The sequence below is a fragment of the Larus michahellis genome, chromosome 16, assembly GCF_964199755.1.
Source record: "Larus michahellis chromosome 16, bLarMic1.1, whole genome shotgun sequence".
NCBI lineage: Eukaryota > Metazoa > Chordata > Aves > Charadriiformes > Laridae > Larus > Larus michahellis.
Window position 1 is genome coordinate 3,044,553 of NC_133911.1, and position 103,896 is coordinate 3,148,448.

Sequence of the window (103,896 nt, forward strand, 5' to 3'; positions counted from 1 at the left end):
TGAAGCAGCAGACCAAAAGCATCCCCGTATATTTTAAACAATTTGAGATCCAAATGAATGTCGACGCCAAGAGGATGTTTTTCTAAGCGGAAGAAATACAAGCATCCTGGATTTTGTTTTCCTGCTAATAGGTATAAAGAAGAATAAACAGCTGCTTTTTGTTTTCCAAAAAATATTTGCATTAAGATCATCTGCAGATTCCTTTTGAAATTGATGTAACATCTTTTCAAATGAGGACCAGCTGCTTGCTCTGCTTGTTTACAGCAGGACATGCTTAAGGGATTTTTTTTGTTGTTGTTTATTTATTAAGATGTAGGACCAGACTCTCCCTGGTAGGCTGCAGTTCGCAGTGTGGAGTGGATCTCAGCAGGCAGAAGGCTCCGCGTATGTAACTACACTTGTAGCCATCCTGCCTTCTGCTGTGATTCGTGGAGGGGCTGGCACCAAATACAGCTAATTCGGGGTCATTCGATAAATCTGAGTGCTGTGAGGTGGCATTACCTGCACAGTTCCCACACCTCCTGGCACGGAATCACCCACTTAAACAGAAAAGCATGCGCTCAAAAGGTTTCATGTCAGGATTACGCATCTTTAAAACAAGGGTCTATAAACAAAGGAAGCAAACAATGATGTCAGTTGATGGCTTAACAGCCCTACAACATCAGATTCATGTGCGATTAATAACAAGGCTTTTGATCTTGCAATCAGCGACTACAAAATACATGTGCTTTCCCTGTACATTTGATTATATTCAAGGAAGCAAAAAAAATAAATACTTATTAGCATTACAAAGTACTTTTCACGTTTAGCCAGAACTCATAGAGTGTTTGCGGTCCAACACGATGTGGTTTTTATTTTATCCTCCTGCATGCATGCTGAAATGCTATTTATTTTATTTATTCCAATGTTTAGCCAGGACCAAGGGTGACTGTGAGAACATGCTTAGAAACATGGTCCTAGAGAAAACTTTCATGCTTCACTGAATACTCATTTTTCTATTAAAGAAAAAAAGACATCTTGAGCTTTTTTAGGTCAGATTGCCCATTTTCTTGCCTGTCAAGCTTGTGGCACTTGAAAGATATGTAAACTTTTATTAGGAGTTCTCATAAATTGAATTTACTGCTGCAAGCGTCTTCCAGCAATGGTAAAGTTTAGCTTGCTGGGTTTTATTAGTCAGAGTCAGTAAACCAGCAGCATCACTTGATTTGAGGCAAAAAACCAGCGATTTCTTGGAAACTAATATAGGAAAAAGGTACCTACAACACTACCCAGTGTCTTGGAATTCCGTATTCAAGCCACAGATAGCTCTCACTATGGAGATCTTTGTACACACTGTCAAAATAGCACACAAACGATAAAAAAAAAAGCCTCCCTCCCATTCCAATTCCAAAGCAACTTTGCTGAGAGTACTCTTGGAATATAAAGGTTTTAAGAGTTTCCCCATTCACTGCAGGAACCGATGAGTAAATGAAAGTACCATGTTTAATGAAAAACAACATATTGCCCATTTAGTGTGAGGTTTGAGGCATTCCCTGACCTCCCCCCTGCCCCAAGAATGCTAAAACCAGACTTTCTTCCACTTCATCAGCACCCAAGCAGATCTGCTCGTTTGATTAATATAAAAGACAATAAGCCTTGCAGCCCAAGATATCCATATACTGGCCAAAAAATTAGACATTCTACTACCAGGGCAGCACTGTCACAGCAAGGGCAGAGAAATGAAAGTTTAAACACCACTCAAGCACACACATCATAGAGGCACGAGGTTTTTCTGGCTTTGACCATTTTCTTACAATTGGTTTGCCTAAATTATTAAGACCAAGTCATGTCCCACATCCCTCCTTTACAGACCGAGAGCAGGCTTTGCCACTCAGCTGAAGCCGACATCCACAGAGAGGGGATTTAGCAAAGAGTCATGTTAAAAAGTCACAACTCTGCAATCTGGGTCCATATCTTGGACATAAAATAATTTGTTTTCACATATAAATATCCTCCTCCACTAATACCAATTGCTTTATTTCAGTCCAAAAGTACCTGCCCACATTTTGAGAACACCGTGTCTGGACATGCCTTGGAGTTGTTTGCAGCCGCACTGTTTTCACATGTGCCACAGATTTCAATCCAACTGTATTCCACAAAATGTTTAATACAAGATGGACACAGGTCACCAAGATGTATCTGAAATTCCACCTCAAGAAACACAGCAATGCTGGTTCAGAACAGGACTATGAGGAATTTTTTTTTAAATATCAGTGCAGAATAGTAGACTGCAGGACTACTGGCATCGTTAGTTCTCCAGCACGTTCCATGTAGTTGCATATTCTAGGATGCTGTTTATTTCTGTGCTTGCGACTGCTCTTTTAACTTTTTGTTTTCAGCACAGAAAGCTTGATAGACAGGAGCTTTCAGAAATGTCTTTAGCCTGGGCAAAGAGAGTATTGAGAACATTCTTGTCAAGCTCTGTCATTAACTGTAGTAATAATGTCTGCAGCCTGCCATTAAAAAAGAATCAAGGAGAAGCTGATTAAATGCACTAGAAAGAAACAAAACTTTCCATTCCCTTACTTTTTCCTTGACACGTTGCACTTCATTTCAAGCTTGCTAATATACCAGCCAAAAGAATTGTAAGGGCCTGGATTCTTTCTTAATACAATAGTCACGGTTCACTAGTTAGAATCTGTATAGAATTAGCCAGTGACATGGACGAATGGAAAAACATACTTAAAGAGCTGAAAAATAGCACTCTTTCACAGGCTTATTCATTAGAAAACCTCTATCAATACAGTACATGAGTTCTTTTGCTATTTCTACTACTAAACTAAGAAATGATCACAAAATGGTACAAATCAAATAAAGACGAGAAATGTCATAGTGGTGCTTATGCCTGTAACATAAAGGGTTAGCAAAAACTCAGATCAGTCTTTCCATGCAAGTGCTTTCCTACAGAGATTTTGGGGGCAAACTTCATATTCACAGCAAAAGCAGCTTAAAGCAGAATTAGCACAATGAGCTGTGACACATCTTGTTCCATTTTTCCAAGTTCCACTTCAATCGGCCGTACCTGACAACTGTAACCAGCAGTACCACACTACTGAATATAACGTTACATCAGCTTTGCAAAACTGGCGTGAAAATACATTAGCACAGACACAAAATGGACTTGATTATTAACGTGAATGTGATCACCATGAAAAGACTGAATGATATTTCACTCGGCATCACAAGCTGTCTCTCCTAATGCAAGTCTACCTCAGCCTTTAGACTATTGTTCATCCCCACAGTATCCGACTGCCTTCCACATGAAATCAATAAGAATAGCAAAGTAGACTTAATGGAGTCTCTGGCACTTTTCCCATTTCAGGGCAAAGTCCTGCTGGGGAGGGGTTTCTTTTTCCTCAGACTTTGGACTTTTTTGTTGTTGTTGCTTGGATAGCAAGAAGGCTTTCAAAGAGTAAAAATAAGCATCAGTATCTGCTGGTGAATGCGGCTTGTATGTGGGAGGAAAAAAACCCAACAAACTGGAGTGGAGACCGAGAGTTGAAGTTCCCTGCCCAGGTGAGATTCTCTTTGTGACATGAAAGAAGCTTTCTGGAAGCAGAGACAGTGAAGTGGGGGCCCACAACCAAGGCTGCGTCAACCATTTCAAGCAGCAGACTCCTACACTGCTGTCTTCCTGTGCAGATCACTGCTACTCTTGGCAGGAAAAAAAAACCCCAACAATAAATGTGTGTGGGGGAGGCAATTCATGTTATTTAAAACTACAGGAGAACTCACATGTGTATTCTTTGGAAAAGAAGAGAGCTTAGTATCCAGTGGGGAACTGACAGGAGGGATGCTATAGGATTCTTTGAAAAAACGGGGTAAGAGGTAATACACTTATCCTTGGGAAGGATCAAGATTTAAAAGAAACTTGCTTGGAAGTTTTAAAACTATTGGGGTGAGGGTGAACCATCCTATAATGCACTATGTAAAAGTTAGGGCTAACAGTTTAAATAAAAGAAAGTCTGTCATGATGAAAAGGGCCTTTGAATTCTGGCTGGTGCAGCCCCAGACCAGGTGTGTGCATGGACATGCCCACTGCAAGCCCTCCACGTGGCTTCTTTCACTAAGCACCACGGAAACAGCATTTTTGAAGAATAGTAGTGGTACTTCTTCATCACAGATTCCCAATTCTACTTCTTTCTTTGATGACCATCTGTTAAAAAAATAACCAGCAGTGTATTTAAAAGAATGCCCAACTTTTAGTCCATGAGTAGTCTTACTAATTTAATACACAATTCAAGCTAGGTTTATAATTAAGGAAACTGTTGATACAAGGTCTGAACCTACTAAAAGTTGACTTCCATCAGAGAAGGGATTTTTGAAGCTTTCTGGCTTCATTTCAGCCTCCTCTATTTTTTTTTCCAGATATTTATTTACTAGAAAGAAAGGAGAAGAGAGTGTGAGGGGAAAGGGAGGGAAGGAACCCTGGGACGGCACATGCTGGGCTGTAAAATGCAAAAAAGGTTTTTCAAAACCGCATGTTCTAAACATCACCTTGGCGTCATACAATAATAAATACTCAGTATTACACTGTGAGGGTCTAATTGCCAAGTAACTATAGCAATGGAGAGAACAGGCTGTCTTTGGACACATTTCCTCCTGCCTTAATCTTTCCCTGGGGTGGGGAAGGGGTGCAGGGAATGTGCTCTAGATCCTTAATGGATAACATTTTCCAGAGCCCACTCCGATCACTCAGTGACTCCAGGATTTAAAAGAAGCAGACCAATTTCTCAGAAGGAAGCTAGACATTCAAAACAATTACACTGAACTATTCCATATCCTTAGAAAGGGTTTAATGCACCAGGTTCCTGACGCAAGGCTGTCAAAATACATGCAGACCCATTACACAGCAACACAACCCTTTATGAAGCGCCTTACAGCCCAACAGCTCACCACCGCTTCTTTCATCCCCGAAGAAACAGCGCTTTCCGGCAAGCTGAACAGTCTGAAAATGAGTAAGTGTGAAGTGAGACTACACATTGACCTGCGCCAGGTATTTGTTTTTGCCAAAGAGAAGACCACATTTCTGGGATGTTTTTAAACACTGATTTCTGGAATTTAATTTGGGGGTGGGGTATCAAATAATTATCCGGAGGCTTCAAGTATCTTTCTCCTCCTGATGTTTTCCAGAGCTGCTTGGAAATGGGAGGGTGGAGCTGGCACATTGGAACGTACCACTGGGTCAGTGGTTTCAGAAAACGCGTCTTTATCCAGTCAGGGAAAAAACTGCTTGATCCTGTTGGTATTTTTATAAGTAACTTGGTGCATGGTTCTATTTGTGATACTGACTATGCAGCAATGCAAACTGATTTTGAGTAAATTGCAAGGGGAAGAGGAGAAAGAGAGGTTCCCTTTACAGAAGAACAAGAACTGCCTTCTCCAGGGAAATGTGTTGAACCTTCAAGGGCTTAGGTTAACTATGTGCCTTCCAAAATAGTTTTTTTTGAAAGCCATTTAGATTTTTTAATTAAGTAAAAATAATAGGCAATTATAATTGTTTAATGATATGTGAAGGAGTTGAACTCAACCAAATATAGGAAAAATCTTCCATCATTGCTCTAGATCAAACCCAGTTATACATAAGACAAATGAAAGACCACAAACAATAATTTCAGAAAATTTTTGCCACCTTCAGTGAGTTCTGACTTCTATTTGTTGCTTTAGTCTTTGACTTGTTAAAGAACTTTCAGTTTTATAAAGCAGTAGAGTCTCCTCCTCCTCTCCAACTTGATAAACTGTCAGAACTTGAAGAAATCAAAACAAAGTAATCACAGCTAAAAATTGCCTTACCAGGTGTGAATGGGGACATTATTACTTGAAAAACACTCTCTATTTTTTCACAAGGTTTCTAGGAAATGACTTCCAGAAAGCCTACACAACATTTGCAATATAAAGTTCAGTACAGTAAATTTGAAACTCTTCACACTTACATTCCTGGTTCCGCAAGGCTGTAGCACACTTCAGCATGCACCAAAGACCTACAAATCACTGAGAAACCTTCCCACCACTCTTTACTCTAATATTAACATCCAATTGTATTAAGTAACTTCTCAACTCTTTCTTTTCTTCCTGATACTATTCATCTCCTCTCCCCAGCTAAGCAAGAAGGCATGAGGCCTAGGTTGCTCTTAAGTAAAAGAGGCGACCCCTGGGACATCAACAGGAATTGGCAACAGCTGTTTTTTTAACACACCTGTACCTCATTTCAGGCCCTGAAGAGACGGTGAAGACAAACAGCAAAGATACATCAGCTGGGTAGGACACAGCACCTCTGTGAGCCTTGATGAGGGAAAATTTACCTGGGAATGTGTGTCCAGCAGGATATACCCAATCCTGCAGAGAGAGAGATGGGACCCTACAGCACAGATCGGCTCTTACTAAGGATGAGGTGAGAGCCCTGAGGGGACCAGGTCGACAGGGGTGAGCCCAAGCCGGGGGCCTGTGAGGATGGGGATCCTGCCTTGAAGTGAGGGATATGAGGTCTCACAAGGACACAGCGGGGGCCCTGCCTGAAGAGATGAGGCCCAGGAAGGGCTAGGGCTGTGATGGCTCGGGGCCTACGGGGAAAAACGGGCTTTTGGGCCGGACCCAAGGTCGAGCGGGGCCGCCACGGCACCCTCCCGCCGGTAACCTTGACAACGGCGGCCGGGACAGGGAGAGAGTGTGTGTATGTGTGTGTGGGAAATCTCGCGAGATCTGGCGCTCCGCCGCTTGCCCGCGCCGTCAGATATCGCGAGAGTTGCGTGGGGGAGGAGGCCAGGGCACGGCCTGAGGTGGGAGGGGACGGCCAAGATGGCGTCGGAGGGCGAGCTGGGCAGGAAGTGGGACCGGTGTATGGCAGACTCTGCCGTCAAGCTGGGTAAGGGCGGGGAGGGCAGGGCGGAGGGGGAGGACCCGGGGAGGAGCGGTGCCGGTTGGCCGGGCGCCTCGGGGCTGGAAGGGCCGCCGCCCGCCCGGTCCCGCGGCGCGGCCGGTCCCGGCGAGGAAGGGCCCTGTGAGGCCCGGTGCTCCCCGACGCTCCGGGCCCGGCCTAGGTCGGCGGCGGCCTCGCCGCGCTGGGGGGCCGGGCGGGGTGTCCTGCGGCTCCTCCCTTAGTGGAGAGCAGCGGTGCCCCCGGGGGCCGGGGACCGCCGCGGTGGGAGGGAGGGAGGGAGGGCGCCGGGCGGCCCGGGCCTGGCAAGGTGACCTTGGCCGCGGGCAGGGACCCTCGCTGGGCCCTCTGCCACGGCCTCCCCGGGGCTCTTCTCCCCGGCCCGGCCCTGGCTTACCCGCGATCCGGCAGCGGAGGGTCGGTTTTGGTCTCTGGTTACTCTCTGTGTTGAAAATGAGAGGTTTCCCTGGGAAATCTCCCTCTTCGCTGAGCTCCGCGGCCGGGCGGCCGCCTCCTGGCCTGAATGAATGGGCCCCGGGTAGGCATAACTGGGTCCTTCAGTGCCACGACCTTGCCCGCCTTTAGTTTCACTATGACGACGGCTTGGTTTTCGAAATGTGTTTGTGCAGAGCTGTTCACATCACTCAGGGTACGAGGTGGGCTGTGTTTATTAAAAGCAATACGCAGTGTGTCACACTGATAGCTTTGGCATGTGTTACTTAGTACAGTGTGCGCAGTTTGACATTGAGCAGCTTTCCGTCCGGTGTCCCAGCCCTGCAGATTGTTGTGCCTTTTATTTACATAGGGGAATAGTTCCATTGTCTTTCTTCAATGCATGTTTGTCTGTAAAGTTAGGATTATGCACATGTGTGCAGCACTTCAGATCTACATCAAACCATTCACAGCATTTCACTTATAACTGTGAGTTTTATGAGTGATCGTAATTGTGTATGCGCAGTTCAGTGCTCTTCATGTGACAGGCTGGCAAATGGACTGGATGGAGGTTGTGGCTTTATGAAATGTGTATACACAATCAAATCTTTAAAAGCAATGTATAGAGCAAGAAGTGAAGTATCTGACACGAAAGGTATGCATTCCATGTTGTTGCAGAAGTCTCTTTTAGAACCTTAAATAATATCTGAGAAATATGGATGTTTATTTCTTGTTGCTGTAGTGGCCTTATTCTTGAAAGCTGATGAGGAGCTCAGGGTTTTGGTTGCCTAATGCTTTTCCATTAGGAAAGATGTTTAATAATGTTAAGTAAACTGAAACTTCCATTGTTTATAACTAGCCTTTGAAAAGTGTCAAGTGCTCCAGAGCAGTGTTTTGCCTTATGAAATTCTATTCAGGTTTGTCTGACAAACATACCCAGATATGTTTATGTTTCCATAGCATCAGTTGCTTTATCATAAAATATTAAGTATGCCAAATTATAAACAAGAACTTGTTCCATGCTGCAGCTGTACATGTAGGAATCCTGTACGTGGAAAGTCTCTCCAGGAGGCCTAAAGACGTGAATACAGGGTTGATTTTTGATGCAGCATGTCTCTTCAGCAGGCCTTTTGTTTTAATTTGGTATTTTCTTCCATCCTAAAGTGGTAACAGAAGAAAGAAAATGGGCTTAGACTTTCTGCAGTAGTGCTCTAGACCAAGCATTCCCAGTGTTAGCTTCACGATGGCATTGAGTAGAGGTCTCAGTAAAATTCATGTTTTTCATTAGATTACCCAAAAAGGGCATATGGGCTGCAGCTCTTTAATTTTATCCCTAGCGCTAAACCCAGTGTGGTGGCCTCAGACACATGTTTCTCTTCATGTGTGATAGCATTTTTCTGTTTTGTGTGCTTTTACGATTGATCCAGTAACTGAAGCATCTGTGCTGACAACTTCCTTTGTGGTATTAACAACAAATGACTCGGTATGAACTTTGGAAGTCAGAACAACGCAGAAGTTGCTTCATACTCCAGTAGTTTGTGACTGAAGATGATGATGGCCTTTAAATGTGAAGTGAGTCAATGGCCTAGTTGTGCAAACTGTTAACTGAGTGCTAACAACACAAACTTTCTCAGGCTATCTCAGTGGAAATGATTGTTTTCTTTGCAGGGACTTGAAATACACATGTGCTTGTGATGATTGTTTTTGTAATGTTGCTGCAAAGTTTGCTGGAGTTTCGGATAAACTATCAAGGGCAGTTGAAAACTGGAAAGAAAGAAAAGAAAGAAAGAAAATGAACGAACTTTTTTACTTATTGCTTGTATTGTGGGATATAGAAGTTTACCAAACCTTCACTACTTCGTTGGACTTTTCCTTTTGGTGGCCACAGTTTCCTTCCTGTACGTCCTTTACATCCTTCCTGAGCGCTATTGCAAGAGAGCTCTTTCCAGCCAATGGCTTGGGGAAAACATTGTAATTAGCCCTGTGTTTTCCCATTCCAGATCCTGTAAATAGAGGAGAGCGCTGAATTTCTGAAATTTTGCATGCATGACAGTTTTGCAGCGTCTGTGAGAATGATAGAGACAGATCGCTCTTGTGGATTAACTGGAGAGCTGGAAGGACATGGGAAGCAGAAGAGAGTGAGAAGGGGAGGTAGCAGCTATCAGGATGACTTTATTAGCAACAGTATCAAATAGTATTAATAGTATTAAATAATAGCTGGAGGCTATGCAGCCTGTCCTATCTTGTAATAGGATCAAGAAAACTTGATCTCCTGCCACTAAAATGTCCAAAATATACGTTTATCTTACATTACGTCTTTTGAAATGACGTATTATATTTTTTACCTCCTGGTCACTACCTGTGTGCATCTTGTAATTTAGTATTACAATGATTTTTTTTTTTCCTGTTAGTTCAAAATAGACTATGTTGTCAGGCATTGTTAAGACAGTGTTTAATTTCAAAGAGTTAAGTTCTGTAAACCTCTGTATGCCTGCACAAAGCATTAAAACATTGTTAAATGGAGTTTATGTGCTCACCTCCTTTTTATTAGGTCTGACATTTATTTGTTTTGCTAATTATGAGGGTGGGCCTAGGTATTTTTGTTCCTCTGCCTCTTCTAAATCTAGCTGTAGACACAGTGGTTTGTGTGGAGTGGGCTGGGTTGTGCTTTCTTGGCTGACCAGGTGGTTTCCCCGATGGGTGATCCAAATCATACTGACTCCAGCTTCACACTATTCTCAAGACTTTTCTCCTGTGCAGTCATTCAAATAATTTAACTTTCTGTTTGATCTTTCTTCCTGATACTGATTTTTCTTACCCATGAGAAAAGTTGCTTATTTCATGTGTGGGAAGGAGAATTGAACTACAGGGGCTTTCTTTTTCTTTCCAGCTTGAAAAGCTTTATAAAGTCCTGTGTCCTCTCCAGCCTTCACAATCATTTCTTCTTTTTTATCAGTAGAGCTCTGTGGAGAAGGGAAGGGGAAGTAAATAGTATTGTGGTCTTCTTTCATCCTACCAGCTTCAAACCCTGTTTAAAGGGTTTGTTTATTTAACTAATTGATAGTTCGTGCCTGTTTATGTGGAAAGATAGTTACTCACGAAGGACTGACAGATTTGTTTTTTCTCTGCAAGGCTATAATTTTGGACAAATTATTATTATATGCTATTTCCAGGGAACAAGGAGGCAACAAAGAGTATGTGTATAAGGGGAGGGAGAGTTGTGTGCCTGTGTGTCTTGGTTTGTCTTGAAACCGGTGTAGTTTTAAATGAGCTGAACACTGTCATTTACCTGATATTGAAAGGCAGACCTGGGAAAGCTGTTTGCTTCTTGGCTGGTGTGTTAAGTTGCTGTGTTGAAGTTCATTTTTTTTTTTTTTTTTTTCAGGAGACAAATGTTTTGATGTAGGTCTGTGTTTGACCAAAATTCAGTCTGGAAGCTTGTAAATAACCCAGTGTAGTAATGTTCATTTTCCCCTAATCCTCTGTTTTGACATCTGAGAATAAAACACTTCTAATTTCCATTTAATAGGAATTTTTTAAGAGAAAAGGGCACTTTCAGTTCTCATGCAACTGTTAACATGATTTCTTCTGGCTTGCATCATCTGGCCTGCTTGAATAGCTGTTTCTGTTAATGGCATGGGTGAAATGGTATTGTTTGTGTCATTCCACAGATTGAATGTTTCAGAAAGAATCATTGTATGGATTGCAATGTCAGTATTTTTAAATTATCCTTCACATGGTTATGAATAGGATAAAGTCAGTCTATATAATGATAAAACTTGATTATACTTTCTGAAAACTGGATTAGACTTTATCTAAATATACAAAAATCCTGAAATTCCTGTTTTGAAGTGTTTTTTTTGCTTAGCAATTGTAATGTGGCCATCCAGCCTTAGCTACCAGGTCAAAAGACTTTTTCATCATTTGGGATTTTGTTTTTAAAACTGGAGAACACTAATATTATGTGAGCACACAACTGCATTGTTATGTGAGCTTTGTTTGTAACCCCAAGTTACTTTCCTTTGTCGCACAGGAGAAGATCCAATTCTACTAGTTGTATCTTATAGCAGACCAAGTAGTGTAAATATTAACTGCTTATGGCTTAGGCTGCATAGGGAGGCTGTACAGCCAACGGAAAAATGCTTTATTTGGAAGAGGTGCACAAATGTGGTCTGAGAATAGGCTTTTAGTAAAAAATCATTACTTAAAAAGCAGTATTTAGTTATGTTATTAGCAGAGTTCTGAACACAATGAGTGTCTACAAATTAGGAGTCTATTCTCTTCTTTTGGAAGAAAAAGACAGGAAAATCTGTAGGAATCCAGGTCTCTCTTCTCCTAACTGCATTGTGTCCTGCTGTTCCTCTTGGCTGGCCATCCGACTGAGTCAGGAACCTCTGCCCTGCCTAGGTGCGCCCGATCAGCTCACTAACCAAAGCCGTGAGCGACGGTGGGGGAAGCCCTGCTCGACCCTTGTTCCAGCCTGCTCTTGGCAATGCTTCTGGTGTGCAAGAAAACCGGAAAGAAGAGCTGTGACGTCTGTCTGATAGTGCAGCCATTTAAAACCCCAGACTACGTAAGATCCCCTCTGCTGGAAGTGAATCCAAAGTGCACTGACTTTCTTGTCCTCCGCATTAGTGTGTTGGTAAGATGCCAGCTGTGCCTTCTTTGGGAGGTGGCACACTGTGACACTGTCCAGGGGAAGGGGACTGTAGCCAAGTGATATCCTAAACCACTCCTTTGGTCCTTGAGATGTTACAGCAGTAGGTGGGAACAACTCTTTGTTGTATCAGATATAGTTCTCTGAGAAATGTGGGGCTGCTGGCACATTCTTGATGATAATAAATTAATAGCGAGAGACTTGATAAGGATCAGGCTTCTTTTCTGTTAGTGAGATGCCACCGTAATACTACTTGCTCTAAATTGCCTCTATTTCTTAGACGGGCCAGTAGACGTCAGTAATGGTCAACCTACGTTGACTGGGTGTGAAGAAGCATGATTGCCAACCCTCAGTTAGGCTTGCAGAAGAAAAATGTGGATGTGTTCACTCTAGCAAAACTTTTCTTTTCAGCAATGCCATCGTTTTCAATGGTGGGATATTTTATTGCAGTAAGACAAGGTAGAGTTTTCTGTCAGAGGTATATTTTCTGTTTTATGAGTATCTTGCTGATTTCTTATATATGTGCTTCTAAAGCCAGTGCAACCCAGATTTTGTCTGAAAGTTTGGTGCAGTGTTGATGAGATCCTTTGTTGTGCTGTCACACAACAGACATGCCAAAGAGCAGCTTCCACTCTTCTCCCCCTTTTAAAAGAGAGAGGAAATGTGTGTGCCCTCCCGTCTCACCAGCTCATTCACCAGTGTGAGGATGAAAAGTTTCTGGTCCAGCTACGAGACTATAGCTGTGATCGCTTGGGAGATCATGGGCTAACAGCGATACCTCCTGCTGCTGTGTGTCCATCTGCAAAAGTGCTGATGTTTATCTAAGGTTTGGGCAGCGGTTGAGCTGCAGGAGTGCTTAAGGGTGAAAGCGGCCCCAGAAAGCATGTCGGGATTTTTGTATTATAATGGTATTTGGATATTTATATTCTGTCATTCCAAGTATTCTGTGTTACTACAGTCAAATGCTAGAATAAAACAAAACACGCTTTTTTCCTGCTTCTTCCTCGAGTACTTGGTATATAGTTTCACAATGTTTTCTTCTGTGTCCTTGCTCATTTTTCTGTCTGCTATGTAAACAATCCACACAACGGGGGAGATGAGAATGAAAGCTTCAAAGTTGGTGTTTGAAGAAAATCTGATTCCTGCCATGAAAGACCTTGCTAAGAGTCTGCTTAAAATTAATTCTCTCTGTAAATAAGTGATTTCATGGTCTCAGATTTCTAACTGGTGCGAAGTGCTGCCCTATAAAGGCCCTGGTATATGAAGAAGGCTCTCCTCCCCATTTTTGCAAAACAATTATCTATGCATCTTGTCAAAGTGGGATTGGAGGGGTGTAAGACAGAACACCCTACAACAGGAGGGAGAATATAGTTTTGAGAGTTCCTTACCTTTTGTTTTGTTCTGTTTTGAAGATCTTGACTTTTCTTGGGTATTTCCTAACCTAAAGCAAATTTTAGTGCTGGATGGAGCTGATGCTTATTTGGAATGTCCAGTGCAGTGGGCCCGTGGATGAGATCTGCTGTTGGACCTTTAAGCTGTTGCTGTCACTGTCCCCAGAGAGAAACTAATGGAGCTTGATAGATTTTCTTGATCCTAAATGAAGCTCTTTCTAGTTGGGAAGAAATCTTCTCTGTTGGGACAAGTCCGTGACCTGTTTTAGAGAGTCTTGTCTGTACAGAGTGGTTGCGATTTTCTTAGAACAAGAAGCCATCTTCCAGGAGCTCGTTCCTCATTTTATTTCAATCATTTAGTTCTTTTAACTGTAAAATAGCAGAATCTGAAGGAGAGGAGGCTGAAGCTCTCTGTTTTGTATTTGTGAGTAAGGAATGGCGGAGGAAATTAATCTGATGACAAAAAGAAAACTATTAAGTAATTTAAAAACTTCCAGCTGCTATAGTAACAGCAACGTATTTGCCAGATGTCAATGAGCATATTTTAATCCTTCTATTTTAAGTTTCAAGCTATTGAAGAAAAGTCTGTATAGGTGTGGCAGTCTTAATAGCTGCTTCAGCCCATAGCTACCCTAGGAAAGGACTGTGTAGTATCGCTGTTGGAGGGACTGTTGATTAAATTCATACAAAAAGCTTTTCCCAGATGTTCTTATGGGGCAGGAGCCCATACCAAAGATTTGTGTTTCTCTCCGAGACACTTTTATGATGTCCTGTTGGGTATACGGCGCGTGCTCTTCTGTGTGTTAGATTGATTTGAGGTACTGTGACATTTTTCTTGGAAGGTGTATGAGCCAAAAAAGTAGAATGAAAAAGTTTGGGAGACTGGGCTTTCTGCCTAATACCAGTTCCGTGTGGCTGTGCTGGTCCGTACGGCCGGGACACTTACTGGAGGGCGGGAATAAGATGTCCATAGAACTGTCCTGTCCCCTGTTGACACTGACTGTAAATGAGTTTAAGCTGAAATGATAAATGCAGGGTGGAAGAGACTGTTTTTCTAGTTAAACATTTTAAACTGTCAGAGGAGGTGAAAAATGCATTGTACTCTTTCCTGTGGCCTTTTCCTCCAAAGAGTCTGTCATGCAAGAAAGGGAGGGGAAAATGTGCCCGGCATGGATCAAGCCCTTAGCTTTTCCATGTTCGTTTGTTTTTATTGTAAGATAAACCTTTCATGTTTTATTGTTATGAAGTTAAAGCCTGGCCTAGAGGTGCTGATCTTTAGTAGAAACAGCTGCAGACCGAGTGTCCCCTGGTCAGGTGGGAGGCTCTTTGAAGCAACATGTTGCCTCTTTAAAAGGAAATTGAGCATGTGAGAACTTAAACCTGTAAAACTCATCAACAGCTCTACCATTGTTTATCTCTGGTGTAACTTTATATAGAATTAAAGTGAAATGCGTTACTTGGCTTCCAAAGCAAGATGGTTTAGCTCCCCCTTGGTCCTGGAGACACAGGAAATGACCACATAACCACAAATACTTTCTAGTGGAATGAGGATGAGTGACAAACTATCCACAGAAATAGGTTCTTAACCAGACGGGCTAAGGAACTAAATGTAGCTAAAGCTTCTGGTTTTAAGTTAAAACCAATGCTTACACGTTAAAACCAAGTAGAAAAGAGCAAATGCTGTATGTGCGCTGGCTGACGTGAGAGGGCAGATCTGAGCATTTCTTGTCGATTGGATGTTGGGATCAGCAACAGTTTTCAGCGTAGATGGTAATCTGTTCCTCAGGAAGAGACGGGATGAACCGAACTGCCTTTGGGACAGGGAAGCTAAGGTACTTGTTTGGCTTCGTTTCTCAAATTGCCTTCTTGTACTGCAAACAAAAAAAGCATTAGCTCTTAGATCTCCTCCTTTACTTTTCTGTAGCATTTTCATTACATAAAGCTAGGTGCTACGTATCTTACCATCATCTTTTTAAACTAATCAGGCACTCTACTCCCCTTCCCGCTGCAATAGGGTGCAGTGATAGCTTCTAAAATTGACACTGTGCATTTTCATGAAAAAGAAGAATCCCTTCCCTAGAACCAGGCTTATCACTACTTCAGAAAAAAGCTTTCTGAAGACCATTCTGTCTTAACAAGTCAGTCATGCTGGACCACATCTGCTTAACAGTGGTGCTTGGTATTAGTGGGGGGGAAGACCTAGGTTTTGTTTTAGGCTTAGGCTGAATTGCAGTTGGCAGAAATAATAAATTTTTCACCTTTTAAGCATATCCTGTAGCTTCCGCCGTGGCCAACAGGAAGCAGCATTGATGGCATCTGTGTGGAGGCCTTACAAACGGGGGTGTAATGTGAGAGAGCATCTGAAGGAGGTGAAGAGAATACAAGATAATGATTATTTCTGGATGTAGATGGAAAGAAACTGTATTAACTATAGCTGCTTCCTTAGTGCAGACTTTTCTGAAGACAAGAAAGCAAGCAGTTTACCACCACACTGGTGAGAAGAATGTGGGTTTGACTGGTAACGTGGAAAATGTGGTGATATTAGAAACTGCCTGGGCTCTGCACGGAGATGATGCAGAATTTGTCATCCTGTAAATCATTTCTCATTGATTAGCTAAACTGTTTGCATTGGCCGAGGGGATCTTTTCTTGGACAGGAAGCGTAGGACCAGTATCGCTCACTGCGTGACACGCCATCTGAACCGGACAGTTCAAACAACACCTCGTGCTGTCTGAACAGAAAGTCATTACCTTTAGAAAGTCCTTTTCAGACCTACAGTACAACAGCCCCAAACCAAAAAGGCAGCGTTAACTATGTATTGTAGGAAAAGGCTGGCAGAGGGAGTTGGGTCAGAGGGCCAAACAGTTGTCCGTTGGATGAATTCTTGAAGATAGTAATTATCCTTAATAGCATAAACATTCTACGAGAGCCAACACCAGCTGTTTTATAGCAAAGGTACCGGAGGAAGGCTCTACTTGGGGAGGGGGAGTGGAGGAATTAGCATGGATGAACTGCTGCTCTTAGTAATGCATGATGTCTCTTCCAGTCTGAGTATAAATGCCGGTCAGTGACACAGTATGAGTAGTGAGCTGTTTATACGAGATGCTCTGAGCAGTGTATCTCTTACTGTCTGAAATGCAGAAAAAGCCTGAAGCTCTGAGCAGGCATCTGAGGAGCTGAGACTTTCCCTTAGCTGTGCAAATGATTAGAGTGAAAACCTGACCTTCTGCAAAATGCTCCGCTTCTAAAATGTCTGGGGGAGTTATGTCAGGACCACTTGGCAGGCGGTCAAAGTTCTTCCCAGCAGTTGCATGTTTTGTAAGCCTGCTCTCAAGTTGTAATGACCTGGTAAAGTAGTTACCTCTGTCACAATTGAAAATCTCTAGTAAAATGAAAAGAGTTTTCGAAAGCAACTCTGATTTCCACTGCTCAGTAAATATGGATAGCGAAATCCTAACAGGAGAGTGAACATAAGGGGGTTTGCTCAGATCATCTCTTTGGTCATCTCTGTTCTAATATTTGAGGGTTTTTTAATCAATAAAAAACGTGGGGTGCTTAGTTAATTTACTCGGCAGTGCAGTAAGTATTGTTTTAATAATCTGTGCCTCAATAGGAGTATACTTTTTGCAAGGAAAAAGGTTTAAAGAGCAGAAGGAAACTTAAAAAAAGGGAACATACTCCTATACGCCAAGAGGGTATAGGATTCTTTGGCATTGTTCTGGACTCAACCCACTTAGTAATGCATTCAACAGGAGCTTAAAGAAGGTTCACATACTTTTAGGACTATTAAAAAAAAAAAAATGTCTTTTAATTAATAAAACTTAAGTTAGATTTCTTATATTGAAAGGAGAGAACTGAAACCCATAACAGGATGTGTTTGCTGCAAAATAAACCCAAAGCTGTTAGGGATTTTTTTTTAAATGAGCATATGCATGAGTGACTTTATTTTTTTTTTTTTTCCCATTTTTTAACCTTCTGTACTTCTGCACCTTATCTAAAATTCTTGTCTTTACTGGGTATAACTAAAGGTGGAATTTACCCACTGAGCTCAGAGTTTTCACTGTTGCATTTATTGAGTCATGAGAGGAGTTTTGCAGACTTGCCTGACTTCTTGCAAAAAATCATAAGCGCACTTTCCAAGGAAAGCAAAAATTATTTTTAAATGTGCCAGCCGAATGTTTTAATGGTGCTGGATAAATTTTTTTCAACCGCTGCAGTTATTTCTATATATAGTATAAGGATGTGAAAAGTCATTCATTCCTAATGTGTTTAAATATGCTCCATAATGAATGTTGTGGATGTGAAAGATAAGCAGCCTGGAGCTTTCTTTTGCAAGGTATAGGGTAACACAAAGCATCAAAGTTTTGCTGCCCTCAGGACACACATTGAAGTAGTTAAAGTAGTGAGATAAACGAAATACAATAAGATATTCATCTGCAAAATCTAAAGCTCAAGGACACAATAAGTTTTCGTTTAAGTGTTTCTCATTTGCTGACAATGAGCCAAATAAATCTTAATTCCACATTGTAGATGGTGACAGAAATTCAGTAACTTTCCCTGGGATGAGAGTCTGGTTTGTTTTCCAAATCTTTCTGGTAATGTACTTGGGTATGTTGGGATTCTAATCTGAATTAGTTGCTTACAGTTACTTAAGAAAGCAAGAATTATTTTTTTTCAGAATTGCTATTTAAGAACGTTTTTGGTTGGTGTGCTGAAATAACTTGTAGTCTGATATTCCTGAGAATTACTGTAGAGAACTAAATCCTTTTCCATTACTTTGCATTATCTTGGTCCTCACTCACTGCGTTTCTTCTTACAGGTGCTGGATTCGGATTAGGAATTGTTTTCTCAGTCATCTTCTTCAAAAGTAAGTATAGTGCAGTAATCTTGAGTGCCTGGTTTCCTAATTTCTGTCCATTGTAAGTGCAGTTTAAAAGCAAGAAATCTTTGAGGCGTGTAAAACTTAATCAGCATGTTAGACCAATTCTTTCATAACTGGTCAGGTCTTTTCAGTTGAAATGGAGTTACCTAAAGTTTTAACTGTTGTGTAACACGGTTGTTACGCGTGACATCTCTCAAAGCTCCTACTGTGCTCAGCTCAAATTTTGGAATTGCAGGAAACCTTGAGCCAAATGGCTGAAGCCATGTGTCTAGACATCAATTTATGCCAATCTTGCCAGGGTTTTATAACTGATCTAAATTCTGTTTTAGTTATGCTTTCATTACACCATAATTTTCAGTAATATCTTGAATTCAGAGATTGCTCTCCATTAAATTCTAAATATGATATCTTACTTTTGATCTTCTGAAGTGGTCTGGGTTTTAGCTGATTTTAGGACTCATAGAACTTGAAAATGCCAAATACGTGTCTTCCAGTAATTTATTCTTTCTTGGTGCTTATTTAACAATGCTATTACGGTCATGTGAAATGAACAGCTTTTCTTGACTTTAACTTTTCCTCTCGGCTTGCTTTCCCCCACAGGAAAGACATGGCCTATCGCTTTTGGGTCAGGGATGGGGTTAGGAATGGCTTATTCCAATTGTCAACATGACTTCCAGTCTCCATATCTTCTCCATGGTAAATTTGTAAAAGTAAGTATCGGTACTAGTTACTATTAACTGGTAACTGTTTATAAGTTAGCATTAAACGGTACATCTAGACACCATTTAAATGGATATTCCTCTGCCTTTCCCAAAAGAGCACTAGTAAGAAGAAACTTGTGTTGCGAAGTGGGGGTGGTTCCCCTGCTCTTTAGTAATTTTTAATATCTGGTGCATTTAGAAGTAAAGTTACTAGACTGAATACGCAGAATTAGTTTAACAGATCCCGCAGGGAGGTTTTTCCCACAATCTGAAAACACGTATAATAAAAAATACATGTTTGAAAAGCTGACAAACTAAACTAGTGGTAAGATTCTGTCTTCAGACTTTGAACGAGATGAACTGGGAAGAAGCATGTCACGTAGATCTGCCTGTGGAAGCAGGTCTTTGATCTTCTGTGGGGGTTTTTTTGCAACATGAAAACATTAATCACTTGTAAGTTTTGTGGCTTGTTTGGCTGGATAGTAATGTAATAATTAGTCTGAAGAAATTGTACACTTTGAATAGTTTTGAAGAGGATAATTTAAATGAGCTCAGTATTATCACTGACGGTGTTGAGATAGAATATTTAAAAATAGATTAATTAGCAGGAACCATTTGTCAGCTCACAAACTGCCTACAGTGCACAAAGTCCACAAACTGACTCCATTAATGTTTTCTTTATTTCTTCACATGTAAAAGGGCTGTTCTTATGCTAGTTTGTCATTGTGGTATGTGGAATAAAAAGGGGTGTGTGTGCATATTTCAGATCCACAAAGCATCTCACTGATGGAGAGGCATCCACCAGGATATATTTATAGTTATTTTAGCACTTCAGAAAGTACTGAGGTAAATTGTTCTGCCAGGAGCTTTTCATGGCAAGTACACAGAATGCAAAAATTGCCCCTGTATTGCTTGTCTGCCTAATGAAGGAGGCGTGGAGGTGTTTTTAAGCTTTTTCCTGATACATCTAGAGCGAAAGTTGAGTCCAGTTCTCCTTGGATTTACTGGTCAATGAGCTTTTGCCAGCCTTCTGCAGCCCTACCAGACATACCTGTTTACAAATACTATCTTCAGTAAAGAAAGGGAAACAATAACAAATTCTTGAACAACTTCTTTAGAATAAAATATTTTGGATATCAATATAGAGAAACTGTGACTTAGATGCAGCTGCTACAATACTGCCAGCTATGGCCCAGATTCAGAATTCTGTGCCTGACTCTCCTGGCCAGATGTGTTAACATCAAAACATGTTAGCTTTCCACACCATCCTGAGGGTATTCCTCCAATTTGTCTCCAAAAAGAAACTGGATTGATGTATCTGTGGCTTCATGTGAGTGGTAAATGCCCTGTTCGCATGTTCCGAGAGCGCATTATTCATTCAAGGATGCTCGTTACTAGGGACGTTGGGCAACAGAAATCTGACTTTCAGGTCAGCCCAGTAAGGGATTTTGTTTGGATTAAGGACTAATCTGTGCTCTGGAGCAAGGGTGGTCCTTCGGAGCATGAGGTAATTGAAAGGACACTTCACAGAAGAAGCGCAGCTGCCTGCATGGCACAAGACTAGACAAATAGTTTCCAGTGCACTGTCTCCACTAGCTTTCTCTGGCACAAAGAGGCTGAACATGCTGAGAGAGGAAAGATGTGGATGAAGCCATCTAATGGTTAATGTCATTAATTCTCTCCAAAATGTCGTGTCACGGATAATGGCTCCAGGGTTATTACAACGAAATTATTCCATTTCTGTTGGTTAGGAGCATGGAAAATATTGTTGCATTATCACTCATCTGTTTTTTTCCTAGAAAATACTAAACCCTATAGGACTTCCTTTACAAAACAGTTTCTGTTCAAATGCTAACTTGTCAAAATGTGAGATCCTGCAAGAAAATCAGCTTTATTAAGAGAGAGAGAGGTCTAACTTAGATTAACTTGAACAAAATTATTTCTAGTTTTCCAAACCCATCAAGTTCATAGGATCACAAGATAATTCAAGTTGGAAAGGACTTCAAGAAGGTCATCTAGTCAGACCTCAACCAGGGGTCAGCTTTGAGGTCAGGTTACTCAGGGCTTTATGAAGTCTGGAGTCTTGATTCTTCAGGATCAAGTTCTTAATTCTGAATCCTAAGTGAGAATGAGACAGGACAAAGGACCTTCATGATACCAAATAATCAGGAGATTACAAAGCAACTTTGCAGCTGTTTGTGTCATCACGCTGCCCATCCTTTGGGTTAGCAAGTTGACCATGAAACACTAACACCAAGGCAATAACCATTCATCTAGGCCAAGACACTACTTAAAATGCAGAAAAGTTTTAATTTGTGGTGATAAGATTCTGAGGGCTTTTTAAGTAATTCGATCAAGTGGGTGTCACTGTGACTTCATCTGAATTTAAAAACAACATCTAGCAATTATTTAAGGCTTAGACCACTATGGCTGGGAATTACATGGCCTTACGGTTTCCTTGCAAAATGGAAAGAATCATTATTCTTCAGGTTATTGAGCCTGTTTATTTATCACCCCCAAAACACACAACCTTGTGCTTTGATTGCAGTGTGGATTATACTGATGTGCAACCATTCAAGAAGTCTGACGACCGGAGCCTTTCCTCCTGCCCTTTGTGGCTTTGATTTCTATCGGATTTCTATTCAGTTTGTGAATAGTTAACTTGAACTATAATGTTGGGGTTTTTTTGAAGTACCCATTTTATTAGAATGAAGGCATATATGCATGAAAACATGGCACGCTTCTGGTATGAAAATAGCCGCTTCACTTCTCCGTACTCAACTTTTCAGTCTAGCGAAGGATGAAAATGTTAGCCTACCTTTTGGAAATGTTACAAAGCTGAGTGGCTTGCTTTACATCATGCAGCACCTTCCATGTCAGGAACCCAAATGGCTTTTTAATAATACAAGCCTTCTTGCTTTACAGGAACAGTGACTAATGACTAGGACTATCCCAGTGGGAAGGAAGGAGAAATCAATGATTATTCCTCAGGAATACTGAAGTGCCCCTGGAATAAGCCAACATTCTTCAGTAACGATCACCAGTAACTCTTTATATTCCAACAAACTGTTTCTGTACATGAAACAAAATTCTGTTGCTTGTTTTGTATCGTGTCTGGAAAGTGCAAGGAAGAGCTCTTCTGGGAAATAAATAAAAGAAAAATGGCCTTCTCTGGTGTGTTGACTTTGTATGTGAGTGAGAGAGAGAGAGTATGGAAGGAGAGGACTTCATTTTGAGTACCTAACAGCTGTGGACACCTGGGTAAAAGCCACTGTGAGAGCTCTTCAGAAAAGACCGCCGTCGTATGTTCCTCTCCGCTCTTGAAAGGCAACCCCCATCTAACGTACAGTTCAAAGAAGCATTCCCACCTCATAAATCACCCACTAGACCCCTGCTGCTTGTGCCGGTGCTTGGAGAGGAATATAAATACTCCGATGTCCTGTTTGTACAGTTGCCCTTTAAAATTGGAAGTCTGTCCTCTCCAAAGAGGTAGAATCCAAAAGGGCAAATCCTAGCTGTGTGACCGATGCAACGAGCCGGTGCTGTCTCTTGTGACTTTGAGTCGTGGAGTCACCCAGGTTTGAAACTTCCTCGGTATAGTGGGCGAATTAAACAGATGCACATGCCGTCTGGCTCCGAGCTTAGCTTTTAGGTTGATTGTTTTTTCACCCCTCTTCTGTGGGAGAACATATAGGTTTCAGTGTCAGGGAATGGGTCACAAATATTTAAAGCTCTTTATTACCTTGGCAAGTGACTGATCCAAGTATTCCCTTCTACTCTACATTTACCCCAGTCCTTGTAATTACTTGTTGGCATGTTGTCTACTGCTCTTCTCTTGACTTGAGAGCTTGTCTTCACCGCTTCTTTACTTGGCACCATTTTCTAGCTCTTGAGATGGCTCTCAAAGACCTCTTTTCTTTGTCCCGTGCTTGCTGCATGTTATCCATGTAGCACAAGACATTAGTGCATGTCTCCCAAGACAGAAAGGGAATGGTATAGATTGATAGGGAGCTTTCCTTTATTGCAAGCCTGTTTTGCTGCATGGTGAGTGCTGGCAGATGGAAGAGTGACAAAAAAGTTCCTCTCCAGAAAGGAAAACACAATGGAAAACAAGTTGCGCAATGTTTGTTTTTTAAACCATGCCAAAAAAGGAAGGGGATGGACTGAGGGGCAGTCTGCGGAGTTCAGAGAGCTTGGGAAACTCCTTATCTTACCGGGCAATGGGACTGAGATTGGGTCTGGGCACTACAGCAGTCCTGCACCCCCACATCCCCCTGGGCACTTGTGTGTGGATCTTGCACACTGAAGAAACATGTTGAGCTGTGCCCAGAGTCAACAGAAGCTGAAGAGCTTGCCTAGAGCAACGGACTTGTGAAATAAAATAGCTTTAATGCCAGAGCAGCATTAAAGACTGTCAAAGCATGATACCATCCAGGACCATTGCTTGAGCATGTCCTTGTTTTTCCACCTCCTCCCTTGCCGGACTACATTCATCAGTCAGGTCAAAACAGCTTATTGGAAACAGGATCTCTTTCTTTCTTCCCAATTTTGAATCATTTTATCTGGCCCCAATTTTTAATTTGAACTATGTACTTTGGAGCCATTGCTCCTCTGTGGTTTGGAAAGTGTTTTTATTGAGTTCTCTGTGTGTGTGTGTGCGCTGCGATGCTAGCAGTCTGGTTCAGCTGGAGAGAAGAGCATCAACTGGGGTAATAAACAGCAGAACCCAAAGCGGTAGCAACGCTTTGAATATAACAACTCTCGACACGCAGAAAAAACCTTTAGCTAGCGCTGTGTCATTTGGGCCATAATGATGGCTTCCATTTTTATTTAGTGTCCCTGTTAATGAGTTGTCCTGCCCCAGTGTGCTCTGCTTTACTTCAAATATGACTTCCTACAGTTAATTCTTACTTAATACGATCTACTCGACCTGTGATCAGTGGTTCTTCTGGCCGTGGAACTCAGAAGCTGCCATTGTAGATATCAGTTCACAATGTGTCCTTTACTACTAGAGTGAGAATAATCAGAACAAACATTCTTGCTCATTAATGAGATCCACTAGGATGACTGTGGAAAAATTGCACAATTTAAAGAGTGGAATTTAAAAGTTGTCGTTGCTCTTTAAATGGGGTAAGAATTTAATTTTTTTGTTTTTGTTTTTCACAGCTGCCTTGTTGTCGTGCTGACATATGTATATGCATAGATAGCTAGCACTTAATTGGCCTGTATTTGTTTCGCTTTAATTAAAGTTGTATTATTCAAAACCTATTTTTGAACCTGTCCGTGTAAGCTGTGCAAAATGTCTCCTTGTGAGGACAACTCTCCTGTTTTCCCTCTATGGGAATGAGACCACGCTGTTCCCAACCGAGGCTGGAATAGGAAGGGTTTCCTGCTGCTTGATTTCTAATTACATAAATGGAAGGGGGAAAAGTGGAAATTCTAAGTACCAAAAGGCATGTTAAATTTAGTATAATACACTCATCTGGAAACTATCACATTTTTCCTTCTTTCTTAAGCCTGCTGAAATCATTGCTTCGTCTAACTGTAGCGTGATTTGGATCAGTACCAAAAAGTGCAAACAAGATAGGCCTAAAAAAGTCAGGTGTTCCTACCCAGAACTTAATGAGACCTTTTAATGGAGAAGTTGCTGTATCACCCTGATGCATTTTTAATAGGAAAATGATGAGTATACAGCGAGTAAAGAAACTATACCCCTATCTAGGAGAAGGGAAAAAAAAAAAAAGAAAAGCTGTTTGCAGAATAGAACTGATTTTGAACGTTTAACTACTCCCCAAGTGCTTGACTGGCCACAAATCTGACTCTTAACAGCTTGATTAGATGTCTGCTGAGGCTTTGAGATGAATAAACAAGTCACGGAAAAGCAGAGACTGCAGGAAAAAAAATATCAAGCTGCTTTTCTATTGTTTATCCGAGTTCTTCATGTTTGATCAAGATACCGTCATTTCTTTGTATTTCAATCATGCCTAGGAGCCCTAGCCAAGATCAGGACCTTGCTGTATGTGGTGCTGTACACACAAATAAAAACCAGTCTCTGCCCTGGAGAATTTACAAACTAAACAGATGGGATTAAGGGAGGTAGAAGGGTTTATAGTTCTCATTTTAAAGATGGGAGAAGCTGCAGCCAAGGTCGGTGATAAGTCTTGGAGAGAATGTGGCATGCAGCTGGGACTCTTAATTTGAGCCTTGAGCCACTGACTCCATCAGCCGTCCTTTCTGACTGTTTTTTTACTTGGCAGGTCTCAGGGGAAGGCTGCCCACTTCACAGGCTGGGAGACTCCAGAAGGGTATGTTCTGCAACCATTTGCTATCCTCAAATTGCCCCAGATTCTTAATGGTAAATCTCTGCTAAGTTAGAAGTTCTGTTTTATTGTCCAGCAGGTGATTGCGTATAAAATCACTAATAAGGTGTAATCTTGGGTGTAAAACACAGATCCTCAATATTGACTTTGGCGTAAATCTGAATCTGATAAGGAGAGAAAACATTGAAATATATTATCTTGCATCTCATGGAATAGAACAGCGCTGTGTTGGGTATAACATAAGCATAATACCAGAAGATAGTCGCTGCTTTCGTAGATCTACCTTAAATACCAACTTAGGTAACAGACCGAGACAGAGGGAAGGTAGCAAGGAGACAATGTCATTCCAGTAGTGGAAACACAGCAGTGATGGCGTAACTCAACTCTTCCAGGGGGTTCACACGAATGATTCTCCAAAGGAGAAGGAATTGGTTTTCCAGACACTTTTATTGGGTTCCCTTTGAGTTTTTGGAGCGGTGCAAAAGGAATCACAAAGATGCTTGTTTGCAAAGGCAAGCAGTGGGTGCGTGAGTAGGCTAAAGGAGATGGTGGTTGTGGTAGTGATCTACCACGAGGTACAGCTCTTACGCTCTAGCTAGGAGAGAGAGGCTAGTGGGTGAGCTGGGGAACGCTACTTTCGCAATGTTCTGAATCAGCGAGGCATTGCCGACCCTTCTTTTTGCTCTGAGCTGGCCGGGTTTGGTTGCTCTTCCCCCCTGCCACACACATCCCGACAGTAAGAAATAAACTTTTTCCTCGTCTCCCACCCCACCCCTGCCTTTGTAAATGGGACTGGTGTGAATTTTGGCACGCCAGCTCCAGTAGGCAGCTGTATGCAATGCGCACTGTCTCTTAACTGCTCTGAGAGTCCAGCCTATAGCCCACCCACAGTGAAATGCTTAACTGAGATTGAAACTAAATGGGAACACAGTTTATGGAAATTCAGCTGTGGATCGCTCTTTCTCTTGTGACTTCTGGCTGTCAGCACTTAACTGTACGGCATTGCTAGCTATTTAGAGCTGGATGTTCCTCATGGTGGTGGATACCCACCTCCTGTAGCTTATAAAGATGCCGAGAAAGTTGTTGGTGAGTAATAAATCACTCTTCATCTATAGTCTTTATTGGTAGTGCTTGTAAAGACTCCAGCTCTGGGTTCGGAGTGTAGGCCCCTTCCTAGAAAAGGTCATGCCCTTATCAGTTCAAACTCAGTTCATAAATCTGTTGTATGAAGGTGTTGTGTGAAGGAGTTTTAGAGGATATTCTTCCTCCCCCTCGGTGCTGCACTTGAAGTTGTTAGTAGTGACTAACAGCTTAACCCAAACCCGTTACTAATCCCATGAGCCATGCATTCCCGGCAGATTTAGGAGTCCGGTTGTGACAGACAGCACCTCAGTTTTCTCCCCTGTAAAATGGAAATGGTGGTACTCTCTCCACTTCATGAGGGCTCTAAGACTTACTTCATTCCGGAGTGAAATTCAGCTCTGTAGGTCCATATAGTGTATATTGTGGGACCCCTTAGTTCACGACTTGTCTGTGCTGGATTGAATCGTACTCCACAGTTCACAAAATACTTTGGCTTCTGCCCTTTGAGGATGCTGGAAGAAGAAGGTAAAGGTCTGCTGTGGAAGGGGAGTGTTTCTGCACTTTCTCATCCACCCTTTTAATTTCTTACAGTCACCTGCTTCTCTGTCACCAAACTCCTGCGCCTTCTCTCCAGGACAGCGTACTGTAGCACAGAGCAGTAAGGGAGAAAGAGCTGTAGTTATCCATGGAGTAAGGGGCAAAGAGGCTCAGGTGAAGGTAACTGCCCTGGGTTGGGTAATCTCTCTCTTTAGCACCCACTTTCTAGGTTCAAAGGTTGATGGAGGCCACAGGAGAAGAAAATCATTTCATGTCCTAATGGGTCCACATCTGCTTTGCAAAACAATGGCACTCAGGGGTCTGTGGATGCCGTGTGTCCCTCAGGAGTAAATATAATGCTTCATATTATCTGTAATTTTCATTAATTATCTGGAAGGAAATATAAAAATGGTGGCAGACGAATAATTGCTATTTGGTGGGATGCTATGGAAACAAAAAAGAAAGTGGAGCAATGTAGATTTTGATACAGCCAAATGTGTGTGAAGTTCGACATCAAGGTCATACCTGGAGATCACAAGGACTTAGGGGTTACGAAACCCCAGGAACTGAAGGGTTTGGTGCAACAGGGAGAGGCAGAGAGAGAAACAATGGCTGGAGGCCGACGCTTGATCCATGCAGATGAGCAGCGAGGCACTGAATTATAAGCAGAGGCTGAGATAAGCTAGTAGAGGAATGGGTGGATTTTTCAACTCTTGATGTCTTAAATGCAAGTTACTGTTCTCCACCTGGGAGTGCCTGGGTGAAATCAAATGACCTGTAACACACATGGATTCATAGCAGATGATCTAACTGTTCTTGTTGGCCATAAATTCTCTTAAACTTCCAAGGCCATAAAGGTTGAGTGCATTGTTCCTGGTCTCTGTCCCATGGCTTAATCTGGTACGAAGTAAATGCAGATATTTTTTAGCTCAAGGACCCTGTTTGTTAGACACTCCCTGAAGATGTCCCTGGCACGGTTCTCAGCTGTAAGACAACCTGTTTCTATGCTGATCGTTACTGCTTTGTTCTTCCAGCTCCTCCTCCCTTTTGGACTGTTTTCCTTGGGTTTGTTGGAGGGAATGGCTGATGGTGTGTTCTTCCCCCCCGCCCCCCACCTTTTTCCAGGCATGGGGCCCGTTTTTTTGTTTCATTCTCTCTGAAGATTCCGTGGTTTCATAGATAATCTGTCGAGAGTTGGGGTATTTCGTATGTCAATAAATGCATCTTTGAATGATGGAGGGAAGCCTGGAACTGCAGGAGTGTTTGTGGGCTGGGGCTGGAGGTGCACTGGAAGGACTGTATGGGAAAGCCCACAGAGTCCTGCTGTCTGCACCACGTCAGACAGAACGGTGCATTTACTGGGTTCTTTTAAGGCCTGAGAAATAACTGCCTTAAATCTTTGGAAGCATCCTAGTAGGCGACATGCTTGTGGGAGGCTCTAGTTTACTATCTGCTAAGTTGTGGATTTTGTATCCATATTAGGTATAAATAGAGGTAGGCCTGGCAGAGAGAGAGAAGGTCATTGTGACTCCTCTGAGCACAGGATGAGCCTCTAATTATTTAACTGAGGCTTCGATGTTAACTCTTATCATACGTTGGAGCAGCCACTGAGGCAGTCCCTGTTACCAAAATTAAAACCAGAATGATGAAAAATTGGCGCAGCGCTATCACAGATCGCGCGGCGCGTTCACGAAGGTAGTGATAAGCTAAGACTCCCTCAGTTCCTCACCAGCTGCCGTAGCATTATCTGATGCACAAACTCAAAAATCACGATCCTGCTTGAGGGCAGGAGGAGGGGGAAGCAATGAAAGCAGATTTCTCAGGGTCCCACATTTCTACGATTTTATGAACCACACCCTCTAAAATATGAAAATCACGTTATCACCTTAAGGATTATATTTGCATTTGTCTTCTGTAAGGCGGGAAGAGTGGGAGCAGAGGAGTTTAATCTGTTAGTACATACACATATACATTCTTTTTTCTCTGTTACACTCATTTAAGAGAATTCTGACGCTCTTTTGCAGTAGCAGGACTTCAGAAGCTGGCGCTTTGAGACTTCTGATTTTGGGTGCTTTCCTTAAAGGCTGGAGAGTTTGTGCGTGAGCCTCTTCCTATGCAACAGCAGCGCGATATTGCTCCGGGCTGAGTCACCCCGTTTCAGGCGGGTGCTGGTTTCCTTTCGGTAATGTGCAAAATGTTCCCTGCACACATGTGTATGTTCTAAGTTTGTACTGCTGGTTGACAGTTTGTAAGCGCTTCGGTGCCAGAACTGTCTCTAAACACACACAAGCACCTATTGTGACGAGGCTCTGAGCTTGGCTGGGGCCTTCAGGCAGTGCCGCGAGGAAAATAATTAATATAATAAGAGGTTCGGAGCGATTGCAGCAGGGGGAAGTTGTGCAGCAGAAAATAAGATGGTTATCGGGGGGGATTTAGCCGGTTGTGATGGAGGCAGAGGAAACTGGTATTTTTGAAGTAGAAAGAAAAAAAAGGGTTTGAACTCGTAGGGAAGAGGGCACCTGCAAATGAAGCTTAACAGCTTCTTCCCAGCCCTCCCTGGTAGAAACTGCCCCTGCAGACATGAGCCGAATAGGAGAAGGATTTTGCATGACCTGAGTTGCTGGGGAGGCGAGGGAGGGAGGGATGAAGGGGCCTGGAGTGCCTGGGAGCAGGAGCAATTGGGCAAGGTGGAAAATAAAGCGATTAAACACACTTGGACTTGCTCGGAGATGGGAGGGGTACATTTTTTTTACTGCTGCCCCAGGGCCCCAAAATGCACTGGCACGGCACTACAGAGAAACCACTAATCCCAGTCACCAAGGGGGGGGAACGGGACTTTCTCGTTCTCTCCCGCTCGCCGAGCGTTTGGACCCCTGTCGAAGGAAAGGCTGATGGGATTAGAGGAAACAGCTGGCTCGAGTCTTACCCTGCGGGAGCTCACATTCTCGGGACTCGGGAAGAGAGGAGTGCCCCGCTGCCGAGTCGCATTCCAGGTCATTTGCTGAGCCCAGATGTTTTCTAATGAGCTCTATGATAAATCCTTTTCCTTTACTACCGAGCACGGTCCCTGCCAGCCAGGTCCGTCCCTAAATCTCGCTTTCTACACGCGGCCAGGCAAGTTGGACTTTGCAGTTCAAGCCCGCTAGACAAATTACCACTAGGACTCGTGCCTTTCTGCTTTGCGTACTCAAAGGGATTGAGCACAGAGCTTAAATCTGTTGCCCTAAAGCTTGTTGGAGGTTGCTGGTCCAAATTCCTCCCCTCTAACCTCTCCTTACCTCTGCGTATGTTACTAAGCTGAGGGTGGATTGACCTGGTGGTCAGAAGGAGCAGTGAATTCAGGAGCACCAATTCACCCAGGTGCTTTGGGTGAATCTTAAAAACCAGAAGTGGTATTTGTAAGGAGTAAGAGCATCTTTGCTCTTGGGTGCTGGAACTGCACAGATGCGAGAGTCACACGCTGGCAGCGATGGGAGCCTGCGCTCCTCAAACCCTACCTGCCACCACTGTCCCCTCCCTTTGTCTACCCAAGATGGTGATGGGAAATCACCCCCCAGCTTTTGTACTAGTAAAATGTTTGCCTCCGTCTCCTGGCATAAGTACTGCTCCCTTCACCTCGGGCACGTATGCCCTTACGCACAGCAATTTGGTAATCTTGGAGATGTCTCAGGGCTTATTTAGGATCCAAGAAGTGGGAGTTCAGCAGGTGATGGTCCGGTGAGAGAAGGGCGCTGATGAAGAGCCGTCTTTATTCCAGGGAGACGCAATATAATTTTGTACCCTTTTGCAAATGAGCTGCGGAGAGGTGCAGTGAATTGACCGATGTGAGATGGGGCAGGGCCGTCCATGGCAGAGCCGGACCTCAGTCTCCCAGTCCCTCCTGGGTCATGCCAGGGGGTTTAGTGCTTCTTTGGACCCTGTGCGGTGTGTCTTGGGGGAGAGACGGAGCCTGGGCCCAGCCGTGGGGATGTGTGAAGGGCAATTCCCCCCTCATTGCCCCCTGCAGCCCTTCATGGATACACACGCTCTCCCTTCCTCTCTCTTTTTCCAGTTGCCTTTCCCCGCATGTGTTTTCTAGCATCCAGCTATGGGCAGAGAGCCTTGGAATCTGCGTTAAGACACAAATAAAAGGCATAGTTTTATTTTTAACTTACAAATACACCCTTTTAATTCTCACGCCTACAGTTCCTAGTCCTGTCCTGACAAGCGGGGAGCCCCTGGCACTGTGGGCGTTTGTCAGCAGGCCCAAAACAGCAACAGCGGGTGAGGGAGGGAAGCTCCTGGAGACCGGAGAGCAGGTTTCTGCTGTGTCTCAGTGCACGAAAGCCTTGGGGATCCAGCAGCAGGGGAAAGGGCTGATGGGGAAGCCATAGGTGGGTGTGTGGACATTTTGGGCAAGGCACTGCACCTGTGTTTTCATATGGGGTCTGTATGGGATGGAAAACAACAGGCTGATGAAATGGGTTGTCGTCGTGGGGTAAAGCAGGGAGTTTTACACCGAGTGTCGCACCACTTGGCATGAAAACAGCAGCATGGTTTGGCACGGGTGTTTTAGGAGCAGGCAGCAAGCTTCTCGCAGCCTGCGGGGCGTGGGAGCTGGTAAATGAGGGCGTGATGTGGAGCAAGAGTCTAAAAATGCTGCTGAAGCCAGTGACCCTGGCTAGGGGCGAGGGACCTGACCCTGAGGACGGCTCTTTTCCTCCCCGTGTTTCCTCCTTGCTCTCCCTCCCGTCCGCTCCCGGCTGTGGAGCGGCTGCCTCCAGCCCGTGCTGGAGCCGGTGTCCGTCCAAATGACATCTGCAGGCATCAGGTCTTCACTCCTTGTTCTGGCTGTGATACCGCATTGCCAGAGAGGAAGGGGAAAAGTGTTGGCCCAGGGCTTTGACAGCCTCTCGGCAGCTTCTTTCAGCCTTCAGCCAGCCTGCGCTGTCACACAGCACCTCTGCCTGCTTCTCCCAACACCAGAAAACCCGAACTCTGCTCCTCCTGCCTCCCCACCCCCAGATTCCCAGGTTGACGGGTTTCCCTTTTCTGCTGCTTGGCTTTTTACAGAACTGGGACTCGAATGAATAGTAGGAAGCAGTGAATGAACTGCACGCTAGCTCACATCTCTGCATGCAGCCTGGCACTCCACGCAGAGTAATCACACCCCAGTGCCGAGGATCCCGCAAAAACCATCAAAATCCTGAATCGTGGACCGGATACATTTGGGTGAATTTCACCTTGATGCCCGTGATCTTTTGCATCTACATCTTATTTTTCCTCATTTATCCACAGACCCGAGGACTTGCTTCCAAGCTTCTGATGTCTCCTCTTTCACTCGTTATATTATTCAGAATAAATCGGAGCTCACTGGTGGTCACGCTGGCCGTGAGGAGCTGGCAGAGAGTAGTCAAAAGCCCAAGTTCAAGCAGCAGGTGAAAATGGGAGGTTAGTATTTGGGCTCCCGATGGGGTATGCGGTCATGGAGAAAGGCTGCTCCTTTGTCTGTTGTTGCCCCTTTGGAGCTGAGCAGCTCAATGCAGGTCGGTTGCATCTAGCAGGATAAGAAAGTGATGATAGAAGCAGGTTTTTGCCATCCTATTTACAAAATCCTGTTGTCCCGGAGCTGGAAGGAACCGAGCAGTGGGAAACCATTCCTTCGCTGGCAGCCTCCAGCCTCCTTCAGCTAACACCCAGCCCCAAAGCTGGCGTTCCCATCTTTTCCCCAGGACTGCTGCCAGAGCACTACCAACGCTGTGTTCCCCACAGCTGGTGCTTTCTTACCATCTTTTCCTCCTTCTCTCATCTCTATGCAAATCTTCACACAAACAGGAGCCAGCAAAACCCATCGCAGCCTTGCAGGTATCTTTTGATTTGGGTAGTGCTGTGCCAGTGTTTAATGTGGAGGCCTCTATTAGATTAATTGTGCTTTTACAGAAACACAGCCCTTCCGCTCTCCGACAGTTATCGTAACTGAAAGGGAGCAATGAATGGGGTTTCACTGGGATTGTGTTTGTCTGTTAGGTTTTTAATGGGAAAGGGAAAGAGAGGAAGAAAAAGAAAGAATGAGAAAGAAAAGAAAAGGAGGAAGGGAAAAGAAAGGAAAAAGAAAAAAGAAGAGAAGCCCATCCTCTCCGCTGTTGGAGGACTTTCCCAAAGTTTTCACCACGGCTAGGACTCTACCCCAAGCGGTCTCTATCAAGTATTATGTTTAAATAGGAACTGTTTGCGTTCAGCGAGCCAAATCCAGACTTTGTTTAAGTCCCTGCAGGAGCAAACGCTGGGAAATTACCTTCGCACACAGCTTTGCGTCCATAGCCAGCTCGTTTTTACGGCCGCGCGTTGCCAGCGGGCTCTCCCCGTTCGTTTTTAGCACTCGCCGGGGACTTCATCGCCCAGGCCGGGCGGTGAGAGCTCCGTGCCCATCCTGGGGGCCGCCCCAGCGGGGCTCCGGCGCTCGCCCGGGCACCGGGAGCGGGGGGCGGCCGGCGGGGGCTGCTCTTCCCGGGGCTGCTCGGGGCTCTCCGTCCCGCTCCATACACCGGCGGGGCGGGCCGGCTCCCTCCCTCCCTCCTTCCTCCGTCCCTCCCTCCCTCCATCCCTCCCTCCTTTCCCCTCCTCTCTCTTTTCCCCCCCCTCCACCCGCCCCGATTGTGCAATAGCGAGCGGCGGGGCCGGCGGCACCGCCCGGAGCCCGGCACCGGGAAGAGGGAGGGAGGGAGGGAGGCGGCGGACTCCCGGCACCGGGAAGAGGGAGGGAGGGAGGGAGGGAGGGAAGGAAGGAGGGAGGGAGGGAGGCAGGCGACAGGCTCCCGGCACCGGGAGGAGGGAGGCTCCCGGCTCCCGCCCGCCCCGCGGGCCCCGAGGATGCGGCAGCCGCCGGGCACCGCGGGGCTGTAGCCGCCCGCCGCCCCGGACCCCATGGGATGTGCCCGCCGTCGCCTGGGTGGTGAGTACCCTTGGCTTTGTGTGTGTCGTCCCCCCTCCTCCTCGCCCCCGCCCTGCGGACCTGCTGCTTTTTTTCCCCGCCGCTGATCAGCACCAGATTTTCCGCCTCTTTTCCTTTCCCTTCCATTCTCTCCCCCCCCACGCCCCGGGTGATTGATGGCCGGGAGGATGAGAATATTGCCACGGGCAGAAATCAGTTGCAGATGAGGCGGACTTCTGGGGATCTGCTGTGCAATCGTTAAACTATTTCCACCGCCGCTTTAGCTCAAATAAAATAAAAGAATAGGATATGGGGAGCCGCGCTCTATCGGTTGCACATCTGTGGTACAGAGAGTCCTTCCCATCTATTTTGGGTTTCGAACAAAAGTGCAGAGGAAAGAATGGGAATGTTCAGTGTATCAATTAATTGCAAAGCCAGAGGACGTGTAGTAGTTCGGGTATCAGAAATTTTCCTGATGGCAAGGTAGTAAACTTTTGTTACTTGAAAAGTTTGCACTGGGGATGAATTTACATCCTTGTATCCTTGCAAATAGGTTTTGTGCTTACTGGAATATTACGAAGGCTTATATCCGATATATCTCTACCTGTTTCTTGAGTCGTAACATAGTATTGCAGTTTGGCTAAGTATTTGCGACAATTCTTATTTGTTATATACAATAATCTCTGTGTTTTATGCACAGTGGGACTTTCTCTTTTTCTCTAAGAGATGTTCCAGGGACACAACATGCTTTAGCCCATTTTCAGGCTGCATTAAAGTTGATCCGGACAATCCCTTATTGCCTGCTAACATTTCTGCTAACATTTCTCTTACGAGGGCACTCTTACGAGAAACTTACGCTCTGCTCTGCAATTTAACTTTTATGTATAGGATTAATCCCATCAAATTCAAAATTCAGCCTGTGCGAAGTGTTTGTGGAGCTGGAGAACTATAGCTTTGCCATGCGGGACTTTTTGGGAAAAATCTGCGCCCTATTGAAAGGAGTGGGAAAGATCCTAGTGATACGGCGAGGCTCAGATTTTCCCTTGTATTTTTAGCCTAAGAACTTAATGTCCTCTTTGCAGTGTCCAACCAGCCAAAAATCAGCTGTATACAATGGGCACTTTTGCTTTTCGGAGGCAGTCTCCCATCTCAAAAGAGGCAGCTCGCCTCAAATTTGCAAACCGCAGGATGGGAAATGGAATTTGCCTTCAGTATAAAAATCCCAAGTGTTTGCAAACAGCCCTGAGAAGAATCCGGGCTCTTGGCTTGACCTCTCCGCGCTGAATTCCAGCTTCGGGAGTTTGCGGTCTTGCAAAAAGGGCGAACGAGCAAAGTCTTCCCCAGTGCCCACTCGTCTTTCCGGAGTGAGGAAAACACTCAAGCTGGAGGGAATTTTGGGTGCCCAGGAAGTGCAGGATTGAGCCCCGAGCCAAACTGCTTTTAAAGTAGCCATGAAGACCTGCCCGTATCAGAGTAACTTTGCTTGCGGCGTGTGTTGGCATTGCCGAGGTGGCGTTAAGCTGGTGTAGTTGTGGGAAACCTGCCCGAGAAGCAAACTCCCGGGCAGTTATTCCTCCCCGAGCTCTGTGCTCTTCCCGTTAAAACGTTAGCGATATCTCTGCTGGCTCCTGTATCAGAGCTGCAGCGACCGTGGGGCAGCAGAGATGGGGACTTGCTCCATCCTAGGGCTTTGCTCCTTTTTTTTTTTTTGGAAGTCTGCTGGAAAAAAAAACACCTCCTCTGTAGTCGCCCGGGCTCGGAGATCCCCTCTGATAAAGACAGGACCGGAGTGCGGCGGGTCCAGCACGGCTGAGAGCAGAGAAACTTCTCAGGCGCTCAAATCAGACTCTTAAAAACCTGAATGGCTGATAAAATTGTGCTTTTGGGGGAGGACCGGAGTGGGAATGAGGGGTGGCCTATCCTCCGCGCCTCCCGTTAGCACTGGCGGGAGCCGCGCTTGCCGTTTCCCAGACCTTTGTTGCTTGCACAGCGCTGTTTAGGGAGGGAGAGACACGGGGCGGTGGGGGCTGGGGCTTTCCTGGGCGTAAATTAGCTCCGATGGTGGGAACGGAGCAACCCAACACTCTTGTCTACCAGTTGTGGAGCCGGGCTGGACCGCTACATCCATTCCAGCCAAGATTCCAGTCCTTTGGAGTTGAGCTTTGGAAATGGTGTCAGGATCAGGCCCTTGCTTCGGTCGCTCTCTCAGATATGGCTTACGCCTCCTTCTTCTCTGATAGCAGAGCTCAGATGACTTGTCCAGAGAGGGGAAAAGACCAGCATTCGGCTCACGCTTTGATTTCGTTGTGGTTGCTGGGCCCGATCCTGCAGTTTTAGGAGGGACCGTCTAAATGTCAAGTGTGAGGTCAGCCCCCAGCATGTCTGGTAGCAATTGAAAATACCAACCGGGCTGCGAGCTGTTACGTTACCCCCAAAAGCCTCTGGCCCCGCCGTGCCACATGTTTTTATGCTTCGGGATTGGAGATATTGCAGGCAGTGCCGTGGGTAAGTAACACAGATGTTGGGTTTTATGTTGTCAAAACTGAGAAGGCTGGTGCAGTGTAAAGCGGAGATTAAAAGAGGGCAAAAGGGTGCTCAAAAGGACTGGATTTCTGCTGTTGTGGCCAGGAAATGGCCTGAATGGGTGTAAAGGGAGAAGGGAAATGGCAGGAAGGATCCTGAAAGATCCACAGCTTCAGCCGCAAACCCCTTTCTCTTTCCCCTCTTTCCACCTCTTGCTCCAGCAGCTGGGAACCTGATCCTGCAGGCGCAACCCCGCCGCGTAGGGCACGGCTTGATTTTTTTCCTGCAAGTTTGGTAATGAATGACCGAGCGAGCCGAAAGCCAGCGTGGTTGGCATTTGAGACAACTCCCATCTCCGCCTGCAGAATGGCCTTACACCGCGTGTGTGCTCAATTAAAAAAATAATAATCGCGGTGGCCACTCCGTACTAGAACTGGTTTTATCTGGTTCCAGTTATGCTTGTTTTGAGTAAGGCGAGCGGTGCCAGATTCTGATCTCATTTGCACCAGCGGAGTCATTCGGAGGAGCCGGTCCCAGTTTACCTCACTCTAAGTGAAAGCAGAACTGGTCCTGCTGGGAGAAGCGCTCCCCCGGGGAAATCGCTGCTGCCTGCCTGCAAATCAAACACGGGTAAAAGTCAACGGCGCTTGGGACCCTTCCCAGAGGCAGTGCGGATTTTACCACCGGGCCCGTGAAAGCTGTTTTCACCGAAAAAGGAGGGGAGAGGCTGAAACGGCGTGACTGTGCGCTGCGGGGCGAGCCAGGTGCTTCGGGGAGATGCCGACAGCGGGCGACAGTGGTCAGGCTCCCCATTAGTGATGCTGTGGAGGAGGAAAAGCCAGAGCCCCTTTCCACGCTGGGTGGGAAATCGCTGCTTGTAGGGGTCAGAGAGGGCGATAGAGAGGGCAGCCTGGCCGGAGGGCAGCGTGCGCTGTTGCTGCGTGGGATTTTCAAAGGGGTTTCGGATCCACGGTCCAGGTTTGGTCATGGATGGTCCTCCTGCGCAGCCAAAGCTGCAGCCCATACCCTCGGCCCCAGCCGGGCTGGGTGGCTGCTCTGCGGAGGGAGCGTGTGGGAAACACCAGCTCCAGGGGAAAGGCGGGAGGGAGTCGAGCCTTGTTCAGGTCCAGACACGCGAGCAAGGCCTCTGGCTGAAACGCTGCTAACAGCTGTGTTTGAAAGTGCCTATTTTTCATATTATCTGCAACGCGCTGGGATACGACCTACCGCTGGGGACTGTTCTAGCCAAAGCATGTTGCAGACTAGTCCGTCCTTGCGCAGGGTCTCAGACAGAGCCTTGCACGCTCTCCCTTGCCCCAGTTCGCCCAGGTACCCCAGCCCAGCTGCTCCCCAAAACTGCCGGCTGCTGGAGGCTGGTACCAGGCTTGTTTTCCAGGTCCCCAGCACAGGGAATCCTTGCTCCCATCCCATTGCCCCGCTGCTCTCGGAGGCTGTAACGCCCCCCATTTTGAGCAGGTGCTTGAAAAAAAGAGGGAGTGGAGGGTGGTGTGGGACCAGGATATATTCCTGTGCTTTAGGTTGATCCATTTTCCTGGCTGTGATTGTTCTTAAAGCTGAAGAAATCGAGCAATTGAAATAAATTACCAGAAACTGTTTATATTACTCTTGCCTCCTCCACAGGGCATTAGTGTGTCCCTTTTCCAGCAGAGCTCCTTTAGGACCCCATTCGAAGCCTATCTAAGTCCACAGGTAGCTTTCCAATGACTTTTGTAGGTAAAGGAGCTTGGATTTTTTTTTTTCCAGCTGCATAAAACAAGTTTCTGGAGTGCTCAGTGCATGGTCGAGAAGCCAGATTTAAACTCCCAGTGTACCGAAGTCTTTTGAAATCCTGGCCAAAGTGGGGAGGGGAGAGGGCTTTAAAAATTCTGCGCTGCTTTTCTCTGTTCCTGCTTTATTTCTGTGAATCGCCCAACCATGCTTGAGTGGAAATTAATACGTTACGGAAAGGGAAGCTCTAACATGTCCTGCTTTTGAAAGGAGCAGAGACAGCCAGATCCGCGGTGAGCAATGTCATGGCTTTTGCTCCATCATCGAAAAGTTTTTCGGATTGATTTTTGCACATGTTAAATATCAAAGGTCTTCCTATGGTAGTTTCCTTTTTGTTTTTGTTTTTGTAATTTCTTCCCAGATTTTGCAGCTCAGCAGAGGCAGCCTGAAGCTCTCGGCTCAGAAGAGACCTCTGTGCTCAGTTAGGCACTCATCTGTCTTGCTGTCCGGAAGAGTTACCTCTAAACATTTTCAGTGCATAGTTCTCTTCCCTCTCCTCTCACGAATTCATCGATCAAATTAATTTGGGCTACTGCAGGCCCAACAGTAGAGTCTGCTAAAGAATGTCGCACTTTGTATTTTTTGCAACCAAAGTGAAAAATATGTAGCTAAATGCAAATTAAAAAAAAGAGGGAAGTGTTGGGTAGGAGAAAGTATTGAATAAAGTTAAGTTGTTGTGATATTTTTTTTCAGTACACAGCAGCCTTTCAGGTTTCCCCAGTTTAGATTTAAACTCTTCCTACTGATGTTGGCCTGTAATACTTTTAGTTCCATGTAAGCAAGTATTATTTGAGTTGAGATTCCGTAGAGGCAATTCCCTGTAGCGTTCAGAAATTACTGTTTAGACAAAATCCTGTGTCTAAGGAGACCCATGCTCTGGATCTTTCTGGGACTGGTATACGTTTCTTTCCAGTTGCCACCAAATCAAACACTTACCGTGGCTTTTATTCCTTATAGATGTCTAAATAATTGGCTTCCTTTTAGTGTTTACAGCTACCTGCAAGAGAGATGGCTCCTGGCCACCTCCACGCACAGGACTGATCCCACCCAAGTCCCTGGAGACCTTTCTCTTCCCCCCTTGCCCAGCAGCACGGGGTCCTCGTGTGATCCCCCACCGCACAGCGATGTCCCGGCCTGGCTCCCGCCTGCCCTGCAGCCTGGCGTTTCCCCCAAACGCCGTCCCGTCGAGGAACGCACGCCGCATCGTGTGGGGCAAGGGCTGTTGGCAGCCATCCCTCCCCTCCTGCCCCAGGCAGCCTCTTCCCTCGAAGGAATTCTGGCGCTCCAAAGACCTCCCCGTGCTTTTCCCACTCCCGTCAGCTCGCTCGGCGTACGGCCCTCCCCTGTCTCTGGTCTTACAAGCAGGGAAACTGAGGCACGGAGCAGTGCACGTCTTTGGGGCTTCCATTTCTCCTGGCAGTGCCGTGCAGCAGCTTTTCTCAGCAAAATGGCCCAAATAACTAGTTGAAGGCAAAGGCAGGACTGCTGTGATTCATGTCGCAGCACGAAGGTGGCGGAGGTCCCAGCTCTGATCCAGACCAGGAGCTGAAACCTTCGCCTTGTCCGTCTCGCTGAGATCTCACGCATCTCACGCAAAGACTTGAATCACTGATTCAGGCACTGAGGTAAGGCCGTTTCCCGGCTTCCTACCTCATTTTCCTTAGCTACGGCGTGGAGCCGACACTATTTCTGTGCTGTATTTGCAGGCTTCGAGCAATGTTTGTAAAACTCAGGGGTTTCTTGTCTCTCAGAACCTGGGACGCTGCGTGTGTGGCCATGAGCACAATATACCTGTGTCTGTGGTTTTATGTGTTTGGCAAAATTGCAAGATCTTGGATAAGAAAAATACCTATAAACTACTCATGAAATGTTCCCCTTGTCCACCTGCAGGCTTGTCTTGTATTATGGTGTAAACTTCCCACTGGAAAAAGAGGGTAAAACTGATTAGATCTTTTTTTTTATTTTCCTCCAGAAGTGTTTGGTTTCCAAATGGCCGGGAACAGCTGTGGGCTGGATGGTGGGAACGTGGCCTCCGAGGTAATTCCCGTGATTGTCCTCCAGCCGATGTAACCATGTAGATTTTCCCAGCTGCTTCCAGGCGTTGGCGGGGACTGTCCTGTTTGCGGGACTCCTGAGAGTCCCTGGGACTGTCGGGATGGGAGGAAGGAGCTCTTCTGGGTGACGCGAACCATCTGAGCGTGCCGCCACCAGGCTCATGGGAGGCTCAGCCGTCGGCAGGGCTCCTGCCAGGCTCTCCGGGTCTCCAAGGGATGCCGAGCTGGTACAGCTGAGACCCATCAGCCTTGGACATTTTGCCCCTCAGCTCCTCGGCCGTGGGGACAGGCTGGAAAAGGGCTCCGGGGCCGCTCACCACAAGGCTGCAGCTGTGCGTTGCGCTGAGAAGTTGTTTGTCTCCGGAGTCTGGGATGTGCCAGGCTCAAGGGCTGAGTCATTTGATTTCTCAAATGCGTGCTGAAGGGGTGGCGGAGGAAGCTGCCATGCCGTTCCCTGCAGAGGGAGAGGGGGGAGACCCTCACGGGCTGATGGGTCTGCCGGAACTGAGCTGAACTTTCTGCTTGAAAAGCTTTGACTAGCAGGGAAAAAAAAATGTGCCCCGGTGCGAAGAAGAGAAAGAAGCCCCTGTGTGCGGGGAAGTGCTTGCTCCCGCCGGCAGCCCAGGGCCGGGGTCAGCGCCGGGGAGCACACACTTGTTTCTTTAGGGGCTGCAACGTGTAATTTAGCTTGTCACGGAGGAATGTGCTCAATGCCTTTATTTAATCGGGAGTTTGCAAACCTGCTCGGGTGCCTTGTCTTCCTTTTTCCCTTCCCTTCCCAGCCGGGGCGGGGGGGGAGAAGGAACACGGTGCTTTTGTCTCCGACCCTGTGGCTGCTGTCAGATGAATGGTTTTAGTGGCAGCTCTGTTCGCATGACTGGTTTGAGCTACGCCAGCGAACACGCCGCGGTTGGGAGCAGGCTGTTTCCAGCCCCAGCTCCCTCCCAAACTCAGCTGCATCAGATATTTTCCTAGGCACTGGCATAAACCTTGTTACTTACTAGAAATGTGGCCCTGCGGGTTCCAGGGCGTTCTTGGGAGAAGGAAAACACCGTGTGGATGTGGCCTGTTGGAGGCTTCAAATGAGTAAGGGTTGGCAGTGCTCAGCACCGGAGTGTCTTGAAGATTGCTCCAGGTCTGTAGATAATACCCGGTTCCTCCTACTCGCCGACTGTCCCCCTGCAAACCAGCCCGGCGGCCGTGCTGCTGGGGGCCCCGGTTAAAGACATCCCTGGTCAGGAAAGGAGAGGGCTTAAACATATGTTTAAGTGCTTTCCTGAATCCAGGCCAGGTCCTGCGCTTTAGCAGAGCACAACCTCACTCATCTTCCTCTCCGTATCGGAGCGAGACAGGAGCCCAGATGCTCGGAGATGATCCTTCGTGCCTCTGGCAACGGGTCTGCTCTGACCGGTGCTGCAGAAACACCTCTCTGTTCAACACCTCCCTCCAGGGAAAAAACAAAAGGTCCCAGGGAAGCTGGGCTGTCAGCGCAGATAGAAATGTTTGCCTCTGGGTAGAGATGCAGAGAAACCTGGAAAAAAAACAGCCACCACCTTTCTTTGGAAAGAAGGAAATTGCTCTCTAGTCGGGCATGTGGAAGTGAACTTGTGTGCTGACTCCAGAGGAATTTCGGCTGTTCCCCGGGGGGTTGTGATTGCTGTTTGGGTCACATCCCAGCTCTGATCTCGGCCTTGCCTTTGGGAGCGGGATTCCTCAGCACAGAGCCGCTGGCATTTGAGGAATGAGGGATGCTCGTTTCAGAAAACCAAGCAAACTGAGAGTGTGTGTGTTTGCGTGTGTGTGCGCGCGCGCGCAGCTTAGCCATGTTCTTCTTAGCAGAAATTGCAGAATTCCCCCATTGACATGGAAAAAAAATATTCAGGGAGCAGAAGTAAGCCCTGAGAGTTGTCCTGAGGACAAATGTATTTAACCACACCGCTCTCAATAACGACAGTGCAAGTTCTGGGGCTAAAACCCTTTGCTTATCCCAGAGCAAGACGTGCAAACCCTGCTTTGTGCAGATATTCTCACCAGGGACCCATGGGATTCACGTGAACAGGTGCTGGGAGGATGAGGAAGCCAGGGCTATAAAGGTGTTGGTGTGGCAATAAAGGTGTTGCTGCGTTATACCATCGTGGTTCCTGTATCACCAGGAAATAAGAAAATTTAGCAGAGACCCCACCTGATTCTCCCAGAGATCCCGGGGCCAGGGGATGAGGATGCCCTTTTCTGGCTGCCTTGGGCTGGAGGATGGGGAAACGTCTCGCTCTCGTCTCGTCTTCATTCAGATCCAGGAGGCTGGGCGTAGTGGAGAGGCAACAGAGCAAAACCCTCTGCCCCGTCATGACCTGAAAATAGCTGAGCTGGAGCTGTGAGAGGTGCTCAGTGGATCACCTCAATCGTTTAGATAAACGTGGTGGTCCTCCAGCCGGGGATGTGGTGGTGAAGGCTGCGCAGATAGACTGAGCCACCCGAGGAACGCCCGGCTGGGAGTCCCCAGCGCAGAGCTGCCTCTGACACCGGCGTCTGATAAACAAGGCATTCTTCCTCTCCTTTCCCGGCAAGCGTTCGAGGGCTGGGCCCAGGAGCCATGGGAATCAACAGGAGTCTTTCCAGTGTGGGCTTTGGATCTTCGTCTGGATAAATAAATAGAAGGAAATAACAAATAACATGGGTCTAACAAATATTTTAGAAAGTATAAATGTCTGCCTTTCCCCATGACTCCATCCAAACCCCACGAAGGAAAAAATTTCCCTGTTTCTGTGATGCTTTTCCATCTGCCTTTCCCCAGTGATTGGGAGTGTTAGCGCCGGCACCTTGGCTGGCCTGCAAGGAAACCCTGCGTGGGATTTCTCTGGGGGTGGGAAATAACCTTCTCGGCCGACCACCTTCGCGAGCGAGGTTCATGCTTGGTGTTAAAAGGACCCCCCTTGTGTGCAGACTGAATTCCCGTCCTCGGAGTTAACCGTTCGCTGAATTTGGGTGGCTCTATAAAAATAAAGGCTGTATTGCTCCTTCCTGCGGGCTTCTAAGCCTCTGGACTGAGTTTTCCATGTCTCCCTGCTTGCTGCTGCCTTGCAGCGACACCTGCTGCGCAATTTTAGGAGGAGAGTGGTTTTCCTTCCCGCGAAAGCGGTCCCTTTTCTCCGGGAAGGCTTGCACCAAAGCCAGCTTTGGCTTTAAAGGTGGGAGAAAAGGAAGCGGGGAAGCGTGCTCCTTCCTCAAACACAAACATTTCTGCGGTCCGCAACTTCTCCAACCTGGCTCGGCCCGTGGCGGTGATGCTTTTGTTTTGCAAACTTCTCCCAGCCCGGCTTTGGGTGGGAAACGCTGAAAAAAGCCTGCTGTTGCTGCTGGCACAAAGCTCAGGAGAAGTAATGCAGGTGCCTGCCTGCCCCAGAGCTTGTTTCGGACAGGGAAGAGGCGGTGCAGCATCTCCCGCTCCCCGTGCCGTGTTTCAGGGAGCCTCCCTGGCCGTGGAGGGAGATGCGGGTACCCACGCTCTGGGAGGACAAACCAGCGCTCGTCGCAGCCGAGAACTGCCATGGCGCTGGAGAACAGCTTCCCTGGTTTGTTTTTTTTTCCTCCTAACGCTTTGCTCTCTGTCTCCAGTTGTAGGGTTTTGGCAGAGCTGGCCATGATGTTATGGTTTGTGGTTGGTGCCCTCTTCCCAGCGCTGCTCCTGGCCGCGCCGCCCCCCATAAACAAGCTCGCCCTCTTCCCGGACAAGAGCGCTTGGTGCGAGGCGAAGAACATCACCCAGATCGTGGGGCACAGCGGCTGCGAGTCCAAGTCCATCCAGAACAGGTACGGATCCACCCTCGGTGCAGAGATTTCCATTTACAGATGGCACCAGAGTGGCTTTGGGGACTGTCACTTGCACAAGAAGCCAGGCACAATGTCCTGCCTCTGCCCGGCTGCCTTCTGTCTGTCTCAGTGGAAGGTCAAATCTCCTTTTGCTTTTCTTGGGAAGAGCAGGGAGCTCCCCCGAGCCCTCGTCCCTCCTGTTGTCTTTGCAGGGCCTGTCTGGGACAGTGTTTCAGCTACAGCGTCCCCAACACCTTCCCTCAGTCCACAGAGTCCCTGGTTCACTGCGACTCCTGCATGCCAGCCCAGTCCATGTGGGAAATCGTGAGTATCCCTGCCGCCTCCACGCGTCTTCCTGCAGGGCCTCGCGCAGGGGCTCTCAGCTCTGCTCTGCCACCACTTTAGGGCGAGCCGTTCTCCTTCCCTGAGGTTTTCCCACTCGTGGTTTCCTTCCAGGGTGTCTCTCAGGTGACTGTAACCTGTCTTGAGATGCCTGGGTGGAAGGGGCTGCTGGAAGCAACGTGACTGCTGTCATGAATGATGCATTTATCACTCTTTGCAGAAGCATCCCCCGTCAGTCCCTGCATTATTCATCCCTGTGCTCATCCCGCGTGCCTGTTTTCTCCATCACTCCCTTTGTCGCCTCCTCCCACTTGGGATAATTTGCCGTCTTCCATGTCCAGAAGTGCTTCCCACAGCCCATCTGCCTGTCACCCTCAGACCTCACAGTTTCATGCCACCATTGATCCATAAACCCTGCCTCCGAGGCGAGCCTGGGCACCCAGGGGGCTGGATTCCGCTCGCTGCTTTGCTTTCAGCTCACACATTTGGGCAGATGGTTTAGTCCAAACTATCTGAGATGCTCAGCAGCGTGTCTTGTGGGTGGCCTTTGGTGTTACCACCGATATTTCTGTGCCAGTAGTGCCTGGGAGCAGTGTCCCGCTTGAGTTGGTGCATATTCCCTGGGTCTCTGCAGCTTGTGACCTTGTGAGACATTCCCAGGGAGCTCTTGCCTTGCAGACTGACGGTGGAGGTTTGTCTGTGTGAGGAACAATCCATCGCTTCGGGCTTAAAATACCCCAGCCCTGCAGGGAACGGGGCAGGTCAACGTGCAGCAGGCGTTGAGCCTGCGTGCTTCCTCACTGTGTCCTCGTCCCTCTACCCAGGTGACACTGGACTGTCCAGGCAACGACGAGATCCCCAGGGTTGACAAGCTGGTGGAGAAGATACTTCACTGTAGCTGCCAGGCTTGCGGGAAGGAGCCGAGCCACGAGGGAGCCCTGTTCAACGTCTATCTGAACGCCGAGGAGAACATGCCCGCTGAAGGTCCCAGCCCCCATCACTATGCCCACCACCAACAGGAGGTGGAAGAACCTCCCGCCTCCAGCCACCACCATCACGAGGAGGAGGGCGACGAGTGACCTGGCCCTTGCGGACTGTCCTGGCAGCCGGTGGCGCGGGCAGGGGGTGTGTGCGAGGGAGAGGGCCGGGGTTTGGGGAGGGAGGGGGGTGGTGGAGTCTTTCCTGTCTAATAGCTACTACCCTCACGCTTTGCTCTCCACGACACCCCGAGGCTGGAGGAACGTTTTGAGGCACAAGCAGGGCTGAGGGGCGGATGTGGGGCTGGAGCTGCGGGGCGAGAGAGGAGGGCTCGGGGTTTTCTGATGCAAAACTACTTGCACATAATAGTAATAATATATTGAGAGGAGCGGGAACCTGGACGAGGGGGTTTCGGCTGAGAGTGAGAGCTGAGCTGGGCTCCCCAGGGGCTGTCTGCAGGCTCCTGAATCTGCTGAGAAGCCCTTGCTTGAGCCCTTCTGGCTTTTTCTCTTGTAAACAGCTCGTGTCTGGGGTGGAGGAAGAAGGGATGCAGCCTCTCCATGCTCCCAGGAGAGATGCGTGTCTCCCCTGGGATGTGCAAGACTGGGGGCATCCCTTCTTCCTCCTGTCTGCCCTGCATGACCAAGGAAACGGGGCTCAGCGGGGACACGCTGTTCCTCCTGGCACCCACTGGATCTCAGTTCGGCTCCAACTTCCCCGTATTCGGTGGCTCCTGGGGAGTGTTTTGGCCCAGGATGTGCCTCTGGGGCTGCGTGTGTGAGCCTGCTGGGAACCCCGGTGGCGAGAGCCCTTACCTTGCTGGTCCTCGGGGGCCACCACGGAGCTCCCTGGGGACGAGGGAGCTAGGTCATGCCGTGGGTGCTGGGGCTTCACATTTGGTGGCCCGCAGGGGTGGCCCGGGTGGGAGCCAGCCCCTCTCCTCCCCCTCCCTGCTGCACTTTAATGGTGGTGGAGGGAGAAGGGGGACGAGTGCCGGGATGCCCATGTCCCTTCGCGGGGGACTGCTCATGCAGGGCTGGAGAGGCTCAGGGTGGGGGGACGGCCCTGGGTCCCTCCTGCTGCCCCTTTCTCTCTGTTGTATAAAGCTGATTTCTTTGGCGCTGTCCTGACAAGAGCTTCCAGAGCTTGTAATCGATGCCTCCCCCTCCTTTTTACAAGGTTTGGTTTGTTTTTGTTTTTGTTTTTTTTCTTAAATAAATTAGTTCTGACTTCCATTTCTCAGTGCTCTGATGCCTGTCTGGTTTTCGGCAGTAGGCTCCTCGGTGCTGACGGGGGAAGAGGCCGTTTACAGCAGGACACCAGGCGGGACGGCAGCGCAGGAGGGTCCAGGGCATGGGAGAGCCATGGTTGCCTTTAGCTTTCTGCTGCGTTCAATGTGGGAGGAAGAGGAGGAGGAGGAGGAGGAGGAGGAGGAGGAGGAGGGAGAGCCGCTAAAAGGCAAACCGACCCCAAACGCTCAGCGTATGGGCTGCATGTGGGCACGGGGTCCCTGCGCAGCAGCTGTGGCCCAGGCAGGGTTGTGCTCAAGGGCCCCTGTGGCGGAGGTTTAAGAGGTTTAAGTGTCGGGTCCCACTTGTGTGGGAAGTGCGTGGGGTCTCTGCGGGATCGTGCAACCTTTATCGGCTCTGTTGCCACTAGGTGACACTCTTGATCCAGCATGTTTCGTGGCATCCAGATGTTCACGGCCTCCAGGAGTGCCTCTGGAGTGGAGGAAGGCGAACGTGGACGTGGACTTGGACATCCCGTCGTGGGTGAGGAGGGGACCCAAGCACCTTGGCTGAAAACCAGCGGGCTCTTTCCAAGGGTGTTTGGATCAGGCATTCCCTGGGCAGGGCAGAGTGTGCCCTTGCAAACCTCCGGTCCCGCTGGCGCCAGGCCACCCAGCAGGGTTGTGCCCTCAGAAACCATGGGATGACGCTCCCATGGCCGAGCGTAACCCCGGGAAGGTCCCCTCTGCTCCTGCCCTGCAGCCGGCTCTTTGAGTCCTGGGCGCTGGGAGCTCTGCGCAGGTTTGGAGAGCAGCTCTCCGGGTGGGCAAGCGGGAGAGGGTTTGCGTTAAGGCAGCAATTGCCACAACAAAGGGGACGGGTCGAAAAGGAAGGACCCTGGCAGGGGTGGAGGTGTCCTGTGCATTAAGGTAATTTTTTTTAGGCTGTGCAGTGTCGTCCCAAGGACGGGAGCCTTAGGGGAGAGCCAGGAGGCAGGAAAAGGTGGAGAACGCCATGCTGTCACCAGCCACCATCATGTGGCCCTTTTATTGGCTTACAGTGAAAACAGGAGCTGGATTTAGCAGGGGGACTGTCCCTATAAACTCCAGGAGCTGCCGTTCAAGGTGTTTGGAGCAGGATGTCTCCACCTCCTTTCAACACGACCTGAGTGGAGGCAGGCAGTGGAGGGCTGTTGTGCAGATGAAAACACAAATCTTTTCAAAGTAGCTAGCCAGGCTCCGTCCTACCTCTGCCCGTCCCAGTTAACGGCTGGAACGAGATCCTGAGAGTGGATTGCACTCTTGGAGGCTGCTGCGTTAAGCCCTGGACTGCCTGGATGTCCTCCCCGAGGTTTCCCAGCCTTCCAGTTTTACTCACTCCGGCTCACCAGCCCTTTTTTTTTGTCGTGTTGACACTTGGGTGGCTGTTGACAACCTGGTTTTGCTTTCCCCGCTAGTGATACTGGAGAGCAGAGCTGGTGGAAACCATGATCCCCTGCAGATGCGTCCAGAAACGCAGCGCAGGGCAGAGAGCGCAAACAGGCCAGCAGAGCTGCCGGAGCAGAGAAGCTTTTGCAGGGACAACGGTAGGATTTGGACCTCATTTTAAGGCAGATTTTTTAAAACCCGTTTCGCTTCGATTCACTTCCCTGGCAAACGCATCCAAACCAAGCGTACAAAGCCTCCCACATACCCAGCTGTGGAGGACACGCTCCTGATCCAATCTCCTTCTCCGAAGCAAAAGCTCCGGAGATAAACTGAGCTGCTCCTCAGGTTGGGGTGCAGCAGGGCCGAGAAGGAAACATGGCTTTTCACTGCGGCATGACTTCCTCGCTGAGCGCTCGCCTGGACCCAGCTGGGATAAATCTGTGCTGCTGCGCTGATTTATCCTGCCTGGGGAGGCTGCCGCGGTGTGGGCTCGGGGTGGGTTTTCTTGCTTGTTCCCAGCACAGATGGGACGAGGAAGTGAGGGTTTCCTGGTACAAGCGCTTTTCTAAAGAAACCTCCTGCTGCGATCAGAGCCTCGCGTGTGTGTGTGCTCTGCCCTGGGCTGCCTGCCACGACGGAGTGACGCAGAGGTGGCCGGGGAGGGTTGGCCGGGAGCATCCAAGGAGAGGGTCCTGGGGAAGCGGAGGGAGGGCAGACGCCGTGCGCGAGCTCCCAGGGGAGCTTGTCCTGGTACGAGTGACGGCAGCTGTTTCCCAGTGAACAGTTTTCCAGTGGCACGGAGATCCTGGGGGAATATGGGCTGCATATGGGCTGTGTCCGTGCACCAACGTGAGCCCTTTGCATCTCCCCTGTCCCTCCATCAAGAGACCCGAATTGCGCATTGAGCGAAAAGCAGACAAAGTTGTTGAAAAAGTGATTAGAAAAGTAGATCTTGGTAAAGAGACAGAATTCTGTCCCGGGTGGGTGGCTGGGGGTGCAGCGGGATGGGGCCGGTGGGGCGTTGCGGCGTGCACAGCTGGCGCTCGCCCACACCTCTGCAGTGGCATCTCCCCCGGGGAAGCGTGTTAAGGACGGCTTCGGTGGCGGCACAGGGAGGGAAGGGCGATGTCCGGCCCTGTGACCGCGGGGGTAGGTGCCAGGGGCACAACGGAGACAGACGCCCGGCTCTGGTTTGTGCTGGAGTCAGTGCCCTGGGCTCTGGTCTCCCCCCAAGAGAAATTGCAGCCATTTGTTGGAAGAAAAAAAACCCCTTTCAGCAGCTGGGTAATTAAAAAAAATAATCAGTCTCTGCCAAGCATCCTGAGATGTTGGCTTTGACACGTAGCAGTGGCAGCGTGGGATACCTGACAGCACTTCAAGATTCAGAAGCGTCTTCTGAACTGGATGAAGGGATGAAGAAGCCAGTGGGACCCGCTGGGTCCTCTGATGTGTTGCCTCCCGCTTGCCAAAGGGCAAGTTGCCCTGGGTCCATCCACGGTTGCCCCTGCAAAGACACGGACCCGGGCTGCACTGAGGCCAGGCCAAACAACCCCGGAGCGGAGGGGCAGGACCCCTGGCTGTCCCTGCCGTGGGCGCAGCCTTTTCCCTTGGCTTCTCCTCCCACCCTCCGTCCCTGGCTGCAGAATGCTGGAAAATCAGCCGGCAAGTCCTTTCCGTGCCTCCGGCTGCTTTCCAAGCAGGTGACTGGGGCTGCTGCAGGCAGGTTTTGTCGCTTTTTATTTGGCTTTGCAAAATTTTGCTTTTTATCGACCGGCGCGGAGAATGGAGCCCGGTGCTCGGTGCCACCGGCTGGGCCCGGCCACAGACCTGCTGGCCCGTGGGCCACTGGCCACCTGGCAGGTAAACGCGGGGTCTCCGGTGCCGGCGGAGGGGAGGCAGAGCGCGGTGCTGGCTGTCACTTTAAGGCGGAAAAGGGAACTCTCTGCCTGCCACTTTGTGGAGTTTAGACCAGATCCCTGTTTTCATTAGCATTTCATTTCATTTCATCTCCTCCTCTCCCCCTCCACCCAGCCCCACCTCCTCCGAATCGGCATTTCGGCATCCTTTTCTGTGGATCGCAGAGCGGCAGGTAAAAGTCTGGCTGGCACCTGCACACACAACACCCCCCCTCACACACACGCACCCCTGCACGCTGGACGCACCTCTGCCCGGGAGAGACACTGCCCACACTCCTGCGCGCCGCATCTTCCTCCTCAGGGACGAGCTGAGCCGGGAGCATCCCCGTGCTCGCCTCAGGGCTGCTCTGCCTCTCCGCGCTGCCTCTGCCTGCAGCAGCAGAGCTCGGGCACGGAGGAGCTCGGTGGGACCCCGCTGCCCCGGGGGACGGAGCTCTGCAGGTCGCCAAGGCCAGCTGGGGGGCAGAGAGCCAAGCATCGGGGTCCAGAGCATCCCCAGCACCCGGAGTATCCTGGCATCCAGAGCATCCCTGTCATCTGGAGCATCTTGTGGCCCAGAGTATCCCGAGGTCCAGAGCATCCCACCACCCGGAGCATCCTGGGATCTGGAGCATTCCTGTCATCTGGAGCATCCTGAGGTCCACAGCATCAGCACTCAGAGTATTCTGAGGTTCAGAGCATCCCAGCACCCGGAGTATCCTGGCATCCAGAGCATTCCTGTCAACTGGAGCATCCCAGCACTCAGAGTACTCTGAGGTCCAGAGCATCCCACCGTCTGGAGCATCCCGGGGTTGAGCTAATTCCCTGGTCCAGCACATCCAGAGCATCCCGCCATCCAGAGCATCCCTGGCATCTCGGCCATCCCGGCATCCAGAGCATCCCAAGCCTCCCCTGCGTCCAGAGCGTCCCCAGCATCCCGAAGCAGTGTCCAGGGACATCCCAGCTCGGGGGGGATTTGCAGGGACAAGGAAATGTGAGTAACGGGGAGGGGGACTTTGCTACTGCTGATCGGCTCCCGGGAATGTCACTCTGCCCTGACTGCCAGTGAAGAGAGAGAGTGGGGGAAGAGAGGGAGAGGAGGGGGAGAGGAGGAAGGAGGACGGACACAGAGCGGAGACGGAGAGATGGTCCATCCCCTGGAGCTGGCTCCGGCGATGATCACCTAGCACAGGTCACGGCCGGAGAAGGTCCCTCCAGCTCCAGAGCCAGCCCTGCCGCCCGGCTCCTCATGGAGGGCGATTTGGGGGCCCCCAACGCCAGCGTGCTGGGGGAGCGCTCGCTGCTGGTGGGGAGCAGCTGGGTGGCCGCTTTCCTCTGCTTCATCATCCTGCTGACCACCGCGGGTAACTTCCTCCTCATCCTCCTCATCGTCACGCAGCGCTCCCTCCGCAACACCTCCAACTACTTCCTGGTGTCCCTCTTCATGTCCGACCTGATGGTGGGGCTGGTGGTCATGCCCCCGGCCATGCTCAACCAGCTCTACGGCCGCTGGGTGCTGCAGGGTGACTTCTGCTCCCTCTGGTACTCCTTCGACGTCATGTGCTGCAGCGCCTCCATCCTCAACCTCTGCGTCATCAGCTTGGACCGCTACCTGCTCATCATCTCCCCCCTCAAATACAAGCTGCGCATGACCTCCTGCAGGGCCCTCTGGCTCATCCTGGCCACCTGGACCTTGGCTGCGCTGGCCTCCTTCCTGCCCATCAAGATGGGCTGGCACGAGCTGGAGTTTGAGGTCCGGTCCCCAAACGTCACCTCCCGGGGGGACGAGGACCAGTGCCGGCTGCTGGTCAGCTTGCCCTACGCCTTGGTGGCCTCCTGCCTGACTTTCTTCCTCCCGTCCGCCGCCATCTCCTTCACCTACTGCCGCATCCTCCTGGCAGCCCGCAAGCAAGCGGTGCAGGTGGCTTCCCTCGCCTCCAACGTGGCCGCCACCACCGACGAGACCACGCCGCAGGTAAGGTGGCGACGGGCACGTTGCTCCTTGCAAATCCCCGTGGTTTGGGGACCTGGGGTGTTTCTGCCTTTGGGACATCCTCGGGGACGGAGCTGAACGAGGGCTTTGGCAACCAGATCGCAGGGAGGGAGATTCTGGGCAACAGCCCCCTCCGCGATGGGGGGATGGCACCTCCGCGGCGTCCTCGGGGGTGTCCCACGTCTTGTCCCAGCGACGGCGAGCTTTTAAGCTGCTCAGGAGCACAGAAACAGCATGAGCGGAAGCAGAGAAATAAATTAAGATACAAAAATGCTCAGCAGAGCAAAATAAATGCAGTTTCGCCCCCCTCTTGGCTAGCGTCATCCCGGAGGGTTTTAATCTTATCTGACTTTCCACTCGTAAATCTTGGCCGTGGTGGGCGTCAGACATACGGGGGAGAAGGAGCTTAAATAACAGCAAATACCCAATTGTGGAGAGCACCTTATTTTGAACAGCCAGCTTCTATTTTTGTTACCTGCTCTATAACGGGACCCGCAAAATACCTCCTTACTCCGTTGCTGGTTAAACCGGGGTGTGTGGTTTTTATAACCCAAACGTGGCTGCGCTTGTTTGTGTTTCCCCGGGAGAAGGTAATTGCCACTAAATCTAACAGCTTTAATTCCGCGTAATAGGCTTTATTGACCTCATATCCTACAGGGAAAAGACAAACTTAATTGCCTTTAAATACCTGGATTTGGTTTGTTGTTCTTGCTCTTTTAAGAAAGGAGCCGGGAGTCTCTGAGCGGGCCAGCTCTCCCGCACGTGATGTACCGGACTTTCACAGGAGAATCAAAGAATAAAGAGACAATATCAGAAAACGTTGCTTTTCCCCTTGAATGCCACATTTTTGGACTCTACAAACACAACCTGCCGCAGCCCCGGTGCTGCCCGGCTGGGGGGATGCTCGGGCGCTTCGCTCTGTCGTGGGAAACCAACAGCCCCGCCGTGTCCCGGCACACTCCCACGAGCCCCGAATCGGCTCCGGGCTGAAAACAAGGTGTCAGCCAGGCAGCCGTCAGGTTTCATCTTTTTAAGCCATTTTTGTTCACTTTTTGGGCAGGAAGCTGAGTGGCAACGGGGCCTCCTTTAATTACGGTGGCAGGCTGAGATAATAACTTCATTTTAGATTGCAAGAGCGGATAAAGGATTGAGTTATGGATAAAGGATTGAGTTATGGTGTTTGTGGGCTGAAACGTTTGGCATCCTGCTTTTAAAAACATAAATAGTTTGCTGCTCTAATCAGCAGCTAGAGTTGCCTCTTTAGGGCACGCTTCATCCTCACCAAAACAGTGGCTGAGTTGGATTTTTCTATAAAAGAAGCGTCTTAATGTTAAAGCCCCGACTTTACAGTTAAAAAAATCCCCAAACCTCTCAATGTTGAGGGTTTCTATTGCTTCTTCTTCCCGATTTATGGTTTGGGCACAGCGGCGTGTGCCACCCTCCTGCCCCTTGCACGAAGGGAAATGACAGCGGGGGTTTTTGCAGGATTTGCAGCACCAAAAGCCACTTTTCTTGGGCGGGAGGTTGGTGCTCTGGCCCAGGGAGAAGCACTCGCTCATCACCCCTTGTCCCGCTGCAGGTTCCCCACACCCCGAGCCAGCCCGCGGCCGGCAGCGAGAGCAGGAGATTCGCCAACAAGCACAGCAAGAAGGCGCTGAAGGCCAGCCTGACGCTGGGCATCCTCCTGGGCATGTTCTTCGTGGCTTGGCTCCCCTTCTTCGTCACCAACGTGACGCAGGTAAGGACCAAGGGGTTGGTTGGTTTTTTTTTTTCACGTCGGGTTTTCAAAAGATTTAACTTTGAACCCAGCGGGGTTGGATCTCAGACGCCCACAAGTCTTGCTGGAAAGACCAAATTTCCCCAGGGAGCAAACCCTCCGTAAGGGTTTTGAAGGGTTCCTTCGAAAGGAAAACATTGGCATCTCTGGGAAACCCTCTGGATGGGGGCCGAGGTGGGAGACGCTGCTCACCCTTGCTGTGTCCCCCCCGCAGGCAGTCTGCGGCTGTGTCCCTGCCGGCTTCTTCGACGTGCTCACCTGGCTCGGGTACTGCAACAGCACCATGAACCCCATCATCTACCCGCTCTTCATGAGGGACTTCAAGAGGGCCATGGGCAAATACCTGCCCTGCTGCCGGCGCTCGGGGGAGCCCCGTCCCAGCGCCATCTCCCTCTCCATGAGGAACTCCAACAGCGGACCCCGCGCCGCCACGTCCCTCAAGAACGTCCTCACCTTGCAGGCGGAGACCGACTCGGTTGACTCTGGGGCGCTGGGGAATGAACACAACCCGCTGCCGGCCGGCGACGGCCCCCGGCCTCTCCTGGCCCCCGGCACCCGCTTGGTCAACCTTTTCGACGTGGAGCCCCCAGACGCGGAGCTGCAGCCCAAGCGGCTCGGCACCCCCGTGGCCTAAGCGAGGGCGTCCCCACGGGGGGTTACAGACCTCTGCGTGCTGGGAAGGAGCCCCCAGCCCCGCGCTAACTCTCCCGAGGGCTGATTTGCCACAAGACATCTCCCTGCCCACGCAGAGCTCCTCCATACCCTCTTCAAACGCAATCTCCTTGGAGAAGACGTCGTCACCGAGCACTTCTGCGGGTAGGTTTCAATACTGCAAAACCACGTTTTACTGCTGAATTAATCTGCCTTGTTTCTCTCTCTTTCCATCCCTCCTTTGCTCACCATCACCAATCCCTCACCCTTCTCCAAGAGCCGTGGCCTTTTCATCTCCGGTTATCCTGAACCTCAGACTCTAGATCCTTCATCTCCCCGAATCCAACGCAAGGCTTGGTTTTCAGCGTCCACTCACCCGGCTCAGCAGATCCCCTCTGTCTCACCAAGCGCACCGCGAGGACCGGTGGAAACCACATCCTGTGACTCACGGACAAGAGGTTTTGGGGCTGCTCCAGTCCACGGAACATCCCGTCTTCTTGGGAGTTTAATCTCCTCGCCTGATTTGGAGCGGATCCTTCTCAGTTTCCTGCGAAAGCAGCCAGTTGCAACACAGCGAAACCGTCGTGTTTAATGAGGAACAGCCTGCACTACGGGGGGATTAAATTTGATGCAAAATGTTCAATGCTGCTTTTTGGATATTCGGCAAGGGTGTGGGTGTTGGACTTGTTTGTGGCTCTGTGGGTACCCTGACAGTAGTAACGGAATCAGCTTCCCTTTAGATTTCATCCTACAGCTTCCTATTTTTGGCATATAACCATCACACTTTGCTCTTACAATCCATCAATTTTTAGATGATGCAATTAGAAAAGATACTTTTTTTTCTGCCGTCAAATAAGAATCTCACCAAATATTGTCTTTTAAACGACGATGCCAGCCCCCCCTCCAACTCTCCTCACAGCCCGAAGCAGAGAGAACAGTGAGTAATATGGTAAGTGGGCACTTCAAAAATAAATAAAACAAATGCTTTTAGGAAATTCTTCCTCAAGTGCCTTTCGGCTGCAGAGACGGGTTGGCGGGTAGTTGCTGCGCCCTCCCTGGACTCGTACCCTCCCAGCCTCGCTGCCTGTTTCCCAGCTCGCGCTAACGAGTTTGATTCTGCTCCTGAAGATTATAGAGACGAACGAGTCCGAAGCATCCCTCGGATACGGGATGCTGGAAGAAGCAGCCACGCACCAAGCAAGTCTCATTAGTTTTACTTCCCACGTTGCCCACGGATGTTCCAGGACTGAACAAGTGTTTTTATGAGTAACTTGTCATTTCTTTGCTACAAATCCCCTTGCAAGCGACGGCTGGCCCAGCGGTCAGCGGTAAGTGACTGTGACAAAGGGAGGTCTGAGCACAGGTTCAAACATCAAACCCTTTAAAGCATTTTCGCCACACATCTGTGGGCAGATAACTTGGGTTTGCTATCAAGCAGGAAGATAAATATGTACATCTTTCCACAAATGGCTTTATATAAGAACATATGAACATACTTTGACTACAACTCTGGTTATAAAGGAGTAGAAAAATACACAATGAATTTCGGAAGCGCGTTAGGTTGCCACGTCAGCAGGCACAGGAGATGGACAGAGAGAGATGCCTTTTCAAGCCAAATGTTCAAAAGCAATAATATGTTACTCTCCTGGAGCCAGTCCTTTGTAATAAGGTGTTTGCTTGTGGACAAACCTTCTCATGCGGCAGAGAAATCGTGTCCCTTTCCTGCAGCCAGCGGCGTCAACGGCCGCCCGGCAAAACAGGCCCAGCAGGGATCCCACAGCCTGCCTCAGAGACGTCTCCATCGCTCCAGATCGGAGCTGAGCAGGTCCGAGCCCCCCTCGGAGGTGGGAGGAACTGGGGAGAGGAAAAGCCAGGCACCGGCACCGTACCCAGAGCTGCTGAGCGTCGCCAGGTCAAACCGCCACCCCCAGAAACAGCCGCATTTGCACCTGGGTGAGAAATACCTTGCAGGTGAGGTTTGCAAAAAGCTGGGGAAAGAAAGGAGAGGTGGTTATTAAACTGGCTGCTGGGACGGGGCGGGAGGAGGAGGGCTCCGGGTGAGCCGAAATCAGAAGCTGCAATCGCTCTGTTTCTCCCCTCGTGAGTCAAGGAGAGCCTCCAGACCTGGATGTGGGGAGGAATTCGTACCGACCGGCACTTGTTTTAACCAGAAAAACACAGAGATGTTCTCAGAAGGGGGTCTATCCCCCCGCCGTGTTCCTGCTAGATTGCGTTTTCTTGGGCTGAGCAGCAGAGTAGGCCAGAAAAGGGCCTTTTATGGAAGATGTGGATCGGTCCCACACTGTTTTGGAAGACTCCGCGTGGCAGGGGACGTAAAGCAGGGTCCCTCCCTCTGGTTTGAGACTGAGGGAGAAGAGAGTGGGTGCCAATTCGCTTTTATGGAAGGAGGTAGAAATCAAACAGCTTCGTGTTTATCCTATGCCAAGTATTGGTTTTATTCTAAGCCAATTAAAAATACGTCTAGAGGGGGCTTTTAAGGCTGGAGATGTGTGTGGGACACAAACCGAAAGTCTCTGTGGGTTGCTGGCTTGCAAAGCCTGGGAGGAAGTTGCACAAAGTAATAAATCATAAAAAGCCCACTCTGTTTCTTCTGCTGTCTTTCACCTAGGGACTCAAAGCATGTTTCTAATTGTAATGAGGCCTCGAACACTCGTCGCCCTCAGCTTGCAGATAGGGAAACAGTCTTGTCGATTGGAAAGTGCCCAAACCCTGGCAGCAAACCTGCAGCAGATGGGGGGAGAGAAGCCGGGTAGCCTCAGCCTTTCGCCTCCCCGGTTAGCAGAGCCGAAGTGCGGACGCCGAGACGTGCAGAGATGGGCAGCCAGAGCCTGCAACACACCTGCTCACCTCAAAACCAAAACCCAAATCGACCACTGGTGGAAAAATGGGTTTAATTTCCTAATGATAAGCCCCTCTTCATCATATGCTTAAAATACCCACAGAGCCACCTGCTTTCCCAAGAGTTATGTAGCAGAGAGACAGTCCCTAATGGTGACAGCTGCTTCCCTCAAGAATAGACCCAGTTTGTGCGAGGAGGGAAGTGCCGTCGGTTCCTGAGGAGCAATGCTGATTCAGGCAGGAATCAGCCCTTGCTTGTCCGTGGGAGACGCCGTGGGTGGCTGCTCCGAAAGCTTTGATCCAGTGACACACCGGTGCCACGCTCCAGGCTCTCAGGACGGTCTGAAAACTGCAGCTACAGCTCTGCCAGCTCCACCAATGCTCCTTTGGGAATCCCAGTGCAACGGACGGTGCTTTGGAAGCAGTTTTAATGCTGTCTGAGCATCTCTGACCAACACGAAGAGCTCTAATTTGCTCCCTCGCCTGCTGCCTGTTTCTTGCTGTCCCCGCTGTTTGAACAGTCTGGGCAAGGCAGCGAGGTTTCTCCCAAGAGACAGCTGGGGGAATCACGGCCGTGAGCGTGGCCGGCTGGAAGAGCCTCACCGTCAGCCGCATTCTCCTCTCGCACAGTGTTTTCCTCTTCCCGAGCCTCGCCGCCCGCTGCCTGCTGCGATTTCTCGGCTAGAGGGGAGAAAAGGCTGCCGCTGCCCTTCTCTTCCAGCCGACACTCCTTGGTTTTAATGCCCACAGCTTTTAGGATCGTGTCCATTTGCTTCATGTAGTCCAGGTGGCCGTTTACCTGCAAGCAACGACAAGAGTCCTGTTAGTGGGGAAGCTGCGGGGAGCCCAGCTCAGCCAAGTCCTTCATCTCAAAAGCCACCACTGCCGCCAGACTTGGTTTCAGCTCTGAAAGGCTGAAAGAATGAGGCCTGAAGAATGCGGTCGCCCATTGAGTAACTCCAACTGGCTGCACCCTTCGTGGCACACACTGCTGCTGGATCACTTTTCCTTGGACAGGTGTATGTTTAAATGCTTGGACATTGCTTTGTTACAACCCCCCAGATCCTGGGTGCCGCGAGGGTAAGAGAGGAGGTGATCTGCCATGGGGAGAGACGCCCAGGTAGGAGACAAGTTGTCTTAATTCAACTCCCTGTTCTCTGTGAAATCATGTGTCCTCCCTGTGCCTCAGCTCCCTTGTACAAGCGAAGATTGTCGTATTTAAATTAGGATGTAGTCACTAAATCTCACAACAGCTACCAAGCGTGTTAAGGTTCTTGGCTGGAAGGTTCACTGATCTGTCCCACACCAAATAAAACTGGGAGCCTGAGAGTTATGGGTTCATACACCAAATACCTGCAAAACCCCACACATTCTTATTGTAAGGTGATTTCCATGATAAGATAAACCCTTCTGAGATGGATGCTGGAATGTACCCTCCTGGTCAGGGCAGAGGAGGGAGAGAAAACCTCCACTGCAGGTTATTATTGTTACATGGTGAAGGCTACCTGGCTGGGAAGGCAGAAAGTGCCTGCTCTGTTTCAGGTGTCCTGTGCAAGCCGAGGGTTTGAAGTAACGACAGCCAGGATCCTTCCAGAGACCAGCCTTTGCTGTCATACTCACTGCCAAAATGGAAGTGCTTGTGAGCACACAGTGGATTTATAGTGGGTTTTGCTGGGAGAGGAAAGTGCTGTCAGGCTGAGTCAAGGCTGTTTCGATGGTACACTCACCAGCCGGCCTGTAGATTTCACCAAAGATTACGGGGTGTGATTTGCATCTTAAGAGATTCTAGCATCTTTGGTAAATTCTATTTCTAACAGTTTAAATCCTTCCTGACCTAGCCAGAAGGCTGTCTCAGGCAACACTGCCTCTTGTTTTCCCAAATCTTGCAAGTAATTAGGGAATTCCTACAGCAGGGAATACCCGACGCCACCCGGGTTTCCTGCTTCCCAGCCGCACGTGCGACCGCCCCGGGAAGGGACTTGTCGGCTCATACCAGACGGTAAGAGCTGTTTGCGGAGCTCGGCAAAGAAACCCAGCCGTGCACCCACTGCTCCCCTCCCTGCTAGCTCGGCCCAGCAGGCTGGCCGGTGCCTGGCTCTCCTTCCCAGCAACCAGCGTGTTCCGGTTTGAGAACTCCGTAACAATTTATTGTCATTTAGACAATTATTCTATCACCTGATGACCCCTCCCCACCTGGGAAGGGGAATTGGGGAAAACAAGGTAACACGAGGGTTGAAATGTAAGTAGATTTAATAGGATAAGACTAAATAATTAATAATACTAAAGAACTAGTATTGATCCCCATACTAATATAAAATATACAAGAATTATACTCGGCCCATTCCATCAGGGGGAAGCCGTGCACTCCCCGCAGGGACAGCCCATGTGGGACACTGCGGGAGGAAGGGAAGGGCTCAGGGCTCCGGCATCGGGGCAAGGAGTTCTCAGGGTCACAGCCATCATATAAAGAGAGAGAACTCCTCAGCAAACTTTCTGATCTCTATTGAATGTGCCATCCATGGTATGAAATAACCCTGTTGGCAGCTTGGGTCAAGTGCCTGGGTCTCGCTCCTCCTCGTCCCCGCACCTGGCGAGGACACTGAGACCTTGAATCCCACGTAGCCTAGCTAGCTATAAAGTAAAGATTTTCACCAATTCAGACACTGGAGTCTTCTAAAAGTGCAGTTTTCCCACGTGTTTCAAGAGAAATGAGTCCTGTGTCGCTCAAACCAGGACACAGGGTTACCAGCACACCCCTACCCAAACCTAAAACAAGCCTCCTTTCCCGCACGGGCGAAATGCAAACCTCCTAGCTTGCGTGAAGCAGCTTTTGAGTGGTAACATTTGGATGCGTTTAGGACTTGGAGCAAAATGAAGGATTTAATCAGCACATTAGTAATGCAATATGCGACTTTAATCAGTCCAGATGGCTCAACAGGCTCTTGATGTTTTGAACAGATTAGTTAATTAAAATATCCATTGAAGGACTAATGGACTGGCTGTTAAGATGTGTGCATTGTTCTCTGAAAAAGTATGAATGTTTTACTACTCAACTAGGGGGGCTTGGCGTTAAAGAAAGAAACGAGCACAGCGTTGGACAAGGGGGAGAGAAACAAGAAGGAAATGGTCGTACTGGGAGGGGTTGCTGAAGTCCCTTGGTTTGCTGGATTCTGCAACCTCTACAGTCATTACAGTCTACCTGCCCTGGTCAGTGCTCGGGGAGTTCTCAGCCTGTTCCGTTACCTACTGATTAGTCACAGAACAAATTTCCTCAGCCACCCTAAGGATGGGATTTTCATAACTTTTTGGTATCCAGCAGCTTCCACTAAAACAAAGGGGAATTCCTCTTCCTTGAGCACCACGATCACCGAGAGATGCTGCGTATGAGCAATTCTGAGGAGCTGAGCCTTTCCTTGTGCAGCTAAAAGAGAAGCTGAGACCTCCTGAAAGTCTGTCCCTTACTGCAGCTCTGCTCACACCACTAAATCTCTGCAAAGGAAACGCTCTTCTGTTTCCAGGAGAGCCTGGGAGAGGATTCCAGAAAGCCAGACCAATGCAAGCCCTGAGAAGCGTAAGAGGACGCAGGACTCTTTCTCTGCCATACTGTGACATTAAGTACTGAGCCATCAGCAAAAGAACAGGGAACAAATTGCCTTGCCACTTGAAAGCTGTGATGCCGTCCCGGTGGGAAAATTCAGCAATTCCATCTCTCAAAAGCCTGATTTCATCTGCAATCGGAAAAGCTGAATTCCTCCGCTGGGTAGGCTGTGCTGGAGAAGGGATGGGAGCATCTAAAACATTGTAAGGGACAATAAAAACTTTAAAGGGAAATAAACAATTGTTTGAATATTTGTCAGAACAAAGTGCAGGAGGAATTTCAGAATATACAGAACTGAGAAGTGTTCTTGTAACCAAAGCAAATGCTTGTTATAAGGAAATGAAAGCAGTGGGGTAGGTTTATCAGTGTGCTTAGGTGACTTCTCCCCTGTTATATCTGATTTTATGTTTGTTTGCTTTGACTCACTGGAAAACACAAGCCAGCTGCCTGTGTCACTAACTCTGCTGCAGGACTACAGCACCGCACAGAAAGATCTCCAAAGGAGACAAAGACCTCCGAAAGATGACAGCATTGCTCAGGTGGATCCATCAGTCAGCTGAAAGGAGCCGTCAGTTCAGAAAGTCTGGAAAGATTTTCAAGTTCAAATCCACCCAAAAGTGTCAAAAATGTCATTGAGCATAATCAGCTGTGTCTAGTAAATTCAAACGAAAGTCTTTTTGTTTCGGTACAATAAGTGCCTCTGGTTACAGTGTCATAAAAACGCAGTTCAATTTATGGGAGCTTTGGAAAGAAGTAATGGCACCCCTGGGCTTGCAACCAACCCGCTGGCGGTGGCTGTCACGAGGTGATCTGCGAGCTCTGCCGCGCGGGTGCTGCGCTCCGTGTGCCTGACAGCACTCCTAGGTGGAGAGGGGCAGGGGACAGAGATCAGCGCGTCTGAGAAGAGATGGCAATGGAATCAATTTGCAGTGACCACGCAGCTCTCCCCATTAGCGCTAAGACGGTGCGATCTCCATGGCTCCACTCAATTGCCTTTGCGGTTGGTTTTCCCCAGCGTTGTGAAGGAACGGATAAAGCACCAACACGGATCCATCCATGTGGATCAGCAATTAGGGCAGAGGACGAATCCCAATTTCTCTCAGGTTTTGAGCTACAGGAACCCAAGGTGTTAGCCCAGAGGGGATGCTTGGGGAGCCTGCCAAGTGGTGGACAGAGGAAGGGCCTGGGAGAAAGGAGATACTACGTATGATCCTGGCGCACATCAGCACAGGCAAGACTCTCACTCCATCCCAACACTGGCTATCCCAATGACGTTACTCTGTTCAATAAGGCAGAGACGTCTTTGCTCACTCCAGAGCCAACTGTTTTAAAATCCTGCCCAGTTTCCTTCAAAAAGAGCTCCTCCGCCGATCCCAAGCAGCCAGCACAGAGCGCACACTGGCTCCGAAGCCCGGCACAGCTCACAAAGCTCTTTGCTTTGCAGGGCTGCGGAATGTGCAGGAGCTCAGCTGAAAGTCCCTCGGCCTCTCTGCTGCCTGCAGGGAGAGAGAAAGGACGGAGCAGCTGGGCTTTGCCTTCCTCTTGCTCTCCTCCACCAAACCTCCCATGGATTGAAGGAGAATTACGGAGGAGCCAGTGAGGCATGCAGCACGGGCAGAGGGCTCATGGGTACTCTCATGGGCACAGGAGCACAGGTCATTAATACGGCTGAGAATTTCACCTCTTCGATTTCTTTTGAGCCCGTCACATCCAAAAAGCAAGTTAAAACGTCTCTCCAGAGCTTCGTTATTTCAGCAGGAGCAGTAATGACTACCCTGGGGGGTGTCACAGTTTCAGGATTCCCTTTTGACAAATACTGTTTGAATAGAAAATGGTATTTTATGTGGGGTGAAAACAGTTAATAGAGTGAGCTCCAGTGTCTGAAGCTCAGATAATAATCACACCTCACTTTTCAGCAGCCCTTTCTTCCCGCTGGCGTGTCAGCCACGTTGTGTACACACACAATGAAATGCAAACCGCCTCCGGGTGGCACATCTCAATAGAGCCAGCTCAGCGACTTTTGTTACTGCCAGTTCAGCTCTCGGGTTTACTCTCCGGTTCCAGAAGCGGCAGCGAATTTGTCGTTCAGGAAGAGAACCGGAGACTGCAACCCTGCGCTCTGAAATAAACCACCAGTTTTGGGGTCACATCGGTAAAGAAGGGAAGAAACTCAAATGCTACTATTGCTTTCCAAAAATCCTCAGTTCTGCATACTGCCTCCAAACCCGTGCCCTCCTCTTCCAGATGGTGGCAAAGAGTGATTAATTACCGGGCTCTCAAGCTAGGCCAGGGTATCATTCGAAACACAGTCATCTCTGCCAGGCTGGCAGGCTCCTCTGGTCAGAGTTACTCCCACAAGCCTTAATTCAGAGTGCCGGGTACATCCCGCGTGACAGAGGGCATTCAGCCTGGCAGAAAATGTTTTATCTGTTTTCCACAGTTTTCTGAAAGCTTACGGCAAAGACCTGACGTGGAATATGGCTGGACCCAGCAAAGGCCAGCGGCAGAGCAGCTTCCCGCAGTGAGAACCATGAGAACATGAAAACAAACCTTGAAAGAGGCTGTGGCTGAATTAAGTTAAATTAGAAATAAAATTCTTCCGCTTGGGTTCTTAGGAAACAGCGTTTTCCAAAAGTGGGGACAGTGAGTACGTCCACTAATTCAGAACCTGGAATTTAAATGGCTTTATTAAAAAACGTGAATTTGGCATCTGTGGCAAGTCCTCCCTTGCACTATAGGTATACGCTGAGCATTAGCGGTCCTGGCTTCCAGCAGAGGAGAAGTTAACGCAAATATATCTTGAGGAAAAACTTTATAGAGCTGAATTTATTTTGAAAATACTGTCAATGTCATTTGCGTTATTCCTCTTTAATGTTTCTATTTCTGCTCTGAAAAACTGATGGAATAAAGATTGGAGCATGATTCAGCTGAAGCTAATAGGCTTTGCTTCTAAATCATCCCTTCGCACGATTACAATTCTTGTGAATAGAGTCACTCTCTCAATTCTCATTTTTCCTTCTCGTTTAAAAACTAGCTTGACCGGGTGAAAGTTCTTTAATTACAGTGACATTTCTTGAGCAAGACTGTCATTTTTACATGAAATCATCTCTCAGCCCACAACTTATCGATCAAATCATTCTCACCTCTGGGGCGGTCATCGAGGGACGTTACCCTCAGACACCACTCGGGCAATTTCACGCCAATGCAATAACTTTTTCCATCCAACTTCGCTACGTTTTGTGGGAACATGTTAATGTTGACAATTCAGAGTAAACAGTTTTATTTGCTGGAGTCATCCACTGCTGATAAACTCTGCCGGCTTTACTCTCAATTTCCCTCCACCAATTCCTAGAGGACTGTATGATGGAGAGGAGTAAAATACGGAATAGAAGAAGAAAAGGGAGGAAGTAAACGGAGGAACTGCCTTTTGGAAAGCTGCAGCCCTGAGGGGGTGAGATGGAGCAGCTGTACATCAGCCATGACGGGCAGGACAAGGTTAGGAAGAGGGAGTTTTGTAAATGCTGAATTAATGAGAGCCCTTGGAAGAGTTTCAAGGGAAAGGTGCCTTCACAAACCTCCGTCTGCTCCCAGGTAACTGCTGCTTGCATGATTTTTTCAGCTGTTTGCAGAGCTGCTGTTGACTATTTTTTTTGCCAGTGCTCTCACTGACGACTGCCAGAAGTGGAATCGGTTCTTTTCTTTAGCTGTTCAGTTGGTGTCTGAACACTCAAGAGTCTTTCCAGCTCTATCGAAGTTGTAAAACATGCCACTCACTTTTAAGGTGGCTATAATCAAATACTTATTTCTCGGTGCTAATCCAAGTGGAAATTATTTAAATTAGATGGTAGAAAGAGTGTTTTAAAAGGCCCAGCATAAACTGGGCATATAATTATCGCTGGGAAATAATTTGAACGTAATCTCTTGGGCCTCAGGGGAAAAGAGATGCCCCAAAGTAAAGATTGGATTGATATATTGAACTGGACTGTTCCTAAAAATAGCTTGGGGGACCCAGATATCTGACATTATGAACTACAGCAGTCCACTAGTGACACAAAATACCTGCTACATTGATCAAGCCAGGATTATGGAGAATTTTTCAAGAGTCCAGATGAGAACATTGAGATGAGATTTGGTCCCATAATCAGGATGAGATGAAAGGACCTGCCTGCAGCAGAGGACAACTCCTCTGTAACACCAGAAGGGACCGATCACCCATCCTCTCCCCATCTTGCTCCAGGAATACACAAGATTTGACAGCTGAAACGTTCCCATCTTCGCAGCTTTCAAACCACCTTCTCACTCGACTCCATAAAACAAGCTCAATTTTGGTTAATTAAGGGAATTTTCACCCTCTTTGGGGCCAATGACCTGTTCTCATCTTCTTCATCCCTTAATCTCCTTTTTGAGTCGATGGTAATAATGTATCTGGGCAAGAAGTCTTGGGCATTTGGGAAATTTCAACCATCTCTCCTTAGCAATGCAAACTCCTACAAATCCATCCCACTGGGATCCGCAGTGAGTTTAAGACCTTTCCGTACCCTGCTGTCACTGGGGCAGAAGGCTGTGACAAGCTTCACGGTATTTCAGGTATATTCAGCTAATATCAGGAAGACGTGCTCTTGTAATTGCAAGATCTCAAACACATTAGCTGAAACCCCTACAGGAGAAAACCTCACGTACACGACGTGTCAGCTAAGCCAGTCTTCCCCTTGATTAATACTTTTAATTGGATGCTGCAACTGAATTTTCTTTCCATGTTAGCTGAAGAGGTTAGAAAGGAAGCTCAACACCGAACACAACAATTATACAGAATTAGTGTTTGTGTTCCAACATAAGACGGGAAATAGGAAGCTAAATTCTCTATCGTTAATTCACCTTACTGTGCCTTCTGTAGCCGCTCTTGCAGAATCAAACATTATTAACACCGCTTATGGAAAACTCCCACTGCTTTTTGCCGGCAGTTTTGCTCGAATAAGGTCTGTGTGATTGGGATAGCTGCTTGCAAGGTCAACAGCTACGCACCTGTCAAGAGCGGAGTCTGCGATGTCTGGCTTTGCAACAACCGTCCTATTTTGAATGCAAGGGGCTGTAAAGGGTAAAGCGTAAGAAAAAATCTCTAAAAGGTGATAAGTGATGCAAATTGTTATGCTCCATGGGAGAAAGATGTAATGGTATCAAAACTTTGCTGGTTACTGAAATGGAATAGCAAATTTCCTATGTTGAATTGTATTAGCTGTAAACATAAACTACCTGTGAATCTTTCTAAAACGCGGGACTTGGTAAACTCAGCTTTTCTGAAGGAGAGGGGTGCAGGCGCAGGGATTCAGCTTTGCCCAGCGCAGTTGGGGTGTCCGAACACCGTACGCACTCAAACAGATGTTGTGGGAACCCACCGTGCAACGACACACACGTGTCCCAGGCACAATGGAGGAAATGGGAAAATTATTTCTATAACTCTGCAGGAAGGCCACACTCTTATGGCACCACGCTGCTTCTGAGTGCCAGTGCGTATGTGAATTTTGGCACCAGACTTACAAAATAAAGGCTCAAGGAGTGCTATAAAATGGTTCTCTCTGCCTTTTAGAAGCAGCTTAAATATCCCCAGCCTTCCAAACAGTACATCAGGATCAAGCAGTACATCTGTGCTGAAGCGAGGAGGGACACCAGCCTTTGAGTTTTTGTCTGCCACAAAGCAAAAACAAACTGCGAGTTATTAATGGCTCCATTTGCACTTTTTTGGAAAAGCTTTTTCGGTTTCTTCCTCTGTTCTGAGATATTGACATTGCCAGCACCCTCTGCTTGGCTCCCAAAGGCAAAAATGTATTTAATATGTATTTAATGTATGATTCTCAGAGCTCCCAAGCCAATAGTAAGAAGGATCACAGAAAACTAAGCCACTGACGACTCCCGGGTTGCAGGGACATGCAAAGAGGAAGAAATCATCCCTGTGACCGTGCAGCCTGGCAGACAAATAGACTTGTTTCCCCAGAGACTTGCATGTCCCCCCGAAGTGAGAGAAGGTTCTCTAAGCTCCTTCGAGCCGCTGCTTGAAGTCGAGTTCTGCTCCTGGCTGTTGCTCTCCTGATCCTGTTAATGTCACCATGGGAGGTGGCACTGCTCATTTGAAACAAGTGAAACAAAGGTGTCATGAGACACAGGCAACCTTTTGCCTTTTGAACTCCCCGGGGCTCTTAATTAATCTATATTTCATAACCACAACTAATTGTTTGCTGCAAGTCTTGGGAATACAAGGGAAAAAAAAACCCCACAGTTTAATGCATTTTAGGAAAAAAGCTTGACTCACAGAAGTGCCAAATCAGTTGGATTTCACAAAATTCAGACTTTTCATCTGCTTCTGGTATTTATGTACGCCGCGTACCCGCCTGGCTGAAGGCCAGACTGCCTGGAATCTGTTTGCCTTCCCTCAGAATGGGAATAGTAGGCCCCTCTTCTGAGAGAGCTTTTGGAAAGAGAGATCAGTTATTCTTGAGTTTTAATCATTGTCATAAAGAGAGCTTTCCCATTACTCGGTTACAGCAGCAAAGAAACGAAAGGCTAAAAAGCTTATGAGGTATCTCAGAGGGAAAAAGCAAAGGTGTGCTGATGTGTGACACAGATTACTCTAAAAGGAAGCTCTGCTGTTTTGCCTTCCCTCGTGCGGAGATGCTGCAGGAGAAGAACGTGGCTGTGAAATGCATCAGCAAGTTTTGTCTCTATGTGCCGTTGCAATGACTGCTCTAGAGATTAAAAAGTACCTTGTATCTTTAGGCTGTGAGCTGTACAGAGCACGGCTCTGGCACTCCAGGTGTTTGAATAAGGAGCGATTACTCTGTTGTCGTGTGGTGCCTTTCCAGGAGATTGTAAGCACCAGCAGCAGGTAGGCAGCTGCCATCCAGACAACGCGTTGATGAAGAATAAGAGAAGAAGAATTTATGCCATCAAAAGCATGGGAAAGGAAGAAGTTTTAGAGTTGATGCAAAAGTTAATCATAGTCTAAAGATCTTTAAGACAATTTTTGCATTGGACTAATAAGAGAACAGTACTGACTTCCGCAATAATTGTCACGATCCATCCATGCTCTCTACTAGACTTCCAGCCAGGCATTCCTGCTGTCCCCGGGCTTGCAAGTTCATCCCTGGGTTCTGCTGCGGTGAAACTGCCCAGAGAATCTTCAGCACCCTTCCTGACTTCTGAGCCTCTGTGAAAACGCTCTGCCTACGTTCTCACTCTGAGCGTTTCTGCAATATTCAAATGTTAATGCAAAATGTAATCTACAATATCCCATTTGAACAAACAGCAATCAATCTAATACACTACAGCTCAATTACTTCCTTGGTCTCTGTAACAGGTGCTGTCAAATAAATCTACTGAATAAATCAGTCCCATTGTAACCATTAGGAAAGCTTTTATAACTGCATTTGCTGAGTGGGAGGACCTTTTTCTCTCAGTTTTTTTACTGACAGTCAGATAAAAAACATACTAATCAAGAGAGACACGCAATAAATGCCTTGGAGGTGAACTCCTGTTTATACTGAGGTCTCTTAGTCCTCCGCTCATTTGAGGATCCTGATACTACCACAGCAAAGAGAACCAAGCCCTTTGGATCCAGTCCAGTTTTCATCATGGACGGACTGGGAGATGCCTAAAATACGCGAGGCTGCCTGCATAATATTTGCACACTGAGCACCTTTGCATCATCCATGCTTTATTCTTCTATCACAGCTTGTCCTTCCTTATTTCTGGCAGGACACTCACAGGGACTTCCAGCAAGGGCATCAGCAGGGATGGAGCCGGTCCCCATTATAGAAAATATGTCTATATTTTTGCTATGCTACTGCACTATATTTGCAGCAAAATCCATCTTTTCCTTCCTGCCACTTTAAAAAATATTGCCCCTGAATATTTCCTTCCCCATTCTTGCTCCTTTTACTTTTAAAATGTTCATCAGAATGCACTGTATTTCTTCTCATAAAGCTCCATGGTCTGGAAAATGGATCAAGAGAATGACACCTACTTAATAGAGGTCTTTCCCCCTGCGGGGGTTGCTCTTTTTTCCCCCCAATGCTTTGCAGTAAGATTAAGCAAGTGAAAGTGTCATCTCCTTCTGAAACGCGACCAGTGCTGGGATTGTCTGCTGGCATCAGGCAGCACGGATAGAGATGCACAACTATAGAAGATTAGCAGATAGCAGCTCTGCAACCATTATTCATTCAGCTGAAATGTAAATACTGCTCCTCTGGGGAAAAAACGGAGAGGCTGCTGCGAGCCAGGCAGGATAAAGTCTGCAGGACTCCAGGGGGTTTCACAGTTCAGGAAGCAGAAGGTCAACAGAAAGAGGGTCTCTGAAGAGAAATCAAACAGAGGAGAGTAACACAGACTGAACTAACAGGAAAAGCCACCGCAGTGCCACCACTGCTTAACATCTTTGGCCATTTTTCTTTTCATGCCCGCAACAGATGTCACTGCTCACAAGCAGCTAATGGTAACTCTGGGGACAGTGAAAAAATGGATGTGGGAGCATGTGGCAAGGCTAACCAAGGCAACCCAGTAAGATGGAAAGATACAAGAAGAACTACAGTACCGGACTATGTTTAAAAGCCTCTATTATGGCACTTCCTTCTGGGAAGCCTATATTTTCTTCTGCAAAGTCTCTATTTTATCTGCACAGCATTAAGCCCTGTGCTTTCTGGCAAGGGCTGTACATAGCTCAGTTATAATGAATGAAATGAGCTGGTAACAGTTGGGTATTTATAGGCTCAGTGAGCTGGTGCTCCAAAAAATCTGAAAGCACTTAAAAGTGCCTTTGCCTCTAGCGCAACACTGACAATCCCTACCGGGTTGTGGGGACGCTCGGGAGGAGTCACGGCACAAACAGTGACCATGGAAGTATCCTGAGCTGTGTGTGCTGAGCATCTTCCAGTCCAGTTTGCAGAGAGTGAAAAATGAGTTAAAACATTAAGATAAGGAAAAACAAGATTGCATGGTCCAAGATTACTGTGAATATGAATACACGAGCTAAGTTCCACATGATTTTCTGTGGAAGAGCTCACTCATGAGTAAAAGCAAGGCAATGAGATCATTAGTTTGCTTAAGGTAATTGAGTTGAATATTGTGAGATGTATAATACAGTAGCTTATCATTAATGCCACCAGATCGCTTTGAGGAAACTAAATGTCTACCAGACATACATGTGAATCTCTTCCTGCTTCCTGGAGACCTACACTCCAATAACGCAGGAGCCCAGGTCTGGACCTAGCAAACCAGCCACCGATATCACAGAGTTTCTGTAATTACACACTGGTTCCTGCACCGTGGCGTCAATGCAGCCCCGGCGACCAAGGTGCAGGGCCTGTGACCTTGCCCCTCCATGAACCTGAATACTGTAGAAGGCTCCACCAAGATAAGATTGTGGGTTGCACCTGCTCCGCAGTCGTGTTTTTGAGCTCCAGTTTTCCCAGCTGATCATACCTACCTGTTGATCCAGAACTTGCAAAACAGCAAGGTCTTTCTTGGAGAATAATGGCATTTTCTGTCTCCAGTATGAGATACTTCAGAAGCAAAAATCCCCAAACATATCCAACAAGAAAGAGAGGCAAATTCTCATTATTTTGCTCATTACTGAGTCCTGGCTGGGACAACAAAATCTATCCTGAAGTCTGAGATGGGAGTTATCTCAAAGAACGGAAAGAGGGACAATGTACATAGAGGTGCTCTCTTCATCTTCCATTTCCCCTAATTAATGAGTGTGAGGTTACAGTGCTGCAAGCAAAGGACAGATGGAAAAACTGAGCATATAAGAAGTACTACTTACTACAGATGAAAGGTCCATGTTTACCATCCTCCTGTCATCCAAGTCGACTGGCTGGAGCCCTGCAACGTTGATCTGGACAGACGAGGTTCTGTATACAAACCCCAGCAGCCAGTCCCCCCTAGGAGCAGAGCAGAAGAAGAGTGTGAATAAATCCTGTTGCCAAACCAATCAATATGTGACTACTCAGACCACAAGGAGAGTAGAAAGGCTGGGAAGCACAGGGATGTCTGGACCAAGACCCGCTGCAGCTTTGTCTGATGTAGGAATCGGAGCAGTTGCCAAATTCAGGGCAGGCTCCTGGGACACAGTAGTGTAAGTCTGAATTTAATCCTGATTCACAGATGTAGTTTCATTTTATGCAGTGGGTTTAAGAATCTGCCCCTTCTATTTATTTCTGCATTTTCTTAGAGATTGCAGTACATTCACATATTTAATCTTTTTAATGTACTAATAGGTAGAAGTTCTCCAGCCTGTAGACAGCTGTAAACGTGATGAGGCCTACAATACCAGTGTTGCTGACATAAATACCGCCTGTGAAGCTCCTTGGAGTGCTCCTGATTTATAGGTACTGTATAAATACATGGTTTCAATGACAAAACTAGGAAGAGTTTGTTCCCACTCTAAAGTATTGCCATAAGTCACTGTGACAGTTTCAGGGTAGACTATAGCACGATGAGAGAAGGCGATGTGTCCTTTGGAAATACATAATCTCTTCTCCGGCGCTGAGCAACAGCATAAAACCCAGGCACCTAAATGCCACTACACTCTATAGAGTAGATTTAAGTGGGATGCAAGTGGTATTTGCACTCAGGCATGGGTTCTTTCAAAAGCTGAGCAAGTCTAACTAATTTGGGAAAGGTTTCCCAGTAGGAATTTGTAACCCTGCTGTGAAATCAGACGGGACAGCTCTGACAGCTGGCTTTCACTCTCCATGTCCTTTCAGACTTCAAAGCCAAAGGAGACAAGCTACAGCGGACTGAAGCTCAACAAATTGGGCCCAGATCTGATCTTGCAGGAGTTTTATTCAATGTAATTCATCTGACCTAAATAGAGCTACTCCTAATGTGACAGAACGAGGCCACAATTTGTATAAGCGAGACCAGAGAAAACAGAATCAGGTGGGGTCTTACCACAAAATGTTTGTATAATCCTTCTCTCATATCTAATATCCTCACATAAATTCTCAATATCTCTGAGTTACCCCCTCTACTGCCCCTCGTTGCCAACTGAGTAACCCTCAAATTCAGCATCTGAGGGCAAAGTAGAGAACCAGCGTAGTGGAATATTTCCTGACAGTCTCCGCACCTGCTTCTTCCTATTTGTGAGCAACAAGCTACAATTTCTACATCATTATTCATTTAACATTCAAGACATGGGCTTGCTAAAGCAGAGACTAACCAAATTACTGCAGACACAGAGGTACAAACACACATACTATTTTATTCCAACAGCACATGCAGGCTTTGAAACTATAACGAGATCAGAGTGTGGGTTTTTTTATATTATAGAAAAGGAATACACTGAGCTTTTTGCAGTGAAATGGGTTTTTGTGTAACACAGGGAGGAATGGTATTTGCCAGGGCAAATTCAGTTATATGCAACAATTGCTATCATTTATGGCTTCTTGGTGGAACACAGAAGCACTCCCAAGGAGGCAGAAATTGGTTTTTCTTTATGTCACATGAAGAAATACTCTAACTGGTGTGCACATCCAGCATCCATCAAAACTCCTGCGATCCAAAAAGGAGAAAAGCAACAATTTTCAGCCTAACTGACAGATGGGATTAATAATTTGTTGTTTTAATCTTGAATGCTTTTAATTCTTTTATTTAGTTCTTCTTTGTAAATTAACATACTATGTTAGATGCAAGGTAATAGAGAACTTCCTCATCTCGTATGTATTATGTAGGCATACATACGTATCTGTGTATGGGAAGTACCAACCGCATTTTCAACTGTCCTTGACCTGGGGGCTCATGGCTTTGTAAGCTGTCTTGACTTGCAGTTACATGTTCTTTGCTAATCTTCTTCCCTAGTTATTTCTCAATTTATTTTGCCATGCTCTTAGTCTTTCTTGCTTCATTCCTTTGTTTTAATTTCCTCTCTTCCAATTGCGCTGGTAAGCAGTGTTCTTTTCACAATTATCTTCCAATACACAGTCATTAGATTTGATACTGTCACTTGAATTCTTAATAGCTTTTATAAGATTGCTTCAGCTGTTTTGTGCCTCTGAATCTCCCTCTTCTCACCCAGCAGCTCCCACAACTCTGCATAGCGGTTGTCTGTGCAGTTTTGAAAGGCTGATATTTGGTTTCTCTCTATTCTTTCACATCCTTAGGAAATTTGCTACAGCTATTCTAGCTATACTTCCTTTGTAAGTAAAACACCTTGTTCATGTGGACTATCTTGACCAGAAACTGAGTCTACATATAAAAAAAATCTTCAATTTGCTTTAGCTCCTTCCATTGCAATTTTCACATCTTGTTCCCTATAAGCAGCCCCTAGTGAATTGTATCTCAAAGCTTTGATAGATTTTAATTCAAGTTCTTTAACTGTCAGTGAACTTAACGCCTGTATTTATAGTCCTTTACATAAAGCTGACATTTAAAAGGGCCTTAGAATGTGTCACATTATGCACACAAACACACTGACCCAGCCGTAAGCTGCCAGGGTGATATAACACAGCCACTGTATGAACAGGACTCAGCACCTCAGGCTTCCAGTGTAACTGCGCATCGCAAACAGCCGAGAGCTGGAGACAGAGGAGCCTTCAACTGCCTCCTGAAGACTGTCATCTCCAATTAATCCAAGGGAGAGACCTCCGGAGGGAAGAGGCTCTGGCACTGCTGTCTCTGGCACTACTGCATCAACGTACCTACCAGCTGAACAAATATTCACTTACACAATGTTTAAAAGGGATAAATGTACAAAAACATTCCAAAGTGACATGCGGATAATGAAGCAGGGGACTGAGCGCGTACAGACCTGCAATAGCCGTTTATGATCCTGCCCGACACCACTTTTGTGATAGCTTTCCAGTACTTGGCTTCTCCTTCCACTGGAGCTCCCAGTAAGACCACATCTTCAATGATCCCTTGGGAGTCTATTAAGATGAAAGCAGAAAAGCTCAGATTTAGAAGATGCATCAGAAAATATAAAAAAGAGGGAGAAGTGGCCTGACCTCTGTCCAGAAAGATGCAGTTCAAGCAGCAAATCAGTGGAAAGTTCTTTCCACAGACGCATTGATCTGGGTTTGTAGAACTGAACTATTACGCTTTGAAACAAGTGAAAGGGACTGGTGTTCCACATAGTGAGCAAATGTCGTCATATATTAAGCACAATAACCAGTCCTTAGAGGTGAGTTCATAAAAAACATGACCTGTGCACGCAATAGGAACCCTCCAGATTCTTAATATTGATTGGGAACTAGCAACAGTAACGGCATTTGCCAACACAAAGTGATAATCTATCAAACTGGTTTGATTTTCTTGAAGGGTACTTTAACCTGAATGCCCAGGGCACAATTTGCTGAAAAGGAATGTTGACTTTTAAGTGCAATAAATCTTCCTCTCTTATCAGACAGCTGCAGCTGGGAAATTTCAGTAGAAATAATGATTGAATGAGAAATATCGGGCAGCTCTGCTACTTTCCTAAACTCTCAAACAATATATTAATATATGTTCATAAATCTTCTTTATAAAGAGAGATCAAGTACCTCATGCCACAGTAGTTAAATGAAATTCACAGCAGCGCACATCTTGGGAGACTCATGGACATAGAATGCCAAATCCATACTCTCCACCTGCAGGAGACCGGCATTCGCAAGACGTGAGCTAAACCATTCTCGGGCTGGCGTTTGCAGTTTGTAAAATAATACGCTGAAGTTTGTGTGGAAGTGAAAGTGAGAATGACTGCATACCACATCGAGTTATGACGGAGAGGTGCTGCCTGGCTAGACTTTTTAAATGTAAATCAATCGGTTTCCTTTCCCTAATAGCAGTAAAAGACTCGGAGCTGCCTGCAGCGCCTGCATCTTTCTCTGCGGTGTAAATCCCAGCGCCTGACAACAAACCAAAAGAGCTCTTGTGGTACTATTTCTTATTGCAAAGCAAATTTTGCACCAATCAAGAGAACAGCAAAGAGCAATTCAATTTTGTTAGTGTAATCTGTGAGCAATAAAGTCCTGTTCCCATAATCATGGGCAATGAAAAAGAAACCCAGAGCCTTGCGAACGGGGAGCTCGTTCCAACCAAGGTACTAAATTCCCTGGCCACAGTGTGAGCCAACTGAATAAACAAACAGCTAATTCATCAGGATCCCGAACATTTGGGCAAGGTATTGAGAGCTTTTGTTTCTCCAGTCCTTTGTACAGCTTATTTCTTGCTCAGAACAAAAATGTTCAGCCCTGCCTGAAAAATAGTCATTTTCTTCAGATGCTGACAGAGGGGAATGGAAACCTGAGAACAGACCACTGGCCTATGTAGCTGCTGACGCTCCAGATAAATTGAATGTATTTCACTGTTCGCAAATCTTTTATATGATGAAGAATAATAAAGTCTGCACAGCAGGAAAGTAAAAAAAAAAATAATAATTTCATTAGTTTACATTAGTTTACAGTTCTTATTTACTAAAATGCATGGGAATTGTGATGAAGAAATCAGACCAATGATCTTCCCATGTAGTAACGTGTCTCCGACGGGTCATTACTACATCTTCTGCTATAATGTCATTTTCTGGAAACCTACTAAGCTTTGGCTTCCAAAGTCATTTGTGATGAAGTATCCCACAGGTTATTTAATTGCTTTGCAGAAGAGTATTTTCTTGTAACAGAATTTGAGTTTCTGCCATGGTGTTTCACTGGATAATCCATGATTAGTTATTTGTCCTCAGAAACGCCACGGGCATGTGGATACAAAAGGCCTGCATGACTAGGCCTTGTATTTCTTTTGTGTGAGACATCCAAGTCCAAACCCAAATCAGTCTCAGATGTCCCAGGTCCCAGCTCCATTCCTTCTGTGGCTTGCGCTGGAACGCGCATGTGAGGAACGCCTTGGCAATCTGCGCTAAACATGCTGCTTTTCATCTCGCAAACAGCTCAGCTTTCATAATTTAATTAAGGAACTGAAAAATTAGTGTACAGTGGGGAGCTGCTACGATACATAATTACGATGTTTAGATTTCTTTAGAATGGCAGCCAACCTTAAAGACCCCTAATGATTTCCTTTCACGTATTACTTAGCTACGGTCCCATGTTATTCCAGCGAGAGACTGCAGACCATTAAATAAAAGCCTGAAAATATCTCAGCCCCTGGCATTCCTAGGACACAAAAAGAGTAGATCTAGGGCCAGATTAGGATCTGGGTTCTGGCTTCAGTGTAACTCCATTAGAATCATTCTGGATTTGATTAGATTTATTTTGAGAACAGAATTCCTGCATTTGAGGACTTCCATATTATAGCAGAAGTGAAGTTCTGGTACACAGCTGTCAACAGAAAAAATGCTGACCTTCTCCACCCTCACTTGACTCTATTCCCACCTTCTTGGACTTTATGGAACGTTTGCCTTTATAAAGCTCCTTCTTTATCAGCGACTCTCTGTGAGGCTAAACAGTTAATGAAATAAATTAGCTTACATAGGGGGGAAGGCAGGCTGCACGCACACACTCTCTACTGACTCAACTCCAAGATGCAATTTACATCAACTGATCATAATGATTTTATTCTTTTTCTAAATTAAAAATAGAATCTATTAATAAACAGAACCACAACGGGTAATAAACTGACAGATGGTTTTATACTTGACTTTGGGGAAAAATTACCATGAAAATAGCAGATGACAGTGGCATTTCAGTGACTTAAATGGAAGGGAGGACTCAGGGAATCAGATACAATAGCTACAGAGAGCTTCCAATAAAGGCAAAGCATCCTCTGCCAAGATCATAGTGGCGCGTGGGCAGCTCACAGACTGATCTAGCAGTCGAATGTCACAAAATGTCAAGTTGTTGTTTACAGACTGGAGACCAAACTGACACACTGGAGCACCTCGACTGAAGACAGCGGATTTAATCCACTGAACTGATTGAAACAACAGAAGAATGCATCCAAGGATGCTCCAAATGCATTTCAAAACCACTTTTTTTAAGGTTTCTGTCCTATCCTAAAAGACTCAAGCTCTGTTCCAGAAGAACTCGTCCTCTTGGAAGAAAAACTTCTCTACCAGCAGTAAGGAAAATAAAGGAGAAAAAGGTTAGAAGGTGAACTTTACCTTTTTCTTGAGCCATCTCCTGCAGGCAGAAGTAAATGACTCTTGCACCCAGACTGAAGCCAATCAGTGTGACAGGTCGCTTGCCCTAAGGAAGAAGGAAAGGAGAAAACGCCATCAAATACTGTTCTAGACCTAGAAAGAGAGACTGGCCACAGGATCCCCGAGACCCTGATTTGCAAAGCATTTATGCTTGTGCGTGATCTATTAAGCATTTGAGCAATTTGGTTGATTTCAAAGGGATTATGTATCCTCAAAGTTCAATATTGAGAATTCTGCATATCTGAATATTCTCTATTTTTTGATACTCAGGAAATCAATTGAAAGAATCTAATGATCAGAAGTTACAACAAAACAGATGTTTCAGACAGAAACAAAACAGACGCTGTCATTGTTTTTGACATTTCCAAATGAAAGCCTAATGCAAGGAGCAAAATTTTCCTAGAAATGTTTCAATAAACAGAAGAAGCAGCTGTAATACAAAAATACTGACCACTTCTGGACTTAAGACTGAATGGCAGCAGCACTGTGTGGCTGTTACAAAAAACGATGTGGGGTAAGCTTTTATTTTGAGTAGCCTAATAAGATTTTCTATAAGATCAAAGGGAGCCTAATCTCAACAACAATGAAAAGTGGTCTTTGCATTAACCAGGGAGCAGGTGTGCGATGGGCTCCCTAGACATCACGCTAACCAGTTTGAGATGCTCGAGCACATTGGAATGTGTGTTACAATAGCGAATGCTTAAAAGGCAGTAACAAATGCCCCTGAGCAAAACAAAGGGCTTGTATGAAATAAAGTTTATTGCCTTTCCTGGGATTGTATTTTTATGAGAAATCAAGTTTGTTTCTCTACTCTGTTGTTTCACATTGTTATTTATGGCTCTGGACCATTGGGCTCCTCTATAACAGATACGGGACTAGCCTGTGAGATGAACACGTGGGCAGCAGAAATCAGCCTCCCTCCATGCCAGGGGCAGCCCAGCAAATAACGGCAGGCTTTTAGGGGCAGAAGAGTCTTTAGCAAGCCTTTTTAGGGAGGCTTAATAACTTCTGTCACTTCTTTCAGGTACCAGCCCATTCCACTTCTCTGCAGCAAAACTGGGGTGCATCTGCCACTGCGCAGTCTTCTCTTGCGTTGTTTTGCTAGTGCCTCTTAATTATCAGTGAACGTTTTTAACACTCAGTATTCTCTGTTCTCAAATTTCCACTAGGTGAGTTGGCCTGGCTGTGACATGGTCAAGCCACTAGTCATTTATGACCCAGATTTCTTCTTCTTCCATTTAGAAAAGCTTTAGGTTAAATGGAACAAATCTTAACAGGAATTCTCTGATTCACTGGGGACTTCCTATTTTTCCTCAATGAACCAGACACATGCTGGTCACCTTCATGCATAATTTTTTTAATTTTTCAGTTTATTATTCATTTTCTTCTCCCTGGAAAGATCCCACTTGATAGTGAACTAGCATAGCTATAAAACTTAACCTCCGTGGGGCAAATCCCTTCCAGACATTATTCCTGGGTAATTTCCAGCCGATTACCTGCCGTCGACTGAGCAGGATGTGTGCTAGGTGTTTGCCTACTTCAGCAGACCGATGGAGACACACTCCCCAGGGGTTGTCAATGACACTGGCAACAGTCAAGAGGGAAGCTGGCCAAGTCAAGGCCGTCACAATACCTGCAACGCACAAAGCAAACAGCACGGCATAGTCACAAATCTGGGCTGCTCTTAGGAAACATCAAAAGCAAGACGGTTCACTGAAGTTAAAAGCTAAACCTAGGACCTTTTGTCATTTCCAGTTCTTCTTTCTCAAGAGCTGATCTGAGAAATGTTTTGCTAGACTGAAGATAAGAAAGAATCTGATGTTCTGATATGGAGGCAAACAGACGCTATACATGAATGTAACCTGCATGTTCGAAAGTTCATGTAAAGAAGTAAAACGCAGTGTAATGACATAGAGAAATAAACGCAGTCATGTGTGAAGGAAGGTGTTTCCAGCTGTAATTTTAAAAGAATGAGTCAATGACAAAGAGGCACAGCAATCCAGGAAAGCAAATCTAAGTTACAGGTGTGGCAGAGAAGGTTCTCAGGCCAGTTCTGCAGGGCGGTGCCAAGGGAGATGCCTTCTCAGAAATCTTCCTTGTTTAGGAAAGCTCCTTTAAACAGACACCAACAGCGAAACTGCACAAAAGCCACTCAAGCAGATCTGAGACGATTTCGCTTCTTACCTGATAAGACAGTGAATTTTAGGGCTTCTTGAGCCATCATGTTCACAAACCCATTCAGCAGGGAATCTAAGGCGTTGCCAAGCTCCATCAAGTACTTGGATTCCCAGGCCAGACAGTACTGCTCACTCGACTGCAACATGCTGCTCCACGGTGCGGTGAAGCTCCCTGAGAAAGGTTGCAAAGATGGAATTCATGTCCAGAGAAAACACAACAACTTGTCTTGGCAAGATGAGTCCAACAAAGAATCAGAAAAGAAGCTGCACTGGAACGTACTGATACACTGTGATAATCAGGAATCATTTAAAAATACCGTTAGATTTAGACTCCGTGTTTCACGATAAATTTGGGGTTTGTAAATAATGCCACAGTTTTAGCCGCCTTGGCAAAGAGTCTTCAGTGTGGACAGGCTCAGACTTCATGACCCACTCAACTGCCTCAGAGACTGCCAAGACAGATGGACATTAACACTAATTATGTTAGGTATTAAGGACATTCCTCTTATCATCAGACGTCAGGCCAAGCTCTGCAGCTCCACCTTCTCATCAGACCAAAGGAGGCCTGTCCTGAGAAAGACGAAGTGCTGAATGGCTGCGCAGACTAACTTCAGTGGGACCAGAGAAATGGAAAATATGTTAGATCTTGTCAAAAAATCTATCACAGAGCATCTTCCCAGCACTTCAGTCAGGTGGGCAAGGACTGCATTAATGGTTCTGTCTGAAAACGAGGAATCTGCATTTCCAGGTCCAGACTGAGATTATTTTTACTTTGCAATCTAGCCTAGTTAGCCACTTGAGTTTAATTTTTTCCCTCCAGATGCTAATCAAAAGCAGTGCCCAGATGTTTGAGAGATAATGGAAAATTTACACTCTGCAAGCCTAATTTTTGGCTGAAAGAACAAATTTCAAGCCATACTCTCTCTCCTGTTTGCTGTGTAGCTTGTACTAAGTGGCCAGGAGGGGCCTGGCGATGCTATTAATGGCAGATGAACTCAGAAGGGCAGAGCAGAATTTTCATTTTAATTAACTAAAACCCTTCCCACACTGCTCCTTCCCCAACCAGTGCAGGGCAGGCTGAGGCAGCTGCTGACCAAAGTGGCACGAGAGAGCCCCATGCCAGATCACACCCCAATATACTGTCAGAGTTGTGATTGTACAGATGGGCAGCTAGTGGAAGCTCAAAAATCAGAAGGTAACAAATTCCATAAAAATCCTATCCTCAGTCCCTCTGTTTTAAGGAGTCATGAAAGTGTGCAAATAGATAGACATAGCCGTAAGGAGGAAAACAGATGACAATTCTAGTTTTGCTTTTTCAAACATTATAGCAGATTGCTAGTTATGGAAGAAGAATGCGTGTCATTTATAACTCCCTTTTAAGGGCAAACAGACACAAAAAGGTTCCTGAAGGGACACACTTGTCTTTGTAAGAGTGCCTGGGAGCCCTCCAACCCCACGGATTTGGACCCGTTGGCAAGCAGACAATGAGAAAAGCCAAAGCACCATACTGCAAAGTGAAAATAACCTTACTCTGACAGCAAGCTGCAACCTAACAAGCAACAGGACAGAGACATCCTTCTGCATTAATGATATCCAGTATTAATTATGATGCTTCTGAATAAATTGGCAGCTGTTCAGTCAGGTTGCTGAACACATCAGCAGACAGTTGACATATTTTATATGACAAGCTATACTGTAAACTAAAACACTACAGACCTTTCAAGGTTGCTGCCTCTAAGTTCACCTCCTGAGTGCTGTGCTTAACAGGATTTACTTGACAGAACTTTCTTGCCAATAAACCTCATTAGTTGGCAGATACTGAGAACAAAAGAAGACACTATTTTCTGTTAATTGCTGGAAGATAAACATAAGGTCTCAGAGATAGGTGAGACACTTTGTACTACTGCTGGAAATCATCCACCCCAAACAGACCTTTCCTAGCAAAACCAGACAGCATTTATTAACAGAAACAATCTGCTATGATTACTATTAATCCTACTGTCACTATTAGCAATTTACTGCCCTCTCTCTTTCCTCTGTTTTGATTGAGATTGCAGATTGGGTTACAAAATCTCATGCTGAGAGTCGATCTGTTTTAGTCACCGGGCCGTGCAAGTGTGGGGAAGACCCAGTGCTACGAGAGCACAACCACTGCCTGGAGTGGAACAGAGACATGGCTTTCCAGGCTCCTCTCCGTTTCCTCATCTTGTTCTTACCATATTTGCCAGTGCACAGCCATCCAGTAATTGCTATGGTGATATGAAGCTGCTTGCCTTCAGTAAGTGGGAGGAATTCAAACTCTTCTATGGCTCCCACACGCTTCTTCATCTTGTATCCTACACACAGCAAGGCAGAAACACGAGTTTCAGAAATCGCACAGCAAGGACAGACTCTGCTAACAGTGGAAGTTCATAAGAAATTACTTGGGTAATTTGCATAGGGTTTTTTTCCTTTCCAAAACCCTCAGCAAGTCCATGCATGAATCCATGTATTACTTAAAGCTTGGTATGGAGCCAACATGATCCTTCTGAGCTCGTGTGATCTGAGGGAATCCCAGCAGAAGGCTTTTTTGCTGCAGACCAGACATCAGCTCTAACAGCCACAGCTCTCCATGGCAGCATCTTTCTAATCCAAAGCAGTAAGCTTTCATTTCCTTCGTTAGCTGCATACCAAACTTGGTCATCAGGGACTGCACAGTATCTTAATCAGCATTGAAATAAAAATTTCACAGTTGTAAGATTACACCTCAAATGCCTTCCCTTGCTCTGCAGAGCTGAGTTAAGTCATTAGCTCTGCATTTGCGGACCTGATCCTGTCCCTCAGTAGCTGAGAAATGTGCAGTCACTCTCTTACCAGTAAGACCAGCTCCAGCTGCTCCGAAAAGCGATGCCATGACAGCAATTCCAGCAGTGGAACCTAAAGCAGCTGCTCCAGCACTTCCAATGATAGTAGCAGCTCCCGCAGCAACCAGAGGGGCAGCAAGACCCCCCGTCAAGCCTGAAGATGCAACAAGTGAGATCACCAGTCTGTTATCACTTACAAAAACCAGGCAGTCATTTCCCTGGGCTGTGCGAGTACTGCTAATGCTGCTGAAAGAGTACAAAATGATGGTCTTTCTTGCATCACCAATAAAGGGGCTTTTTGAGACCCTCCCCAGGCCCTGAATCTCTGCACAGATTCTTTGACCACTAAAAATTAAGAATAATTTAAAAGTCAAAGGAAGAATGTGTGGTAGACGGGGGTGAGCTATGCCCTATTTGCTTAGGAAACCTTGATCTAGTCTCACGCTATTCTGAATTTAGAGGTGAAGATCTGATCCTCTTATAACACAGAACCCAGAGCAGAAGAGGAGAAAACATTTTTAAGGGTGACAGCTTCAGTTCGCTATTTCCTCCAGCCACACTGGAATAACTTTTCCAGGTACTTCTTTCAGTTTTATTTTCATGTGGCTGAAACTTTTCTTGGATTTGAGGTTCCTTTTGTTGGGTTTTATCTTTTGCTTGGGGTGGTTTTTTGGTATCTGAAGTGACATACTACCTACAGCCTGGCAAAGAAAAGCAGTGAACACTTTAGAATTAGAGGTTGGGCTAAAAGGTATGATGGCTTCTGTTGCTGAATGTGTAATTCAGACAGCCGCTCCTCTGCCCCTAGTACCATGCCTGCAATTGAGGAGCACGTCTCCCAAATGCCTAGGGCAGCCTCACCGATCACTGTTCCGCCCCCAACAGTTGCCAGACCGATCAGCAGGTATCTCTTCAGCTTTCTTCTTCTTTCTTTCTTTTTTCTTGATACTTCTGCAGTTCTGGGGGGAGGTGGAAAGAAGCACAGAAACTGATGAAAAAGCTTGACAGATAACAGTGCTGCATCAGAATGTGCTTTTATTCTCCTCAGTTTAATTTCTCTACGGGGAACAGTAAAAAGTAACATGCAGGTGCGGACTGTGACAACACACTCAGATTTATGAGCATGGACATAAACCCACAGATTTAAATGGAAACGATTTAATTGCTGACAAAAGCCAACAGATGTTACTTACTTGGAAACCCTTCCTAATAGGGCTGAAGCTTGTAAAAAAAAAAGAAACAAAAAGTCAAAAGTATTTCAATAACTTTATACTGCCTATGTGTCCTAAAAAAACACAAGAAAGCTAAGTGGAAACAGGAAAAAGTGTTTGAAACAAAAGGCAACGGGGGTACTTTGTGCTAACAAAGAGATGGAATTAAACTATTTTCCAACAGCAGTGTTTATATTGAGCCGCCTTCTAATTGCACGTCATGATATAATAATATAATATGTATTTAACAGTCATTAGTTCATTTGTCTGTGTGCATTTAAGTTACATGTCAACAAGCTTATCAGAAAAAGGTGAATAAACCTAAAAGGGACAAATATAACTTATTAGGCACGACTTTTGGGTTCTCTCCGCTGTCTTTGGTTTCTCTCTGACAAGAAATACTTCCTACTTCAGAGGAAAGTGCGAGAAACGGAAGATACTGGAATAAATTGTTTACAGAGGAAGGTTCCTTCTAGCCTGCTTACGCAGCAGTTAATCTGGGCCTTGAAACATGAGAATTTATCTTGCTTCCAAACTTGGATATTTTCCCTCTTAATCCTAGCCTAATTGTGGATTTTCATTATCCATATAATTGCCTAATCCTTCCTGGAATCCCCTAAGTGCACTGTAATTTTGATAAAGACAATTTTAGATGAGTCCCAAACAATATGCAGCTTTGTAAAACACAGCAGGAGGAGAATGAAGCACAGTGGGCGAAATCCCTGCGTCGCTGAAGCCAATGGCAGAACTCCCACTGACTTGCATGGCACGGAGGCTTTGTCTCCACAGAGATCCTCAGAAAAAACATCGTGTATTACCTTCTGCAGCTGCAAACATAACTGGTTGCAGAGAACAACAGTGCAGCCTGCCACGGCTACCTCTTCAGCAAGTGCTGTACGACCAGGTTCACTTTCTACAACACCATGGTTGAAGCGGTATTCGGATGGGCCCTAGTTTGTGCCTGCAGTCACCAATCTGAATGAGATTGCTTGGCATTGGAAAAAATTGCTCCTGGCGTTCTTTAAACAAGTGCTGCAGTGTAACTGTTAATACTTAAGTGGGCAATATCTAGCAATTTCTGTTCTACATAGCGGTTCATCAGCTTTTATAGTCAATGTACTGTTGTCTCAGGCTGAAAATAATGACGCAGAGAGAGCTGAAATATGGCTAACCTGGCTTTAGTTGCAATAATGAGCAATTTGACTTATGTGGGTAGAAAGATAGTTTGCAGGTAAAGCCTGCCTGAAGATGCAGTAAGTAAAACTACTGTCATGAGAACTTTTACCTGTCATTGCTTTCCTTCCGTAGCTGCTAGCAACTGCTTTTGACAGTTGCTTTCCTAATAGCTTCTGCATTACAATTATCACTTGATTACCAGACTGCTTTTTATCCACTACGGTAATTAACTGCCTCTTCTGGAACTTCTCTGCCCTCAGTGATCTTGGATGTGCAGCTTCTTGCCTGAACCACAAATTATGTTCAGAGGGATTTTATAGGTGGAATGACAGATCATTTTCCAGTGATGAAAAGTGGCAGAAGTACGTGTTAGCAAGCAACTGACATCATGTTTTCCAGTTTCTTACAGAACTATGTACAAAAGAGAGATTCACACCTGCAAGTCAGAACATGTTTGGTGCTAGTAATATGGATTTAAGTGTTCGGAGCATTGTTCTGCAGATGATTGTACATTTAACCTTGCAGGTTCTGGGCCACAGGCCAACAAAATCCACAGCAGCAAAGGCAGGAGCAAAACCTTCTGTGAACAAATATCAGGAAAAAAAGCCTACACAGAAGCTGCCAAACCCCTGTTTGGTTGTTACTCTTCCAAAACCTCTTGCAGTGGATGGTCAAAGCTGGAAGCATCCTAAGCAGGTGTTAATGTATTCCCTGCCCCAGAAGTCTGTGAGGTCCAAGTGGTGACAGGTTTATACTCTGCTTCCTTCCCCTAACTTTAAAACAAACAAAGGGCCACCAGTTCCCCACAAATCTCAGCCTTGTGCCACAAGCAACAGTGAAACAGTCCCCATTAATACCAACCATTGCTCCTGCATGCCAAATGGTGTCCTCTTTAGCAGTCCATGATCTTTGAGATTATTTTGACTTTCCCTTTTTACAGTGCGCTATAAAGTTAAGCTTTGTTTAAATAAAGCTATAACAGAAAGATTCCCGTCACAAGCTGGGCCCCACAGTAACGTCTGAACTGTACTGTGTCAGGGACGTTGATTAAAGCCTTTATTAGCACTCAGGTTAATCTCATAACCTGTTTGCTGAGTTGACAGATAAAAACATTAAACGGTCCCTTGAAAGTCCACTATGGACATGTTTACTGCCTTACATATTGCTAAACCTTCACACAATTCCTGCCTGATAACTGGAATATAAAAATAGTACATTTCTTATAGATACCAACATTTTGGCTGTTTCACATCTCAGGCCTGGTGATTAAGAGAATTAATCTTATATTAATAATGCATAATTAGGAGTCAGGTCCGTAAGTATCTAAAGATGCAGACCGTTGCCCTCAGAGATCTACCTTCAGTAGGAGTTAGACAGCTGTCTCTTAAAGAGGATACAGAGAAGGACAGATCCATAGAAAATCAGCAGCTGAGGATCTAATCCTGAAATTTATAGGAACTTCAAGTTCTATCTGAAGAATATTGGGCCAAGAGATGAGAGACGCAAGATCTTTGTGATGTATTTAAGCATAATCTACAGTCTAGGAGGGGCAACTGGAACAAGGAAATGAGGCAGTTCAATGCGGAGTGGCCTTTACCAGCTTGCAAGGTTGGGTCTCAACTCCGATTTTAAGAGTGCTGATCTTTCCTGCTTAGTGCAGCCAAAGTGCTGTGAGGGCTCTGCAACCCTAATCAAGCCATAAATGATTAAGCTAAGAGCCACGGGGAGAATGATCAGACTGGACTTAGGCACAAGTAATTACTGCTAAGCTTTCAAGTACTGGCAGTGTTTTTTCATCCCATAGTCAACCCAAATGTTCTTACTCTGACTCTTCTTCTTTTTGTTCCTTCAGGCTCTCAAGCAGAGATTCCTCCAGGACTTCCAGCTCCTCCAAGGGGATTCTCAGCAGCCAGATGATGTGGCAGATCAACACCCTCGCTCGAGCATCATAATACCCTTAAACAGAGGGAAGCCCAGGAAATCAATCAGTTTTCATCGCACTAGATTAAATAGCGAGCGGTGAGCCCAGCTGTGATAGAGGACCACGTCACACACAAGCATAGCTCCTTCCCTCCAGCCCTCTTCATCTTCCATTTACTTAAGACAACTCCTACTATCTAGAGAAGAGTGAGATAAATGGAAAATCCTTCTTCCCTGCGAATAGAGTCACTACACCAGGTAATTGCCCCTACGACAGAAAAAGGATCTCAAATCCTTCGGTCTTCATCCTCTGTGATAGAGGCCTTTTGGCTCTGGATAGGCTGCATCTTTCTTCTCAACAGAGAAATGCTGCAGCAAGTCCTAATTGGAAATCTCAAATATATATATATACGGGTAACACCACACAGTACACCTCAACTATGCACCAATGCAAGATACGGTATTTTCTCAAAATGCACCTCCATGCTAAAGCTTTATATTCAATTCATCTTGTTGGCAGCAGGAGGGATTCTGGAGTTTAAGACTACACACCAGCTCACCTAGCAGCATTGCTGACAATTTATTGCATTGATACCTCACTGCTGGAGATGCAGGAGCGGACAGTGCACTCGGACAACACACGATAGGAGAAATAATTATTCCTGAGCTTATAAGCAGGTGTTCTTAAAGAAAAGACATTTTAAATGTAATAGAGTTAAAATTATTTTTGTGCCCACTCTTGCTTTTTTAACGTGTTTCTCTCAGTAGCACCTGCTGCTTCCTGATGGTAGGCTTTTGAAAAGGGTTCTTGGTGCGCTCTGGGATGAAAAATGCAATTGCTTTTCTAGGGGTGGGTGAAGATACCAGCAAGACCCAACTACATACTCTGATACCCGCTGCACGTAGATCAAATATGGCATTTGGCAATCTAGTAAGTTTATTTATTTATTACCATCATTACCAAGATACCAGACTACTTCGGTAGGCTTTAATGACGCCACTTTTAAGGTTTGTGCCTAGTTGAGAAATAAGGATAGTATTTATCTTCACTTCATCCCCAATATGTGTCACATCTTGCAAGCCCCAGCAGGTGTTTTAACGAGCAGCCTTCTTGCTTCCTGTCTGCTAATGCACAACTTAGCTTTTTACTTAGCCAGCTTGGCAGAAAGTCAGCGAGGCCTGAAAATATATTTCTTTTAAATTCCAGCTTAGCAAAATAAGGAGTTTTGCAATAACTGACTTGTCAATTTTCCATTAAAAATAAAGGAAGCACAAAAATGGTACTTTGTTTTGCAGTGAAACAGGCTAATCAGCCACCAGTGAGTTCTTTCCTGTGAGAACATGTTAAAACACAGAGATTTAAAAAATGCAAGTAGTGATATAAAATAGGCTTCTTTTAGAAATGAACATTTTGCTAAGTAGGCAGTCTTTATTTCATTAATTTTATCAGGCTAATCCATGTTAAGGACTGTAAACCAGAAAATTGTTTTATGCCCAATATAATATATGAGTAAAATCACATTTATTTATAATAGACTTCACAGAACACTCTGGAATTTACTCCCTGAATATTTTTTTTTCCTTTTTAGGCAACAAGTGATCTGCAGAAAATTTGCTAGGCTGAGATTTTCATAGCAGCTTCACTGCCTTCCTGAAGGAAGAGTTGCCTCCTCCCCTGAAACACTGCAGAAAAAACACCCCAGTATTTCACTTACGACATTTTCTACCATCACATATAATTGTATGCCCATATACGACGTGAAGGTAAGGAGGTGAACAGCTGTTCAATTTTTAATAGGTATTATTAATCATTCCTAATACAATAGTTGCCTTTCCTGTAGTGGACGCAGGGAAGGAGTGTACTGCTTTTGCTATAAAGGAAGCTAAGATAGAATAGGATGGTACCTTGAGCTTTTTGAGCATTTTAAAGTATCAGATGGTAACTCATCTACGTTATTCTTACAAAGAACAAATGTTAGGTAAACTTACCATCTCTAAGAGAGAAGGCTAGAAGGTCCTAAAAAGAGAAAAAAAAGAATATTCAAGTTAAAACTGATGATGTATGCCTGGAGGTATCAAAATGGAGGCATGAAAAACCGTTGGATGACGATTTAATGACTGCAGCATGTCAGTTCTTAAAGATGGGAAACCAGCAAGCTACAACTCAGCAAGACAGCACAGAGCAAAGCCAGATGCTTCCAGGACAAAATTCTCCATATGCAGGTACAAATGGCTGGAGAAAAGTAGATTATGCTTGGTATATGCTGAAGTATCCCTTATTTTTTGTTATTAGTGATCCTGTTGACCTGAAAGCACCATGGTTACACCAGACTTCAAAGTTTGGAGAAACGGGGCTCTAGTCCTCCCACCACTCTAATGCCTTCTGCTCGCTAAAAAGTCATATATACTCATATTTTCAAAATAAGCAACAGGTTTGAATGCTACTCAAAATGGACCAGTGGCCCCTATTTTCTTTGGCATGCTGGGAATTCATAGCTCTAGGCGGTAAGGCTGAACTGGTATGAAGTTCTCTTGGATTAAGTGCTCAAAAATAGAAAACTCGGAATTTATGGACATCTGTCAAGCTTGAGGGACTTGACTTCTGTGTTGGCTCTTCACCGTAAAAAAAAATGGAAAAACAGATCAATCCGATAGATGGTTTCTATGGGCAAATCCAAGAAAAAAAGAGGCCAGTGTTTTTACTACTGTGTTCTCTTTTATTGTCAGTGGATAAATTTTAAGTTCTTTACAACACTAAGCCCTAGCTCAGTCTAGCTACTTCCTTCTCCTGCACACAAATAAAGCACAGCTGAATTTTACAGGGAATCCTTCGGCCCTTTGGGAACACAAAAAATGCAGCCGAAGATGTAGGATGCTGCCAAAGAGTTTATGATTATTAGTCCCGTAAGCTCCTAAGCAAAATTTGTATCGTAAAAACATCCCTAATCTTTTTCCTACTGCATGAGAAGCATAGAACGGAGAACAAGCCATCCTTAACCAACTCCTACTATAAGAGGGGCAAACTGTAGATATTATCCAGGCAAAAGTAAGTGCCTGGACTCTGAATATTCTTTTATCATGGGAAAAGTCTGCTATTTCACAAAGGAGAAGAGAGCTTTTGCATAAGACTGGGGAAGCCAAAGGAGTAGGGCAGCTGAACTCCCACCTATGGGTGCTTTTTCACAAGGTATAGCCCCAAAACCTTCGCTCCACTGCTGCCCAGTGTTTTCACACACACCTCTGTTGCTGAATATCTGGGTGGTTGTTCCCATCCACAGAGAAAGCCGCCTTCTTCTTGCCTGTCCTGCAGGTCCTAAGCAGATAAGCATTTCCTGAAGGTATCTGTTCGGCTGGGCTCTGCACAAAGCTGTCACCACTGCTCCTTCATCCTGGATCCCAATGGCCAGAGCACTCACACAAAAAGAGGAAGGTCCTGGTTTGCTATCTCCAGTGTGTGAATAACCCTTTTAATTTAAGTTAGTCACTGAATCAGAGCTCTTCTGTGCCCCCAATCACCACACTGCAAAAAAAAAGGGCTCCTTTTTAGCTTCAGCTACGATTAGTATTCTGTGCACGCACACACACTGCAGACTGCTCCCCAGGGTGGTTGGTGGGATGTGGGAATTGGAAACATTAATCCCCACAGGCAGAGGGAGGTACATAACTCTGGTTTCCCAGAGCCCGAGTACTGTAACTACCCAAGTATTAGATATAGGGGCACCATCATCTCTCCCCTGGTTGCAGTTTTGTGAGGAAGGGTTGGCTTAGCAGTGTCAAAGCCCAGCAGAAGGTCCTGGGCTGGGAGTCTCAAGCAGAAAACTGACCAAGCAAAGAGCCTGAAGTCTAGAATAAGGTGAAGCTTGTGGCCTTGCTGCCATCGTTTTCCATGGAAGCAGCCTCTTGAACAAGGTACTGGTTTGTGCAGAGCCCATTTGCAGGCAATAAATTCTCCCTGTGTGTTGCAAAGGGGGCTGCGGGTGTTGACTCAGGTCCTGTATGATATGTCCAATATCGTCTGTGGCACCTAATATCAAATAACCTCTTTTAAAAATCTGGTGTAGGCATTTACATACGTGCATTTCAAAAGCTGAGGGATGGAATCAGGTAATCAGGTGACAAACTGGAACTACTTTTTTTATTGCATCTGTGCCAGTTAGCATTTTCAGCTATTTCTAATTGGTTTAGGCTTTGCACGTACTGCTGTGCAGTCACCTGGAATCCAATCAGCATTGATTAGATTAGTTCACGAGTAGTTTGTTTTCCTCCTTTAAGCAGCAGTTATTATATTTCTGTCTGATTTTGAAGTTGGTGTTCTGAATCTCTATGCACAAGACTACCCACCCATGTGATTGAGAAACCTTACAAACAAAGAGAAGCAATCTTTATTCAGAGTCTTTGCCAGCTTTTTATGAATTGCTGCAAGTTCAAAACCCATTTCCTCAACAACAGGGAGCATCCAATCCACATCACAGTGGATGTGTGTAGAAAAAAAACCAGGAAAACAGGCATTCTAAGTATATTCAGAGCAAAAAAAACTTATTCATAATAAGAACTTTCAACATTTTCTGACCTATCACCACTTCTTCACCTTTTTTTGTTGCAGTGCTTTCTCATACCACACCCACAGCCTGTGTGTTATGACTGTTATCCTTAAAGGATTCAGTTAACCAACATTTGCCTGTACTAGTCACCTGCAATGAATACAAACAAATATAAAAATCCATAATCCTCAAATTCTTATTGAATCAATGGTGAGCTCTCCTCTAATCTCCTGACCTCACGTATCATCCCTTCAGCACTGCTGCAAAAATGCAGGCACTAGTGCCGACAGGACCCTGCCACTGAACAAACTGAGCAATTGAGGTGTGCACTTGTTAAATAAACAGTAAATGTTGCGTCAGTAGCAACTGAATACAAAGCAAAAGCACCATAAAGCAACGTATTAAGAATTTACAGAGCTTTGTCCTGTAGCTTGTTTATTTTCAGGTAAGAAGGAAAAAGCTGATCTCAGCTTGATACATTGAAGTTTCCCGCATGTTGGTCTGCTTTCCCAAAGACACCGTGCAAGACTGCTGCCTTGCTCCACAAAAGCCTTTGATTTTATCTTTCCTTGCCCATATTACGTGATTCCATAAGGTACTGATGTTGTGGCATTACACTGATAGCTATTCCTGATCTTTGCTTTCAACTAATCAAAGAATTCTGTATTCCATCTGAATCCAGGTGCCTCAATTCTCTGCCTCAGAGCAAAATACCGCATGCTCACACTGATCGAGGGAAGCTTTTGTAAAAGCACAAGGAGACCTTCTGCAACATAAGCTCGCAAAAAGTACAAGCTAAACTTCCACAAAATTTCACCCTTAATTGACTCAGCATCGATGCAGGAAGACTTGCCTAATTCTAGAGAATCCATCCTGAAGCAGAGAAAAAGAGGGAAACGACCCAGGAACTACCAAGCCATCTAGACGCAGGAAGAACTGAGTATGGATTTATTGATTTTGAGCAAACAACATCAAAACTGGTGCTCTTTTTTTAGAATAGCTGGCCTAACTTATTAATTAAGTTTAAGATTGTCTGTCACTGTACTCATACTGTTATAGGACTTTGGGCATTGTAACGTTTGGATGTTTGGTGCAGATCCTCTGAGGCCTTTTATGGACTTACTAGAAGACACAAAAGATGGCTGAGATAATGGGAGCTGGTCATGATGACCAACAAAGTTCACTCCTATCATATCTTTACTTACACAGCCTTGTTCTCGCATCTGCTGTTCTCTTGGGCCATTGCTAAAGGTGAGTATGTGATAACTATTACTCAATATCAGAGTACTGTCTGCACGCAGGATGCCTCACTATTTCCTCGTGCACGGTATAGAGCAAAGGGTGTGAGGTGACAGTGGCCACGTTAAGCCTGGCACCAGCAGCAGCCTACCCCGCTCTTCGCCCTGCACAGCATAATGTGAGCCTGGATGAGGAGATACCCTCCCCAGCAAAGGTGAATGCCACCAAAATGCTTCGCCTCTGTTATCTTCACGTCAGCTTTTACATCAGAACATGACAGAGTAGCGCCAGTCTCACTAATACTTTCTCAGTGAAAGAAAATAAAGTCACAGTAACTTATTTCCTTTCGGCCAAAGCTGACTCTGGAAAAAAGACTCTGGAAATTGTGCTATTTGGAGCATGTACCTAGAGGTGTTCTGTATTACAGGTATGATGAAAGGGCTTTGAAACAAATGAAAATCAGGTCTATCACATTCAGCATTTCACCAAAATCTGTAGAACGCATATATGAATCAAAACCACTGCAATAATACAGTCAAAGTAAAAAGTTTGACAGTTCTCTGTTCTGTAGAGCAAAGGCACCAAAGACACAAAACATTAATTCAGCAGACAGTAACATGCCTCACGTTCACCACTTCCATGAGCTGTTAATGGATAGAGAGACTGCCAGGCACCCACACAGCTGCTCAGAAATATATGCATATCAGAAATATTGATTTGCTTCCCTGACTGTACAAACAGAATTTCGGTTGCAGACAGACACGTGCGACAAATCTCTTTAACAAAAGCAAACAAGGGCGAGGGGAGCATACGAACTTACCTGGGTAATGGCAACGGGGTTTTCTTTCACAATGGGATCCTTCAGCAATATCTGCGCAAAAGTTTCTGTGCCCTCACCTCCTAAGCCACTAGCAAATGCTGTCATGGCAGGTAAGACAGCATCGGGCAGGTCCAGCCACTTCACAAAGCCCTCAATGAATTCCGTCCTGAAGGAGCTGTAAGGCAACAGTAGCAGTTAAGGCTCCGTAACTGGATATTTTTGCAAAGTTTGAGTGGCCCCTGCTTTCAGATGTTGATCTGTCCTGTTCACACAAAAATCAAAGCATGGTAAGAAGTCAGCAGGTGGTGAGCTGCTACACAAGCTGGCTAAACAAACAAGCAAGCGATCTGAATGGGGACAGCCCTGTCTTCAATTCATGCTTTGAAGTCTGCAGTATTAAGGGCTGCAATTTGTGCTGAAGTATAAAAGTCTTAAAGGTGTAAGAGAGAAGGTCAATGCAATTAAGAAAACACCTAACATCAAGGTGTCCTTTGCCTTTCAACGGGCTTCAGAGCAACACCGACACAGAGACAGCAGGAAAATGTCAACACCAGCAATCAGTCTGCAGGGCTTCTAAGCTCTTTGGTTTTGTGTCACCTTCCCTAATCTGAGTATTCATCATCGTGAAAAAACCCAACACCAGAAGGATACTCCACTCCCCTAACTTCAGAAGACCCCCCCCCCCAGAGTCTCATACCAGCTCCATCCACCCCCTTTGCTCACCCCTAGCTACCCCTTGTAGTACCTTTGCTCTTCTTCAGGGAACAGCCATGCCAGGGATATCCCACAAAGTGCTGCGTAAGCAAATCTTCCCGCTTCACCCAGCCGCTGGCCCAGAAGCACACATGGTTCCTTTTCACCTGCCTCTTCAGCTCCTCTATGCTGTTTCGAAGCCCAGCCTTTCCACTTCTCTTCTGCTGCCATTTTTACCTGCAAATTCGAAGAGGAAAAGGCAGGAGAAAAAAACAAACCAACAAACGGTTGGAAACCAGGAAGTAAGGAGACAAATTGCCTTTGTTTTTCCACTGTTACGCTTGCTTTTGGGTATTAAGTCAAGTCCGTCAAGATACAGCTTGTGTCTCCCCCCCTACATGGTGCTGTGACCAAAGAAAACAACAGGAGACTTTCTGTTCACCAGTTCTCAAATGTTTTGCACAAAATGAGACAAAAATACTTCACATAGCAAAAGGAGAAGCCCCCTTCAAGATGCAAAGAGACTGGGCTCCGCTCAGGCATATCATTCACATGTTTACCACAAAAATAATATGTAAAATAAAAGCTCTGCACCTGGTGCAGGGACCAGTACAGCTGCCTGGGAAATAATTTGCCTCTCTCATCCTCAACCCAGATTGCTCCTCTGTTCATTTTGCTGGCGGCATTAAGAAAGTTGGGTCCAGCTGCAGCCTCTGATGAGGAGAACTTTTAACAGGTCCTGTGGACATTGCTAAGCTTTGCTTGTAACGTTCTCTCCTCTATACAACCTGCCACAGCTTTTTCCCTAAACATAAGATCCCTGTGCCACACAGACCTTGAGCTGGGCCAAAATACTGTTTTTTCTGAGCGTAGATGTGCACACTTCCAACTGAACAGCTTACAACTGCTCCTTGGAGCTCCCCTGATTATACAAGCAACTAACGGAGATGACTGACATCAGGCAGAAGGGACAACAGCTCATTTCACAATTCAATGTGGGTAACAATCTGCTCCGACGCTCGCTCACATCACCTGAAATTTCTACTGACTTCAGCAAGATTCAGTCAGTTTCTAAGGGGCCCAAACCACCTATTTCATTATATACATTCTATTTAAATGCTTCCTTTCTTCTGAACCCTGTAGAAAGTAGCTAAATAGGAACTAGGAGCCTATACTGAACAAAGTACTGTATCTCAGAGGACGTAGACACCACTTATGGGACAGTTTTACAGTCCTAGAAGAAAGAAATGCAGCACAGGAGCAGCTGTTTATTAAAGATACTTTATTATCTGCATGCCATCTAGCACGGTCTTCCAGGAAGGGTGTCTGTCACGCCTTCCTGCTCAGAAATTTATTAGACTTGATTCATATTTCTCAAGGCTTGCACTATTTAACTGCTGATGTATAAGTGCAAGGAAAACTCATCACTCAAGGGCCGATGGTTATCGTAACTCGCACCTCTCTCCCTGGGAGAGCTCAGTTCCCTGCAACATGTTATCTCCTCATGCCATCCAGCTTGAGCACACAGGTCTAAGGCATCTTGGTCCGTTTCCATGGAAACATCACATTCCAGCAACATGGGAGCACAAAGTCCGCAGGAATAAATAAACTCTGTTATTTCCGTACCAACTACAGAAGGGAAGGGCCAGCTTACACTTCTCTGGGGAGACTGGGCGCCTGGGATCAATCCTGGCCCCGGCCAGCCCGCTCTGGTACCAACCTCAACACGCAGCAGCATTTACACTTGCTGAATCGCAGCTGTGAAGGTGGCACGAGACGCGTCTCCATGCCTTCCAGGACTTTCTTACAAAATCCCAAGATTGCTTTATTACCCTAGGAGCTACAAAATTTTCATTTGCACCCCCAAAATCCTTGTCACGTCACTCACCAGGCTCTGATCTTCCTAAAACATCCAGACTTACGGACCAATTTACCCAGAAATAATCTAACGCTTAAAGTTTCAGTAACTTTACAATTAGTTGGAATGTCTACTCACCTCTGGACACAGATTTATTTGCCTATTATAGGAGATAGCATTAAAAATAAAATCCCCTTCACTCCTGTGATAGATTTATTGATTTGTTAACACAGGCTCATATGAAAAGTGCAGCAGCTAAAAATGACCCAGAAGCAGTACAACTTGCCAGTACAACTTTAACTTTGTTTCATAGTAAATAAATAGATGTGAGCAATTACAGAGCGACACCATAGTAGCTTCTTGCATGCAACTTTATTGCTGTTATGCAACAAATAATTCATAATGCTAAACATCTAGAATACCCTGAGAAAGATTTTGAAAGACTCTGCTCTGGAGATGCTCTGATCAGTACGCTCGATGTGTGTCCCTCAACACGGATACCTATTTCTTCATAAATAGCTAGGAAAAAATGGGCTTGGATTTTCAGACGTGCAGCATAAAAAAATGGCAAGGTGTGATATAAATGCGCCATCCCCAGAAACATGCGAGGCCAGGTTGGATGGGGCTCTGGGCAACCTGATCTAGTTGAAGATGTCCCTGCTTATGGCAGGGATTTGGACTAGATGGCCTTTAAAGGCCCCTTCCAACCCAAAATTATTCTAGTCTAGTCTAGTCTAGTCTAATGATCTAGTAAAGAAAACTTGGGCCACAAAGTTTTGCCACTAAATCCAAGATGAGGGAATTGAGAGCTAGAATATATCCCGAAAGATATTTACAGCTTGCAGCGCTGGAATTCACATCTCTGCCTCACACAATGTGATTCAGCAATCAATAGCATTGCCATAATCTGAACTGTCACTTGAAAGAGAAATTTTTTATCACTTCCAGTGCTCACTTTTCACACAAAGCCCTCTGTTTTCTTGAGACGTGGTGTATTTTATATAGTGGCTCCCACAATCCTATTTGGACAGCAGAAAGATAAGCCTTTTGTGGATCTAAAGCTGTACAATACATATGTGTAACCTACTGCTGGAAGAAGAAATACAGAGATGCTGGCATTGCGTTCATCCTAAACCCTGACAAAAGTGACCAAACCACTGACATGTCAATCTCAGAGACCCTCAGAAGTTAACGAGGCATCTCATTGACTTCAGAGAAGTAGTTTTAAATAATTATTCAGATGGGCTGGCCAAAAAGTCCCTTACCAAGGTACAGGGGAGGGCGGGACACCTGAATTGCAGTTAAGCATCAGACACAATGCCGTGACTGAGGAAGCATTTGGGCAGATGAGCTTTTTTGAGGACTTATGGAGGGCTCCAGAGCCCCACACGTGCTTACATGCTGGGAGCGCTGCGGCCTTCACTTTTAATCCGTAGATATGAAGTACAAACACGGAATGCAGTTAATTCAGTCTCGCCGCAAAAACACACGAATGCGATACAGATGGCCGCTGCAGAGATGCGTGCTAAATGTAAAACAGAGATCAGGGACTGAGGGGACAGGGATGTGGAAAAGCTAAAAGATGAAGGAGTTGCAAAACTGGGCGCATTTGATTTGGTTAATCCGAAGCGCTGTCAGTACACAGAAGGCAGGCAAAGCTGTGGCGAGGGATGTGACCAGCAGAGAGAAATCACCAGTGGGAAACGCATGAAGGAAACGCCTCGGCTGGGAAAGCTGTGAGGACCGACATCTCCACAGCTGCTGAAACTCACTTTTATCACGAGCCCTTTGCGTTTGAAACCACTGCTGCTAGAAACACTAGCACTTTTGACAACCACTAAAAAGAGAGAACCAGCCCCCGGCAGCACGGAGGGAACGCCGCCACAGCTCTCCCCTCAGGGAGCGGCCTGAGGAGAAGGTCCCGCCCGCCCGCCCGCCTCCTCAGCCCGCGGAGCTACACCCCAGCCGTCCCCAGCCCCTCTCCCCACCTCTCCCGGCCCGGACCCGACCTGCTGCCGGCCCGGCCTCAGAGAGGAGCCGCCGCTCCCTTCCGCCGCCGCCGCCCGCCCCTTCCTGCCCTGCCCGCCCGCCACCACTACGCAATCTGCGTACGGCCGGCGGGCCGCCCTGGGCCGTCCTGCTTTCCTACGCGATTGGCGTAGCTAGCGTGGGAGCCGCGCTGGGCTGAGGGGATAGCGGAGGATAGCGGGGGCTGGCGGGGGCTGGCGAGGGATGGCGGCCAGCTCCCGGCTGGCCCTTACCCAGCTCCTTCATGGGGGTGGTGGTGGTAGATCCTTCTCCACCACGAGATGGGTAAAGCTGATCTTTCCTTGCTGCCCACCTTTATCCACAGTCTTGGGCCTTGTCCGCCATGTTGGTGCCTCGTGCAGGGTTTCGGCCTATGTGGCTACCAGCCCTTTTGCTCTCTTTAAAGCCTTTCTTCTACTGTGAGAGCTTCTCCCACTCTGAGGGAGCGTTACAGAGAGGGGTAGCAATGTGCGTGTGGTGAAGCTGCTGTCAGGTTGGTGCCCCAAGACTTCTTTGCGACCTCCCCGCAGGACAGGTTGGTGTCTCTGAGGGTTACCCTGGGGAAAACTAAAGCTTCAGGGCTGTCTCTCGCACTTCATGCTGTGTTACCGGGTAGGATCTCAAAGCCATATGTATAGAGGCTGAAGTATGTGTGTGTGTGTGTATGCACTCATTAGGCAAATGGGAGGGCCGTGTATGTGTTGCTTGTGATAGCAGCGGGCGTACTGGCACAGTCAGCTCAGGAGGCTTTGCTCCCTTTTGGTTAATCTTAAGGCTTTGGAGTTAGTTCAGCTACCTGAGCATAAGGCGTTTGCGTTGTGGTTTTGAGGTTTTAAGAAATGCATTTGCTCTGAGAGCAGTCTCAGGCTGGAAAGCCAAGTCCAATGTGGAGTAATTTTTGGAGAAATTGTTTTTTTTTCAGGGGAAAGAACAGTTTTTCTGTATGGTCGCATTTCACGATGGCAAAACTAGTTTTGGTTGCTTGGTAGCTGGGTTAACCAGTTTATGCTTTAAAATGTGCTGTGTGAGTCTTACTTATAGACAACTAAAAAAAAAATATCCAGGTAACAATTCTGTTTAAAAGCCAATTTTGATCTGGCCAAATATCTTGTCCTGGTTGTTTGCTGTTAATACTAGACCCCCCTCAGGTTTACTCACACAAGTACTCATGTTACGTATAGGTATTTTGAGCATCATCATAAAGTCATTAAATGCAACACTAAAGTTCATAAGGCGAGTTCTGTTGATCCCAGTTAGCGTGCAGAAGATGTTTACTTTATCTGTGGCTTAGGTAACTGCACGACACAACGGACAAGTAGCAAATGATTCACAATTAGCAAGGAATCGCCTGGACCCAAATCTGTGCTCTCAGACCAAAATCTGCAAATTAGTTTCTTATAGATTTGACAGTTCTGTGTTTGAGGACCTAAAGTTCTCTTTGTACAGAATCAGCAATGTGGAAGTGTGAATTGTGTTATTTATTCCATGTTTGTTTTCGTCTGTGTATATCTGTGTGATAACGCAGAAGAGCTGTTAAAAGCGGACCAAAACGTTGAGTGGAATGACAATTAAAGTGAGTTTTACCAGATGTTGCGAACTTGGGATCTCGTTATATAGTTTAATAGTAATCAAAGCCAGCAAAATTATGGATAATTTAAAGTTCTGTAGATAAAGTGGGACTTCTACATTTAACAGTAATTTAGAACACCTACACTCAAAATTTTTCAGGCACCTGTCTCACACACTTATATAAGTAACTAGTGCCTCTGGTGGGTGATGGTGTTTTTTGATGAGAAGCCTGAAAAGGGATTGGGATAGGGAAAGTTGTGGCTTTGGGAAGGGTCCTCTGGGGAAGCGGGGCAGAGTGGGAGCACAGCGTGACAAAAGGGTAGGAATCTTTTTGAATTAAAATTGGCTTGTGTATATGCATTGTTAAACAAAACATCTTTGAAGTTTCTGGTCCAGGATTCTGTCTGTAGAGACTATAATTCTTAAAAAATGCTGTTGGGTCTTATCATGCTCTTAATGTCTCGATGGGATTCTGTCTTTTTAAGTCACAGTTCATAGATATTTATGCAGTTGTCAGGTACAGCTGAATACTACTGCCTGGGCCTATTTCTCATTATGAACCTCTCTTTCAGGCTACAGAGCGTTACCTAATCATTATCTGAAATTGGGAGCCAGCTAGGTGAGGTAAGCAGGGCAAGGTAATTCAAAGCTCAAACTTTGTTGCCAAAAAGACTGGCGTGAAATAAAAGCAAATCCTTTACATTTTAAAATAAGAATACAATTTTGTTGGCCTTTTCTCCATAAACTTAGTTGCTGCTTCAGGGGTTTGCATTGTCATTGAGCCTTATCTTGTGTGATGAGATCCAACAGCTGTTATAAAGATAGCAGGTTGTAGGGCCTGATGACTCCCACCAACATCCATGAACTCTGAATCAGCTGATCGTTAGTGGCTCTCGAAAGCTGAAGAAACATTTCAGTTGGATTGCTGAACACAGGCTTGGAAGGAGCTGATAGAAAGTGGGGGTGAAAACCTGGACTTCCACGGCTGGTGATCTTACTCTGTGGATCCATGGTGGTTCTTTTAGAGAGCCAGGCTTTCACTGGTAATCAGACCATGCCTGCATCCTTCCCACTGGTGTATACTGCCTTGAAGGAAGCCCTTTTCTGTTGGCTGTTTTTTTGACACTGTAGAAATTAGCATAATAAAATCGAATGCACCCTTTTGGAAGAGCAGGGTGATAGGTAAGAAACTGATTTTTCCTGTTCACATTAATTCTCTGATTTCATGTATTCACACTCATGTGCTGACAAGCCCACATGGGCTGGCCAGGCTCCATGGTGAGTGATACGGAGGACAAGGGACCCTGCCTCGAAAATCTTCGTTATGTTTCTTGACTGATGGTGTCAAACTGATACTGGGCGCGGCTTACACACCCTTCCGGAGCTGATGGTGTTTGGTATCTTGCTTAGTCTCTTTCCCTCTTAGGCAAAATTCCACAAGTTTTATCTTTTTTTTTTTTTTTTAATTGGAATTATTTTGTGGCTCTAGTCCAGTTCATCTTTGTCATCTTTTCTGTAGGACAGTCTGTTTCTTCCTCGCTATCTGGTCATTTGATTGAGATCAGTGTTCTGTAGCAATTAGCACATGATTTTTCTTTAACCCTTTTAGCTTACTCTGATGCATTCAGTGCTGGTGAAGGGAACTCGGCAGGAAAATTGTCTATGAGCTGAAAGACTTGACAAGAGTTTCTGAAATTATTCTCAGTACAGGTGAATATCTGGTACAGTCTTTGTATTTAGAGTAACACAGGTCAATAAAACATTTGGGTTTAAAACTACCTGCGTTTTTCCAATTGAAAAGCTTTTTTCTGGTTGGTTATTAGCAAATGTTACTACATATGTCCTTTGCAATAAGTCAGTTGCTGTCTAAATATATTAGAAAAAACAAAGCGTTTATTTCCCTTGAAGGTTTGCGCTTAGGCAGAAAATAGTCCTGTTTTTTTCCAAGACTCTAGGAGGACAGCAGCTCCTTACCCTCTTAGTCTAATCCGTTTTATCTGCTGGTGGGACACTATGTATATTTATATACTGAGCAACTGAAGTACATTAGTTTCCATTCTTATCAAACACAAATATTTACCACAGGCCTTATCCAAGGTCTGTTGAGATCCACTTAAAAATGTAACTTAACTAGAGCAAACTCCTAATTTTTTTCCAATTTAATTTTAGTTGGGTTGTAGGGTGTTCTCTTAGCAACTAAGTATTTTTTTAAATAAAGGGGAAAACCAACACGTTACTTTTTCACTTTACTCACCAACTCAGTTCTACAGATTCCCTAATATGCTTTCTCAGCTGTAGTTCCTGTCAGCGAGGAAACTGTGAAATGTTTTGACATTAATTGTCAGTGAGGAATTGAAACACAGAAGTCAATGAGCAATTAATATTATTAAACTTTAATGGACACATTCCATATAAAAATATCACATGTGGTATGGCATAGCAATTGACAGATTTCTTTTTATCTCTGTGAGCATCTCTGAGACAAGAAGAGAGGCAGTGCAGGGAGACAAATAAAGGAGCTCAGGTAACTATTTCTGTGCTAAGTAACATGGGGAATTTGGAGTGTCATGAGCTTTTGAGAGCCTTACCCTTTGCAGTCCACAGACTCAAGATTAGGAGTGTTGATTTTTGCCTCTTCCTCTCTAATTTTGTGTGTAAGTTAAAATGGCATCAACTGACATCCCCTTTTCCCCGTCCTTTTCCCATCCCTGCCAACAACCGTTTGGGCAGGGATAGGGATTAAAGTGATAACCTGGGTTGAAACTGCTCTCTTCCATTGAGGCTAGGCACCCAGCCCCTGATTTAGCAATCTTATTTCCCCACATTGTCACAAGAAAAAGGTGTACATGTGTTCAGAGAGTGCGAAAACACAACCACAGCTAGTGATTTTCACAGGACATCATCTGTCAGGTGTTTCAGATAATGTTCTGCAGCGCTAATCAGAAGATGGTACGAACAAGAACAACATGACAAAAGCAAAACAACAAAATGATCAGCCTGGGATAAAAATTGGGTGCAAAACCTACAATTTTTATCTCATAAATATCAACATATAAATATTTGACTATGTTTCTGTTAATGAAATTTAACAACACTTGGCATTGCCATTGAGTCTCAGTGGGATAGCTTAGCCGCCTGTTGAATTTATTACGTGAATGATTGCTTTCAAAGTCCAATAACTGACTAGCACGCCTAACGTGCAGCTTTGCAGGCAGGACCGGTCCGTTCTCTCTGGGCAGCTCACGTTAATCATCTCAGGCAATAGCAGTGATGTGGGTCTCCTTGTGGCAGGGGGCGAGTGAGTCCCTGTTACACCTCCAGTAGAATTTAGGAGTGCAGCAAAGCACCATCGACATGACCAACCCCAAACCAAGCATAAGACAAATTAGCCATTTTATCAGCCCGGAGTATATAAAGGGGAGGATGAGGATGGTGAGAATCACCACAAGCAGCAGGAGCAGCACGAGTCTCTGGATAGCCAGTCTGTTGTCTGCTGGAACGTTTTCGTCTCTGTATAAAGCGTCTTGGCTGCTCAGAGTCCAGCTATTGCCGTCCAGCCCTATGGCAGAGATGTGTACCTCAGGATTTGAGTCGGGGTTTTCCAAGTGCTCCATGATGTCTTCTTTATTTTGAAGCGTGCGGATGAGTCCTCCTGACACAAAAGTGGCTTTTCTGCACAGGGGGCAGGTGATTATCCAGGTGTTGTCTTCTTTCCTGAGGATAAGCTTGAGGCAGACGGCGCAGAAGGCGTGCTGGCAGTCCAGGAGCTTTGGTACTCTGTAGATGTTGTACTTGTTGAAGCAGACTAGGCAGTCCATATCAAGAGATGTGCTTGAACACTGGTGGTTCATTTCGAAACTGCGTACTTCGGGAGAGTTTCTGTTCGTTAGCATAACGACAGGCTCTGAGTTTGGACAGTCTCCATCTGAAATCGCTGGTTTAAAGGCATCAAGACTGTCTTGCTCTGTGCCTGAAGGTCTCTCCATGTCTTTAGTACATTCTTCAGTGAATTCCAGCTTCTTCACGTCCGCAGCATTTTCTGCTAGGGCTCCCGCCCTGCTAATTTCTGCAGCACCTTCTGCAGTGGGTGCAGGACTGTCCTTCTCAGCCTGCGGAACTGCAGGAGCTGTCGATCCGTTTCCATTGTGTGGCTTGTCAGTGGATTTCTCCATGGAGATAAATCTCGGTGCAGTTTGTCTTCCCTTCACTGAAGGATTTGCTGAGTTTCTGGCTCCTTTTATGTGTTGCTTTATTCCTGTTGTATGCATGATTGATTAGTGACAGTTAGCTTTAAGCGTGTTGTGCTCTTACAATACGATGTTTTTATGAGACGGGGACCTGAGTTAATGATTAACTTGTTGGCCAAGACATTTTACAACGGCTGATAATATCACTGAGCAATTCCTGTCCGGAAGCTGAGCCCCTGGCATTGGCAGACTGCAGCTTTGTTCTCTTTGAGAGCCAGACACTACCATTATTATTAAATTAGTACTTTATTTCTTGAAAGCGATTTCATTGGTCTCTAAACACTGCTTTGCTGGACAGTGATAGATTCAGAGGAATTATCTAATATTAAAATTGGTGCACTGAATGCAGTGCTTTGATTAGAGAGAGTTAAGTACCACCAATTTGGAGTGCTCTGGGTAGGAAGTCCGCTCTTGCTCACTCATCGCCCCGGAGCTGTTACCCTCCGGCACAAAGTAAAGGATGAGATTGAGATTATTAATGTTGAGTGTTGAATGTCTGATTATTATCAACTCTTTTACGCTAGGAGCATCCCTCTTGGTTTCAGTCATCATCAGCCTTCAGGTACGAACTGAAGCATGACGTAGGGTCACACAGGGTCTCAGGGAGTCCATGGGAGAGATCTGGAAATTAAAAGCAAGGTTAATGTCTTGGTGTTATGGTTTGAGGAACCCATAACAATTTAGTGTTGTTTAGACAACTGTTCTATCTCCTG

At 46.4% G+C, this 103,896-nt stretch overlaps 5 protein-coding genes and 2 long non-coding RNA genes across 10 annotated transcripts; 4 read left to right on the forward strand and 3 right to left on the reverse strand.

The window, feature by feature from the left end:
- Positions 1-4,076: 4,076 nt before the first annotated feature.
- On the reverse strand, positions 4,077-6,086 carry LOC141732036 (uncharacterized). Its single transcript, XR_012583937.1, has 3 exons — positions 5,973-6,086; positions 4,936-4,987; positions 4,077-4,195 (listed from the first exon to the last, which is right to left on the reverse strand). It is a non-coding gene; the product is annotated as an uncharacterized LOC141732036 (long non-coding RNA).
- Positions 6,087-6,772: 686 nt separating this feature from the next.
- Positions 6,773-22,146, forward strand: MICOS10 (mitochondrial contact site and cristae organizing system subunit 10). The gene is made up of 4 exons (XM_074560336.1): positions 6,773-6,901; positions 18,213-18,260; positions 18,876-18,985; positions 21,902-22,146. The coding sequence occupies exons 1-4, from the start codon at positions 6,835-6,837 to the stop codon at positions 21,908-21,910; spliced, it is 234 nt and encodes a 77-aa protein (XP_074416437.1). The 5' UTR covers positions 6,773-6,834; the 3' UTR covers positions 21,911-22,146.
- An 11,546-nt stretch (positions 22,147-33,692) lies between these two features.
- Positions 33,693-46,553, forward strand: NBL1 (NBL1, DAN family BMP antagonist). 2 transcript variants are annotated; one of them, XM_074560335.1, is made up of 5 exons: positions 35,915-36,331; positions 40,110-40,174; positions 43,804-43,998; positions 44,211-44,322; positions 45,165-46,553. In XM_074560335.1, exons 2-5 carry the CDS (start codon positions 40,152-40,154, stop codon positions 45,417-45,419), a joined length of 585 nt encoding a protein of 194 aa, XP_074416436.1. In that variant the 5' UTR covers positions 35,915-36,331; positions 40,110-40,151; the 3' UTR covers positions 45,420-46,553. The 2 variants fall into 2 exon arrangements, with proteins under 2 accessions (XP_074416435.1, XP_074416436.1); XM_074560334.1 differs by lacking the exons at positions 35,915-36,331; positions 40,110-40,174 and adding an exon at positions 33,693-33,847.
- A 3,481-nt stretch (positions 46,554-50,034) lies between these two features.
- On the forward strand, positions 50,035-55,254 carry HTR6 (5-hydroxytryptamine receptor 6). The gene is made up of 3 exons (XM_074560330.1): positions 50,035-51,844; positions 53,442-53,600; positions 53,854-55,254. Exons 1-3 carry the CDS (start codon positions 51,119-51,121, stop codon positions 54,271-54,273), a joined length of 1,305 nt encoding a protein of 434 aa, XP_074416431.1. The 5' UTR covers positions 50,035-51,118; the 3' UTR covers positions 54,274-55,254.
- Positions 55,255-55,489: 235 nt separating this feature from the next.
- Positions 55,490-97,710, reverse strand: TMCO4 (transmembrane and coiled-coil domains 4). 2 transcript variants are annotated; one of them, XM_074560328.1, is made up of 14 exons: positions 97,349-97,408; positions 93,534-93,718; positions 92,789-92,963; positions 88,178-88,205; positions 86,092-86,224; positions 82,743-82,840; positions 81,892-82,035; positions 81,255-81,374; positions 79,046-79,210; positions 78,358-78,494; positions 76,823-76,907; positions 73,544-73,661; positions 70,559-70,676; positions 55,490-57,948 (listed from the first exon to the last, which is right to left on the reverse strand). In XM_074560328.1, exons 2-14 carry the CDS (start codon positions 93,710-93,712, stop codon positions 57,616-57,618), a joined length of 1,833 nt encoding a protein of 610 aa, XP_074416429.1. In that variant the 5' UTR covers positions 93,713-93,718; positions 97,349-97,408; the 3' UTR covers positions 55,490-57,615. The 2 variants fall into 2 exon arrangements, with proteins under 2 accessions (XP_074416429.1, XP_074416430.1); XM_074560329.1 differs by lacking the exon at positions 97,349-97,408 and adding an exon at positions 97,601-97,710 and having other exon boundaries at positions 55,739-57,948.
- On the forward strand, positions 55,898-92,518 carry LOC141732043 (uncharacterized). Of its 2 annotated transcripts, none has more exons than XR_012583939.1 (6): positions 55,898-56,261; positions 56,920-58,269; positions 86,121-86,446; positions 87,037-87,119; positions 87,778-87,952; positions 91,412-92,518. It is a non-coding gene; the product is annotated as an uncharacterized LOC141732043 (long non-coding RNA). The 2 variants fall into 2 exon arrangements; XR_012583940.1 differs by lacking the exon at positions 55,898-56,261 and adding an exon at positions 71,013-71,123 and having other exon boundaries at positions 57,942-58,269; positions 91,412-92,510.
- A 3,658-nt stretch (positions 97,711-101,368) lies between the features above and the next one.
- On the reverse strand, positions 101,369-103,206 carry RNF186 (ring finger protein 186). The gene has a single exon (XM_074560503.1). The coding sequence runs from the start codon at positions 103,202-103,204 to the stop codon at positions 102,191-102,193; it is 1,014 nt and encodes a 337-aa protein (XP_074416604.1). The 5' UTR covers positions 103,205-103,206; the 3' UTR covers positions 101,369-102,190.
- Between the last annotated feature and the right edge of the window lie 690 nt (positions 103,207-103,896).

What these genes read in the sequence shown, in the direction of transcription:
- NBL1 (XM_074560334.1), top strand. Translation starts at nt 33,825, where the DNA reads ATGTGCCCGCCGTCGCCTGGGTG. An exon ending in TGCCCGCCGTCGCCTGGGTG is followed by an intron (nt 33,848 to 43,803) that starts GTGAGTACCCTT and finishes CTCTGTCTCCAG; the next exon opens with TTGTAGGGTTTTGGCAGAGC. An exon ending in CCCAGTCCATGTGGGAAATC is followed by an intron (nt 44,323 to 45,164) that starts GTGAGTATCCCT and finishes CCCTCTACCCAG; the next exon opens with GTGACACTGGACTGTCCAGG.
- RNF186 (XM_074560503.1), bottom strand. Translation starts at nt 103,204, where the DNA reads ATGCATACAACAGGAATAAAGCAACACATAAAAGGAGCCAGAAACTCA.
- HTR6 (XM_074560330.1), top strand. Translation starts at nt 51,119, where the DNA reads ATGGAGGGCGATTTGGGGGCCCCCAACGCCAGCGTGCTGGGGGAGCGC. An exon ending in CCGACGAGACCACGCCGCAG is followed by an intron (nt 51,845 to 53,441) that starts GTAAGGTGGCGA and finishes GTCCCGCTGCAG; the next exon opens with GTTCCCCACACCCCGAGCCA. An exon ending in TCGTCACCAACGTGACGCAG is followed by an intron (nt 53,601 to 53,853) that starts GTAAGGACCAAG and finishes TCCCCCCCGCAG; the next exon opens with GCAGTCTGCGGCTGTGTCCC.
- TMCO4 (XM_074560328.1), bottom strand. Translation starts at nt 93,712, where the DNA reads ATGGCAGCAGAAGAGAAGTGGAAAGGCTGGGCTTCGAAACAGCATAGA. An exon ending in AGCCTTCTCTCTTAGAGATG is followed by an intron (nt 86,225 to 88,177) that starts GTAAGTTTACCT and finishes CCTCTGTTTAAG; the next exon opens with GGTATTATGATGCTCGAGCG. An exon ending in GCTGTGCACTGGCAAATATG is followed by an intron (nt 79,211 to 81,254) that starts GTAAGAACAAGA and finishes AACCTTTCTCAG; the next exon opens with GGAGCTTCACCGCACCGTGG.
- MICOS10 (XM_074560336.1), top strand. Translation starts at nt 6,835, where the DNA reads ATGGCGTCGGAGGGCGAGCTGGGCAGGAAGTGGGACCGGTGTATGGCA. An exon ending in AGACTCTGCCGTCAAGCTGG is followed by an intron (nt 6,902 to 18,212) that starts GTAAGGGCGGGG and finishes TTCTTCTTACAG; the next exon opens with GTGCTGGATTCGGATTAGGA. An exon ending in CTCAGTCATCTTCTTCAAAA is followed by an intron (nt 18,261 to 18,875) that starts GTAAGTATAGTG and finishes TTTCCCCCACAG; the next exon opens with GAAAGACATGGCCTATCGCT.